This window comes from Ochotona curzoniae, unplaced genomic scaffold, assembly GCF_017591425.1.
Source record: "Ochotona curzoniae isolate NIBS_2020 unplaced genomic scaffold, NIBS_Ocur_1.0 scaffold_2476, whole genome shotgun sequence".
Taxonomy (NCBI): domain Eukaryota; kingdom Metazoa; phylum Chordata; class Mammalia; order Lagomorpha; family Ochotonidae; genus Ochotona; species Ochotona curzoniae.
In genome coordinates, this window is record NW_024467095.1 from 16,714,810 (window position 1) to 16,845,803 (window position 130,994).

At 47.8% G+C, this 130,994-nt stretch overlaps 1 protein-coding gene across 2 annotated transcripts; it reads left to right on the plus strand.

Moving 5' to 3' along the window:
• The first annotated feature begins 13,441 nt into the window (after positions 1–13,441).
• On the plus strand, positions 13,442–121,034 carry KIAA1549 (KIAA1549 ortholog). 2 transcript variants are annotated; one of them, XM_041002111.1, is made up of 20 exons: positions 13,442–13,631; positions 55,262–57,961; positions 61,575–61,663; positions 62,456–62,633; positions 63,803–63,933; positions 65,647–65,830; positions 67,499–67,558; positions 68,627–68,775; positions 71,064–71,241; positions 74,687–74,871; positions 85,251–85,453; positions 87,127–87,242; positions 95,057–95,262; positions 96,335–96,558; positions 97,311–97,464; positions 100,608–100,916; positions 107,467–107,513; positions 115,573–115,730; positions 118,565–118,710; positions 120,780–121,034. In XM_041002111.1, the coding sequence occupies exons 1-20, from the start codon at positions 13,442–13,444 to the stop codon at positions 121,032–121,034; spliced, it is 5,862 nt and encodes a 1,953-aa protein (XP_040858045.1). The 2 variants fall into 2 exon arrangements, with proteins under 2 accessions (XP_040858045.1, XP_040858046.1); XM_041002112.1 differs by having other exon boundaries at positions 120,828–121,034.
• Positions 121,035–130,994: the final 9,960 nt, after the last annotated feature.

The following is a 130,994-nucleotide window of genomic DNA, read 5'->3' on the forward strand; positions in this document are numbered from 1 at the left end:
CGACTGGGCCAGGAACAGGTCTCCCACATAGGCAGCACTTGGGCTGTCATTGCTGCCTTCCTGGGTGCTGTTACACGAAGCTGGACAAGTGGGCTAGCCAGGATTCAAGCTGGCACTCTGCAATGGGACACAGGTGCTGTCGGGGTGCTGCCAACACCACCACTGTCACTTTTATCCTGCCATTAACTCATGTAAAACTTAGCCTAGCTTATTCTATTTGGATTCAGTTTTACTCTCCTTCCCATGTTGTTGATTTCCTTTTTTCCTTTAGTTGTACAGGAAGTGTTAGGGCGATTCCAAGAGTTAAGACTATATAAAAAGACACATTTGGCAAAATGCTGTGACCCACAGCCTCTCGTTCCCTCTGTCCTTTCTGTCTCGTTCTTACCTGTGATCAAACTGGAGGGAAAACCGATTAGAATGGAAATGATTTCATTGTTTTTCTAACTGCTCTAAAGATTAGGATAACATTTGTTGCTTCATGAATAATGAAAGTCTAAAGTCATATAATCAAGTCTATGGTTTGGCCAATCAGCATTGCCAAATATTAATTGAAAATTGAATTTAAGATTCAGGATTGGGTAAGAGGATTATAATTTAGATGCTCTTTGAATTGTGATTACATCCTGGTTAACCCCCTGCAGCACAATGTCTGCTCCTAAATAAATCTTTTGAGTAATTATTTTGTACTTTGGAACTCAAACAAAAAGCCAAGGGACTGAAATGCTATTTATGTTTCTCATTAATAATGAAAAAGTAGTGATAATTCAATAACTTCTACTCATGGTAGCTTTCCTGAGAGATTGGTGCTGTGTGGAGTGTTTTGGCCACATGATGACCTTATGCAATTTTTGAAATAGAGAAGAGCTGCGTCCCTGCCCCCTTAGACCTGGGCCGCTGCCTTAGCAGACTCTGCTTATGATCTGTGCCACTTGAGCCCCAGTGAAATCCTCCTCCCTGTCTGCCAGGCTTTATCCTCAGAACCAGAGCTGACTGATTCCAAACGCCCTGCACATCTGTGGGTTCTGTCATTGCCAAAACTGGCAACCAGACGTGACTTTCCAGAGGATTCACGAGGGAAACACAGAAAACCAAGTTGATCTATCAAGTCCTGTCTTTCAGACCGCGTGGATGCCACAGATACTTGCAAAAAGAAATAGCCGTCTGCACTCGTTTGTGGTGTCAACTGCCCCCTTTGTGCTCTGAACACTCATGTCACGCATCACCACACATTGAATAGCATTCAGTGCACGTGCACATGGTGGTCAGTGAATGAATGACAAACATTCCACATTTGTATAAGAAGATTTCGTGTTGCATGCCAAGGGCAGAGTATTGGTTTCCTGCTTTAGCAATTATATGCTCATTAAGTGTGTGGGATTGAACAAGGCTTTATTGTTATGAAAGTATTCTTAAGGGGCCCAGCATGGTGGCCTGTCAGGTTATTCCTCCACTTGGAGCATCAGCTTCCGTTGTGGACGCTGGTTTGTGTCTTAGTTGCTCTATTCAGGTCCAGCTTTTCATTTACTGGCCTGGGAAAGCAGTGGAGAATGGTTCAGGTGTTTAGATCTCTGCACCAATGTGGGAGACCTGGAAGAGGCTCCTGGATCCCAGCTTCAAACTGGCTCAGCTTCTGCTGTTACAGCCATTTCTGGAGTGAACCAGCTAAAGAAGATCTCTGTTTCTCCTTTTCTCTCTCTGCAATTCTTTCAAGTAAAAGTAAGTAAATCTTACAAGAAGTTTTTTTTTAAAAGATTTATTTTATTTTTATTACAAAGTCAGATATACAGAGAGGAGGAGAGACAAAGATCTCCCATCCGTTGATTCACTCCCCAAGTGAGCGCAGTGGCCGGTGCTGCGCTGATCCAAAGCCAGGAGGCAGGAACTTCCTCCAGGTCTCCCATGCGGGTGCAGGGTCCCAAAGCTTTGGGCTGTTCTCAAACGCTTTCCCAGTCCACAAGCAGGGATTAGAACCAGTGCCTACCTGGGATCCCATCACATTCAAGGCGAGGACTTTAGCTGCTAGGCCACCACGTTCAGCCCTTACAAAAAGTTTTTTAAGGGACAAGCATTTGGTATACTGCTTAACTTGAAGTACTGTGTTCCCATCTTGGAATGGGTGGGTTTGAGCCCTGACTCCAATTCTAATTTCCTGCTAATGTGTATCCTTGGTGATCGTGGTAATAGTTCAGGGGAGACCTGGACTGATTTCAAAGTTCCTGCCTTTAACCTGGCCCAGTCTCGACTGCTACATCCATTTGGGGAGTAACCTGTTGGGTGGAAGATCTGTCTCTCTGCCTTTCAATAAGTAGGTAAATATTTTTTTTTAATTAATTACATTAAAAGTAAGTGGAGAATTGCACTTCAGAATGTAGGAAGTCACAAGAAAAGAACGGATAATGTATAAAATGATAGCTTTTCTTGAGTCCTTAAAAGTGCCATGGTCACAACTTAAATTTAATCTAAGGCCTTGCAACACAAAATGTTTCATCATTGGCAGGATATGAGGAAAAAGAAGCACTCCTCCACCCCAACAACTGGGAAAGATGAAATCAGCTTAAGTTTCTAACGAATTATTAAAGGCCAAGTATGGGCTAGTGGGTCAGTGTTCAATAACTAACGCAAGAAGAAAACACTGAGAAAGTTATACAAGAATCACCTAAACAAATAGACTGCAATGATTAGTAGGTAGTCACTCCCTCCCACCTGTACACACTCTTCATAGATAAGATGATTGCTACCTGTAGAAACGTTTATAGTTACAGAGATGGAAAGAGATGACAATACTCAGGGCAAAGGGCCGGAAGACCGGCATTTGACATCACACGGCCCCAGAAGATGGGCAGTTTGGCAAAAAAACAAATTGGCTATATTGTCAAAAAAAATCTTAGAGATACAAAAGCTGTGTGATCATATAATTGCAGGTGTAGGAATGTATCATATGATAATAAACATAGGCATTCTTACAAAGTTGTTCCTGTTTGTTAGGGTCTCGGAAAGAACTAGACAGTATATAAAAGTGGGGAGATTTTAACCGAAGAGCATTGATAAGGGAAAGCCCTGAAGAGTGATGGAGGCCTTTAGAGCTAACAGCTGTAGGACTCCTGAGCCCCTGCCGTCAGGCAGAAAGGTGCAAGGCAAATGAAGCTCTCACAGGAGCAGTCTGGGAGGAGTTTGCAGGAGAACCTCCAGCCAGGTTCTGTGGGCTTCAAGGATGCATTCAACTGGTACACTTCAGGGAGACAGCTGGGGGAGTTGATGCCCACATCTCATTTCTGTCATTGGGTTTCTTACTGACGCCTCCCACGGACCAAGCACAGGAAGCCACCAATGAAACGTCGGGCCAGTGATTATAATCGTCCGTCTCAAGGCAACAGCGTGGTGGAGAGAGTAGAGAATGGATGATAGTTCATTGCCAGCCCCAGTACAATGTTCAGCACAGCATTGCCTATGGTGGTGAGATTCTGGGAGCCCCCTGTGTGTCTAGCATTTGGGGGATTTGTTGCAACACTTGGGACAGGTTCACATCTTAGAATGCAATGAATCAGTAAAAATTAAGTTTTGGGGGCCTGGTGGCGTAACCTAGCGGCAAAAATCCTCGTCTTGAATGTGCCAGGATCCCATATGGGTGTCAGTTCTAATCCCGGAAGCTCCACTTCCCATCCAGCTCCCTGCTTGTGGCCTGGGAAAGCAGTCCAGGATGGCCCAAAGCCTTGGGACCCTGCACCCACGTGGGAGACCAAGAAGAGGTTCCTGGTTCCCAGCTTCAGATCAGCGCAGCCAGCACTGGTCATTGCGGTCATTTGGGGACAGAAGATCTTCCTCTCTGTCTCTCCTCCTCTCTGTATATCCGACTTTGTAATAAAAAAAAATAAATCCTTAAAAAAATTAAGTTTTGGAAGTGTTATAAAATTAAAAGATGCTCTCATATTGTTGAGTAAAATGAAGTTTTCTCTGTGATTGTGTAAATTTAAAGTTTCTGAAAGAGCATAAGTTTCATATGAACAAAGCTTTTTTGGGTGAGATTGCAAATAGTCTTAACATTCATATTTTTACTTCTCTGTACACTCTGCTTTCTCTACAATGTGTAATAAAAAATTAAATTTCTTTTTTGGAAAAATGAGGAAGATGGCATGAGTTCCAAATTAGTTCTGCGAGTTAAATAGGTGCTATTCTTAACTCTGATCGGAAAGATTCCTTTAAAATTCTATTAGAAGGTAGTTTCATTTATGAACGTAATTGCAAAATTGTTACATAAGATAGCAGCAAAGAACTGAGAAATAATAAGCATCGATGTGTATTGAGGGTGATACTTATTCACATATTAGACTCTTAGTGTGTTACCAGTTTCTGCAGTACTTTATCCAAGGTCTTTAAAATTCAATTTTGTATAATACCAAATAGATCTCAATGTTCAGGTATGTTTTATTGTTTGGAGATTGTCATTTCCTAAAGGGCAGGGACCATGTTCTTCCTTTATTCCTGTCAAGACCCATATTTCACTAGATTTAATAGATATTTGCTGTTCCAACACTGTAGCTTACGGAAGTCTTCAGCAGACAAGCTAATGTCACATTTCCAGGCAATCTTGGGCTGGAAATTCCTACTGCAAAGTAAGAGAATCAGCAAGAGAAACTTGGGAAGTTATTGTCAGCACAAGGAGGGTAAGTGGATGCCTCCATCTGCCTTTTGACGTTGGTACTAACGAGCCCTAACCTCTTAGGGGCTAATTCTCTGTCTCTGGGGAGCAGGAAGGGGGAAGGCAATGGAAGAGACTAGTGTGTCGCTTTTTCCTTATACTTTTGTTTATTCATTCAACAAGCGTTCATTGAACCCTGTGACTAGCCAAGCACTAGGGAATTAAGAGATGAAAATGACCAAGTTCTGCCCGTGAAGAACTTACAGTCTAGTGGGGCATGAATACATGAAGGTCATTGATCGATGGATTCTATGAAGTGCAGGGTGATGGGACAGGAGAGGACAAAAAAGGGAGGGAACACTTCCATCAGCTGATTCACAGACGATGTGACTGCAATGGCCAGAACTGAGTCAGGTTGAAGCCAAAAGCCTAGAACTCTATCTGGGACCCACATGGTTGGAGGGACCCAAGGAGTTGGGCCATTTTTTGTTGCTTTCCTATGTGTACTAGCAGGGAGCTGGATAGCAAGTAGAGTAATCAAGAGTTAAGATAGAATGCTGATATGGGATGCCAGTGTCACAGATCATGGCTGAGCTCACTGTGCAATGTTGGCTCCTGTATGGAGATCCATGCATGTGGTCCATGCTGAGACAGGTGTGTCATGGACGGGGGCAGCACAGAAAAACTACAATGAGCCCAGTCCTGGGGAATCAAGAAGGCTTCCTTGGAGGAGTGATGTCCTTGATTCCAGGGGGCTCGAGAGCAGAGATCTCTATCCTGGGAAGGGTTTGAGTGAGAAGAGAGTTTTAAACCAAGTCAGGGCAGTAAGGACAGATATATAGTTAGTGTGGATTTGGTTTTATTTATTCATGTAATTGATCTGAACTCATGACAAGACAGACGAGCAAGGAGCTGCAGCAGACTGTTCTCATTTTTCTCAATCTGAGTTTGAGTCAGAGTTGATGAGTCTTAGAACACAGTCATGTGTGAGTTGGAGTTAGGATAATGCCAGAGGCTGAGGATGATCCTAAAGATAGTTCTCACCAACTGTTGCCCTGCTTTCCATATGGCTTTTTGGGCTGCCTTGGGCGAGCGATCCATGGGCTCCGGGCTGCCGTGGGAAGTGGACATGGAGAGTGTGGGCAGCAGATTGAACCAGTTGATCTGTAGGCGATTGAAAGGAGCTTGGGATGGGTGGGAGGGCGGGGAAGGTCCAGCACAATGGCTCGAAGGCTAAATCCTCTCTTTCCAGGTGCTGGAATCCCATGTGGGCATTGGTTTGCGTTCCATCTGCTCCACTTTCCCATCCTGGCTTCTTCCTGGCATTTAGTGACACCTGACGGATGCTGTGCTCCTGGTTTTCCCTCCACGTCTTCCCCTGCCTGTTTTCCTGACTCATCTTCAGGTTTTCTGAAATGCAGATAGTTTTAGTGGGCTGCTGCTCGAGTCTCTTTTGTCTTTCTCATCATTATTGGCAGTCATTTACTGGCACGTTTTGCTAACAGGGCTGTGCAAAAGATTTTCACATCAGTGTCTGTGCACTACTTGCTGCATCTTCAAGTTCTGGCACATCTTTTTAAAAAAATCATTCATTTGGGCCCGGCGCGGTGGCGCAAGTGGCTAAGTCCTCGCCTAGCACGCCCAGGATCCCATATGGGCGCCGGTTCTAATCCCGGCAGCCCCGCTTCCCTTCCAGCTCCCTGCCTGTGGCCTGGGAAAGCAGTCGAGGACGGCCCAAAGCTTTGGGACCCTGCACCCGCGCGGGAGACCCGGAAGAGGCTCCTGGCTTCGGATCGGCATAGTATCGGCCCGTTGCGCTCACTTGGGGAGTGAATCATCGGACGGAAGATCTTCCTCTCTGTCTCTCCTCTCTGTATATCCGCCTTTCCAATGAAAAAATAATAAAAATAAATCTTTAAAAAAAAAATCATTCATTTTTATTACAAAATCAGACTTACACAGAGGAGAGAGAGATCTTCCATCCACTGGCTCACTCCCCAGGTGGCCACAACAGCCAGAGCTGAGCTGATTTGAAGGCAGGAGCCCAGAGCCTCCTTCCAGTCTCCCACATGCTTGCAGGGTCCCAAGGCTTTGGGCCGTTCTCTCCTCCTTTCTCAGATCACAAGCAGGGAGCTGGATGGGAAGTGGAACGGCCAGGATATGAACCAGTACCCATAAGGGCTTATAAGTGCCCATTCAGCTCTCTGTCCAGGGGAGCCTTCTCGACTTGTCCTCCCATGCATGGCTCTGTATGGTGTGGATGTGGTTTCTTCCCTCCGAAGCTTTAGGTGAAATCTGATTGCCAGGGTGGTGATGTGGGGAGGGGTCCTCTTGGTAATGAATGGGTCATTTGGAGGGGTTAGTGCAGTTTTTCAGGAACTGGATAACTCCTCATGATAGTAGGTTGTCATAAAGCAAGGCTGCCAGCCCTGTCTTTTGTCTATTCTGCTTACGAGTTTGCCCTTCCACTTTCCTCCATGTTAAAACCCAGCAGGAGGCCATTGTAGGTGCAGTTGCCTAATTTTTGAGGTCCAGCCCCCAGAGGCTGGAGCAAAATGAACTCATTTGCTTTATAAACTACCCAACCTCATGTACTTCATCAAAATAAGAAAAACCAAAATAAGACTTCCTCAACATCTCTGAATCTTTCACTTTTTTTTTTTAAATCTCCCCACATCCCACTAGGTGATTTAGAATCTAGAATATATTGTATTCGTCTTCTAATTTTTATGGAAAAGCAAAAGATTTTCTTTAGAAAAGGGAAATACTGAAGTAGTGTGTGCTGGTGTTACAGATGTAAGCAAGGCCGGCATTGTGACAGAGCGAGTCATACTGTGCTGGTGATCCTGGCATCCTGTATCAAGTTGAGCAGCTTCACTTGCCGTCCACTTTCCTGCTAGAGCCCCTGGGAAGGCAGTGGGTGATAGCCTAAGTGCGTGGGCCCCTGTGTACATGGAAGAGACCTAGATGTGCCCCTGGCTTCTGTTTGCTGTCTGCTATAGCCTGGACTGTTGTCATCATCTAGGGGGTGCTTCGGCAGATGGAGGATGGCTCCCCTTTTCTCCTTCTCTGTCTGTCAATCTACCTTTTAAATAAATAAATACCTAAAAAATTGCAAGTGAGAGCAGTTGTAGGACTCACGTGTAACATTTTTGTCATCAGGTTGTTTTTATTCAATAGAGGAAATATGAAGTGAATTTTTTTTCACGGAAATGAATATTCTTCATGCATTGACTCTTCAACATTATGTTTCTTTTCCTAGCGGCAACCACTGCTTATATGTCATCCTTTGTTCACGAGTGTGTGCTGCACAGCAGCCGACTCTCCCGGTGCCCGCGTCACAGCTGGGCTCCCGGGGAAGAGAATACAAAGTCAGAAATACACCCACACATAGGGTCAGTTAATTTTGAGGAAATAGGATCACAAAAGGAAAGTCTTTGCAACAAATGGTGTTACCACAATTGTATATTACAAACAATGAATTTCAGTTGTGTCACAGGATATCAGTTGACTCCAGTGAGTCATAAACCTAAACATGAGAGGTAAAATGTCAATTTTCTAGAAGAATTTTTAGGAGAAAATGTTGTCACCTTGGATTAGGCAAATGATTCCTAAGATACAAAACTCAGGAGTCAAAAATGAAAACTACTAAAAACTGATTTCCATCACAATTAAAAACTTATACTCTTTGAAATGTACTAGTAAGAGAATGAAAATATGAGCTTTGGACTCAGAAAATATTTTCAAGACACATATGTAACAACTTTTTGTTTTTAGAAAAGATATTCTTATTGGAAAGTCAGATTTATAGAGAAAGAGAAACAGAGAAAAATCTTGCATCCACTGGTTTACTCCTCTAGTGGCCACAACAGCTAGAGCTGAGCTCGTCCTAACTCAGGAGCCAGGAGCTTCTTCTGCGTCTCCCGCTTGGGTGTAGGGTCTCCAGGCTTTGGGCTGTCCTTTACTTCCTTCCCAGGTCACAAGCAGAGAGCTGGATAGAAAGTGGAGCAGCTGGGATACAAACCGGCGCCCTTACAGGATTCTGGCGTATGCAAGGCGAGGACTTTAGCTACCAGGCTACCATGCTGGGCCCACATAAAACATATTTGGAACATAAAAGATATTTAGAATTTGATAATAAGAGGAACCAAATGATATAATTGAAAAAGTATTTGAATAGACATTTTATCATAAAGAGCATATTAATGGTGAAAAAAAATGCTCAACATCATGAGACATTAAGAAAACCCAAGTTAGGGCCCGGCACGGTAGCTTAGTGGCTAAAGTCCTCACCTTGCACGCACCAGGATCCCATATGGGTGCCGGTTCTAATCCTGGCTGCTCCACTTCCCATCCAGCTCCCTGCTTGTGGTCTGGGAAAGCAATCGAGGACAGCCCAGAGCCATGGGACCCTGTACCTGTGTGGGAGACCTGGAAGAGGCTCCTGGCTTTGGGTCAGCTCAGTTCTAGCCGTTGCAGCCATTTGGGGAGTGAATCATCGGATGGAAGATCTTCCTCTCTGTCTCTCCTCCTCTCTGTATACCTGACTTTCCAATAAAAACAAAAAACCAAAACAAACAAAAATACTAAAAAAGTAAATTTTATCTGATTGATGCCTGGCTAAATTTACTGGGCTGAATTAAACCTAATTTTTAAAAAAAGAAGAAGAAGAAAAACATATATATCGAGGTGAACTTTAGGGGATCACATGGTAAGCAGATGTTTTTAAAAATAAATTTAAATTTGTTTTATATTTGATGATATTGAGAAGGATGTATGCCCATGTGAACCACTGATTAGAGTGGTAAGGGTTGAGAAATGGGGGGAAATGGATGAAAAAGCATGTATCTGAGGCAGAGGGAGAGAAGGGGAGAGGGCTGCTCCCAGCAACCTCACTACAACGGTCCCCAAGGATGTGCGACAGCACTCGACGCCATCCTAGGATCTCCGATGTGGAGCATGTTCCCAGGGGACTATGTGAGTGGTTTCAATCGTTCTGAGATGCTGCTGATTTCATTGCTCTGAGGTTGAGGAAATCCTTTCAATGTCCATTGGCTTGCCCTACCCACCTTAGAGTCTCCATTTGCCTGGTTACTTGCAGTCAAAGCTTGGCCGGGAGAGCTAATTCGTTCTGCTCTCTATCCTCTGTCATGGTACTAGATGTTCTCTGCAGGCCTCGATGAACTGCAGTATCCTCCATGTGCATTTGAGCATGCTGTCCACTGCACCATATTCAGCAAAGGAGGAGGCCTGGTTCTGACGCACGTGCTCCATGGTCAACCACAGAACCTGTGCTTTTCCCTGTGGTCAAGTTTTGAATCCAGGGGTCCAGTTGGGGAGGGGTTCCCCAAGACCTTGTCTGGGGTGATCTCAGACCTGGCTCTTGTGTGGACTAGTCACTGGGGGTCTGGATCAGTCCATCACATCAGCCTGTACTCACACTGGTGGATGCCATCACCGGGTCAGTTCTGTTCCCAGCTCTATCTCATGCAAACCGACAGATGCTGTGCTCGAGCCTCGTGCTGCTCAGCACACACCTGGCCCTCACGCACACCAGAAGGAACTGCAGTCTAGTCAGAGCAACTCCTGATAACCTCTGCCTGACCTGCCTCCAGCTGTGGTTCCTGCGCATGTCTGTATGTGCAGCCGACTGGTCCTGGTGAGCAGATTTTAAATGCTGGTGGATCCAAAACGACTCAGCCAATTGTCACCGGAATTTGGGAGTACCTGTTTTCCCACACTCTTACGCAAACATACACAATCAAATTCTGAAAAGGATGTCTGTTTGAGAATGATAAGGGTATTTATGATCCCTGAGACCTCATGCATTCAGGTTAAGATCTTGTCTTCATCGGTCTCACTGCTCCCAGTCATTTCTCTCCAAATCATCTTATATATTGTTAATGGAGTCATTCTTCTTGTGCCTGGTTCTAATAATATCTCGAAAACTCTTTCATGATATACCCTTGCCTACAAATGAAGTTCAGATATTTCAGCTGTCCTCATCTTACCCCAGCTTCCCGCTTCTCTTTACCACATCTCTTTGGTCACTTTTCATAGAAACACTGACAATTCAACTTTTAAGCTCAGTGGTTCTTGCCCCTGACTGTACATCAGAATCCTGGGGGACTTTGAAGACATGATTAGGGGCAGACATTTGGCTTAGTGGTTAGACCCCACTGGGCTTGATACCTGGCTCTGCTTCCTGCTTTTGTATACCTTGTGAGGTAGCAGGTGCTGGCTGAAGTGGTTGGATGCCTGCCACCCACGGAGGGGGGGAAGCCAAATTCAGTTCCTAACTCCTGGCTTCTGCCAGTGTCAGCCATGGCTATTGGGGGCATTTGAGGAGTAAGCTAGTAGATGGGAGTGCTGTCTAGCCCTGTCTTTTTTATTTTACTTTTAAAAGATTTATTTATTTACATAAAGGGCAGAGTTACACAGACAGGGAGAACAGAGAGAAAGATCTTCCATCTGTTGGTTCACTCCCAAATGGCTCAGTTCTGGCCATTGTGGCCACTTGGGGAAAGAACCAAGATCGAGATCTCTCCAGGTCTCTCCTTCTGTCTGTATTCGCCTTTCCAATAAACAATTTTTTTTTAAGGTGGGGCCTATTTTACCTTGATCCAAGGGTCATACTGACCCTCCCCTCCCCTAGCTCAAACTGGTAGCCTGTGTTGAGGAGCTAATCCTGCCCCTGTCCTGGAGTTTGTGTGGTTTAACTGAAAAACAAGAGAGCAGCATTCCAGTTGGCCGATCTTCAAGGAAAGAAACTAATCTGGTTTTCTTCTTTAGGTATCAAAGAAGAGTTGGGTGAGATAACTTCTATGATCAATTCCTTTATCTTCTTTTCTACCCTTCCACAGTAACAGGCCATAGCAGGTGCTCAGCAGCATTGGTTACATTTATTGCATACTTTGGTATGAATGTCCTAAAGCTTCGTCTAGTCCCTTTTCCTCAAACACAAATATGTGTAGTGTGTATGTTTATACCTGGGGACATGCAAATGCACACACAGGATACCTTCCTACCTCGGATGCTCACTCCTTTGGCACTGCACTGCTGGACTGCAGAGCCCAGGAAAGGCACTTTCCTAAACACAGAGGCAGAGTTCTTCAAATCCTGAGAGAGGTCATGTTGACTTTGATGCTTCCTGACACCAAGGAACTCTAGGAACCTCACTTTCTTTAGAGAATTAGTGTTCATGAGTTGTTTCTATGATCTCAAAGTGATTGTGGTTTTTCTTTCCAGCTGATCCCAATCCCTTCTTAACGGTGGGGCCAATGTTCCCTTTTCCTTGAGTTGGCTGAGAATGCAGAAGGACCCTCCTGTCTGGGCCAGCTGGGATCTAGTGGGGGTAGTAATGGTTTCCTGGCTGAGGCCACATGTGAGAAATGGAAGCTCTTTCAGGGGCGAGGATGCTGTAGGTGAAATCATTTAATCCATGATGAGGGCTTACCAGGTGGAGTGCTAAGCAGGATGACCTCATATGTGAACTTCATGTTAGCTGAGTGGTGGGAGGAAAGAAAGAGATCATTGACCAAAGCCATCTTTAACCTTTATTCTCATTTCATTCGACTATGACAATGGAGTCCAGTGTGGTTCTGAGGAAGAAGCAGTATTGATTAATGATTTGGCAAAGGGAGAACCACTTAGACGTGTGGGAACTGTAATTCTGGGCAGCCCCTTTGGGAGCTGGGCCCAGTGGCAGAACCCCCTGAAGGGCTACCAGGATCCTCTAGAGATCACCCTTCAGCTGGTTCCCATTGCCCACTGTCGGCCACGGTCTCCAGTCACAGCGTCCTCCATGCAAGTCCTGGGTACCCTGCCTGGCACAAGTCTTCCCACCCAAAGCTACCCATCCTGTCTTCCAAGGTGATGTTCTGAGCTAGATACCAGCTACATTCTAGACGACTCCACAAAAGGCAACCGCTTTCTTCACCTGCCTCCAATCCTCAAACGCTATTCCCTCTGCCCGGCTTCGATGGATCAGGCCTTGGAAGCGAGGGTGGTGTCACTCCAGTTAAGCTTCAGCCGGGTCCAGCAGTCGCCTTCTGAAGGCCTTCTACGTGCTGGGTCTCCCGGGGGGGCGCAGTGCCTTCCCAAAGGCGCAGAGTGGTGGCCTTAACCTCTAGGGTGGTCGCTGCGAGCGCGCCCCCTCAGCCCCTCACCGGTGGCACGCTGGGCTCTGGGGGAAGGCTGCCCGACTTTCCCGGCTTTGTCCCCTTGGCTCACCAGCGCTGCCCACGAACGCGGGCGCCCCCCACACACCTGCTGCCCGCGCCAGACAGGCGACAGAGCGGGGCTGGTCAGCTTTCCAGGTGCTGACCCGTCCCCGTCGGCCTGCCCGGGGAACGCGTGGGAGACCCCAGGAGCACGGCACCGGCCCTGGGTTCGAGGTCGGGGCGGCGACAGCAGCACGCCCGGCTCCGGCCTCTCGCGTCTCCCGGCGTCGGCACTCGGGAGGCGGGATCCTGAGGGAGGGCCGGGCCGGGCCACTCGGTCGACGCTGCCGCCCGCAAGGCAGGCGCCCGGCCGGCCGGGAGGTGGTGCTCGTCTCCCCTGCGCCCGGGCCCGCGCGTTGCCGGGCAGCGGCCCCGAGGCTCCGAAGGGGGCGGAGCGGCGAGGCCGGCGTGCGGCTGGCGGCCCCTGTCCGCGGTTCCGGCCCCCGGCCCGCCCCCGCCTCGCCGGCCTCCCTCCGCGCCGGTGCGCGGCGCCCCGTCCCAGCCGCAGCCGCAGCGGCCGCCCCTCCCCGGGGCCTGAAGAGCGCCGAGCCGCGAGGCCCGGCCGGGACAGCGGCCGGGAATGCCGGGGGCGCGGCGCCGACGCCGAGGCGCGGCCATGGAAGGGAAGCCCCGCGCCGGGGTCGCGCTGGTCCCGGGGCCGAGCGGCCGTGGGCCTTCCGCCCGCCGCCGTCGCCGCCGCCGCCGCCCGGGGCTGCTGCTCCCCGGCCTCTGGCTGCTGCTGCTGGCCCGGCCTGCCTCGTGCGCCCCAGGTAAGCCCCGCCGAGACCTCCCGGGATGCGGCCGCGACCCTGTCTGTGTCTTTATTGCTGTTATTTTCAAAACCTTGGTTTCCCCGCCCATCTTCTTTTATTCTCCATGGCTCCCTCGCCCTGCGTTCTGGAGATGCTTTTTTCCCCCTCCTTTCTTCCTGGGCCCAGCGAATAAAGGCACGGAAAGGACACAGGAAAAAGCGAGTGGGCTGTAGCCGGTCTGGCCGAAGGTCTGCACCGCCAGCCCTGTGGGATCCGTGGAGCCCGAGGCGGATCTGGTGCCGCTTCTCTGAATGTGTCTTCCCTTGCCCTGCAAGATGCGGGCACTGGGGTGGTAATTGTGCATGGCTGTCTGCATGTGGCATGCTGAAGGTCTTGGAATACTTTGTTGTGGGCCGAAGGGTTCATGGGGTGTGTGTGCTCTCTCTCGGCGTGGCATTGCCGTGGGGAGCCCAGCGGCTCTTCGCTACATGAAACCAGCAAAGCTAGCTGGGGTTAACTCAGCACACCAGGACACAAAGAACAGGCAAAAGAAAAATCTCTCGGAAAGCGCACGGGCCAGGGATCTCTCCAGGGACACGGCTATGGGTGTTACTTCTGTAAAGGCATTCTCAGCACGGTGGAGTGTGACAGTATTTGGATTCTCGTTGGCAGGGCAGGAAGAGAGTAAGGGATGCATTGATAACAGAGGCGGTTTGGGGACTGTTTAGAGGCATGGTTTTGTGAAGAGGCATGTGGGTGGGTTTTGTTGTTGGGGAAATGATTTAATTCATCTCGCTTCTCTGAAATGCCGACTTGTTCACCCTGAGTGCGCGTGCACACACACAAGGATGGTCTTGAAGCTGGCTCTGAGCTGTCACAGTGCAAGTGGGGGGACTGACACGCTTTGAAGGTAACGGAGAAAATGTGGAATGCATGGGTAGCTTGGGTGGAGAGCTACAGCACACGGAACAAAACCAGAAAGCCAGGAGGGTTCCTCCAAGTCCTCCCGGCTGCTGCGAGGAGGAGGAGGAGGAGGAGGAGGAGGAGGAGGAGGAGCTGGGCTAAAGGACCGCTGGCCAGGTGGCTTTAATAGGGATTGGGACCCGTGTGAAAGTGTCTCTTGGAGCTCCCTGTTGGAATTCTGAGCAGTGCCATGTGGGGAGGGTCCAATAGAAGCACAGGAAGAACCTGAGGAGTCCTAGAATGGGGCCCCTGTGCTGATGGCAAGGGAAACTAAAGCAGAGAAGCGACTTGTTCAAGGTCACAGGCTGGTTGGTGCAGAGGTATCATTTTGCCATTCTCCGCTCCCCTGACTACTGTTGACCTGTGGCCTGGTACACACCTGAGCGCTCCTGGCGGCTTTCCTGCAGGATCCACAGCACGGCGGGTGGGGGTTGGGAGCACCGGGCTCTGCTAGGCAGGAGGCAGCCAGTCCCCGAGGGCTCCTGGATTCCTCTGTCCTGGACACAGCGGACTCATCAGACTCATTGCTTCCACTTCCTCAGTGCTTCCTGTGGCTCATACTGCGTTTCATACAAGGGCCCCCATCGTGTGACGAGCTAGTCGGTACTGTCCTGTTTTACAGATGAGAAAGTGGAGGCTTCAGGAGTTTGGGATGGTTAGGCTCCCTCCAGACTCTGTGACTCAGTTAGCCCCTGTCCTTGACACTTCTCATAGGAAAGTAGCCATTTGGATCTATGGAAGAGGTGGTGGAGAAAGTTGATTTTTCTGTTGATAACACTCCCAGTCTGACTGCTCAAGCTGGAGCTGTGACACGAATGATGTTTCTGCTCTAGTGCTGATGTAATGGAAGCAGAGATTTCATCCTTTTATTAATTTGCATGCCCTGCTCCTTGGGTTTTGCCCAGTTACCTACAAGGCTGGATACCAGGAGTAGGATTTGAGAAGTAGAGGATGCCACCCAGTCCTCAAGGATGCATTTGGGAGCAGAGAGCAGTACAGAAGCTGGTATAGACCCTAGAGAGGCACACCTGTGGGCCCTGGGCAGGAACAGCAGCGCCCCACCTGTGAGGCAGGGGCTAAGCAGGCGGCTGTCCACTACTTGCAGACTGCAGGGAGCCGACTTGGGGAGGAGAACCTCCTGAGGTGGCTAGGATGCCTGCAGGATGCTGGTTCCTGGGGTTGCTCTTGTTCCTAGGCCTGAGTGTTGAATGGTCACTCAGAGAGTGGTGGAGGGGAGGAGGCTCTGCCATGGTGATTTATAAGCAGTGGGGTGGGCGTTGGGCCTGGCAGTCAAGATGCTAGTTGGGATACCTGGTTCCCGTAGTGGAGTGCCTGAGCTCAAATCACAACAGTGCTTCCTGTTGCAGTTTCTTGGTAATGTGCACCATAGGTGGCAGCTGGCCATGGGTTGGGTTCCATTTCCTGGTTTGGGCCCTGGCTAGCCACAGCCATTGCAGGCATTTGGGGAGTGGGAACAGTGGGGCTCCTCCCGTGTCTCACTGGCCTTTCAAATAAAGAAGAGCAGCAATAGTCCGAAATGGCACGGTTTAGACCTGTTTGGGGTTTTCCCAGTGAATTCCAGTGCCTTCCGAGCTTGTCTTCTTCCCTTCTGTTTTCCATCTCCTGATTTTCCATTCAGCGGAGTCCACCTGCCAGGTGGTCCCCTTTTTATAGCCGTTAGTTGGGTTTCTCTGATTGTATTGCTTTCTTGTCTATTTTTATTTCTTTGGATATTTTTTAAATTTTATTTTTTATTTGAAAGACACAGTAACAGAGGGAAGAGACAGAAGAAAGCTCTTCCAGCCACTAGTTCACTCTGCAGATGGCCACAATGGCTGGAGCTGGGCTGATCCAAAGTCAGGAGTTCCGCTGTGTCCCCCACATGGGTGTGCAGGGGTCCAAGGACCTCCACTGCTTTCCCACACCATAGGCAGGGAGCTTGATCAGAAGTGGAGCAGCTGGGATCCAAACCAATGCCCATGTGGGCTGCTGATGTCACAGGCCTTAGCCTACTGCACCATGGTGCTGGACCCTTCTTTTGGCATTTTTTTTTTAAAGATTTATTTTTATTATTTTTTCATTGGAAAGGCGGATATACAGAGAGGAGAGACAGAGAGGAAGATCTTCCGTCAGATGATTCACTCCCCAAGTGAGCGCAACGGGCCAATACTATGCGGATTCGAAGCCAGGAGCCTCTTCCAGGTCTCCCACGCGGGCGCAGGTTCCCAAAGCTTTGGGCCGTCCTCAACTGCTTTCCCAGGCCACAGGCAGGGAGCTGGAAGGGAAGCGGGGCTGCCGGGATTAGAACCGGCGCCCATATGGGATCCTGGGCGTGCTAGGCGAGGACCTTTAACCACTTGCGCCACTGCGCCGGGCCCTCTTTTGGCATTTTAAAGTGAGTTTTCCTTTTAAAAAATTTTTTATTTTTAAATTAGGATGTTGTATGTGTATTATTGTGAAAACTACTTGTAATACTTTGGACTTACCTTTGAACAAAGTACGTTTGAAGATCAGTCACCCACAGAACAAGAAGGACCCTGCTCCCGTCCTCACTTGTTCAGAGGTCCATTTTATGAAACTGAGGAGCTGTCACTTAAAGTTCATAGTCTTTTTTTCTGTTGTTAACATTAAAATTTAAGAAAATTGAATTTGTGCGCAGGTGTGCATATTCACTCAATATGTAACTTACACGTTTCCCTATTTGGAGACAGTTTTCTGTCCTAACAGCCTATTTAGTTCTTTTTATTTCTGAACTCTTTGGGTTCCGTGAATAATGCTGGGTGATGATCAGCTCTGTCGTTAAGGCTTTGCCCTTATTTCTTTTGGTGTGTGGCATTTTTTTTTCCAAGTATACAATTGAGGTGGGGGATTAGATTTTGATGAAAATATAAGACCTAAGGGGTTGGGTGTCTGTGCTGGGTGCCTTGCAGGACGGGGGGTCTCTCAGTGTGATTGTTGCGTGGCTCACGTTGGTGAACGCTGTGGTGGTGAAGGAACTGCCCGACTTCTATGAATATTGTTTAAATGAATCTATAACACAGTCTTGATGAACACTTTTTAAATCAGAGGGTTTTTTTCGGGGGTGGGGGGAGAATATTTTGTGTTCTGTGAATTTTCTTCTTGTTCATTTACCTGCTGTGGCTCATACATATTTAAGTATTTATGCGTTACAATGGTAGCAACCATTTTCTCCATCTGCTGCATTTCTTTGCTTCCAGTGGATTTTGTTTGATTTTTACACAATTTTGAAATGCAGTAATTTATGTTGTTTTGATCAGCAAAATATTTGGTTTTTCTCTTTGTAGTTTTTTTGTTGTGTTTGTGCCTAGGGCATATTCAATTTTTAACTTTGTTAGTGTGTTGTTTTATGGTTAGACTTTGCGCGGTGTACTTGTTTATGCCTTGTGACTGAGTTAGCCTCCTACAGATGTCTGTAAAGTGTGGTTGCTGGGTGTCCAGCATCAGTATCACTGAGGGTATTGGGGGTACTTGGCATTCTGTGGGAGGCATTTGATGTAGTAAGTAACTGGCCTGCCACCCACGTGGGAGGCCTGGATTGACTTCCTGGCTCCAGGCTTCAGCACAGCCAGAGCCGCTGTATTTGGAAAGTGAATCAGTGGGTGGGCGCTGCCCCCGTGTCTCTCAAGTAAAGTAACACAAGTTTTGGTAAGTTGACCTGAATTGGAATCTTTGGTGATGGTGCTTGGGACTCTTTATTTTAACAAGCGTCTGCTTCATTTTTCGGCATTTTATTCTCTGAGACCACTAATCCAGAACCTTTAACTGCAATAACTGAACATTAATAGTACTTTGGAGAAAGACACTGACTCCAACTGTCTTTTCACCTTTGAAAGGTTCATTTAAAGCCATCTTCTTGTTGTTGTTTGGTTGTGTGGTATCTTGTTACATATTTCTTGGTTTGGACCTGACGGGGCACAGAGGATAGATTTTAGTTTCTCACTTCTGCCCTGTTGGGAACAGCTGCCACAGTCCTTGTCAGGAAATGCCTTACTTAAGCCTGCAGACAGAACCCAGCCAGGGAGTTGTTAAAAGTCACTGGGGACCTGCTGGCCCTGCAGGTTTTCTATCACTGCCCTGGGTGAGAGAGGCAGCTAATTACTGTCATAATTACACTAGGTAGGTTGGTTTCCTGGATAAAAAGACCATATCTACCCTAATCTAATTTATTTCTAAGTTGTGACTGTCCGCTTTTCATCTGGAGCTCCCAGTGTTAGGATTTCTCTTGCTCATGCTCAGGCAGCAGCTTGTAGAGTGGCGAGTTAGAAAATCTGGTCATGTGTGTTTCTGCCATAACTTCTGTTGTGCCTGTGGATGGACCTGTTTTCTTGTCCTGGGCCTCCTTTTCCCTGTAAGAACAGGTTGATGAGATCTTTGTAAGTTACTTTGTTAGTTACATTTCATGTCTTCATATTGGATGTCTGGAAACAGCACTTAGTACAGGCAGCAAATGTCCTGTTTCATGCGGCGTTTTTGCGTCACTTCTGTGCCTGGTAGTTGTTCTAGGCCGGTGACCAGCTGAGGACACTTGGACACTTTACTCTTACCAGTGCATCCAAATGTTCTTTTTAGAAAAGTCCTCTTTTCCGTCTTTGATCCTCACACCCAGGATACATCCTTTTCTGGCTTTTATTCTTTCTCTCGCCTCTTTGCTTTCGTCTCCTTTGATGATGCTCTAGGTATGCGGGCGCTGTGGCTTACAGCTTCAGCCATTTCTTCTCGTAAGCAGAAATGAAATGTTGCGACCCAACGCGCACAGCACTCACCCAGCAGTAGCATTGCCCAGTTCTAGCTGCTTAGAAAATGCAGAATCCCTGGTCCTTCCTGCTGCAGACCTTCTGAATCACAATCTGCATTGAGCAGGATTCCCTGGGGCGGCGGGGTGTCCCATGTGCACAGTTGAAATTGGAGAAGCACGGTCTGAGAGGTACTGCCTCCTGTGCCAGCCCTCTGGGAGTGAGTGGTGTTGCAACAATGGCAGCTGAGTCCGCTGGGACTAAGTCTGGAGCTAATCCAGCTCCTTGGAGACCTGCAGAAACACACCTGCCTTTGGGACCAAATCTGTGTAAATCGCCAGGCTCCGTTTGACAAGGAACTGTCAGAATGTTTTTCTAGACTTCCCTGATTCATACCCTGTTTATTCATTATGAACATTTGGCTGGTTATTAAAATACTGATGTGCAGCCGTAGTACTTGGTGACATGTTGCTGTGCTGGCAGTTCTTGTCTCTCCCCCAACAAGTGCCCTGGGTCTCTGCTCTCCTCCAGGACTCTTCTCCCTCTACTCCCTTCTTCAGTTTTCTTCAAGACCCAGTGGCTAAAGGGCTGAGGCTCAGCCCAGCAGCTGAGGAAGAGGAACGTCCCTTTGGATCTGGCCGCTTTTTGTGCCCTCACCTCTGCCTCTGTCCTTGTCCAAGCAGCCACACGGCTGGCTTGGCCTCCACTTCTGTTCCTGTTCCTCCACTTTCAGCTGGTCCTGCCACTTCCTTCCTGGCAGGGACTCTAGAGGCTTTCCCTGGTTTTCATCATACTCCAGGTCCGAGCAGCACCTGTGCTTTGGTTCCAGCCGGAGTCAGGTGTGTGAGGCGAAGCACACAGTAGGTACAGAATAGTCAGAAGGTTGGTGCAACAAGGGGTCAGTAGGATCTTTCTAGTGAGAGTGGTGCTGTGAAAACTTTGACCTGCCCCTGGACAGCTGGCAGAGCAGGGTTCAGCCTCTCAGAGGCCCAGCCGCTTTGGAGGGTGCCCTGTTTGTTCAGGCAGTGAAGTGGTGAGTGAAAGGCTACCTGTGCAGGTGGGGAAATGGGCTGAGCTAAAATGTGATGGGGCTGGAGGAGACAGGTGGTGCTGGGAGGGGAGGCAAGCAGTCTTGGGGATAAGCACAGAATGGGGTCCAGGGCTGGAGCCCAAAATTTGTTCTAGAGAGGAGGAAAGGGAGAGAAAGGGGCAGCTGGTCCTGGGTCAGAGGTATCCTGGCATGTGCTCACTACTGGCACAGGGGTAGATGAGAAAGGGCTGCAGACGCAAAGAGGACAAGCAGAGGTGGAATCGTGAGTCAGAAAACATGGCTGCTCTCCAGAGAAGAGTCTAGAAGGAAATGGCAGGCAGCAGAAAGGGCCAGTCTTGGTAGCAGGCCAGCGGGCTCTCCGCTTGCCTCTCCAGCAGCCCTGAAGGCCCCAGCCCTGGGGAAGTGAGCAGGCAATAGCAGTTGGTCCTGACACCTTGGCTGGGGGTGTGCACAGCCTGTGCAGTCATTTGCAAACTCTCCTGGCTGCTTTATTCCCTGTCTCTTGTTTGGGCCTGTGGAAGGAAGCCTTCATCACTTAGCATTTTGGGATGCTAGGATTAACTTTGGAGCCAGACAGTCTGAAGGGCTGTCCTGAACCACTGGGTGAATACTGCCAGCGGGCTTTCAAAGGGAAAGCCTTCTATCTACAAAACAACCACCTTTCCCAGCCAGCTGTGAGGGGAACCCCGGGCATAGCCCAGGAGGCAGGTGCATGCGGGTGGGCTGTTGCTGGGGCTTTGTCCCTGCCAGAGCAGACCCCAGATGCGCAGCTCTGGCGACTCTGTTAGAAATGTAGATGCTCAGATGCCCTTAAAGGCCCCTTCAGGGATTTAATGCACATTGGTGTAGGCAGCATCTCACCAGGTTGTGTCCATTTCAGAGATCTTGGGTTGCTACCTAGATAGCAGAGAGGTGTTAATTTGTTCAGAGCCAGCCGGTATTTCAAGTGGGCTGGGAGGAGCGAGGCAGGGTGACTGCTGAGTTGGGTTCTGGCTGGTTAGAGAACTTCCACCCCTTCCCCTTTCCGCGCCCCCAACCCTCCAGGGGCCAAGCTTGTCACTGGCCATTTGTCCCATCCCAGATTTCCTGGCCTGATCTCAGCAGGAATCAAGGACTAGAGAAAACACCTGGGGATAGTTGACAGGAACACACAGGTGTCTGTGACCGATGAGTGGGTAAGCAAGCGTGGTGCCGTGCAGGAGGATTCAGCCTGAAGAAGGAAGGATCAGCTGTAACAACCTTGGAGATGTTAGGTAGAGTCAAATGCACCAGCTACTTAAGGACAAGTACTGTGTGTCTCCCCTCATATAAAGTACCTAGAGTCATCAAGTTCATAGAGATAGCCTAAGGGCAGCTGCCAAGGTGTGTGTGTGTGTGAGAGAGAGAGAGAGAGAGAGAGAGAGAGAGAGAGAGAGGCAGGCCCAGGGAGTTATTTCATGGGCAGTTTGTTTTGCAAGGGGCAGAGAGGCCAAGTGAATGGTTGATGGTTGTACACCGTGTGAAGCACTTAACACCACTAACTCTGCACTTAGAACTGATTAAAACAGCACCTTTTATGTCCCTCTTGGCTCTCTCTCCCCCTTTTCCCCTCCCTTTTATTATCTTAAAAACACTGAAAAAATAAAGATTTACTTATTTTACTTGAAAAGCAGAGTTACAAAAGAGGGAGAGACAGAAAGGTTGGGCTTCTGTCCACTGTTCACTCCTGAAATGGCTGCAACAGCTGGAGGTGGGCCCGTCTAAAGCCTGGTGCTTCTTCTGAGTCTGCTGCAGGGGTGCAGGGGCCCAAACACTTGGGCTGTCCTCTGCTGCTTTCACATGTGCTTCAGCAGGAGCTGGATCAGAAGTGGAGCAGCCAGGACTCAAACCAGTGTTTTTATATGGCATGCCAGCATCCATAGGTGGTGGCTTAACTGGCTGTGCCTCAATGGCAGCAACAAACAACACACTTGTTTTTTAAAAGCAGCTGCCATGGAGTGGTAACTAGCTGGTGGGGTACTGAGGTTGAAAGGTGGTCAGAGTTGGGAGTTGCAGGGAGCTGGGCATTGGGCAGGAGCACACATCCTGTGTGGATGAGGTGAGAGGCTGGCATGGGGGTTGACAGATCTGAATGGGGACTTGTGGGCATGTCAGGAGTCACTGCCCTTGCCTTGCTCTGTGGCACCAATCAAGACCCCCAGGGCTCTCGGCCTCAGCACTGCTTCCCCTCCCCGACCTCGTCTCAGGGTCCTGTGCTGTTGAGTGTTGTCCTGGGTCATTTGCCAGAGGATGGGGTGGGGACAGGGATAGGCATTTTCAGCCTGGGACTGAGTGGAGAGTAAGTGGAGACATAGCTATTTGCAGGGTCAAATTGTTCCAACTATTCTTCCTTTGGAGTTGGACTTTAAATATTTTTCATGTTGTTTTTCAGAATTACGCTAAACTTTATTGGGCTTTTTTCCTGGTTATAAAAACGATATGTGTTCATTGCAATAATTAGTACTCGCCGTTCCCTGTGCCTAGGACATTCTTATCTCCGATTTTATCTTCATGATTTACTCCCCTTTCTTCAGGTTTGTGCTTACATCTCAGTGAGTTAACCCGGGCCTTTCCAAACCCCAGTTAAAAATGTAGCAGCCGCCTCCATCATTATTGTACTTACCTGCCTTTTTCCCATTTCTTTTAAAGACATATTTATTTTTATCTGAAAGGCAGATTTTATAGAGAGAGGAGAGGTAGAGAAAGGTCTTCTATCCTCTGGTTCACTCCCTAGGTGGCCACAATGACCAGGGGTGAGCTGGTCTGAAGCTAGGAGGCAGGAAGTTCTGAGCTGGTTTCCCACATGGGTGTTGGGTCCCAAGGATTTGGGCCACCCTCTGCTGCTTTCCCAGACCGTAAACTGACTTGGGTTGGAAGTAGAGCATCCAGGACATGAATCAGTGCCCATATGGGATGCTGGTGCTAGCAGGAGGAAAGCTAGCCTGCCGTGCTCTCATGTTGGGCCTTCCCCAGTTCTTATAAATAAGTTCTACTTTTTTCTTTTTTAAAAGTATTGCTTATTTGTTTTGTTTATTTGAAAGGCAAAATAACTGAGACAGGCAGACTGCTGATTCATCCTCCCAGTACCTATAACAGCTAGGCCTGGGCTATCCCAAAGCCAAAAGCCCGTAACTCAACCTAGATGTGTCACCTTGGTGGAAGGGACTCAAGTACTTGAGCCCTCTCCTGTGTCCCTCAACAGTGTGCATTGGCAGGAAGCTGGCATTAGGAGCAGATCTAGAACTAGATCCCATGCAGGAGCCCCAAGCAGCATCCTACCTGCTGTATCGCATGCCTTTCCCCTCACCTGCCTTGTTTTCTTCTGTGATACTTAGTATCATCTTGAATGTCTCTGTGCTGCCCTCCTGCACTGCACTGCGAGCTCCCCAGCACACACTGTGTGTGTTTTGCCCAGTGTTGTTTGTGTGTTTATGCAGCACATCTTTTTCAGTGCCCATTCTGTGTGGAACCCGTGGGTGGCACAGCTGATTGTATGCTGTGTTACTGGGAGGCAGGTGCCATGACTAAGTGGAGTGGGTAATTGAAGGGTTGCGTTTGTTACCTATGTTGTTAGGGAGCCTTATTGCACAGGTGGATGCATGGGTTTTCTTGGGCTGCCATAACCAAGTACCACAAGTCAAGTGGCTTAAACAATAGAAGCTGGTTGCCTTATACTGATGGAAATATGAAACATCAAGGTGTCAGTGTGGCCGTGTGCTCTGGGAAGGCACTAAGCAAGGGTCTGTTCCAGGCCTCCCTCCTACCTTTGATAGTTCCTGGCTAGCACAGCTTAGCTCCAATTTTCAGAAATTTGTTTACTTGAAAAGCAGAGCAAGAGGGGAAAAAGGAGGGGGCGAGGAAGTGTCATCAACTGCTTCTTCCTGGGGCACGCACTGGCAGGAAGCTGGATTGTAAGCAGAGATGAGAGTGCAGGTGTCTCAGGTGGGGGCTTAACTTGCTGTGCCATGCCACAACACCGGCGCAGGCTACGGTGGCGTTCCGCCTGTGTGTGCGTCTTGCTTCCCCCTTTTTATGAGCCAGTCCCATTGGGTTATGGATCTGCCCTGCTTTGGTAAGAACTCAACTAATTACATCTGCAATAAAAGCACATTTTGAAGTCCTAGGGGCTAGGACTTAAACATAGAAATTTTGGGAAACACAGTTCAACTTGTGTAGTGATGTGTAAGATTTTGGTTAGGTAAGTCATGTAATCGGGAAGGAGCTGTGGTCCCAGCAGGTGAAGTGCAGAAGCCTCGGGGTGGGAAGGACACTTGCACTGGGAGGAGCTGAGAGGTGAGGGTTTGGCTGTGGCTTTGCGAAGCTCAGGTGGGAGGGGAAGAGAAGGCCGAGTGGAGGATCATGAGTGATACGATGAAACTTGAAAGTTGTAGCACATTGAATGAAATAAAAAAAAATAAAGAAGCCTAAAAGGTGTAAATAAGAGAGCAGAAATCACTGCACATCTTAGCACTCAGAGAACATTGCTGTGACATTTGGGTATCTCTTCTCAGACTTTTCTCACACATATAAGCACACACAGAGCAAACGGTAGTATCATATTCTAGCACGTCATTTGGCGGCTTGATTTATTTTACTTCACACTCTGTCACAGAATCTTTACGTAGTCAGGAAATTCAGATTTACATCAGGATTGTATTCACTGCTGTGGATGTTCTATGTTACATTTAACTCGTTCTCTGTTGATGGGTAATTGTGTTGCTTTCAACTTTTGCAGTTAAAACCCTGCCATGAGCATCATTGTACGCTCATCTTTATACCCTTCTCTAATGACTTCTTAGGAGAAATTCCCAGAAATAGAATTGCTGGGCTAGGCGGTATGCACATATTAGATTCTGCTCCGTACTGCCAAATTGCTCTCTAGAAAGGTGGAAGCGATCTTTATTCTCTCTAGTAATGAATCATGCTGCCAGTTTCACTTCCACTTTCTGCAGTATGGACTATTACCAGTTTTTACTACCGTTGCCAAACACATATGGAAAAAAAAAAACCTTTTGAAGTTGCACATCTTTGATTGGTTGCTGGCACTTGGGCCTTTGTTTTCTTTGCACTTTCTTTCTCTCTTTCTTTTTTTAAGATTTGTTTTATTTTTATTGGAAAGTCAGAGGAGGAGAGACAGAGAGGAAGATCTTCTGTCTGTCAATTCACTCCCCAAGTGGCCTCAATGGCCGGAACTGAGCCAATCTGAACCCAGGAGCCGGGAAGCTCTTCTGGGTCTCCCACACAGGTGTGGCATCCCAAGTGTTTGGGCCGTTCTCAACTGCTTTCTCAGGCCACAAGCAGGGAGCTGGATGGGAAGCAGGGCCTCAGGGGTTAGAACCAGTGCTGATATGGGATCCCGGTGCATGCAAGGTGAGAACTTTAGCTGCTAGGCCACTCTGCTGGGCCCTCAGTTCTTTATTTTCTCCTGCAGAAATCTCTGAGCTGCCTGGGAATGAGGATAATAAGTAAGGGCGTTTATTGGGGATCGGTGGTCCAATTGTTGCTTGGGATGCCTGCTTTCTGTCCAGGTTTCTTTGTTTAGCAGCTCCCTGCTTCAGCAAAGCCTGGGAAGCAGCAGATGAGGGCTGTACTGCCTGGTGCCCACTTGTGGGACCCAGGTTGAGTTCTGGATCCTGACTTCCACCTGGCCCAGCCCCGGCTGTTATAGGCATTTGGGGGAATGAACCAGCAGGTGGAAGATCTTTCTCTGCCTAATAAAATGAAAACACATAAGACAAACTAAGAAAAATACTCAGACGTTACACAGTGCTTGCCACGTAGCAAACATTGTATGAGACTAGTGTGTCTTGTTTAGTTCACACAATGGCTGTAAGAGGTATGTACTGTTATCACGCCCAGGTATGATGAGAGAGATTAGAGAGGTTCCTGACTTGTTCAAGGTGGCAGAGCTGCTCAGAGTTCCCCAAGCTGGGGGGCGGGCCTGGGCACTCCTGGCCAGGCCTTCCCCTGCAGTGAGACTGCCTTGGAGAACCTCCTGCATGTGTCTTTGGAGCACCTTCTCGCAGGCTGCGTGGCACAGTGCTCTCTGTGCATCAAGGGCCATGGTCGGAGCTGCCTGTGGCCAGGGGCTAAGCCCCCTTCCTGTCAGAAACCCTGGCTGTGAAGGCACACCCTGGCCTGGCACGCAGAAGGAGCGTGGCCCCACACTGGTTTTGGGGTATGGATGAAGCTGGTATTTGAAAGGTATAGTGTTGTGTGGATGCCATTTTGTTTTATTTCAGCAGATGAAATGTTGTGACAATAAAGAACATTTTCAAAGAGTTAAACTCCATCTTGTGAGTCCTGGTCCATTTTTCCACCATAGAGAATACACTTCTTAATGCTGAGTGGTATTTGCTTACCACATTTCCTGTGTTATTGGGTCCTCGTGGTTTTGGTGACACTTTGTTTTGACTGTACTGTTTTGTGTAGTTTGTTTCTGGCAGTAAAGTATGTGGTCATCGTCTGTCTTCTTTGTTAATAAATTAGCTGAAGCGACTGGTTTAAGATCCATTTCTCATTAACACTGAAATTTTGGTGGGGGGAAGTTGATGCCTTAAAATAGTTTCTTCTTCAAAACCCAGCCGATGCAGCAGGCTGTCCTACTTCCATTGTTTTATGTGCCTCCTGAGCCTTTCTAATTCTTCATGAAACAGGCTGTTAACGCCTTGTGTGGTAGTCTGGATCTAGTGTTAAAGTTTAACCTTGTCAGTTATTTCCAGAGATCTTATCCCCACAACTGGCCCCTCCTCCAACCCTGCCTTGCCCAGTTTATACGGAGAAGCTCGTGAATGCTGCAGAAACAGCTCCCAGATCTCGCTGGCTTTTAACTAACAGCTTCTCACTCCCACATACTGGACTTCTGCTGTACCTTTTGAATTTTGTTTCGTTCTGGGAACTTTGCCCCCGCTGGATCCTATGTTTTGTTCTTCTGACTTTATCTTGGTTTTCTGGTCAGACTGCATGCCCACAGGATAACTGTGTGGAATGATGCATGCATGTGTTTTTGAGCTAACATTGATGGAACACTTAGTACCATGTGCTGGGCATTGAGATAGAGAGACGTTGGGATGTAAGAGAAATATGGCAGTCAGGCATGGTTCTCAAGCAGCTCCGCTGAGCAGGTGAAATGGTTATAGGCATCGACTGTCCAGCAGTGTGCGAAGTGCTATCAGAGAGAGCTGCAGTGCAAAGAGAGTAGTAAAGGCCCGAAGAACTTAAGGAAATATTTTGTCTTAGGATGAACCATATTCTTTTGATGCTTTCAGTATCTCTTGCTTTGCAATAGATCACCCCAATATGGGATGATTTAAATGTAACTTCTTGTTTTGAGGCTCCAAGTCAGGAATTTGGACAGGGCTGGTAGACCATCCTTCTGCCATGTGAAACTCAGCTGAGGTTGTTGCCCTCAGCTGTGGTTGGCTGGTACCCGGACTGGCCTGGATGGCTTCAGAGGACTTCCCTCCCGGGTCTTGGGAGCATTGTTGGTCCACAGACCTTTGCTGTCTCTCTTCATATGAGCTGCTTGGGTTTTGTGGTCTTAAGGTGACGGAACTTGGTATTGGGCAGTTGATCTTCAAGAGAGATGAGGCAAAAGGCTCCAGTCCTCTCAAGACCCTGAACTTGGAAATCCCTGAAAGGAGCAACCAGATCATTCCCTCTCCCGTACTCTCTTGATCAGAGTAGGTCACCAGACCGGCCCAGATTCAAGGGCGACGAGGGAGCAACCCCATGATGGGTGGAAGAGCAAACACTCCTCAATTGATGGTAAAATTCCCATTTTTGGAGACTAGCTGCCACAAACATGAACTGGTGGAAGATACTGGAAAGAAAGGTAAAATTACCTGAGAAAGTTCTCCAAGGAGTTGGGAACAAATGATGATAAACAGGTGTACTAATCACCAAGTGAAACGGAATGTGTACCTGCTGTATGCCAGGCAATCTTCAAGGCCCTTAATGTGCATCAGTTGGATGCAGTCACTGAATCCTCATGACAGACTGGTCAGGTGCACATGTTAACCTCCGCTTGCAGATGAGGAAATTGATATGCAATAGACACAGAAACTGACCTTGGATGACAGAGCTTGTAATTGGGAGAGGGGGACTCAGACTCTGGAGCCTCCTTGGAAGATAAGAATGACAGCTGTTCCACCAGAACAGGTGGCAAGGAAGGGGTGATGGGCAAAGGTATGGGCTGGCACAGAGGTGGGGGCGGTCCAGATAATGGTGTGAACAGAACTGATGTCTGACAGCTGCTTTTCTCTTTGCTGATGGCTGGGTACTCGCTTATGTGAGATGGCGTATGAACAGGTTGGGCTCTGTAAAAAAAAAAAAAGTGGTTTATTCTTATTTTTAAAAAGTATTTATTTATTTGAAAGGGCAGAGTTAGAAAGGAAGAGACAGAGCTCTTATGCCTGCTGTTTCATTCCTCAAGTGGCCCCAAAGGCCTGAGCTGGTTCAGTCTGAAGCCAGGGGCAACCGGTGTCTTCTGAGTCGCCCTTGTAGGTGCAGGGGTGCTGCTTTCCCAGATGCATTAGCAGGGAGCTGGCTTGGAAGTAAGGCAGCTGGAACATGAACTGGCACTGAAGGATTGGCTTTACCCAATATGCCACAACACTGGCCTCCAAAATAGTTTATAATATTATAGGGTGTGTGGGTCATAGAAGACAGAATAGAGAAGGACTTACCTGTAAGAACTAGTGAGGGCTGGTGTGTTGGCTTAACTGGCTAAGCCTCCACCTCCAAGCACTATATCCCATATGGTTGCTGGTTTGTGTCCTGGTTGCTCCACTTCTCATCCAGTTCTCTACTTGTGGCCTGAGAAAATAGTGCAGGATGGCCCAAGTCCTTGGAGCCTGCAACCACGTGGCAGACCAGGAAGAAGCTCCTGGCTGTTGGCTTCAGTTGGCTCAACTTAAGCCACTGAGTAGTAAACTAGTGAATGTAAGATCTTTCTGTCTCTTCTTCGCTCTGTAAATCTGCCTTCTCCTTTGCCTTCCCTACTTCCCCCGCAAAGAAAATCTTAACTTTTTTTTTTTTTTCAAAAAGAGGTTCTGGTGAGTGATCAGGGACCTGGCTGGGCTAATGCTCATTTTTCTCCCTTGGTCCTGAGGGTGAGGAGCTATGCAGGGGGCCCAGCAGCCCTGTGTCAGGGAAAGAAGGTCCCTCGAGGGCCAATGGCACACCTGTTCCTCCAGCTCCTGACAAGAACCTGGAAGGTCAGTTTTCTGCACAGCTTCCTCAGTTGCCTTGGTCTCACAGTATTTCAGCCTTGCCTTTGTGGAGCTGCAGAGAACATGTAGCACCCTCAGACTTCTCCTACCTCCAGTTGGACACCCATGCAAGGCCTTAACTCAGACTGCTCCCGGGAGCACACTGAGTGGGGCTTCATACAAGCAGGGTGTCCTAATGGGAGCCACATTTTTGGGGAGTGCTGAAGGATGTGGGCACTGGCCGCCACCCAGGGCAATGTAAGAGGCAGGTAGCTCCTGCCACTCAGGCTGAGCTGTCCCTGACCTGCAGGGGGCCCATCTGACCACAGAGCTGTACAGGGAGTGGTTATGAGGCTGCTGGGCCAAGGCTGGCTTTGTGCCCTACCTCCCCTTGTAACTGCCTGCATGTTGGGCTTGCAGTGCATCTGCCATTGCCAGTGCTCCTAAAGTTTATTTCCTGAAGACTGGCTTCATACTGCTTTGATCTCAGTGGGAAATCCAGAGTACAGGTGGCATAATCTGTTGTAGTTTTTGGATACATATTGCATCTCATCCTCAAGGGACCAGACATCTCTTCTTTCCTCCTTTGTCCCGAGAACTGACCCAATACAACATGGCCAGGACATGGAGCTGAACTTTGCCACTTCTAGAGAGTGTTGTGTGAAGAAGTGTCCAAGAGTGAGGCCAGCAGCGTGAGTGAGCTTGGCTTGTACTCTTTGACCCTGCAGTTCAGTTCTGAGGAGTTACCGAGCTACAACTCTTTGACAGTAAAATCCACATAAATTTATAAGGAGGGTCAGGTCGGCATTGTATATAGCAAGTTAAGCTTCTATTTGCAGTGTTGGCATTCCATATGGGCACTCGTTCGAGTTCTGGCTGTTCTGCTTCTCGGCTTTCTACTAATGACTTGGGAGAGCAACTGAGGATGGCTCAAATGCTTGAACCTCTGCACTCAAGTCAGAGACCTGGGAGACAGGTTCAGACAGGTTCAGCTCCGGCCATTGCAGCCATTTGGAAAGTGAACCAACAGAAGGGAGAGATCGCTCTGCTTCTCCTTTCTCTCTGTAACTCTGCCATTCAAATAAAGATAAAAAATTATAAAGGGATCTGCTTATGGTTCCTCCAATCAGTGTTTCTAATTTAACACAGATTTAAAAAATGTTTGGGATAGCATCTTTTATCATTTGAAAATTATTTTTTTCCTTTTTTTCTTTTTAAATGTATTTACTTGAAATGCAGAGTTACCATTGAGAGAGGGACAAGTAGAGATAAGAGAGAGAGAAAGTGAAAGAAGGACACCTGCTGGGTCACTCCAAAACAGCCACAGCAGCCAGGGCTGGAAAGGCCAGGATCAGGAACCCGACACTTCATTCAGATTTTCCAAGCCCAAGCCCCAGCCCCTGGGCCATCTCTGTCTTCCTAGGTGTGTTCACAGGGAGCCGAATTCGAAGTGAAGCAACCAGCACTTGAACCAACAGTCATATGAGATGTTGACATTGCACTGTGCCGTGATGCTGAACCTGAGATTTAAACAAAAAAAAAATCTATCTATCTATATATATATATTTTAAGATTTTTATTCATTTGAAAGGCAAAGTTACACAGTGACCTTTGCTATGTCAGACCAAGACCTTCTTCTGAGTCTCCTGCTTGAGTGCAGAGGTCCAAGGACTTGGGCTTTTCTTTGCTGCTTTTCCAGGCCATTAGCAGGGAGCCGGATCAGAAGTGGAACGGCTGGGACTCGAACTAGTAGCCATGAGATGCCTGCTCTCTACATAGCAACTTAACTTATTGTGCCTTGGTGCTGGCCTCATGGATAATATATTTTTAATTTACATTATAGTCAAAGGCTTATTGGCTCCACAAATAGCGAGTTTGGCAAATAAAAAGTAAAAAAGACCACAGTCCAGCAGGAACTAATCAAAGGAAAAGATGTTTAGCTTCGTTTATATGAAGTTTTGAAATAGTACTAAAATCAATGAAACTTTAGTAGTATATAATTATATCAATTTGATGAATATTTAAGGCAAAGCCTGATAAAATACTGTGTGTGCTAATATAAATTTGAACAAATTTAATATGACTGAACTTTCATAACCTGTTTTATGCTGAGGTAATTGATAACCAACATTAGGATCAAGAATGATCCTGACAAAGATGACATTCTCTTTATTAATCAAGTCTAGATTCTATTTATTTTATGGGAAATAAAGAGAAGAACCCGTTGTCTTGTGCTGCTGGTTCTCTCTACTGTAACCTCATCTTCCCTTTCCCCAGTGGTAGATGCCCTCTTACAGTTGTGCTTTTATTCTGTGCTAGCCAGAATTAGATATTATGTGAATAGATGAATGAGTGAATTTGTGAATGGTACTTTCATCTTTGTTTATGATCATACCATGCATGTTCTTTTGGTTTCACTGCTTGGTTAATCAGCATGAGGGAACACATTGTCAGATACCCTGTTTTTTGATTGGTACTAAATCATTGTTCCAGTTGTCATTTGGTGGTTGGTTGCTTTGGCCATGCCAAGCCAGTCAACATTTCTGTAGGAGTAGTGGTTGTGCACCTCCTTGGACAGCTGCGTTGGGGCCATGCTGGCATGGATTATCTTGAATCGTCACCGTGTGGTTGGAGAAGGAGGAGGCATCTGCTGCCTATGCTTGGGGCTGTGAAGAATGGGAACCTCCTCTTTTCTGGGCTTGGAATAGGAGAGTAGTTGATGTGGGTTGAGAGAATAGCAACTGCACCAGGGAGAGAGAAATAGAGTTTTAAGTGACAATTCCAGGCAAGGCTGCTATCATGGGAACTATGTGGGAGATGGTAAATTTCTCCTTAGCCACAGAATTTTTACAGCTGGGAAGTTATATAATTATCTTTACATACATGTTGATTTCTGCTTCTGTAGCCTCTGCAAGGTGGCCAGGGCAGGTGGCTTTGGAATCCAGGCTGGATTCTATTCTATTCTATTCTATTCTATTCTATTCTATTCTATTCTATTCTATTCTATTCTATTCTATTCTATTCTATTCTATTCTAACCTAGGGCTTGGGATATGTGTCTCTCCCTTGGCAAGGAGAGAAGGGCCTCTTGGATGTCAGCAGTGGCAAGGTATGATACCATGGTAGAGGAAGTATTTCCTGAAACAAGCCTATGGGAATGGCTACCCTGCAGCTGGAACCATAGGTGTGCACTGGGGCGATCCATGGGGAGGGGCACGATCCTGCTCCCTCTGCTCAGCATGTCAGAGATAAACATGTGGGCATGAGGGTGTAGGCTAACAGCAGTACAAGTAGACATGTGGGTAGTGACAGAGGTACCCAAGGAGAAACGTGCCTAGTCAAAGGTGCATGGACGTGGAGCAGAGTGCTTGGGAGCCTGCGGAGGAAGGGATCCCCATGTCCAGGAAGGATCAAGGGAAGGATGGGAGAGTACAGGAGGGGTCTGGAGGGGTCAGCAGGGGACTGCAGGTAAGTGCTGGTAATTAAAATCTATTTGCTTGCAAGGCAGAGGGAAAGAACTCATCCTTTGTTGGTTCACTCTTCAAATGCCTACAGCAGCCCCCAGTCTGGTGCTGAAGTCAGGAAATGGGGCTCACTTCAGCTCCCTCGTGTGGGTGAGATGGACCCAAGTGCTTGAGACCTCTCCTGCCGCCTGCCAGGGGCTGCATTCGTAGGAATCTGGAGAAGGGAGTAGACCATGGTTGCATACTCAGGCACTCACATGTAGGGTGTGGGCATATTAGTTGATGGTTTCGTTGCTAGGCCAAACACCAAGACACATGCTTTAACAAAGTAGTGGGGCAAAAGATTCATAATTTGACCCATGTCTTCTGTTAATGTCTTTAAATTTATTTGAAAAGCAGAGGAATTTGGAGAGAAATATTCTATCTGCCCAAGTTCATTCTCCAAATGCTCACACTAACTGAGGCTGACACAGACCAAAACCAGGAGCTAGCAGCCGAATCCAGGTCCCCTGTGTGGGTGGCAGGGATCTGGGGACTCGAGCCATCACCTACTGTCTCCCAGGAAGTGCGCCCGCAGGAAGCTGGAATTGGGAACACAGGCAGGGCCCGAACCCAGGCATCCAGTGTGGGATGTGGGCATCCCAAACAGCGTCCTAACCGCCATGCCAGATGCCCACCCATCTGCATCCTCGTTGGTGGCCTGGCTCTGTTCCTTGCCAGTGTGTCTGCTGAGATCATTGGATCAGAAGGACGGTGTGATGCCACAGGTGATGGTACCAGGTTTATTCATTCTTAGTTTCCCTCAATGTTTATGTTTGTAGAACATCCTTGGAACTTCCCCTGCCCCCTTCAGGTGCCGCGTTTCCTTCTCTTACCAGGTTGCTCTGTTCTTACGGTTATTTTCCGATTGGGGAACTGTGTTGAGCTGTTTTATGCCTGGGTACCTTTGGGCATGCCTTCGTGTATCAGCCTTTTCCATCACTTCCTGCTGGAAGCCTTCTGGAAAGGTCTAGATGCCCTTTGTTCGTGGGCTTCCCTATGATAGCACTGGCCACTGTGTTGTGATTGTTCTTAACTATGTAGGAGGCGTCTTGCGGACAGAGAGCTTGCCTTTTTCGTGCTGGATCTTTACCTGCTGGTGCAGGATAGGCCCCTGATCAAGGCTGGGGTGCGTTGTTACATGAATGAGTGAAGGAGGGAACAGTTCTGTGAATACGTGATCAAATGGATGCATGAGCGTATGAATGGTCAAATGAAGCGGCGTCTGTCGTGCTTCAGTGGATTTAGTGTTGTGGCTTCTCCCTGGGCTTCTGAACCGATTCACAAAGCTAGGCTTCCTTTTTATCTTCCACTGCTCCTTGTCTGCCTTCTCCTGAATGCCAGCTCAAAGCCCTTTGAACACCTTCTCTTCTTTGCATTTGATTACTGTTCTGGTCTCGGGAGCGACCTCCGCATAGCTAAACCCCAAATTCTGTCTTTGTTGCAGGACAGTTCTGTGAGCATCAGTTCCCGTGGATGATGAGCCGTTGTTTTGAACTCGTTTCTGTCGATGTGTGAATTCCCCAGCTGTTGATTCTCTCTCTATTAGAATCTTTAAAAGTTATTTGTTTCTAATTATAAGTGATACTCAGAGAATGTGGAAATACACTTAGAACAAATTAACCACGTTTTCTCTACCTCCAAACAGTAAGTTTGATGTACTTCTGCCTAATCTTTTGTTTAAGAGGCAGAGAAACGCCTCCCCCACACATACCTACCTCCACTCACCCCTGTCTCTCTCGACTGCTGGGTCATTATCAATGACTGGCGCCAGGAACTGAGACCTCATTTTGAAGCCTTTAACTAATATTGCTGCCTCTGAAGGTTTGCATTGGCAAGAAGCTAGAGTTAGAAGCCAGAATTCAGAATTAAAAGTCAGGTGCTTTAATGTGGGATGTGGAGTACTTGCGCCTAACAGTAATCATTGGAAAGGCAGAGAGAGAGCCAGCCAGGTAGCCAGCCAGCAGGAGAGAGAAACCTTCCGTCTGTTGGTTCACTCCCCCAGTGCCTGTAGCAATTGCAGGCAGGAGCTGGGGGTTCAGTTTGGGTCTCCAGGGAGTTTGCCAGGAACCGAGCACTTGAGGAACCTCTCGTTTCTTGGGGTGTACATTAGCTGGAAACTGGAGTCCGGAATAGGCACTCTGATATGGGATAAGGGCAAGCCAAGTACGATCTTAACCTCTGGGCCAGATGTGTGCCCCTAAACTTTCCTTTAATTCCATTTTCCGTCAACTTTTGAAGTCAACTCACAGTGGCCCTTGACCTTGTGTGTGTCGGAAGCAACCAGGAGATGATGGAATTCTAGCATATGTCCAGCTGCAGGAAAACAGTCCTGGAGGAGGGATCCAGGCAGCAGTGTCGGGACTGGGGTGTTCTTCTGGGTCTCCTGTGTGGGTGCAGGATCCCAAGGCCTTGGGCCATCCTCAGCTGCTTTCCCAGGCCACAAGTAGGGAGCTGGATAGGAAGTGGGGCCTCAGGGATGTGAACCAGCACCCATATAGGATCCCAGCGTATGCAAGGAAAGGACTTTAACCACTAGGCTATTGCACTGGGCCCAACAATCTTCTTATTTTTGACCCGTAGCTTTGTAATGAAAGCAAGTGTTGTTACCTAATGTGTGGGTTTATAGCTTCAGCCAGTACAGTTGCTCATCTGGGTGTAGCTGCCTGGACTGCAGGCTTGAAGCGAGCAGGCTGTAGCCATGGCTTTGTCTATCATAGAGAAAGTGCAAGATGAGTCCTGGAAACGCTCAGGGAGGGGAGACTGAGGAAGGAGGACAGTAGTGACTGGGAAGGGGTGGCTGGAGGACAAGGAGCAGAGCGTTCCAGGATGAGCAGACCTTACGGTGAGGCCAACTCCAGGATCCTGGCCTTCCTCAAGGCCTCTGTCGGACTCAGCTTACGTGGGAGGGCGCGCTTCTGGAGGGGGAGGCAGGCCTGACCTCAGGGATGCAGGCCCAGCAGATGGGGGTAACCATGGTGACAGAGACAGCTGAGGTGAGGGCCAAGGTGTTGGGTGCCTCTCTCCCTGTGTGATGGAGCTACGAGTGAGTGGATACCCGAGTGAGTGGGAGAGCCAAGCCGACACAGGCAGTATGAGTTGTCAGCCTCCGGGGAGGGCTGGAGTCCAGGAGAGGCAGCCGGGACTCCCCAAGATCCCCAGGCTAGGTCAGGTGGCCACACCCCAGGAGGGTTGCCATCCCTGTGCAGAGAAACAGCAAGTTGCTATTCTGGTGCCTCACAGACTTTAAATGGCCAGGGCTCCCAGGGGCCCTTAAATATAGCTGCTCTGACAGGGGTGGCTTCCAGGCAGCCTCTCAGGAGGTCACCTGTCTGCACGCATGCCGAGGTACACAAAGTGTGCTTCTCCTGGGATTACCAGCGCCCTTTCCTCTCGTGACCAGTTTAGCCGAGTGGCGTTCTGGCTTTCCTGCTGCGCCAGCTGGAGCCACAGAAAGTGTTCTGAGGATTTTTGTCAGTTTCATAAAAATCTAGGTTTTGAAATTCTGTATCCTCAATGCAGTATGCATTTCTACTTCCAGACAAAGATGGACTTAAAATGAAACTGTTCACTATATCTTGGCAATAGGATGCTGGACTCTCTGCCATTGTCCATGCCAGCAATGATGGACATATGACAGCGTATTAAGAACTATATTTTAGTAATGATATAGAGGAACTAGGTGGAGGGGGGAGAGAATTGGGGAGGGGATAAGGGAAATGCCAGGAGCCTATGGAACTGTATCATAAAATGATAATAATAATAATAAAATGTAAAATGAAATTCTGTATCCTCACATATGCATTTTATACTTTAATGATCCTCCACATTTAAAATTACAATGTAAGACACAGATAAACCTCCGCAGACTGATGGCAGCCCGGTGACAACATGAAGACTGGGAACAAAGCCCAAGCCCTGTCAGCCCCTCAGAAGGCCACGTCGTGCCTCCTTCCAGCCCCGGCCCCCCGCCAGGCTCGGAGCTGTCCTGGTTTCTGATGGCTGGTCTGTGAATGTGTGCAGTCATTGTCATGCTCAACTTTTAACACAGTAGAGGCCACCGGCATGTTAGCTTCTGTTGCTGGGGCAACCTGTTCTCGTGACCCTGAGAAAAGGTGACCGTGTCCATCTTAAAATATGCCATTCGTTAGGAAGATGAACAGCTGGGCACCTGGTGCTCTGCCCCTGAGGGTTTGCACAGGCGGTCCTGGTTCCCTGCTGAGTTGGCTCAGGTACATTTGTGGGGTTTGGGGCATGGCTAGTGCCTACAGGTCTCCATGAGTCCGATGTGTCACGGGCAGTCATGGGCTCTGCATTTAGCTCTCCTGTGCTCTGTGCTTTGCATCCTGGCTAGGGCAAATGTGTCCCAGTTATTCTTTTTTTTAAAGCTGCAACCTGAAGATGTGGTTTAGTTGAGCCCGCAGATTAATTTTTTATTTATTGATTTTTTTTTAAAAAAGGTTTATTTCTTTGAATGGCTGTAACAGTTGGGCTGTATCAGGCTGAAGCCAGGAGCCAGGAACTCCATTTGGGAGTGGACACCTGGTGGCCAGGACCGCGTGGCAGGAGGTTAAACCACTACCTGCGGTGAACAGCATCCCCTATCAGAGCCACTGGACAACTGTGCCTTTCCTGCCCCAGCTGGTCACAGGACGCTGAGGCTCATAGGACGTCGGCAGGCTTCTCTCCCCAGGCCACCTAATAAGATGCTGAGCGTCTAAGATCTCAGGTGGACAGGACGCCCGCAGGCACACTGGCTGTTGTCCTTGGTGTCACAGAGGGAGCGGCGATTCCAGAAAACTGGGAACCTCTAGGAGCTTTCCTGTAGGACTGACATTGGTCCACCCTTCCCTTCACTTTGTACAGTTGAAATTCGGCTTTAAATGGTCGCTGGGCTCTGAGAGGCTTTTCTTCCCTGTCCTATAGCCAAGCCAAAGAAAGAGGAATTGTATCATGACAGTGGAGTGGTTTACAAGTCTCACTGAAGATGCCCTGTGTTTCTTATTTAAATCTCCCCAGCCATCAAGAGTCTTTTTCTCTTAAAGGCCACTGATTCCTCTGGAGAAATCAACTAAGGCTCACATGCAACCAGAAAACCAGTTTCTAAAGGATAAATTATGACCAGTATTTAAAAGCAGAAAATAAAAAGCCTCACTCAGTGAATGCACCAATGAATATGTTGTTGTGTTTCACATTATTGTGATTTTTGTTAAACTAGTTGAGGAGGGAAGGGAGAGGATGATGGGCATGGGATAACGGAGGGACTGGGAGAGGCCACAGAGGGTGGAAAGAGATGGTGGGGGAGGGGAGGCCAAAAGAGGAGGGGGATTAGTGAGCCAGCCTAGAATGTATTCTTTGCTAAGCTTGCTGTTGACCTGGACCTAGATTTTTAAAATGCCAAATCATTTGGGAAAAAAAAAATGTCAGCACTTTAGTCTCATTTATATAGCGGCGTGTTGTACAGCATGGTAGTTAATGATATTTTGAGTTCTCAAAAAATATTAAAGTGTGATTCTCACAGGTCTGAGATAAAGCATGTCAACAGCATGGTTGGAAATCCATGAATTTGCCCAAGATGGTACAAATGATTTCATGCTTTAAACACATCAAACTATAGATAAGGTACAGACAGAGCCAAAGATCGCAAATGCAGTGAATCGTCACCTGGGAGTCACGAGGGCCGTGGAACTGGTCATTCCTCTTACAGTTAGGGAGCCTCGCTCAGCTTGTGGCCGGTGCTGGGGGCTGGGCTGGGCAAGTGCAGCTGAGAGCCGCACACAGCAGATGCCAGCAGCGCTGAGCTGGTGCCCAGCCCAGTGGATTGGGGCATTCACAAGGCAGTGATTGGCGCAATCCTGCTAGGAGGCTCTGGAAGGGCTACAGGTACAGTGATGGGCTCACCCTCAAGTCGCAGGGCGCCTGGAGTGTATTAAAAATGTGCATTCCTGGGCCTCATCTCTCAGAGTCTGCAGAGAATTCTGGAAATCCATATATTTTTTTAAAGATTTATTTGTTTTTATTGGAAAGGCAGATTTACAGAGAGAAAAAGATATAGAAAGCTCTGTCCTCTGGTTCACTCCCTAAGTGGCTGCTGGATTGGAAGTAGAGCAGCTGGAATACGAACTGGCACCTAGATGGGGTCCTGTGGATGCAAGATGAGGATTTAGGCACTAGGCTATTGCACTGGGGCTTGGAAATCCATTTTTCTGAAAGATCCACAGGTGATTGTGCAAGCAGAATCCCTCTGAGAAATGCTGTGCTGGTGGGAAGGAAAGGCAGCTCAGAAACCTGGGCTTCCCCAAGTTTTGAAGAAGACACCACATTTGTAATGAGTTTTTGTGTTTGAATCCTCAGTTGTCTTTCCTTTCCCCCCCAAAGTTTTGGTGAATTACATGCCACATGGAATGTTCCCCCTTAGCCATTTGAAAGTGTACTCTTCAGTGGCATTCGTGGATTCACAGTATCATGGATTCAGCCATCTCTGCCACCTCCTTCCATTGCCCCTTCCCTCTGGCCCCAGGCAGCCACTCGTCTGCTTTCTGTCTGAGTTTGCCTATTATATATATTTCAAGAGAATGGAATCATACAATTGCTGCTTGTACTTAGCCACACTGTTTTCAAGATTCATCAATGTTGATGCATGTATCAATCTTTCATTCTTTTTCTGTGGTTTCAATAGTACTGCATTGTGGGAAGATACACGATGCTTTGTTTGTCCATTCATTAGTTAATGGACATTTGGCTTGTGTCCTCCTGTTGGCTATTGAGCACACAGCCACCACGAACACTGATGGGCCTGTTTTTGTGTAGACACTTCTTTTCAGTGTTCTCAGGTGAATACCCAGGACTGGATCACTGGCCTGTGTGGGAATTAGATGCACCAGCAATAGGTGAGGGCTCTGATTTCTCTACATCCTCACCAAAAATTCAATGTGTGTGTGTGTGTATTATAAGTAAAGATTTCTTTATTTGAAAATCAGAGTTACACAGAGAGAGGGAAGGAGAGAGAGAGTGAGAGAGATTTTTCATCTGTTAGTTCACTTCTCAGATGGCCGCAACAGACAGCTTGAGCCAAAGCCAAAACTTCTCCCAGGTCTCCCACGTGTGTGGCAGAGGCCCAAGGGCTTGCACTGGCACGGAGCTGGATTGGAAGCAGAGAAGCCAAATACTTGAGCTGTCCTCACTGCTCTCCCAGACCACTAGCTGGGAGCTGCGTTTGAAATGCAGCCAGCTGGGACTTGAAATGGGGACTGTATGGGATGCTGTTGCTCAGGACAGCAGCCTAGCCTGCTGCACCACAGCCTGGCTCCCACTTCTTTCTCTTTTGAAGCATCTGGGTGACTGGATGCTTCATCGTCCAGCGAAAAGCCAGGGAGAGGAGCTGCCTGTTGCCACCAGCGCTTGAGAGATTCTAGGCTCACCCTGGGCGATGCACCCAGGCACCTGCTGTTGTGATACAACATGAAGTGCTAGGGACCACCTGAAGGTATTTTTGTCAGAACACTTGATCCTGAACCGAATGGAATCCTCTTGATCTGAATGCCATTTTGTAGAAAATTCGGGGGTTCAAAGCACATATTAAATGACACTGTGAGAACATAGGCAGCCAAATATAGAATGTGGGTTGTCTGCAGGGACAAATGACCTGCTTTCTTTAACGAGGAAACAGAGCTTACAAAAAGAAAAAAAAGGGGGAGGAAAAAATAATGCTGTAAAAGCAAAAGAGACTACAGAGACGCATGAACCAAAGCGATTGCGTACCTTGTTTGGTTCTGATCTGAGAAAGCAGTCACATAAAAATATTTTGAGGCCATCAAGGAAAACTTAAGTATGGAACAGATCATTTGCTGATATTAGAAATTACCTCTCATTTTGCTGACTTGATAATTGTGGTCTTTGTGTTGCATGTGATTTTCTTTGAACATCCTTATTACAGATGCTGAAAGATTAATTAAAATGAATCATGAAGTCTGGGGTTTGCTTCACTTTCATTTAAAAAAATTATGTTGAAACTGCATAATGGGTTCCAGTCTGTGAGCTTTTGTGGATGTCTGAAAATTTTCTGGTAGAAAGTTGGAAGTGCCACAATTGGCTTATGGCAGCATTTAGGCATTTTCTCATAAATAGCAAAAAACAAATAAAGAATTCTTCATGGTGGTAGGACTTCAATTTTTTTTTTTTAATTGCCTTTTCGTTTATCCATGCATTCGATTTAGTGAGTTTCTTGGCAAATTAGTGTTTATGTTAACTTCATGTTATTCTTCATGCTGGAATCCCAAGGAGCCTACAAATAAGCCAGGGGAAAGTCATAATTATAGATACTTAGAGAGTTAATGTTATGGATAATTGCTAATCAGTAGGCTCTTCATACCAATAAGCTTGCAGAAGAGGGGGTTTGGGAAAGATTGCCAGGGAATGGAAATAAATTAAGGAAGGCTGAGGACCATCGTGTGCCCCGCTGACACGGGTTGTAGCAGTGCGCATGTGTAAGTAGCACTTGATTTGCCGTGGGTCCTGGCCTGTGTGGGCTGCCCGAGCAAACCACCTTAGACTGGGGAATTTCTGAACAACAAAAATGTGTCGCTTGCAGGTGGAGCGAGGACTGCTCTCCTGTAGACGCACCTTCCACGTGTGCTCGTGTGGCGGAGGGGCCCAGAGCTCTCTTAGGCCTCTCTCATAAGGACACAGAACCTCAGCTTCTCGGCCTTTTGGCTAAGATCAAGTGTAGGACACAGAACCTCATGGTCTCAGTACTCGCCACCTAGTCTCCCTCCAAAGGTGCCGCCTCCTAAATGCCAGTTGCTAGAGTGTAGGATTTGCTGTGTGTATTTGTGGGAGTGGGCACAGAGTGACCAGCCAAGAGGGCCCCTCCTGATCACTGCAGCATGTGCTTAAATGGATGCAGCACTGTCGGGTTTGGAAGTCCAACTTCGTCCCCGTCTGTCTTCCTTGTCGGTGTCATTTGCCTTCAATTAGCATCTTTCTGCAGATGATCGTCAGTCTATGCCTTCCTTCCAAATTGCTGCCTTGAGTGCTGGAATCAGATTCCTATGGATCTTGCGACTGGCTCCCTGCCTTCCATGTCAGCCTGCCCTTGCTATCCATGCGTCATTCCTAGTAGCTATTTCCATGTCTGTCAAGATCCTTCCCATGCCGGGCCTTCCAGGTGCTGTGCCCTCTGCACAGAGCAGCCTCCCACTCTGTTCTTTGGGTTCCTTTTGCCTGGGTGGCCGGGGTGGTGTGTATTTCACAGCTCTAGTGTTGTTGTCTGTACAAGGTAGGGAGTTGCCAAGTTGAAGGTGCCACCACCCTGTGCACTCAGGAGAAGCCCTTTGTTGGAATGTTTATGGGCACACCGGGATTACTGGTTCTCGATCCAAACTCAGGGTTGTGTTGACCAGGTCAGCACAGCCCTGCCTCTTGCCCATCAATACCCTACAGAGAGCTAAGCTGAGCAGAGATCTGAGCAGGTCATCCCAGAGTCGCAGATTAAATAGGGGTGGTGGGGAGGAAGGGTATGAGTAGGCTCAAAACTAGAGAGATGTGGCCATGAGCAGGTGTCATCAAATGGCAGAAGGGGCGGGGATCAGGGTTTTGTGAGCTGCCCAAGTGGAGCTGTCCACTGGGCAGTTGGCAGCTGTGACTCCAGTTGCCTCTCACTTTCTCCTGCCTTGCTCACTGCCAACTCGCTGAGCTTCATCATCTGTTTGGAGCTTTCTCTGGTCTGTGACTTGGAACTGCTTTTCCATTCCCTTGCCCTTGCTGACCACACTCCCCGCCCCCACGGACTGTGTGTCTGTACTTACAGTGGAGCCTTGCTCAGCGCTCCTGTGTTCTGTCAGGTTGATTTTTCTACAGGATAGCAATGACAAAAAGACCGCTTTGCTCAAAATACCCAGTGGCTCCCCATTGTCTGCCAACATTCTCACACTCCTGAGCCAACTGTCCCAGTGTTCTCCCACACCGAGCCGCTACTCCTGGTAGCACAGAACACATCCCACATTGTCTGGACCCGTGCCTTTGTGCTGGTGCTTCCAGTCGGAAGGATCCCCCCTCTCTTAAGCCTCTTGCTCCCTTGATGTACTATATAAGCTTAAATCAGAGCTGAATTAAGGAAATGAGCCTGCAGTGTAAGCTCTTTACTGTTTGGTGGAATCAGACCCACCCAGAAAGGCAGGACTGTCTCCTGGTCGCTTTGTCGGGGGCCTGTGCAGCAGCGGGCGTGGGAATGAAATGCCACTGCCCGCGTCGGGGAGGGAAGATGCCGCTTCATGCTTAGTCATGGCCTGCTGTGTGCCATCCAGCTCTGCGTGTAATCAGAGACCCAAGATTATCTCTGAGCTGATGGTGTCCTTTTACTCGTCATTACAGGGCTGTGTTTTGAATTAAATTATTTTAGAAACAGATGGCTGGCAGAAGACGTTTTTCGCCTTTTGTTCTTAGTGAGCTGAGCGTTCAGTTTTGTTAGCTTACTTAAAGTGCTAACTTTAAGTAAGTCTTGCCTTCCAGAGTGGGAAAGAGAGGATGGCCTTTTACTTAGGAAAGCATCAAACAAAGCAAAGTGAAACAGAGCAGCTTCCATTAAGTGTGCAGTGCACCACTGCTCCAGTTGGAGCGTGTCCCCCAGAGGTTCATGCCTTGAAAGTGGGGTCTTCTGTGTGGCGGCGTTGAGAGGTGCTGGAAACCTGAGGAGGAGGGCCCAGCTGAGAGTTAATGAGGTCCCGGGGAGGAGATGAGTGTGGTTTCCGGGAATGCACTAAAGCAGGTTCCTACAAAAGGAGCAAAGGTGGCTGTGCACCTGTCTCGCTTCCTGTCTCAGCCTGTGGCCGTTTCTGCTTGTGGCCAGTTCACTTTCTGTTTTTACACCTGTGTGATTCTGCCGTGGCCCTCCCCAGGATGCTGGGACCACGTGTCTGACCCTCCAGGCTCCAGAATCACAAGTCCAGGAAAACCTTTTTTTTCTTATATGCAGAACCTGGGTTTTTTTTTTTTTTTAATTGCTATGTTTTTATTTGAAATGCAGAGTTACAGACAGGACAGATAGAAAGGTCTTTCAAACACTGAGTCACTCCCTAAATGGCCACAAGAACTGTAGTTGAGCCAATCCAAAGCCAAGAGCCAGGAACCTCTTCTGGGTCTTCCATTCAAAGACAAATAAAGGAAGTTGAATGTACATTTTATTTTCTGTTGAAGGACAGGGTTGGGGTGGGGAGACGGGGATGAATTCTTTTTCTCTAATACATAATTTGGATTTTGTGTTTTGTTATGCATGTTTCTAAAGACTTACTTATTTTTTTTTTAATTGGAAAGGCATATTTACAGAGAAGGAGAGACAGAGAAAAAGATCTTCCACCCATTGGTTCACTCCTCAAAACGCCACAATGGCTGGAGTTGAGCCAATCTGCAGCCGGGAGTTTCTTGTAGGTCTCCCATGCAGGTGCAGAGTCCCAAGGTCATAGGCAGGGAGATGGAAGGGAAGCGGAGCAGCTGGGACATGACCTGGTACCCATATGCGATCCCGGAGCTTGCGAGGTAAGGATTTTAACCGCTGAGCTGTGGTACAGGACTCTTCTTCTTCTTCTTTTTTTAAAGACTTATTTATTTGAAAGGCAGAGTTACAGAAAGTCTGTGGGAGACACAGAGAGAAATCTTCCACCTGCTCATTTATTTCCCAGAGGGCTACAATGGCTGGGGCTGAGCATGGCTGAAGCCAAGATCCTGGAACTCCATCTAGGGCTTCCATGGGAGGGGCAGGTTCTCAGGCACTTGGGTCATCTGCTGCTGCTTTCCCAGGTTCATTAGCAGGGAGCTGTATTGGAAATGGAACAGCTGGAACTTGAACTAGTGCTCACATGGGATGCTAGCATTGCAAGTGATTATTTAACCCGCTGTACCCTGGTGCTGGCCTCTTGTATACATTAAAAAATTTTATTCAAATATAAGGGTTTGTGTTTAATACTAAGAACAGAATATGTACTGTTAGAAACTGCTCACTTTTTAATAATTTCATTTTTCCCCCAGCAGTAGGCAAGTGCCTAGGTTGCCTTGTGCCTAGGAGAAAAGCAGCCAGTAGCTGGCAGGCATTCTGGGCCTCATTGATGCCAAATCTGTGTTGGCTACACCGCTGTGCCAGCATAGTCACCTTTTCTACTGTTGGTTTCCGTTTGAGACAGGCTGCAGACCCTGCAGAGTGGTACAGCCCTCAAGGAGTGTCACAGGCCAGGCGGGGCGTGTCTGCAGCCTGGCTTGCACTCTGAAGCAGGGGTGGCACCCTGCCTGTAGGCTGCAGGAAGCAGCCATCTCACTGCAAGAGCTTGTGAGTCACATTTTGAGTGGCAGCGCCTAGAATACCTGTTCATATTTACACACCTTGTGCCTTTAGTTTTTTCTTTCTCATATACACTGCTTTTGGTTTGAAATATGAAAGGCCAAACCTTTAAAACTTAAGACAATATAGAATGTATAACTATACCTTTTTGGGTGGGCATCTAACTATATCATCTTAGGATGCACACACATGAATCTCGAATGAAAACAGAAACAAGTGATAAATTTGAATACGTTAAAACCGATACCTTCAGTTCTTCCAAAGGCACCCCAAAGAGAATCAAGCAACAAATCACAAGAAGGAAATTATAACTTACATTGAATATTAGGACCTAAAATTTGGGGAAAAAAGTACATTCAAATTAGAAAGAAAAAGACAACCAAACAGAAAAATGGACAGGACATCGGAAAAAAACAAGAGGACTTGCAGTCTGATTGTCCAGGAGACATGGAACAGGTGTTACACTGGGCTGTGATAGGAGGAAGTTGCAAGGCAGGGTCTGAGACGTCATAGCAACCTAAGTGCTACAAGGGTGAGAGTCCAAGGGTACCAGTGTTGTTGAGGGTCTACAGCAGATGAACTCTTACCTGGTGGTAGTAGAAGCGCAAATGATTCAACTACTTTGAAACATTTTGTTTGGTATAGTTTAAGAAAGTTACAGACTATGATCCAATAATTCCATTCTTAGCTATATGTGCACATATGTGTATCTACACACACATAGGTTGCAGAAAATGGTGAAGAAAACTCTTATCAGAAGTTTTTACAGTGCCAAAATTGGCAAAAATTCAACTGCCCAACCACAGTAGATAGGTAAATAAATTTTGGCGTAGACATGAAATGGAATTCATGTTGAAGTAAAAATGAAAGAATTTTAGTTACCTGCAAAGATCAGTTAATTGGAATAATAGTATGGAGTTAAAAAAAAGTAACTGATGCTAGAGTACCTGGAATGTACTTCCATTTTGGTTAAGTTTGAAAACATACAAAGCTGAGGAATATATTCCTGGGGCTGGCACTGTGGTATAGCAGGTAAGAGTGCCATCTGAGTGCCAGCATCCTGTGTGGATACCAGTTCAAGTCCCAGATGCTCTACTTCTGATCCAGCTCTTGCTAATGTGTCTGGAAAGCAGTGGACGATGGCCCAAGTTCTCTGTGTCCATGTGGGAGACCTGGCTGAAGCTCTTACCTCCTGGAGTTGTTCTGGCCTAGCTCTGGCTGATGCAGCCATTTGGGGAGTGAACCAATGGATGGAAGACTTCTCTTTCTTCTTCTTTTTTAATTAAAAGAAAATATTTTATTTACTTTTGTTGTAAAGATAGATTTATAGAGAGAAGGAGAAACAGATCTCCCATCTGCTAGTTCATTGTCCAACCGTGCCCAACAGCTACAACTGAGCCAGTCTGAAAACAGGAGCCAAGAGCTTCTTCCAGGTCTCCCACATGGGTGCAGGGTCCCAAGGCTTTGGGCCGTCCTCCACTGCTTTCCCAGGCCACAAGGCAGAGAGCTGGATGGGAAGTAGAGTGGCCGGGACATAAACCAGTGCCCCTATGGGATCCTGATGCTTTCAGGCAGAGAGTTAGCCAATTGAGCCATTGGGTTGGGCCCCAGACCTGTTTTTCTGTGTCTCCTCTGTCTGTATATTTCTGCCTTTCAAATAAGTAAGTAAACCTGTAAAAATATATTCCTTGGGAATATACAAGTATATATGTTATAAGATATGGGACTGGTGTTGCAGTACAGTGGGTTAAGCTGCCACTTCATGTGGGTATTGGTCTGTGCTCTAGCTACTCTGCTTCCAACCCAGTTCCCGGCTAATGTGCTTGGGAAGGCACCTGAAGAGGGCCCATGGCCTTGGACCCCTGCACTCGTGAGGGTGCTGGATAGAGTTCCAGTCTCCTGGCTTTGGCATGGCCTCGCTGTGGGCATTGTGGCAATCTGGGGAGTGAAGCAACCCAGAAGGTCTCTGTCTCTACCTCTCTCTCTCTCTGTAACTCTACCTTTTAAATAAATAAATATATCTTAAAAAGTCAGTCGCACAGAGAGGAGGGAAGGCAGAGAGGAAGATCTTGATTCACTTCCCATGCGATTGCAACAGCCAGAGCTGAGCCAGTCTGAAGCCAGGAGCCCGCCGCCTTCTCCAGGTCTCCCATGCAGATGCAGGGTCCCAAGGCTTTGGGCCGTCTTCGACTGCTTTCCTAGGTCACAAGGAGGGAGCTGGATGGGAAGTGAGGCTGCCGGGATTAGAACCGGTGCCCATATGGGATCCCAGTATTCGAGACTACCACTCCAGGCCCTAAACAAATACATCTTTTAAAAAAGAGAAAAGGATATAAGAAGCATACAATTCAAAGTAGTGGTTACTCTGTGGGAAGGAGGCATTGAAGTACTGTTTTAAATTTTCTTAAACTGTGTAATGGGTGCTCAGGTGTTCTAGCTGTCATCTATACAAGTGACATACGCATGTGTATACGGCATGTTTACATATATATGTGTATGTATAAAACACATCATGTGTGTCTTATTCAATATACTTGAAGCCATAAGTATCAGAGATTTTTTTCAGGCTTTGGGATGTTTGTATGCCTGTACCTGAAGGGGGAGCTTGCCATGGGACCTGCACCTAACTGCAGAGTTCATTCGCTTCATAGACATCTATGCTTGTGGCCTAGAGGCAGTTTTGTACAGTAGTTTGAATAGTCCTGTACACACGTAAAGCAGTTTCGCAGTGAGGAATTTCCATTTTTGGTGCCATGTTAGTACTCAAAAAGTTTTGGATTTTGCAGCATTTTGAGTTTCAGCTGGTTGGAGTAAGAATACTAACCTGTGTATGTATACCAGTGTATATTTTTGTAAGTAGTAGTTCATCTTTAAAGCTAGATTTGTTTTTTTGTTTTGTTTTATGAAAGGCAGAGTTATGAGAATGCGGTTGGAGTGGGGGTGGATCTTGCATCTCCTGGCTTAATGCTGCAAATGGCTGCAACTGCTAGGGCTGAATCAGGCCAAAAGCAGGAGCCTTGAATTCCATTTGGGTGACCCTTGTGGTAGCAGCCCAGCCACTTGGCCATCTGCTGCTGCATGCTCAGTAGCAGGGAGCTGGATTGGAAGTGGGGCAGCTGGGACTCGAACCAGGACTCTTAGGAATGTCTGTCACGGGTAGATGTTTAGCCCACTTTGCCACAGTGCCAGCTCCAGTAGTATTTCTTATTTTCTTATGATAATAAAACTAGTTAGAATAACCTGGGAGAAGATTTTGGTGTACATATGGGAAATAATGGAGGACCTTGCAGGGAGAAAAATGAAAAATGGAGCTGGGAAAGGGGATTTAATAATGGTCCCCAACATTCTCCTTAAGATATTGGAGAATGTGGAGGGGGGTTTTGCCACGTTAGTAGTGGTTTGGTTACCTGTTTTGGCTTTTAACTCATATGTACTATGCAGGAGGAAGGTCTAGTTTTGTAGATTTCATGTCTACAGGGAGTGGAAAAGGCTCATGTTTGGAAAACCTGACAGTGCAGCACAGCATCAGAAATAATGGCCAGGCCTTGCCTGTGTGGAAGGTGACCCAGCTGCTCCTTGGGTCCGAGTGGTTTCATTTCCCTGACCCCTAGGCCTGAGCATGAGCTGTCTTCTCGTGGGGGCTGGGGTCTCACGGTTTGAAAAGCATACCTTTGCATGACTCTCCATGGCACAGAATCCAGCAGCCAGAATACAAGCTAGCTTTTTTTTTTTTTTTCTCGTTTGATTTCTTCAACAACTATTTTAATGAAATACACTCATTTGACAAAATATGGTCAGAGCAAGTGCTGGGAGCAGGGAAGCTGTCTCTGTGTGGTGGACCTGTCCCTGCGTGCTATTTTGAGCAAGGCAGCTTAAACTCTTTGAGCCTCATTTGCACCTGCAAGGGATTGGCTTAGGTCTTAAAGGGTCCATTTGGTTTAAAGAGTTGAGGATTCCACGATTGACAATCATATGCAGAGAAGAGTTCCAGGTAGATAAGTTGACTCAAGAGAAAGATAGTTAAGAAGAGCATGTTATCTTGCTTGTGTGAATCCCTGATAAGCTTCGAGGGACAGGATCTTCATCAGTAATTGTTAATCATGTGAGTCGGCATGGGGTGGCAGCAAGAGCAGATGGGCAGTGCCTGAGCCAGGATGTATACCATGGCTAGGTCTTAGCCATGTGAAAAACCTGTGGGATGTGGGCTCAAGGAGAGGAAGTGCCTCTCTGCTGGCCACTCAGCCCAGGGCTCCCCCGAGGGCTGCGGGGCTGCCCCTGTGTTTCCACAAGGCGTCCACATCATCCAGATGCACGTCCAGAGTCATCCCAACTGCTTTGCTCCCTGCCTGCCTGCCTGCCTGCCATCAAACAGGCTCTTTAGGGAGCAAAGCTCTAGAGCTTGAAAATCGGTCTCCGGGGCTTGAAATGCAAGTCCCTGCTGGATTTCCCAATCCTGCCTGAATTAACTACAGATGCAGTTCCTGTGGGGCCGCAGCTGCTGTCTCTTCAGAGACGTAGCTCTCTCTTGGGGCTGGGCTGAAAGAGCCATCACCCCAGCCTGGCACACCTCACGCTGCTCAAGGTGAAGCTTTTGTTCCTGTACTTTTCTCTTCAGGATCTGATGTCCTTTTGACCATTTGCCTTCCCTGTTCCCTGTCCTTTGGAAGGCAGAGTTGATTAAATTCTGATTTGCAGCAGGTATTTGGATGCATAAGTTGCCGTAAAGTATTACTTGCCTTTGTTACTTTGTCTCTTGCGGTCTTCTGGTTCACTTGTGAATGTGTTTCTGATTTATTTTATTTTCCTTTTATTATTTAAAAAATTTTCAGTACTTATTCATTAATTTATTATGACTGTACAGCCTTGCATAGCATAAATAATACATCGAGATAGAATTAAGCAACTAAATAATAAACATATTGTAGTGAGAGGAAGTTCAAGAATTCTAAGCGGCTGTTTGTCTTTGTCTTACTCAGGGGAATACTGGAATACTGGCTATCTTGATAAATTAACATGTTATAATGAACAGAATATTAATATGATTTCTTCTTTCTTTTGCTATATTTTTTTCTATTTTATTTTTAGTTTTATGATATAGTTCCATAGGCTCTGAGATTTCCAAAAAGACTTTATTTATTCAACCTGAAAGTCAGCATTAGAGAGAGGGGGTAAGACAGAGAGAGATCTTCCATCTGCTGGTTTACTCCTCAAACGGTGACAAAATCCAGAGCTGGGAAGGTCTAAATTTGGGAGCCAGGAGCCTCTTTTGGATCTCCTGTGTGAGTACAGGGACCCAAGCACCTGGACCATCCTCCGCTGCTTTTTCAGATCGTATGTAAGGAGCTGGGTTGGGAAGTGGAGCAGCTGAGACATGTGGTGGTACCCATTTGGGATGCCGGCACAGCCAGTAGAGGATTAACTGTACCACTGCACCCAGACTCTTTGATTCTGGAAGGCATCTTGCCCCTCTTTCAGATCTTGTATGCTGGATTCTATCACAGAAGAGTTTTGAGACACATTGAAATAATGTATCCTTATGAAAGCTTTCAAATTTATATGCGGTACAATTTGGTAGAAGTATGATTTTTATTCCTTGTTAAGTCTGTAATGTTTAAACCTTCATTGTGGAAAAGAGTATTTCTGACTTTCCCATGGCTGTAGCAAGTATCAGGCTTTCTCAGGTTTGTGCTTGGAAGGTGACACATAAGTTAAAAAAGCACTTAGATGAGGAATCCTGGAGCCAGGTCGTAAAGACAACAGACAACTTAAAATAGCTCTGTGGAACAGCTTAAGCTCTCCAAGAAATGGTCCCCCTCTTTCACTGTTTATTCATTTTAAAAAGTCATAGGAGACTGGCACTGTGATGTAAACTGGTTAAGCTGCCACCTGCAATGCTGGCATACCAAATGCATGCTGGTTCTGGTCCGAGATGCTCCACTTCCAGTCAGTCTCCATACTATTGACCTGGGAAAAGAAGCCAAAGATGGCACCCAAGTGCCTGAGTCACTGCTCCTTGGGAGACCTGGAAGAAACTTCTGGCTCCTGGTTTCAGCTTGGCTCAGTGCTGGCTGTTGTGACCTTCCTGGAAGTGAACCAATGGATGGAAGATCTCTTTCGCTCAACTCTGGTCTTGAGATAAGTAAATCTTTTTTAAAATAAGTCTTTTATTACAGAGAAAGAAGTGCAATCTTTTAAGTCAGTAGTTTATGCTGATATAAGTTGGTGGCTTTCAGAGGCTAAGCGAATCAGTTGGAAATATGTTGCATATAGGACTCAAAGCAAATTTCAGCAAACACCAAATGCATTCATAGAATTTTGTTTTAACTCCTGATTTTCCCTTCTTGGCAAAGCGAGTCACTGATGGCCAGCGCGCCCTCAGCGTCTGTGTGTCTGCAGTGACCGACTCTCGTGCTGTGTGTCCTATATAAACCGAGAGGTGACGAGGCAGGTGTTATTGCTGTTTTATACCACCAGATATCGGTGTGGTTACCATTCAGGCAGCCTTTACTCCTCCCCTTCTTCTGGGGTGGTTGCTCTTCTTCTAGAAGGAAAGCCTTGCTTGGAAGCCCCTTCCTAGAGGAACTCTGTTCAAGATCCGTGTGTTATTTATGTGAGAGTGGTGTTCTTACACGTCCTCTGGGCGCAGCTTGCTATCCAATACCCATTTGGCACTGGGGCGGCTTTATTCATGGTCACCTGCCTTCAAGGTCTGTGAGGTGGCTGTCTGCTGGGGTCACTGCTGTCCTTTCTCGGACTGCTTTAATTTTTTCCCCATTGTCCTTGGCATTCTGCTCTCCTGTGTTAGTGTCGTCATGTGTATGGTGTGGGGTCCACTTTGACTTCTTGGTGCTTCGACCCGAGAGCTCCCACATTTGGTGTTTGCTTCTCACAACTTTCAAGACGCCCAGCGCTGGATCTTTCCCTCTATCAGGTTTTTCCTGTAAGATTTTGATTTATGTTGGACGATCTAATTCTGTCTTCCAGGTCTTTTATCTTCCATTTCTTTGCTTTGCTGTGTCCCATTCTAAATGATTTTTTTCAGCTCTTCCTCTGCCCCTGGCTCATGAAATCCAAATAGCTGTTTTACCTGTATATTGGGTTTTTTATTTAAATCATGACATCTTCCATTTCTCTTTTTTTAAAAAAAAGATTTATTTTATTTTCATTACAAAGTCAGATATACAGAGAGGAGGAGAAACAGAGAGAAAGATCTTCCATCCAAAGATTCACTCCCCAAGTGACTGCAACAACCGGTGCTGCGCCGATCCAAAGCCAGGAGCCAGGAAGTTCTTCCAGGTCTCCCACACAGGTGCAGGGTCCCAAGGCTTTGCACTGTCCTCGACTGCTTTCCCAGGCCACAAGGAGGGAGCTGGATGAGAAGCAAGGCCACCAGGATTAGAACTGGCACCCGTATGGGATCCTGGGGTGTGCAAGGCAAGGACTTTAGCCACTAGGCCACCATCCTGGGCCCGACATTTTCCATTTCTAAATATTTGTTCTTTGTTTCTTTTTCAAATCTTCCTGGCATGTTTTCATCAAGTCTTGGTCATGACTCATGGTCACAGTCTCTTTTTGGGATTTTAAATGAATTAAATCTGTAATTCTGAGATCTTGTCAGATCTGATTCTGTCTGTGTGGGTCTCATTGGGCTGTTTTTGGGGGGTGAGGGGAACTAGTCAGTCCATGGCATTCTCAAGCAGACCCCTGCTGGAGACAGGCACATCTCATACTGTCCTCGGAGGGGTTTTCTCCTGACCCAGTCTTCCCTCACAAGAATGTTTCTGGGTCTTCACGTTTTGGAGATGGCCTGTATTTTGACATTTTGACATTCATGCAGCCTAAGCCCTGACCCCACTGTGATGTAAGCACCAGGCCTTCCGACCTGGTCTCCCCACTGGGCCTCGCCACCTGCCTGGTCCTTCCCCTGCCTTACCCCTGTGCTCAGCAGGTTTCCTTTCCTGCCTCATGGTCATCTACAAGTATGCTGCTGCATATTTATGAAGTACTTGTACGTGTTGTGAAGTGTTGTAATTTCAGTATCTCCAGGCTGCCAAAGTGCCAGAAATGGAATAGGATGTATTAATTTTAAAACCAAACAAAGTAGGTGCTGCTGCTGTGGCATATTGGGTTGTGACACCAACATCCCATGGGAGTACCAGTTCCACTTCTCATCTGGCTTCTAGCTGATGTGTAAGCAGAGGATGGCCACTCATGTGGTAGAGCCTGAGTTCCAGGCTCCTGATTTTGGTCTGGCCCAGCCTTGGCTGTTCTGGCTATTTGGGGAGTGAGCCAGCCAGAAGATAGAAGATCTTGCCCTTCTCCTGCTGCCTTTCCCTGTCTGTGATTCTGCCTTTCAAATAAATCACCACATCTTTGGATTCAAAAGTATGCCTCTAATGTTTTACATGGTTCCTTTTTCTCAAGAGAAATCTATTAATTTATTTTATTGGAAAGACAGGAAGAAAGTTCTCCCATCCACTGGTTCACTTCACAGATGCCTGCGGTAGCCAGGAGCTGGGGACTCAGTCCAAGTGCATCACATGGACAGCAGGGACTCATGTTCCTGAGCCATCGCCTGCTCTCTCCCAGTGTGTGCGTTAGCAGGGAGCTGGAAATGGGCAGAGCTGGGAGTCCAGCCTGTGCCTCCTAGCACAGGGATGCAGCCATGTTTAGTAGTGTGTTAGGCACTATGCCAAGCACCCTTCTCCAACTTGTTCTGATATGCTGTTGTGACAGGTGGAAGGTGCTACTCTGTCCCTAGTCTGTGGTGCGGTGGGTCACTCTCTGCGTCTTTGATCTTTTGCCTCTGTGTGTACTGTATATGAATTGCAGGTGGGGACACCTAAGCTTATTAAATAATGACAGCCGTGAGACGCACAGGACATTTGAGCAACTCTGAGAATGATGTCGGCACACATTAACACTTGGTATCCTGAGACACCAATCTTTCATTCATCAAACAGGTGTTGATTGAGCTCCTTCCCTCTGGGACTGCCTGTGGCATGTGTAGTAGAAAATACACCACAGTTCCTGTCCTCGAGACACTCCAAGTCTTAGGAACCATGGGTTCATTTGGGAGGAGTGGGATAAGAGATAGGGCACTAGCCTCCCTGCAGCGTGCAAAGGAAGACGGTGGCATCAGTACTGTGCAGAGTGACCAGCGGGAGTCATCAGGTGGGGGACTATGAAGAGGATGGACAGAGGTCCGGAGGCTGAAGAGCATGGCGGGGCGCGGGGGAAGCCAAGCCTGGGAACACACACCCGGTGCATGGGGAAGCTCGCTTCCTTGGCAGCAAATGATACTGCCAAGTTGCGAGCCCGATTCTCTTGAGAGCTAGCTCGTCCCCTGGGAGGGAGAGCATGTGGGCTCTACACCCGAGGCAACCTGCTATTCAGTCCTTCACCACTGTGTCTGGGCAGACTTGCAGTCGATGTGTTTGTCTTCTCTGAGCCTCTCTTTCTTCTTGTGGTAATGACACAGAGTGGCCTAAACAGTCCTTTAAGGCCTCCACCATTTCCAGCCCTCAGTGGATCTGAGAGTATATTATTAGAGAGTAAGAGGAAAATACACGTAAATGAGCACACACACACACACACACAGGGAAGGTCAAGGTGATACTCTGGTTAATGCACGTTCGTAGGTACCACCTTGACACTAATAATTCAGGTGATGCCTGTTTCCACTTAACTCTTTAGCGTCTTGGCATGAACCGTGAATGTTCCGTGACTAGACGTTTGATGGGGTGACCAAATGTTGGCGTCTGAAACAAAACGTTAGTTCATTGTCTTGTTAATAACCCAGTTTTGATTTTCTTGTCAGATGGGCTCTCCCTGGAGCAGCACAACCTTTCTTTGTTCTCCGTGGAGCTCATGCTGAAGAAGAGCACCACGTATAGTGCTGCACATGTGGCCTTAACAGAAATCGCACCATGGTCCCAGTCAAGCAGCCCGCTTCTCATCGTGGGCCCTCCATCCACCGCCACTTTTGATACCACCTTTTTTAACCAAGGCACACAGACCCAAAGTCCAGTAGACCATAGCATCTTTGTGGCAAGCTACGTGTCCGTGACCAGCAATGAGGTGCCCATGGATGACGAGGACATGGATAACTTTCTGCCTGACACTCAGTGGACCGCATCGCAAGGGGTTTCTCCAATACAGTACATCCCAGCCAGCCCACTGGGGTTGCCAAAAGACACATTAGCACCCATACCCACGCCATCACTACCCGTGACTTCTTTAGAAGATGCAGAATTCAGGACAGCCTGGGGAAACCCAGTGCAGCCACCGTTGACGCCTGCTGAGTCCCTTGGGCGTGTCAGTCTGTTGTGGTCAGCTGTTCCCACCTCCGAGGGCAATGCTCTGACCGCTGGTGGGAACTCGGTGCTTTTTCCCACTGCCACTTTCAGTCACTTACCAAGCAGGACTTTGCCAGGGGTTGTGGCTTCCATGGCAGAAGACGCAGTGACCCCTCCGTTTAGCTCCTGGTCTTCAGTGTCTCAGCTACCAAGGGATGGCATCACTCAACTGCCATTTCCCTCCCCGTCCAAGGGCTTGCATTCTCTGGAGGGTATTTTGGCCTCAAGTACAGACTGGTGCCCTGATGTGACCACTGCTGTGAGCCCACATGTAGAGGAAAGCATCTCTCCAGGGACATCCACCCCCCTCGATGCCTCACTCAATGCCCTTGGCCTCAGCACCCCAGATTCTTTGTCGTCAACTCCGCTTAGGCTTGAATCCATTGCTCCTCCATCAGCGGATGCTTCCCGTAGCCCTTTTCATCCCAGTAGTGCCAGGGAAGCATCAGTCTTGCCTGGCAGTTCTGTGGTGCCCAGCCATGTGGATGACATTCCCAGCCTAAGCCCCGTGTCCTGGTCCAGGCCATCGGCATGGTGCGTGTCCTGCACCCTGCAATCTCCTCAACAGGTTCTGGCCACAAGCGCCCCAGAAAGAGACGTGGGATCCGGGGATGGTGCTGTGACCCTGTCGTTGACCGTGGTAGCGGCGAGCAGTGCCCCTCCACCGAGCAGCAGTGTAGTCGCCGACTTCCCTGAGTTTGAGGAGGAGTCACCAGAGTTTAACACACTTTTCCCTTCCAGACCTGTTGTGCCCCTTGCTTCCAGGTCTGTGGGAGTCTCAGAAAGGAGTCTTGGCACTTCTGCTGAGGTGGATCTGAGCAGCTTTGGGGCTGCGCAGGTGTATCCTTCCCACAGCCACCTCTCCGTGCCCGTGTCGCTCGATCCCTCTTCAGGCTCCTCCTTGGTTGCTGCAACTGGGGTGATGCCACCCAGCTGGACTGCCATGCCGCTTCCCGCCTCTGCCAGCCTTCCTCTCCACTCGTCTTTCGTGGTGACGCCATTGCTCCCCACCCTCACCCCCAGCCTGTTTGCATCTTCTGGTGCGTTTCCTTCCGCGGAGCCCTCAGTGTTCTCTGACCGAGAGCCCCCCGGGGTTTTCCGATCCGCAAGCACTTTGGATTTCTTTTCAACTACACCGCCAGCATCCAGCAGTTCAGCCCCTTGGTCGTCAGAGGGTCTCGCTCCTGTGTCTCCCGAGATGTCTCCTGTGGCGAGCAGCTCCCCAGTCATCACACTGCCACAGTCACCACCGCCGTCTGCCTCCACCTGGTTTGGGATGGTTCCACCTTCTGACTCCCTGCATTTGCAGTCCCCACCCCTGTCTCTCCCTGAGTCCACATACTTGGAGTTTTCTCAGCTCAGACCTAGTTCAGCCCTGACTTTGAACACTGTCACCTCTGTGCACAGCCGTGTCGAGGTGTCACCAGCCTCGGTCTTCCCCTCCAATCACAGCCAGTTCCTGGAAGCCACCACCATTGCACTGACAGACCCAGGCGCTCACATTACCTCAGCCTTCACTGAAACCGCCTCCTCCATGGTCTGGTCCTCCCTCAGCCCTCATGAATCAGAATCCACGGTGGCCTTGGGGGTGCCCTCCAACTGGGAGCCAGCCTCTGATGCCTCCCCTACGGGGACTACTCCCACAATGTCCTCAGTGGTGTTTTCCACCAGCCCCGCCTCTTCCCAGTTGCTGGAGACCTCAGCTGTGATGCCACATCACGAGAACACAACCATCTTCCCTGCCCTCTCCAGCGTCATAACTGTGGGTCCAGCAGTGACCAGCTCCGTGTTCCCGTCTTCATCGTTGTCGTCCACGACACTCCTTTTCATCTCCCAAGTGACCCCATCACCCCTGCCCACAAGGCCAGGCCCCATGGAGCCCTCTTTGACACCCCTGGATATGCAGAGGAATCCCTCCACGGAAGCTGGCATGACTTCTACCCCTAGCACTGCGGATGCTGTGGATGCCACGGACACTGCCCAGGACCACAGCCAGGCGGGGACTCAGAGCCCTTCGGCGGCCAGCAGCGCCCCTCCCCTGCCCTCACTCCATCCTGTCACCTCCACTCTCCAGGCTGCTGTTGACGTACCTGCACTGGTTACCACCAAGCCACCGTATGTGTGTGACATTACGGTCCCGGATGCCTATTTGATCACCACAGGTAAGACCCAGCTCTGAGTCGCCTCCCTGGGTGTGGTGACCTCTAAGATGCTTGGAGGAGTGGAGTGGTTGGGAGGGAGGGTGTTGGACTGAGGTCTCTTTCCCCCGCTCCTTCTTTGCACAGTTGCTCTGAGTCCTCTGGTTCCTCAACTCCTGAGCAAGAATAAGGGCAATACCCACTTCCATGGCTCCTGAAGGATTTGAGTGTGAAAGAGTATGAAGGGCTTAGTTCAGTGCCTGGCACCCAGGAAGAATGTGCATTGGTTAGCAGCCATAAGAAGAGCACATAAGTGGCTGCCATTGTGGCATGGCAAGTATAGCTCCTGCCTACGAAAGTAGCATCCCACATTGACACAGGTTCGTGTCTTCACGACTCCACTTTTGGTTCAGCTCCCTTTTCACGGTCTGGGGGAAAACAGCAGATGATGACCCAGATGCTTGGGCCCCATGCTTCCATATGGAAGACTTGGAAGCAGTGCCGGGTTCCTGACTTCAGCCATTTAGGGAGCGAACCAGTGGATGGAAAAGTGCTCTCTGTCTTTTTCTCTCTGTAACTATCAGCCAAATACAGAGATCTTAAAGCAAAAACAAAACAAGAATACACAAGAGATTCTAACAAATCATAGGAGTTTTTGTTAGGATCTCTCCTAACCCAGAGGATGTGTTGCTGCCATGGTCAACACAGGGCATTTTGTGGTGAGTTGGGCAAGTGCGTAAGCACAGCCTTGCTATTCCATCCTGTCTTACTCTTCTTACTTTTTCTTGAAAGCAAGATACATTTTGCTTTCCTGTGTTCCTATCCATGTGCCTTTCATCCCAAGGAGAGAAACATGGAATAACTTTTAACAGCCTTCCTATTTGGTCTCTGACCATGATTGTCTCCCCAGGGTACAGCCTGGGGAGCACCCAGTACCATGTCCAGCACAGTCCATCAGAGGCCTTGCTGCTAGAAGAGCAGCATCAGCCACTGGCCTGCCTGGTGAGGACCCCAAGTTCTCCTTCCTGAGAGGTGACTGAGTAGGCATGGGCCATCAATACCCACAGCCTGATGCTGGTGAGGGCACCTTCAGCTTGGCATTGACTAGGCTGTGGCATGGGAGGGTTGAGTGAGTGTGCTGGGAGCTGAGGCGGGAACAGGATCAGGCCCTGCAATTGTCACAATTACTGTAGTCCCCCGGAGGAAAAAGGGGGAAAGCTACTCAGACTTTCCTTGCTTAGAAAATTGTTACAAAATAGCTACAGAGTGGTTAGTTACAGGAATTCAGAAGAGTTGGGAAAACTTTCACCTCTGGGATTCTAAGATATTTATGATACAAAGCTGAGGTTGTGTCTAAGAGTTTCTCTGTAAATAATTAGAAACCATTTTATCTAGTTTTTCATAGGAGATTTATTTATTTGAAAGTCAAAGTTACAAAAAGAGAAAGAGACGGGAGAGAGGTCTTCTGTCTGTTGGTTCACTGCCCAGACAGCCCTGGGAGCAGCTGGGCCTGGGCGGGGCTGAAGCCGTAGCCAGGAGCATCCTGCAGGTTTCCTGTTGTTGGTACAGGGCTCCCAAGCCCTTCAGCTGGCCTCTGCTGCTTCACCAGGCCATTAACAGGGAGCTGGATCACAAGTGGAGGCACCCGTACTTGAACTGGTGCCCATATGGAATGCAGGTATTGTTGGTGTGGCTTTGCCTGCTATGCCACAAAGCCAACCCTTTTTACACATGTTTTTTAAAAGCTATGTTTATTTGTTTGAAAGAGTTATAGATTGTTAATAAGGAGGTGGTGGGTAGAAAGAGAGGGGAAAGGAGAGAACCAGTGAGAGTGAGCTTCATCTGTTGGCTCACACTGCAGCTGGCTGGTGCTGGCTGGGCCGAAGCCAGAAGCTTTCTCCAGGTCTGCATGTAGGAGGCAGGGGCTGCCCTACTGCTCTCCCCAGGGGAGCCTGGCACCCTCGTCCCTCTGTGCTCTTACCTCATCTCCTGTGAATGAGGTGTCTTTCCTGCTGTCTGCCATGCCCCGTCTCCATCCCACTCTGCCTTGCCCCTGACCACTCGCAGTGTAGTCTGGTCACTCGAAACTGAGGCAGGCCCTGCTGAGTGGCCTTGCTGAGTGGGGCATTTCTGCGTGGTGGTGTCACTCAGCAGGGTGGTAGCAGCTGTGGATCTGTTCAAGTGATCTCATGAACTAAAAAGCCCACCTCTGCTTTTTTGTTTTTAGCCGTCTGGTGGACTACTAATTCAGTAAAAATAAACAAACAAACAAACAAACAAAAAACTAACAAATAATATTTGCCTTTTAGTGAATGAAGAATGCAGAGTGATTTTGTTTTCAGTTTTGAAAATTAAGATCAGGAAATGGAAAACTAAGAAATATATCAAACATACTGCAAAAAAAAAATATATATATATATATATATTTTGTTCATTTGAAGGAGGTAGAGCCATGGAGGGAGGTATTTGCTGTCGACCCATTTTACTCTCCACGTACCTATAACAGGAACAGCCTGGCCAGACCAAAGCCAGGGGTTGAGAACTCAGCACTCAGCTGCCCGAGTCACCATCCACTGCCTCCCACCATGTGCTCCTGGGAGCTGCAATGGCGAGTTGAGCTGGGGCTCAAGTCCAGGCTCTCTGATACAGGGAGCAGACAACCAGAGGGAGTTTTGTTTTTTTTTTTTTTTTAAAGATTTATTTACTTTTATGGGAAAGATATACAGAGAGGAAGATCTTCTGTCTGTTGAGTCACTCCTCAAGCAGCCGCAATGGTTGAAGCTGCACCAGTGCAAAGTCAGGAGCCCGGAGCCTCTTTCCAAGTCTCCCACACAGGTGCAGGGTCCCAAAGCCTTGGGCTGTCCTCGACTGCCTTCCCAGGCCACATGCAGGAAGCTAGATGGGAAGTGAAGCTGCCAAGATTAGAACCAGTGCCCATATGGAGTCCTGGGACGTGCAAGGCGAGGACTTTAGCCACTAGGCTACTATGCTGGGCCCTAAGCACAGTTTTTTTTTTTTTAATGAACCTTTTTAAATGTTAAGTAGAATTATTTTTGGGTATGAAAAATGTTTTGTTTTCTGCCTAAAATTTTAATGCACGGAGCTGCAAGCTTTAGCCCTCATTGTTAGTGACAAGAACCCCCTGCTCACTGCTCTGAAAGGTTAGCGTGGGTGGCTTCATTTGTTTTGTAAAGGATGCTGTCATCTAGCTTTTTAGCTAGCATCTTACAGCTTTTAAAATATCGCTTCTGGGAGCTTTTAAAGCCTCATGCTTTACCAGTGGGGTACAGCCAAGTGACACCTCTCATCGGTTCAAGCAGAAATGAAAAGTTGGAAGTGCTTTATCCCGTGGCTGGGTCACGAACTGCTGATTCCTGTTCTCCCTCAGCAGGGCCAGAGGGTTTCTGTAGCCTGTTGAACTGGTGTTGTGCATGAGTTAACTGGTCCCTTCAAGTGTCTCCTGTATTCTGCTGCCATGGGTGGTTATCAGCACTCCAAGTGTTTAACTCCATTCCATCCTAGTCTGGGCTCTGTTTTACCAAGTACACTTGGATATTGTCCTGGAACCCCCAAGTGTGACATCTGCATCATCTGTGGTGACGCTGAAACACACCTGAGGGTTGGCTTTCATTCCTAGTGCTGGCCAGAAGAGCTGTGCAGGAGTACATCATTACAGCCATCAAGGAAGTGTTGAGGATTCACTTCAACCGCGTGGTGGAGCTCAAGGTGAGTGGGAGGGATGGGCGCTCAGGCCCCAGGCGCCAGGTAGGGGATGACTCTGAGTCATTTTGTCCCCATTAACTGGCATGAAAGCACTTAGATCCTGTTTTAAATTAAATTTTTGAATGAGCATCTTTTTGCACATTCACTGAGATGGAGATGGGCTGCTGTCTTTATTCCCTCCTTCTCCGTGGGTTCAGAAAGGCTTGCTCTGTGTAGCCCAGTGCCATCCCCAACCAGAGCCATGAGCACGTGCAGCGGGCACACCTGAAGTGAGATGGATGTAGTGCAGGATACACACCAGATGTCACAGAAACATAGTAAGAAGATTGTAAAAATCTCACTAATAGTTTTTTCATGTTGGGGGAGTGTAGAAATGATATTTCAGGTATGTTGGGTTAGGCAAAATGTATTTAAAATTAATTTCACCTATTTTTATGTGTTTTTCTCTATGTGGCTGTTAGAAGCTTTAAAGATTGCGTCTGTGGCTCGTTTTACATTTGTCTTGGATAGCACTGCTCGTGTAATACTGTTTCCTGTTAGGCTAAGCACAGCCACAACACCTCAGCTTCTCCTTCACTCACCCTTCAGTGGTTCCCCTCCCCTGATGCGGATGTTGTTTTTGAGAGTTGATTAGCTGTGAAAGAGATAAATAACATGCATTTCCCATGATCTGGGAAGCACTACCCTATCTTGTAAAATCACCGATTTCTTTCTTTTTCCACCTTGTTTTTGTTGTTTTTCTATCCGCCCCCGTTTCCTTTGAGTCTGACTCATCGCGTATTTCGGTCGGCCCAGGTTTATGACCTGTTCACAGACTTCACCTTCTTGGTGACCTCCGGTCCTTTCGTGTACACGGCAATATCTGTGGTGAACGTGCTCAGCAGCAGCAAGCTCGTGCGCGGCCAGACCCCCCTCATCCTGTCCGTGAGGCCTTCCTTCCTGGTGCCAGATTCCAGGTTCCAGGTTCAGACAGGTGAGACCCTCTGCGGGCTGCTTTGGATTTGCAAATGGCTTTTCCTTCTGGTTTTCAGAGGTTTGTTTTAAACCTGGGAGAATTAATTTTTATATTCACTACTTTTTTTTTTACAACGTGAAGACAAAGTCCCTGGAATGGTTTCATGATGCCCCATGCCCCCTTCAAACAGCTTCAGCGATTTTCAGCTCCTGCTCATTCTTGTTGCAGCTGCACTCCCATCCGCTGATTCACTTCCCAAGTGACTGCAGTGGCTGGAGCTGAGCCTGTCTGAAGCCAGGAACCAGGAGCTTCTGGGTCTCCCACATGGGTACAGAGTCCTAAGGCCTTGAGCTGTCTTCGACCACTTTCCCAGGCCACAAGCAGGGAGCTGGATGGGAAGCGGGTACCTTAGGGACACAAACTGGTACCCATTTGGGATCCTGGTGCATGCAAGGCAAGGACTTTAGCCACTAGGCTATCACAATAGGCCACAGGCTAGTTTTTATTTTGATACTTTTGTATGGCCCATGAGTGATATTATAAATACCCAAATGGCCCTTGGCTGAAAAAAGGCATGTCCATCTCTGCTGTAGAAGCGGAGGACATTTTAGGCGCGTGTCTGCTCACACGTGCATCTTTCCGCAGTGCCGTCTCACTCGCTGAGATGATGCACGAGTCCCTGGTGCCCTGCTTGACTTTTCCTTGTGCAAGTTTTCAGACTTACACAGAAGTCAAGGGAATTACATGTTATGCCTACGTGTGCTCATCATGATTTTGCCAGTTTGGTTTCCTGTGTTCTTCGCAAGCGTTTTGAGGATTCTAGTGCATTTTGAAAGCACTCCAAATGTCCTTTCACCCATAAGCCCTCAGGAATGCATCTCTGAGGAGCTTACATGTTTGAGGTGTACCAGGTCAGTTGCATCTTCTGGTGCTCAGATTGTTATTCAAGGTGTTTTTCTGTGTTGGTTATGGGGCACCAGTCACTTCCGCAGTGCATGGTTCTGCTGGTACAGGAGTGGCGTTCCGCATTTCCCCGAGGCAAAGACACAGAACTGTACATCGTGTTATCACACCTGCACCTTGCTGGGGACCAGGTGGTTCATTTAGATGCTGTTGGTCACCCTCCCCTCCTACCTGCCTTAGAAACACTTCTTTGATGGGACTTGGGTTGCTATCCTTCCTTTTAGTTCTTCAGTTTGTGCCGCCAAGCGTGGACACTGGCTTCTGCAACTTCACCCAGCGCATCGAGAAAGGCCTGATGACAGCTCTCTTCGAAGTGAGAAAACATCACCAGGGGACGTACAACCTCACAGTGCAGGTGAGGCCGGCACGGACCACCCGGAGCGGAGGGCTTGATCCTTTCAGAGGGAAGTGGCTTTCCAGTGCTTTATGGCAGACGTGGAAGAGGCCCATCCTCCGCCTGGCATCGTACCTACACAGCACAAGAATGGGCCAAGTGTCAGGGAGGTGTACAGAGGAGCTAAAGGCTAGGGAACTCAGACCTGCTGGGCAGAGGATTTGGGAATGTTTTGAAAAGGAATGGCAGCCACCTGAGTATGCCCATGAGAGCAGGGAAGTGCAGGTTTCAGTCTAACCACAGAGGAGGCAGCACTGGCCAGGGTGGTTTTGCATGGGTGTTCAGGTGTTTGGAAACTGCCATACCATTGGTTTTGTTTTCCTTTCACATTCATTGCTCCATCTTTATGAAATGAGTGAGTCTACTTTCCTCCTCCTTTTCCCATCCCTTTTTTAGAAATTCCCAGTTTGTGCAGGTGTTTTCAGCTTTGCCCTCTGAGTCATTGCGTCTGAACCAGCGCCTCTGGTGTGACTCTGTCTCTCCGTCGGACTTACGTTTGCGATCGTTTTCTCTGCGTTGTTCATTGCCAGTTGTCAGGGCATCTTGTGACGATGCAGGATCATTGTTCTAAAGTGTCTGAAGGCATGAATCAGAATTTTTTTGAAAAACGCTTGCCTTCATTTTCTAAGTCATCTCTGTTTTCCTGTGACCGTTGCTTGGAGCCGTTGCTCCTTGGTCATTGTGTGCTGTTGGTTTGCCGTGAGCGTCTGGGAACTTCTGGGTGCAAATTAGGCCGTTAGGAAAGAATCAGGGTGCTGATATTGGTAGCAGGGATAGTTCTTGCCTTCTGGGAAAGCTGTTTTGATGGAGAACCTGTTGGCACCTTGGGCACTGAGCTGGGTGTTTGGACACGGGCGGCCTAAGAATCCTCCACACCATCTAGAGAAGGAGGGCGAGCTCCCAGCATATTTTTCATGGCAAAGCTGCCTTTCCTTTCACTTCCCTCTGTCTGGGTTGCTGTGTACACTGGAGGGCCCTGCAGTTATGACAGCTTCTGCCACCTTCTTGCCCAGCCCAGCCCCACAATGGGGCTCTCAGTGCTCCCAGCCAGGGCGTTCCCTGTCTTCCCAGAGCAGTTCTTTGGGCAATTGTGGGACAGGGCACATTGGCCGCCAGCACCTCTGCGCTGGCCTGGGTGTAGCTGGTAGAAAGAGGAGGAAGGCGATTGGCTCAGCTCTTTGGCACTGGGGCTATTAATTAATTACCCTGGCCTGTCCTGGGGGCCTTGTACAACACCCTGGGGAGGATAACTCTGAGTTGGGCCACACACTACCTGTATGTTTGGGTCTCGGCTCCCACAGTCTTGGTGTGTGTCAGTATGAATTTATCCTTTTCCCACCTCCCAGCCGTTGGACAGTGTCTGGTTTTCCCTCCCTCCTTCTCACTACTGTCGGGAGTGGATTCCTCTTTGTCCAGTATGGTGGTTTCCATGGACTCAGGGCTGGGACAGAGGATGGGAAGGGCTGTGTATGCACGTGCTCAGTTCATCACATGCAAAAGCACTTTCAACAAACCAGGCATTGAGTTTTGCAAGAGGCAGACTGCTCTGAAAGACAGTTACTCTTCTTCCTTTTAATTAAAAAAAAAAAATCCAGCAAGGGACCTTATGAGAAAGGAATGCAGACAAGCTGTGAAAAAGTGTCTCAACGTGCGTGGCAACTTTCCCTCTTTCAGATCTTGAATGTCACCGTCAGCTCCTCCCGGGCGGCTCCCCGCCGGGGCCCCGTGAACATCATCTTTGGTGTCAGGGGCACACAGGGATTTCTGAATGGGTCGGAGGTGAGCGAGCTGCTGCGGAACCTGAGTGTGGTGGAGTTCAGTTTCTACCTGGGCTACCCAGTGCTGCAGATCGCAGAGCGTGAGTCTTGGGGCCGGGGCTACTCTCATGGGTGGACTTCTTTTTCGATTTTTAACGAATGACAATATAACAACCATATTCTAGAGCAGCTTTGGGCCCACAGGAAGCATAATTGGAAAGAGCAAGAGTTTCTTGCATGGCTGCAGCCCTGCTCTAGCACACACAGAGCCACCCCTGCTGTCACTGTTCTCGCCCAGGACCATCGTCTCTGCCTCGTCGTCTCCTGCAGTCTGTGATTGTCACCAGGCTCATCACCAGGCAGGAAGAAAAGATTGCTTAATATTTGGAAGGCAAATATTAAGCGTAGCCTAGCGGCTAAAGTCCTTGCCTTGAATGCGCCGGGGTCTCATATGGGTGCTGGTTCTAATCCCGGCAGCTCCACTTCCCATCCAGCTCCCTGCTTGTGGCCTGGGAAAGCAGTCGATGACGGCCCAAAGGCAGTTATAGAGAGAGAGAGACTGAGGAACTCCCGTCTGGGTCTCCCATGTGGGTGGCAGGGCCCCACGTAGTTGAGCCATCGTCCGCTGCTTCCCCAGGTGTGTTAGCAGGGAGCTGCATCAGCAGTGGAACAGCTGGCACTTGAGCTGCTACTTCAGATGGGATGCTGGCATCACAGGCAGCGGCTTAACTTGCTGCGCCACACTACCGGCTCCCTCCAGCTAGTTTTGTGAGGTAGGGAGTGGTACCATGATCAGATATATGAATGGGGTGTTATCTGAGCATGTACCATGGTGCTACATAAAACAGATGCATCCTGGGAAGGCGGGCCTATCAAGGTGAAAGTGAAAGACACAAACATTACTTTATAGGGTGCGAGAATTCCAGCTCGTCTAAACTTCAGCTACCTAGCTGTACCAGATCAAAAGCAATTTTAAGGGAGCTGAAACTGTTCTTTCTCCTCCTTATGGTGGTGACTGTGTGATTGTCCATTTATCAAAAGCCATAAAATTGCACCCAAAAGTGAATTTGGTTGTGTATAAATTAAAAAGGGAAAGGAAAACTTGGTTCCTAACTGCAGCATTTACTTTCACAGCGCAGGAGGAGGGGAGAAGGAAAAGGTTGAAAGGGAAAATGTTTGCTTTGAAAAAAAATAGTAGATTCTGGAATTGAAGTCAGGCAAAGGAAAAAAATCCTCCTTCAAAATGGAGCTGCCAAATAATGATTCTTCATGTGTTTCAGGGTGTTACTAATTAAATTAAAAATAGAAATCTATAAAGTGCAAAGGTAGGTTGTTGATAACATTTGAATAGTCACTATTGACTAATAATGACTTTTGGTTATGCACAACACATATGCGGTCTTTCAGGAGTGTGGGAATGGGCAGGCTGTCTGGGGCAGCCAGGACCCAGGTCACTGTACCCTGAGTCACTGCTGGGCAGGCAGGGCTATGAGGAGCATGGTGTGTCTACTCCAGAGTAGGGACACTGAGAGGGAGACGCGGGAGGGCTCGCCGGGAGGCCAGGGCAGGCCCCGAACTGCTCACTGTCCTTGTCCCTCAGCATGCGTGTCACCCCATCCACCTTCATGCTAAGTTGGCCTTTGCTCTCACACACTCAGAGCTCAGTAGTGTAGGAAATGAAGTTTTGGGGCACCCCCAGCCCTTGCCTTTCCAACTGCTGCAAACACGCATCTCACAGACTTTCTCCCTCCTTCCCTTCCTTTTCCTAGCCTTCCAGTACCCACAGCTCAACTTATCTCAGTTGCTGAAGTCTTCCTGGGTCAGAACAGGTAGGTCTTGCTGTAAGCACAAGGAGTCCGCTCGGGCTTGTGGAGAAGGGTGCCAGCTTCCCCCTTTCCTAAATTCAGGGCAAAATGTACCTTCCATTTTTGGCAGAGAGTGAATGAGAATGGATCCACATTTGGCTGCGGGAACATGTCCCACTGAGTGATGGCACAGAAAAAATTGACTTTCTTTATAAAAATCATGCATCAGATGCAGGACAGAGTTTGTAACAGGGCCTGATCTTTGTCCAACTTCAGAACAGGAAGATATTCAGAAGCAAGACAATCTTTTTTTTTTTTTTCCTAAAATTACCCTGTTTAGTTTTGGAGGACAAGTCAGGTAACTGGCAAGCTGCCATGATGGCCTGGGTCGTTTATTTAGAGCATGGGCATTGCAGAGGAGGCCTTTCTCACCAAGTGTGCAAAAATCTGGCGAATATTTGTGAAGCTGCTGGGTGCCCAGCATGCACACAGTTTGGTAACTGGTCCTGGGGAGAGAACATACAGTTCAGCAGTGGTCACCATTCATGGGCCACCTATCCTGCGCACTCTGCTGGCTGACATGGTGCCCCGCATCTTTGCATCGTCCATGGGCCCCATTTTCCTAGTGGTCAGGCACTTGTCCAGTGCTGGCACATGCTGGTCCCCTCTGCCATGCTGACACTGCGATTATCTGTTTAGATAACCATGTCGAAAGCAGATAACACAAGACAGGCAGGCCCCCTGCTCTGAAGTTGCTTTATGAATCCAGGACTTAAAAAGAAGAGAACCATGCTGTTTCCAGACGCCTTGAGATAAGCGCTGACCAGAGGCCAGGGCCCTGCGGCTGGAGTCTGGGAGCTGGCGCTGCTGGGCTGTGTGGCCCTTGGGACTGGGAGCTGGGGACGAGCCTCGGGTTCTGCTTCCTGGGCTCTTCCTGGGCTTGTTGCTGTTGACTCCTCCTCTCTCTCCCCTAGTTTAATGTCTCCCCTTCAGGCAGGGCAGCTTTAATAATCACACCTCAATGACACACACACCCTTTCTCTCTCCTGCTGACTTGCTTTGGATGCTGTGTGTGTTCCCTCTCGAATGTAGTCCTCCTGGGTGTCGTGGAGAAGCAGCTGCAGAACGAAGTGTTTCAAGCCGAGATGGAGCGCAAGCTGGCCCAGCTGCTCAGTGAGGTTTCCAGCCGGAGGCGAGTGTGGAGACGGGCCACCATCACCGCTGGGAACAGTGTGGTGCAGGTACTCCAGGGGCTGTGGGAGGCCCAGGCAGCACCAACCCTGAGTCCTGCCGGGCTTTTGTACAGAGGGGAAATGCCTAGGGAACGTTGGAATTTCCAGTGACGGCTGTATTAGCAGCAATTGAATGTAGCCACGTGGCGGTTCTGCGAGTGCTTGCCTGAGTCCTTAGCAAATGTTGGAGAATACCTTGTGTTCCTGGCTCCTCACCAGGTCTGTTGCGTGACCTTGTTTTCCAGGGTATTTTAATTACCTGAAGTGTAGTCTGCAATAGCCTTGTAGAGGTAAGGCTTTCACAGGGAATGGATTGCGGAGAGGGAAGTGTGCTGCCCTCCTAGCATTTCATCTCCTCTGCCTCCTGCCAAGCTGCTGGTTTCCTATTACCCCAAATCCTCTTTACTTTGGTGAACTGGCAGGCAGGTTGCAAAAGACAGATTTATGAATTGTAAAGTGACCTGTTTTTTATAAAGCTCTCACTGACAGAGTCAGAGCTCAGTGTGGCTTTTTTCTTAACAACTGTTGTCCTTTACAGCTAGGAAAATGCGAGATGAAGATTCAGAACTCTGGCATTTCAGAGATAAGAATCTGGGAAACAGTTGCCCAGAAAGGATACTGGAGTTAGATTTTACAGTTGGATTTCAGGCTGGACAAACTTGTAGGAACTTTAATCACAATAGGTATTGCTAAATATTCAGGTGGTGATTTCTATAAGAAGAAAACACACTCGAGCTTCCCTGATAAAATAAATAGGCATATGGGTAGAGGGACAACTGAATGGAACCTACATAGTGTTCACTAGCCCTAAGAATTGCATTCTGAAGGACAATAAAAGTTAAATCCTTTACAACTTGGGGTGTGGGCTGGGGAGTGGGTGACTGGGGAGCAGAGGTGGTCCAGAAACTGGCCTGGAAATGGGAAGCCAAGGGCAGGACAAGTGGGTCTTTGGGTAAGATGAAGCAGAAGAGAGCGTTCTCCAGGGTGGGAGCTTGGACCAGGGTTGTTAAGGATCTTTGGGCTTGGTGTGGAAGGATGGGCTCACTGTGAAACCATAAAATTGTTGAGTTGCTAGAGGTTTCCTTGGCAAGGGAGGAGCCCAGCAGCTGTGCCCCAAGCACAGGGTGGGGCTGCAAATCCAAACCCATGGGGCAGAGAAGAGCACCCATTTTGTGCCAACAGCCAATGTAGAGACCACACAAGTTCAAGCTGCCTAGAGGAAGAAAGGGCTCAGGGTTTGTTTGCAATCCTTTTCACAGAATGTCAGTTCAGAGTTTTACGGATTCTAAATGGTGGTGTATTCTTAAGAAAAATAGCAACAAAATAAAATGCTGTATGAAGGGATACTTTGATCCATCAAGATTGCTAGAGTCTGAAGTTCCAGTGCGAAAGAACTTCGCTGTGACTCCAGACAGAGAAGTTTGGGAGAAGTCAACATTCTGCTTGAGCCACAATATTTTGCATTTATGAGGTTTATTATCCCTTGGGGTCCTCAGAGGTACCTGCCCTCTGCCCTTGGTAATGTTTGAGACATGTTTGGTTGTTACGTTGGGCAACACAGGAGGAGGCAGTTGCTGCCAGCTTGAGGTGGGTTGGTGTGCTGCTAGCATTCTACAGTGCTATCCATGTCGAGGATTTGCCTGGCCCTGGACATCAGTGGAGCAGCAACTGAGAGAAAGAAGTGACAGCAGGATCCTCCTGGGACCCAAGTGGGCCTATCAAAGCTTGTTGAGGATGACTGTGGGCCATCTGGGCTTGCCAACTCTGGATTGTGTGTGTGTACTTGCTGCCTTGTTTGACAAGACTTGGAGCAAGCACAAGAGGGACTTTCACTGGAATCGAGGTGATTTTTTTAGAAGATTTTTTTTTTTTTAAAATTCATTTGAAAGGCAGAGTTACAGAGAGAGGAGAGAGAAACTTCCATTTGCTTGTTCATTCCACAAATGCCAGCTGTGTCCACAGCTGGGCTGGGCTATGCCAAGGACAGAGAACCCAGAGCTTCTTCCAGATCTCCCACTTGAGTGCAGGAGCCCAAGTGCTTGGGCTGTCCTCTGCTGCTTTCCCGGGTCCATTCGCAGGGAGCTGCATCACAAGTACAAGTGCCCAGACTCAAACCAGTATCCATGTAGGATGCCAGCGTGTTGGCCCCCACAGTGAGTGTGTGATCCTGAGTGGGGTTAGGCGCCTGTTTTCAGGGCTGGGGTAAATCCCCAGTGACACAGACAGGATTACAGGCTCTGGGAAGAGGCATCTGAGAACAGGAGCCTTTCCAGCGCCCATGGTGGGTTATCCTTCAGGTGGTGAATGTGTCCCGGCTGGAGGGGGATGACAATCCCGTGCAGCTCATTTACTTCGTGGAAGACCAGGATGGAGAAAGGCTCAGTGCAGTCAAATCCTCGGACCTGATAAACAAGATTGATCTCCAGAGGGCGGCCATCATCTTGGGATACCGAATTCAAGGGGCCATTGCCCAACGTAAGTGTGTCAAGTGGAGTTGTCTGTGTGATGCTCGGGTCTAGAGCCAGTCTCGTCCTGTATGTGAGCTCTGAATCAGCTGTGGAGGGTCATTGCATGTGTGAAGGCCTTGTCGTGAAGTGGCACTTGTTGTGAGATGGCCATGTTCACCTCCATTTACTCAGCCCTTGTGGACTTTGGGTTCTAGCTGCCTTGTGGTTATAGCTCCCTGCCACTGGTTTTCCCACCTAGTGTTTTGTATTAGTTGTGTTAGACTGGGTGATAATACCTTACTTAGTTTTTGATGACCTTCACACCTACCCCCATTTACCCCTTCTTTTTTTTTTTAATGTTCTTTTGGGTCACATAGTGGGCTTGCTCTGTGTTTACCCCGAAATCTCCCATGTCACACCCTGGACGTTGGTGGAGGCCCTGAGTCATACAGCAGGCGAGGAGGTACACCCTGGTTAGCACAAAGAAGCCCTTGATCCTCACCCTTGGCAGTCCTGTTCCCCTCCCACCCTGTCCACGCATTACTACGCCGTTTAGGAAAAGGCATCTTGATGTTCTGTTATTGTTGGAAGGTCCCTGGCTGCTGCCCTCTGCCAGTGACTGCCCTCAGTGTCTACTTTTCCAACCTGCAGATTGAAAATCAAGGAGCAGGAGGAAGAATGGGCAAGTGTCCCTCTCTAAATATACCTTTATATGAGTGAGTCAGACGATTTTATGTGGATATTTTCCTCTGACAACCCAGGGAGCAGTCCTTGTAAGAGCACAGTGAGCCTTGCTGCCAGCCACAAAGGGATAAATAAACACCGAGAGGAAGGCCAGCATCAGAGCATATTGGAAACTCGAACATGTAAGGGACAAGGGCAGCTTTTTAAAAAGCCAGCAGACCAGCTGCATTAAAATTATCCTGAGGAGAGGACAGGCCCAGGATGAGCACACATGGGTGCCTTCTCTCCAGTGTCTGGATGCTGTGGGAAGCGTGTGAGCAGATGCTGGTCTGAAGTTGGTGTGTTTGAGATGTGCTTGCACCACAGCGTGTTCTGATTGGAAGCGGTGGAGGAGGATCACATGTTATGACTGTTCTGACTGGAGCACAGGTGTCCCACGCCCACCAAGAACTTGATGGTTTCAAACAAGGTTCATTGCAAAAAGGATCTGGACACTTTCTCCACACTTACTTCCATCTTGTCCGAGCCCTTCTCTCTCCTTGTTTTTTTTTACTGGAGACCACATTAGCAGCCATCCTGGGGTTTTAGGGTTGGTGGTAGAGGGAAGCCTCAGCAGTACTAAGGCCATCCCAGGGACCTTGGGGTCCTGGATTGAGAGAAGAGAGCTACAGTTCTCTCAATTCCTTGGTTGGATGATGTCAGTTGTTTTTATGCAAAATGAGCTATGTGCATAAGCAACATGCCATGGCAAACTTAAAAAATAAAAAGGCTTTTTTTTTTTTTAAAACACTTTGCCACCGTTTCCCATGTTTCATGAATCTGTGCCTGAATTTGAACTTTTCTGTAGTGTGTTTGATTTAGAATGCTGACACCCTTGTCAAACTCTCAGGGTCATAAACCCAGAACGCCTGTACCAAGAATGGTTTGGTTGTTTCATCTTTGAGCAGATAAATTTTGATGCCATGGCAGGTGATAACCCTTACAGGATACAAAGGAGCTTAAACCTTAATCTGCCCCTGACTAGGGTATAGTGGAAAGGACGTGATGTGATGTCTTGGCCAGAAGAATGAGTCTAGAGTTAGGGCGTTTCAAGGTGATACCTTCTTAGTAAGAAGAGACATTTCAAAAGAATCACAAGGCATCCTTTATGAATGAAAGAATTTAGACAAAGGAGAGGTTAGTGTTGTCATGGGGGCAGTGGAGGTTATAAAGCAGCCTTAAAGGATGGGGAGGGGACATGTGGATTTATGGAGCTCTGTGATCAAGCTCTGAGTGCGAGAGGCGTTGGGCAGAGTATTGAGAGGACAAGCACACAGGAGAAGAGGGGCTGGCAGAGGCCTGGGGAGCATCATGTGGGAAGAGAGAGGACCTACCTAAAGGATCATGGTCCAAAGTCAGGACGACGAGGGGCCCCAGGCACGTGGGGCAGATGCTCTAATACAATATAAAAATTGCAGCACATGTCTTAAATAAAGCAGTGTGAATGACAAGCCAGATCTTTGAAGGTGAGGAAGCAAGGCAGTGCATGTAGGCCACATGTGACCATAGTAGCTTCTGAATTACAGTGAAACATCATTAAGAAAAAGATCTTCTTTATCATTGTCGTGGTAAACTGCGTATAATGAAACTTTAATCATTTTAAGTTGCAGTTCAGGATGTTAAGTAGATTCACAGTGTTGTATTCCTTTTGGCTCTCTCCATTGCTAGACCTTTTTCATCTCCTCAAACAGAAACTGCTTTCAGTAGTAATTCCCCATTCCCTGTGCCCTTAGCCCTGGCAGTCACCACTCTGTCTTCTGTCCCTGTGAATTGGCATGTTCTGGGGAGCTCATGGAAGTGGCCCCATACAATATTTGTCCTCTTATTTTGGGCTCCTTTCACTTAGCATAGTGTCACCCACCCACCTCTCTTCCTGTCTTGGCACCTGTCAGTTATCCCTGCCCTTTCTTAGCTGAGCGATTTCCCATTGTGTTGGATGCACAACCTCTCATCTATCCCGTTCTTAAATGTGGGGGTTGTTTCTGTCTTCTGGCTGCTCTGAGTACTGATGTCTTACTAACCTGCTGAAAGGGAGCCCTCCCGGTGCCTTTGTGCTCATGCTGTGTCTCGTCGCTTTGTTTCTGCTTGGTGACAGCACCAGCACTGTATATAAGGTGATCGATGGATGTATTTACATGATAACTTGCCCTTCTGCCTGCTAGAAAGTACTTGGTCCACTTGTTCAACATTGTGTCCCTAGTTTAGAAATGTGTCTGACACACTCAGTCCTTGGAGGTATTTGTGGAGTAGCTCTGGGCCATGAGGGCAGCGGGGAACAGGGCTGTCTTCCACAAATTGCCTGATTGAAACCGATGCCTTCAGGAGACCTGAAGGGTCTTGCTTGGCTCAGCACATGGGTGGTTAGTTTGTTCCAGAGGTGGAGCTGCCTTTCACTTCACTTCTGATGATAAACACTCAGGTACAATGTTGTACAGATCTACTGAGGTACAGAAACATCCTGCATTGAGAATTTAGGGGTGAGGCAGTAGAACATACTGGACGCCAAGAGACCAAGAACCAACTGAGTTTTGCCTGAATTTAGCCACAAGCTTTTGGATGTGTGTGTGTGTGTCATGTGGGTCCCTAATGGTAGTCCCCTTGTATGGTTCCATAGTGGGTATCTTTGCTTGGTCACACGTCCTGCGGTCAGAAGGCTATGGCCTGGAGAGCTGAGTCTCTTGCGGTGTCAGGCACCTGCTGCCTGGTACAGGAGGAAGGAGTGACTAAATGGTCTTCATGTCCACCTGCAGCTGTGGACAGGGTGAAGAGGCCGTCCCCAGAGGCCCAGAGCAGCAACCTGTGGGTCATCGTGGGCGTGGTCATCCCCGTGCTGGTGGTCATGCTGATCGTCACCATCCTCTACTGGAAGCTCTGCCGCACAGACAAGCTGGACTTCCAGCCCGACGCCGTCGCCAACATCCAGCAGCGGCAGAAGGTGAGGGCCGACTTCCACCATCCACACACCTGCAGCCACCTACTGCTGGAGCATGACTAGGAGGGCTATGGGTTCCAGATGCTGAAAGCTGGGGGCGGGGGCCGTGCAGGAGGCTTGGAGCAGTGCCGCGACAGCGCTGTCATGAAGCAGTCAGCCGAGCCCCGCACGAGACACTGCTTCCACACTTGGCTCTGCTCCAGGTTGTGCTGTGGTTTAATTTTGGAGAAGGTCAAGTTGGGAGGTCACGGGATGTCTCAATGGAGCAGGAGCCAAGGGAGGCTCTCAGATCTGGGGGTCAGCCTGCTGCACACACACAGCTCTGTCTGCTGTGCTGGAAGCCCGCTTAGCAATTTGGTCAAGACTGCTTGGTTGATGCAAACTGCAGCCTGTGCCTCGCACACTTTTAAAAAAAAGGTTTATTTGATTTTTATTCGAAAGGCAGAGTTTTAGAGAGGAGGAGAGACAGAAAGGTCTTTTAGTCCACAGTTCACTTCCCGAATAGCTGTGATGACTAGAGTTGAGTATATCTTAAGCCAGGAGGCAAGAGCTTCCTCCAGGTCTCTCTTTATGTCGTACAGGGGCCCAAGGACTTGAGCCATCCTCCACTGATTTTCCAGGCCACAGACAAGGAGCTGAATCAGAAGTGGAGCGGCCTGGACACAAGCAGCACCCATATGGGATGCTGGCACTGCTGGCGTGACTTACTATGCCATGGCATGCTCCCCATCAAATATTTTAATCTAAATGAATGAATGGACAGTCACTTGCCGATCTTTTAATTCAGCCCACATCTATTTTTCTCCCCGCCCGAGTGGTTCCATTGAGAGTTCTGCCCGATTTTTCTTGTAACAGAAACAGCCATAATGTTTCCGCCACACTTTCCAGCTTGAGTGCCTTTAGAGCAGAGCACAGCAGGGCGGTGCAGAACTCTCTAGATCATCTGGGTTTTCATCTTCTACCCCCCCACCCTGTCTGCTCTCTTTGCTCTGCCTACAACTCCTTTGACACTATTTTTTAAAAAGTTTATGTACTTTTATTGGGAATGCAGATTTACAAAGAGGAGAGATAGAAAGATTTCCAGTCTGCTGGTTTACCTCCCAAGTGGCTGCAATAGCCAGAGCTGAGTTGATTCAAAGTCAGGAACCAGGAGATTCTTCTGGGTCTCCCATGTGGGTACAGGGTCTCAAGGTTTGGTGCCTTCCCATGCCACAAGCAGGGAGTTGGATGGGAAATGGAACAGCCAGGGCATTGTCTGGTGCCCATATGGGATCCCAGCATGTGCAAGGTGAAATTTAGCCTTTTAGCCATTGCGTTGGACCCACTTATTTTTTTCCGATAGCACATTTTCTTCATATGTCTTTCCAAAGCATTCATCTCCTTTAAAAAAAAAAAATCAAGAGCCCAGCACAGTAGCCTAGTGGTTAAAGTCCTTGCCTTGCATGTGCTGGAATCCCATATGGGCTCCGGTTCTAATTCCAACATCCCCGCTTCCCATCCAGCTTCCTGCTTATGTCCTGGAAAGGCAGTCAAGGACAGCCCAAAGCCTTGGCACCCTGCACCTGCATGGGAGACTTGGAAGAGGCTCGGGGCTCCTGGCTTTAGATCAGCACAGCTCTGGCTGTTGTGGTTACTTGGGGAGTGAATCAACAGACAGAAGATCTTTCTCTCTGTCTCTTCCTCTTTGTATATCTGACTTTCTAACAAAAATGAAATAAGTTTTCAAAAAAATTCAAAGCAGCAGTTCCGTTTTCACGTGTGTGCTGACAGTTTCTGGACTGGTTGACGGACACGTCAGATTTCAGAGGTGAGACATCCATTTCTGGTCTGCCTCTGCCCTGCTCGGTGTGAACGAATCCATGCCAGCATCCTAAAGAAAACTTGCCGGCTGTGCATCCCACACTCAGGTGTGCGCCACGGGGTGGGAGCGGTGGTCAGCCTACTGTGTCATGTATGTGAACCCTCTGCGGGCGTTAGAGACCTGCTGTGCTCGAGAATCTTGCTAAGCCCCAGCCAACAAAAGACAGCCCCCCTCCAATACCGTCACCATCACCAACAAAATAGCATGTGTAGGGAACAAAGGAGTTACGGATCACCCTGCCGCCCTTTCATTCCATTCTGATTTTCCTGGGAGAAAATACTCTGCTAAGTGAAAAAGTCCGTTTTTTTTTTTTTTAAAAATGTGTCTTTTGTAAAAGTATGATTTTTTTTTTTTTATAGATTCACCAAACGATGCAAACTCTTGATTAAACTGCAGTGTTATGGCTACCAGTATATAATAGAAACATTTTATATATTAATGTTACATTGTTTACTTACCTTCATTTATTATTTACATAGTGGCTAAGGTTGTTTCATTGTTGTTCTAATGAATGGCATGGAAATAACGCCGGCAGAAAGACTGGATATACTGAGTAAGTTATAGTGTAGCTTTCATTGTAATAAGACCAGCAGTTGTTTGGGGAATGGCTTTGTGCTGGTGAAAGAGTATGATTCCCGAGAGGGCTGGCTCTGGGCTTAGGACTTTTGTGGTCTCCTAAGCACATGTGTTACCTGTCACGGCAGTAAATGACATGACCGGAGGGCAGCATTTCCTGTGTGGAAAACCACTTTGTCTACCTCTCACAGTCACTCCCCAGATGGCTTGGCACTGTGGATGTTGCTGTAGGTCAGAGGGGCAGAGCACATCAAGTACAGCCTCCCACACATGTTTTCAGGACGTCATCTACTGCAGAGGTCCTCAGTGGGTGGCTTCCCTAGAGGAACAGCTGTCTCCTGATGCTGCCAGGAGGCCAGACGTTGCTAGCATCCCCCAGGTGCTGGCCCTGTGACTTGCTGTGGAGATGTGCTCTTGGGTCGGTGAGAGCGGAGTGATGATCTCCCTTTAGCTTAAAAACTGACCTGCCTTATCAAGAGTGTCTTCCAAGGTTGTGTGGTGGGAATGAGGGTCCTCCATCTGCTCCTTGGGGGCTATCCCATGCCCAGCTGCCTGCCGGTACCCTTTCTCCCTGTGGGCAGCTTCCTGTCTTCTCTGCCTTCCTACTCTCATGCTACCCTTGCGGCTACTTCACCTCCCTTCTCAAAATCCGCTAGCAAACCCAAGAGCTGCAAGCATCTGGAAAGGAGAAGTCTGCAGCCCCCAAAGGTGGTTTCTAAAATGGCCTAGGAGTAGAAGGGATTGAACTACGTGGAGCGGGGGGACGCTCTCTTGTACCCTGTAACAGAGCCAGGAACCAGCACCTTCCTTTTATCTTTGTTCTCTTTCATCTGGAGCGGAGAGTCCTCATGTGTTGCCTTACCTAAGCGGCTCCAGCTTGGTTGCGCCCCCGCCCTTTTAAAGATTTATTTATTTTTGTATTGGAGAGTCTGGTTTACAGAGAGAAGGAGAGACAGGGATAGTCCCAAGGCTTTAGACCAAACTCCACTGCTTCCCCAGGCCACAAGCAAAGAGCTGAAAGGGAAGTGGAGCAGCTGGGAGGCGAACCTGGTACCCACATGGGATCCTGGTGCATGCTATGTGAAGGCTTTGGTCACAAGGCTGTCACTGGGCCCTGGATGGAGCCTCTTCACAATGAATATCAACCTCTGGAGTGGGGAGGTGGGAAGAGCGGGCAGGAGCAGGCAGCCCCATGGGGACAGCCCACACCTCATGGCCATTGGCCAGAGCTCCGGAGCAGCTGGCACTGCGGGCAGCGCGAGGGAGCACCTCAGACCTTAGGCCATTGGTATTCAGGCACGGAGCACAACCCAGGCCAAGGTATGAACATAAGTGCCATGTGCCCTCTGCCCTCGGGCTCCCCCAAGGGGCAAGAGTGGCTCCTCTGCACGATGACTGGCAGGTGCACGAGCAGCTCTGTGAGGGAACTCGGGGATGGTGAGTGCCTGTGTCTTCTGAGAACAAGTGGGAAGGCTGGGGGAGAGGGCGCCAGAGGGAACCCACCCTCTGTCCCCATGGAGGGAATGGCGAGTATTACTGCCCAGGAAGGAAGGAAGGGTATAGCCAACATGCAGGTGGCAAAGAGCCAGGCTGTCAGGCCATGGAAAGAGCTGGAAGTTACACTACAGGCTCTGGGCAACAAGGCAGAGCCTCTCAGAGACATTCCTGTTGGCAGTGATCGTTTGAGGAGGCAAGCATGGAGACAAACTGTGTGCGTCTCTTCCAGCCGAATCCTGCCCACCCACCCACTGAGATCGCGATAGACTGCAAGGATCCCCGTGTTGTCTAGTTGGTTCAGTTCGCAGCCACCAAGGCCCGTAGGAGAGAGCATCAGGGAGTCCTGCTCCCTCAAACTCCCGGACCCTGAGGCTGCTGGGTCCCTGGGCTGTGTGTGCTGCAGACAGACAGGTGGCAGGAGCTTCGCCTGCCTTCTCCTGCTGAACAGAAACGGCCTGATTTGAGGCTGGCCACAGTCACCGCGGCCAGGTCATCAGCTCTCACCGCGGAGCTCTGTACAGGGTTACAGATTTCTATTCAGACACTCCTGGGGTGGCCGGAGACTTCACTGTGCCTCATGCATCTGCGTGTTGTTGCCTTCATGGCCCGTGTGATTTGAAGTCCAGCAGGCATCAATTTGGTTGCCAGGCGTCCCCGACTTGCCACAGATGCATCTAGTGGGACACGGACGATGTGGCCTGTCCCCTTTGTCATGTCTGAAATAGAACAAAGGAGCCATCTTCCTTCTGAAACCACTGGGTCCTAACAGGAACTTGGGAGACTAATTAATCGTGACTTTTGCAGAATGCAGTTTGAAACCTGTTCTGCATACGGAGACTGTAGACGGATGCCAGCCAGATTCGACCCTAGATTTCTGTTTTCTTTTTATTTAGAAAGAGGAAAACTCACAAACAAGATCTGGAAAGTAAGGATGCTTCTGTGGGGCAGGGGCGGGGAGTGAGGAGGCCCCTCTTCCCCCTGTCCACAGCTGGTTCTGTTTTGTGCAGATGAACAGCGCAGACTGTGGTTAGGGGAGGTGGTAGTGCAGGCCCTGACCTGTAGTCAGCTTGCAGGTCAGTGCAGGGATCTAGCTGGAGGTGCCTAAAGATGTTAGGAAAAGAATCCACGGCAAGCTGACAGGACTTACATTTCATTTATGACATAAGCAATTTTCCCTTTATTAATTCAAAAGTGATACATTTTTCCCTCTCAAATGGCTGCAGCAGCCACGGCTGGACTGTGGAACTCCAACTGGGTCTCCCTTTGGTGGCAGGAACTCAAGGGCTTGAGCCATCATTGCTGGATCCTAGGTGTGAGGATTGGAAGTAGGGCAGCACCCCAACATGGAATTTGAGCACCCGAAGCTGTGGCTTTGCTCACTACGCTGCAGTGCCTGCTCCCCAGGTATCCTCTTCTTGGTTCCCCATGTAATGGGTGCATTTGGTGCTTCCATGGACCTTTTCATTTAGCTGTCTGGTATTTATTGAGGGTGCACCGGGCATCACAGCCTGTGCAGACAGTCTCTGGCTCTGTCAGATGCATCAGAGTGTGACCGCTTGTGTCAACTGCCTGGCAGCAGCAGCAGCAGTAATGCCATCGTTACCTGCATGGTGGTGTGGCACTCCCATACTGTCTTCTGCACGTTTCCTGTGTGAGCCCTGGGAGTTTGTCAGGACAGACCTTCAGGGACCTGCACTCCGGGGCCACTTACTGCACAGCTATGCTCATTCACTTGGGAGACCTTCGCTCAGAGGGAGCGAACTGTGGCCTCACCCTTCGTTTTGTGAATGTGAACCACTTGTCTGGAGAGAGTGCTGCCCACTCACTCTCTCGCTGGATTTTAGCCATGTTTATTACATGACGGTGGTGAGGGTCACATGACTGTTGATTTTATCTCTCTTCTTTGGAGATGTTTTGTTTATGGAGGTAAAAGGAGGTGCAGCTGGAGAATCAGCAAGATCAGCAGTGAGAAGTTGCTGGTGTTAGGATTGTTATAATCAGGTATGGATAATTAGAATCAAATCTGAGTTTTCTTGGTCACTTTATAAAGTCTTGGCCAGAAGACACTTGAGAATTGTGGAGGAGGATTTAAAAGGCTTGGCCAGTGGACACATGAGAATTAGGGAGGACTTACAATTTCATTTTAAGATGAAAATAATGTTTGTAATATTTCATAAATCAGGATATAACAGAGAGAAAATGATAGCATGTTAGTTATATGGACTGGGGGTTAAAATCCAGGAATCACTTATCTACTTTCTTTTCTGTCCAAACGTGTGGATGATTTATGTTTAAAAACATTTTTTTTTTTAGATTTAATTTGAAAGAGAGATGGGTGGAAGAGGAAGATATCTTAGCCTCTTCACTGGTTCAGTCCAGATACTCCCCGACAGCCAGGACTGGGCCAGGAGATGGAGCTCCAGCCAAGTCTCTCTGGGGATGGCAGGCAGAGACTCAACTGCTTACTCCATCACCTGCTATCCCAGGGTGCACATAAACAGGAAAATGGATTGAAAGCAAGATCTGGGACTCGAACCAAGCACTCTTATGTGGAATGTCAGAGCCCAAGCCGTGTGTTAACTGCTGCAATAAACGCCCATGTATTTAGATAGACCACATCTTAGATACGGTCAAATCAGAAGAGGAAAGTGCATTGGACTGGTTAAGTGTGGGATTTATTGATACTGATGGTTACTGTTAAGTATGTTGTATGTGGTACAATCTAAGCATTTAGTGGAGTAGGGAATCTAAACATGAGATAATGAACAACCAAGAGGAGAGAGAGCTCGTGAGGAACAGTGACAAGAGACTTGGCATTCATATGAGCTCAACTCAGACTTGTAGTCCCACCCAGGAAACATTTGAAAGAAGTTAATGAAAATATCTCGGGAATCTGAAAAAAAAAATGTTTGAGAAAATACAGTAGTCATCCCCTTTTGGTAGTTTCACTTCCATTCCCCACAGCCAGTTGTGGTCAGAATTCATTTATGGGAGGTTACAGATGTAAGAAATTCATAAGCTTTAAATTGCGTGCTTCTTGGAATAACTTGAAAGCCTCTTGCATTATCTGATTCTGTCTCACCTGGAGTGTGAATCATCCCAAGGCCCACAGTATCCGTAGTGTATGCCCTACCCTCCCACCCCTTGGCAATTGAGATAGAGACTACGTTTATGCAACTGCTATGACACATAAAATTGTTCTGATCTCTAATTGTGCCTGACTGATAAGTTAAACTTTATATGAGAAAATGTAGATAAGCATGGAGAAAAGCATAGCATATATAGGACTTGGTACTACCCATGGTTTTAGACAGCCCTTTGGGTTTTAGGACAATAGCATCTGAGGGTTAAGAAGACATATTATATATGATGCTAGCTTTGTATTTATTTATATGCTCCATTATTCCTTTAATTTGAAATTGTGATTTTTGACTCTTCAGAAACAAACATGCAAATTTTCATTCCTTTAACCTTTTGACGCACAATGTGTGTTGCAAGTCAAACTGAGGACCTAGAGTATGTGTGAACAATGCCTGCGGTGGGCCATTCCTGCTCCAGGATGGTGAGCCTGCCGCAGGCATGCACTCTGGCACTTCAGCGTCCCACAGCACACTGTTGAACACATCTGGAAATGTTCATTTCTGTATTTTTTAAAAGTTTTTTTTTTAATTATGCATTTTTTTTTATTGAAAGGCAGATTTACAGAAAGAAAGATCTTTCATCCTCTGGTTCATTCCCCAAGTGAACACAACGGCCAGAGCGGAGCTGATGCAAAGCCAGGAGCTTCTTCCAGGTCTCCCAGGCTGGTGTGAGGTTCCAAGGCTGATTTCCCAGGCCACAGGCAGGGAGCTAGGAGGGAAGTGGAGCAGCTGGGACATGAAGCGGTGCCATGTGGGGTCCCAGCACATGCAAGGTGAAGATACAGCCCCTGAGCCAATGGGCCAGTTCCGTTTAAGATTTGTCTTCTTTATTTTTATTGGCAGATCTACAGTGAGAAGGAGAGACAAAAATAAATATCTTCTGTCTGCTAGTTTGCTCCCCATATGGTCGTAATGGCCAGAGCAAAGCTGATCTAAAGCCAGGAGTCGAGAGCTTCATCCAGGTCTCCCACGCAGGTGCAGGGTTCCCAGGCTCTGGGCTATCCCTTACTGCTTTCCCAAGCATAAGCAGGGAACTGGAAGTGAAGTGGAGCAGCTGGGACACGAACTAGCATCTGTGTGGGATCCTGGCACATGCCAGGTGAGAATTTAGCTACTGGGCTATCATGCTGGGCCCAAAATTGTTCATTTTTAGGCAGAAGCAGCGGAGAGCCATATTGTGATTTTCTGGCCTGCATGAGATGAGGTAACACCTGTGGGACTTTGCGGGGCTCCCGTCCTCGCTTTGTTCTCTCTGGGTTCTTCCGCTGCAGCAGAGCGTTCTGTGATGGGCAGAGCCAGTAGAGGCAAAGGTGTCAAATAAATGCATGAATGCTGCTGCTGTCTTCTCTGCAGAATAGCTGCGTCTGTGTCAGCCTGGCAGAGACTGGGGTTGGTGCGAAGGTGCAACAGGTAATCTGCCTTGTGCAGGCAAGCCATTTGGGCACCAGTTTGTGTTCCAGTCACTACATTTCCCATCCACTCCCTGCTTGCAGCCTGGGAAAGCAGTCGAGGATGGCCCAAGTGCTTGGGGCGCTGCACCTGTGTGGGAGACCCAGAAGAAGCTCCTGGTTCTGAGCTTCAGTGGCCATTGTGGCCACTGGGGAGTGAACCAGTGGATGGAAGATATTCTGTCTCTTCTCTCCCTGTAAAAAACAAATGCCTTTCAAGTAAAAATAAAATAAATCTTTAAAAAATTGGAGTAAGATAGGAAAAGGAGGGACACTCTAATACGGGAGGGACACTGCCAAGACCAGCGTTTGGGATTATCTTTTGATTTGCGGTTCGGGGGCTTTTACATGTCTGGACAGAATAGCCCAGGAAGCCATTTATGGGGTAAGGCAGAGGGGCTGTGTTCTGATAGTGGAAGCCAGAGCCCTGACTAAAGGGAGATGGGAGAAGCCCAGGAGGCTGTGGGACCACAGGCACCTGCTCAGAAGTCAGTGGTAGGTAACAGCATAAGCAGAGATTGTGCACCTGGAATTTGGTCACTGCAAGGGCCGCCTGCTCTTGCGAAAGAGATTGCCTAAGCCCTGGGGGTTCAGGTAGACCTGCTGAAGATCATTGCTCTGACCCAGTCTCAAGGGTGAGGAAATAAGCTTACTGGAAGTTGCTGTGGAGTTCAGACTTGAGTTTACTGTTCTCAGAAACTTCTGACCCCAGGGATGTGTGGCAGGGTGGCCTGTTCTGTAACATGATCTCTCTGTTTGGAAAATATAGGTGCAACAGTCTTTTGTCTCAGAGCCACCTCTTTGTAAACTTTTTGCAGTGAATTTTGTCCCCCTCTGCTGGCGGAAATAATTATTACAGAAGACTTTGCTCCTGATGGTGGGGTTTTAGCAGAGACCTTAGGTCACGGGCTCAGTCCCTGGATGTGCATGACGTCAGAGCACATATGACAAAGCCCCTTGCTTCTGTGTGTAGTAGGCTGCTTAATGTCTCTCCTGAGACCTTTTTGGTCTTTGGCCCCACAACACCATCTGTCCCCACCAGGGCTCTGGTGAACATCCTGGTTGAGGGAGACTCCCTCCCAACAGCTACATGCCGTTACTCTGAAAGCTCAAACCAGAGGAACTGTCCTTGGTCCCTTTAGTGTTGCTGTAGAATGTGGGGCTCCCTCTTTATGGTGCACATTTCAGGATATCCTAGAGTCTCCCTCCTGCCTCACTGCAGGTCTGGCAGCAGTGACCCGGCCCCCGTGGCTGCAGGCTCCCTGGGCCCCGTTCCGCCCTTAGCTTTGAGTTCCCATCACTTTAGTGAGCCACTCTTCTCTAAGAGTTCTTTGTTTTCTTGACTTCACACATTTTTGTGTTCCTTTGTAGTCATTCAGTTTTCTACCTTTTCCTCTTTTAGCCCCAAAGCATTAGCTGTGAGCCAACACCTAGTGTCCACTGCCCCCACATGTCGTCCTCTGTCCGAAGGATGCACAAGGTGCCCCAGAGTGCTCGCAGGCTGTCTTCGGCCCCAGCCCTGCCAGGCTGCTTTCCGGTGGGGCTTGTTCTGCCATCTGCGATGGCCCGTGGAGTTGGCACTGCTCCCTGAGCCACCTCTTGCCCTCTGTCTCACTCTCCTGGCTAGGACACCCATCCATGCCATCCCTCCCATTGCCTTGGGTGTGGCTTCTGCCTTTTCTTTAGATTGCAGGTGTCAGCAGAGCAGCACCCATGGGGGCTATTTTCGGGGTTGGGGCAGAAGGTGGTGGGGGTGGAGTCGTTGACACCACAGGATTACAAGCTGGCCTCCCTGCGGTCCTCGCCTGTCTCGTGCTAACCAGTGACCTGTGTGTCCACCCCCATGTGTGTACGTTTCAGCTGCAGATCCCCAGCGTGAAGGGCTTCGACTTTGCCAAGCAGCACTTGGGACAGCACAACAAAGATGACATCCTGATTATCCACGAACCAGTGCCGCCCCCGCCCCCCGGGCCCGCCAAGGAACACCCCACGCCCTCGGAGAATGGAGACTTGCCAAGCCCCAAGTCCAAGGGCCCTCCCAAGAACCTCCGCCACCGAGGAAGGTGAGTGGCCGGTATTCTGTGGCACTGTGTATCTGTGCTTTCAGCTTGTCAGTCGCCTGCAGGGCTACAGTAAATGCTGGCTTCTGTCCATCCATCCATCCATCCATCCATCCATCCATCCATCCGTCCGTCCATCCATCCAGGAAACCGAGGACTTGTCCAGAGCCACATGCCAAGGCTGGCACATGCTCAGTCAGCTCTGGAGGAGGCAGCATGGCTTCCTCCTGCAGCGTATGGGAGATTGAACAGCCCCGCAACCCCACTCCGACTCAGTTCAGGCTCCACCAGCTCCCATGTGTGTACTTCACAGTGTCCCGCCCTGTGGGGATAATAGAACAACCAAGAAGTACGTGGCATCTGGAACGCCCTTGCCTGGCACACTGGCTGTGGACAGGGACACCATTGCTGTGTCTGCTGGGAGCGTGGCTCTGCACCCTCCCCTTCTGGCCATTTCCCTTGGCCTCCCATGTCCTCCCCCATGGCAGTTCTTCCCACCCTGCCTTACCATTCCCAGTGTATTTCCATTCCTCCCGTCAAAGTCAAGCATGTGGAGAACAGCTGATTTATCTTCCAAATACTGGGAGTCCCTCCACCTTCAGGTCCCATGAGAAAGGGCTAAGCTGTTTGAGAAAAGAGACAGAGATTGGAATTAAGTGCTGTTAGGTTGCCTTGAGATCATCGCGCTGTCAAGCTGTAGCCTGGAGTTGTCCGTCTCCCTTTGAGCTTCAGAGCTGTGCATCCTGCTCACCTGCTAAAGGCAAAGAGGGAAATACGTGTCTTCCGGCCTGTAGTCGAAACAGGTGTCACGCTTTCTGTCTTACTGCAACACCTACCCCACGGGGCCCTGGCCTAGTTTCAAGAAATTAATGGACGTTAGAGCATGATCTTGACAAAAGCATGTAGACAAAAGCATGATTCATGCAGAGTTGCTGTCTGTTTAATTACTTTGCAGGCTAGGAGTAAATGGAATCATACGCCAGTAAGATTTTGCCAGTTGTGCTTTTGCCTTCCCTGACGGTTAGTCGCACCATCCATGGACTGTGAGATTGACCCCTCAGGGTATTCCATGTCCCTGGTGAAGTCAGGGAGCCATGGGCTGCTGATTGAGGAAGGTTTTTCCCTGACCTGGTGCAGCTTGGCCACCGTGATGCCCTTTCGCTCAGTGTATATGGAATCAGTGTCGGCTATGGCCGTGGCTGTTGTGTCGTGTCGGTGTCTCCCAGACATTGGGAGTTCCTTGGGCACTGCAGAGTTACCCCAGCCCTCCAGGGATTCTGTAGGCCCCTGAACCAGGCCTGATGCCTTGGGTCCTCTTTGATCTAGTTCATGCTAGGGCCAGATGGCTGGATTGCAGATCCATAAATGACCCAGTGCTGGGGTCTGGGCCTCGGGCCTCAGTGGCTGCAGAGGCGTCCTCCAGCATAGCACTTGGCTTTCTGGCCTGTGTTGAAGTGCAGCCTGCGGGGCCACGTGGTGAGCTCCCTTTGTCTTCAGGACCCACGGATGACAATGTGCCCAGAGACAGGAGCCTTACGGCTGCCGTGCCGCAACGTACCATCCAGGCATATTTTGTTTCTGCCCAGAGTCACCTGAAAGCCTGACTTCCACATTCAGGTAAAGAGGTTTCTTGTTCTCTTGCTCCTAACATTTGTGATGTGCTTGACTGTCTGCAGAGTGTCCCCCTCTGATGCTGATTCGACGGTCAGCGAAGACTCCAGCGAGAGGGATGCAGGAGAGAAGACACCAGCAGCCGCGCCCAAGGCCAAGGCCCACAGAGCAGCCCCCAGTGGTCTGTGCCCTTCCCCGTTCCCCGCAATAGGACATTGTCCTTGTGAAGTCCCCATGTGCTGGGTGTTTTTCATGTGTGAGCCCTTTCTTCAGATAGTCTGTGACACAGGGTGACTTGCACCCAGTCACCTCCACCGAACCTGCTGCAGTGGTTTCTGCTTTGAGGCTGGAGGTCGGGGACTCCCTGAGGTTTGTGTCCAGGCTAGTTACCCGGTTTCACTGCACTGTAGGGTAGGAGCCTGAGGATTTTCTTGCCCAATGGGCAAAGACAAGCCAGCTGAAATCAGAGTTTCCAAAGCTGTGACTTTGTTAGGAACCATTGCAAGGATTTCACATTGGTCATGGTCAGGAAGCTGTCTGTCACACATCCACACCCCATTCGTGTGGCCTGCTTCCTCCATCTGTCTTGCAGCAGGCATTAGCGTGTGATCACATGGCCTGGCCTGTTAGTGTTGTCGGCCAGGTGTGAAATGAGCTCCAGCCCTGTGGTTAAGGGTGTTCCCACGAGACACTGGCCCTGGGATAAGACTCAGTGCAGGTGGGCCTTGCTAGACTTGGGAGCGTCTTAGGACTGACAATCAAGTAGCTTGATTTTAGAGTCTGTTGCATGTGTAGTGTTGTATTGGCTGGAGCTTTATTTGTATTTCAAGAATGCAAAGGGCATTTGGATGCCTCAGGGTATTATTTTGAGCAGTAATTTTTATACTCATCACTTTTCATTTCTGATTTTTTTGTCTACTAGAGAGACTGAGAAACAAAGGCATGCATACACACACAGAGAAAGAGACAGAAACATAGGCAGGCAGGTAGAGCTGTCATCTGTTGGTTAACTCTCCAAGTACCCGCAACATGCAGTGCTGGGATGGGCACAAGCTGGGAGCCAGACACTCAATTCAGGTCTCCCTCCTGGGTGGCAGGAATCCAACTCCTGAGCCATCACCTGCTACTTCCGATGGTGTGCATTAGGAGGAAGCTGGAGCAGGGAATGGGGTATGGAAATTGAACCTTGACACTCAGACAGGATATGGCTGTCTTAACCACTAGGCCAAATGCCTGCCCATGCTTGTGTTTTTAGCCATGCACTTCTCTGTATGAAAATGCATGGCAGAGCGAGCTACATTGTTTAATTGAACAGATGGAGACAGAAGGCCCAGGCCGTTTCTGTGGCTGCCCAGGTCCTTTACCACCGGGCGGCCCCTTTGAGCCTTTGAGACTGTTTGCAGCTCCTCCCAGTTAGTTCTTTTATGATGTAGGAAAATGCCCCCTTGGAATGGGGAAGGAGGCTTTTCCTGGGATCTCATTTCACAGAAACTCTAACATTATCTGGCTCCATGGTGTCAGGTGCACTATTTCAGACAGACAGGATTAAAATTGAATTTTGATCCTGGGAAAGAAATATTTAGGGGGAAATAAAGAGCTCTAGATTTTCTCAATTACTATTAATTGCTTTGGGGACAAAATCTTGCATTTCATGTCTGTGTTGAATTCCTTCTGATAGTATTACGGCAGGTGTATTCTACAAGGATAACAAACCCTAAATCCCACTCTCAACGATGTATTCACGATCCACACTGCTCTGGTAGCCACAGGTCAGGTGTTTCTTTGAGTTCAGGACACTCAGATGCTGATGTTGTGGTTTAAAGAGACACCAGAATCTACACGCTGTTTTCATGTATTAGAAGGACAGCTTCCTCCCTGGAGTTAGTGGTTTGATTCTAGAACTGAACTTGCTTGTTAATTTTATTTAGATTTTTATTGTTAAGGGTCTCCAATTAGGGTGGGGAGGGTTGAGGAATAGAGGAAGGTGGGTGGGATAAATATTTTTTTTTTTTCCCTACTGTGTCCACAGGGGAGAAAGGGAAGGAGGCTACTTCTTCTGTCAAACTACATCTGCACCTGGGGTTGGGGGCAGTTTCATCATTTGATGATGCCTTAAAGACCCTGCTGTGGGGAAGAGTGTCCCAAGGATGTTACTTGAGTGGTTTTGAAATTTTTGAGACACTGTTGGCTTTGTTGAACCAGGGTTGATAAAACCTCTCCAAGATCTATTGGCTGACCAAGTTTACCTCAGTGTATCCACAGACCCAGGCACATATTGCAAAGCTTGGCCAGGAGAATAGTCCAACCTGTTTTGCTTTCCATACTCTGACAGGGCACTCAACATCCTCTGCCGGCCCAGATAAGCTCTCTGTCATGTCCTCTATATACATCTGGGCATGCTGACCATTGCACAGGCATTAGCAAATGAGGAGGCTCATTCCTGATAAATGCACTCCAAGGTTGGACCACATATATTGTAATTATCCCTGTGGCCTGGATTTTAATCCAGCTGCGCAAAGTTGGGGAGTCCCCCAAGAAGCCTTGCTTGGGGTGGCCTCAGACTTGACTCTAGTGTGCACACTCCAGTGTGCAAGGTCAGTTGCCATCACCTGCACAAGCCAACACACATTCTGGTGGATGCAGTTACCTGATCAATTCTGCCCCCAGCCCTATCTTTCACATGAACTGATGGGTGCTGCAGTCTGGCCCAGCCTGCCACAGGCTTAGTTTAAATGTACATCAGTAGGTGTTACAGCTTAGTTAGGATGACTCCTGGTAATCCCCACCTGACCCAACCCCCAGTCCCAGTCTTTGTGTGTGGCAGTCTCTGCTACTGTCTAGCTCAGTCGTTTCCGCCTCCCATCTGGCTTTTGTGCACACCCATGGGTGCTGCAGCTTAGCTCAGCCTGTCCTGTCCTTAGATCCAACCCATACAGATGCCAGCAGGTGCTGCAGCTTAGCTCAGCCTGATTTGCCAATAGCCCTGGCTCTTGTGCTTGCCAATGGGAGCTGCAGCCTATCAGGGAGTACCCACAGTTTCCTTTACCAGGCCTGATCCCAGTCCCAGATCTTGCACTTGCCAGGGGATATTGCAATGCAGCGTGACACAACTTGTACCTGGTTCTGGCATTTGCCAGCTGGTGTGATGGCCTAGCCCAGCTGGCCTGCACTTAGACTGATCTGCCCCCAGTCCCAGCACTCATACTCACCAATGGAAGAAACAGCTAAGCAAGGGAGTCCCCGAAGTTCCCGTACCAGGCCCACTCTCAACCCTAGGTCTTGCACATGCCAGTGGGTGCTGCACCACAGTCTGAGATGGTCTGCCCCCAGTCTGGGCTTTTGTGAGTAGGTGCTGTAGGGCCTGGCTCAGCCTGACTTGCTCCAGGTATAGAGCAGCCTAGTGCAGTTTGGCCCACCCTCAGCCCTCATGGCCTGGCTTGTGCCCCATCCTGGCTCTTGGTTGTGCCAACGTATGTTGTGGACTGGCCCATCCCGGCCTGCCTCCAGCCCTGGCTCACACATATGCTAACAGATGCCACAGCCCAGCCTAGCCTGGACCTGTTCCTAATCTTTGCTCTTGTGTTTACCAGCAGGAGCTGTGGCCTAGCAGGGGAGTTCCCCAAGTTCCCCAGCTCTGGATCTCACATGTGCCCGCAGGTGCTGCAGCCCAGCCTGATATGGTTGGCCCTGAATCCTAGCACTCACTTATGCTGTTTGGCGTGTTAAAGATCATCCCTCAGTGGAAGCTGAGTAAAAACCACTTGGTTTCAGTGAACTCTGGGACATGCTTTTGTCCCTCCCTGGATGGCTGCTTTGGGGAAGGTGCCTACCCTCCCACCGTTGGTGATGCCTTAAGAGCTTACTCACACAATGACTACAGTTCCAAAGTGAGTGTCGTCATTAGCACCAGTTGTCCTTCCTGGCGCTGTGAGGTCAGGGATGAGCGAGGACATGGCTCACCTTCCTTAGGGTGTTCATGTGCAGCCATCCGTGGCTGTCTGTGTCTGTGTGTAACTGCACTTTTTGCCTCTCCCCTTGTGTCATCAGGAACCTCCCAGGTAGACAAGGACCGCACGATGCTGAGTACTTGGTTTATGTGCCCTGTAGATTGCATGTGTGTAAGTGTGTGATTTTGAAGTCATGAGAAATTCAGATGGAATTCCACGAATTCCAAAATGTCAGCCTGGGAAACCAAGGAAACCAAAGGCCCAAGAATCTGCAAAATGCTTTAAACCAGTTTGGCTATGTAGAGCCTCTAAGGTTTTCAAGTACTCATTGATAGAGTGATTGAGATCGTGAAGTGTAGGGCTAATCTTTCTCATTAAAGCAGATTCCCAGAGGCCTCATCAAGGTCAGTTAGGCAAGGTGACTGCGTTCATTTAGTTACCATTCAGTAGACGCCTGCTAAGTTCTGTGACGGGTCCTTGTGAGACCAGTGTGACTGCTGCCCTGCAGCCCAGCATGGCAGTGTGGGCTGTGTGCACTGACAGTGATGTCATTGGGTTCTGTTTACCTGATGATAATGCGATGATATATTTTTTGAAAACACTCCATTGCTTTCTTATGTCGGTAATTCAGAGTGCCCCCCCACTGACATTTTTCTTTGTTACTGCTCTATGACTCCATGTTATATAATTTTCCCTTTTTAAAAGCAGACATTTGTTTTAAAATTTTTAATTGATGGGTAATAACTGTACATTTGTGCTATATAACGTGATGCCTTAAGTATACATTGTTGAATAGGCAAATTAAAATGTTTAGCATATACATTTCTTCACACATTTAAAAAAAATATTTGTTTACTTATTTTTATTGGAAAGGCAGATATGCAAAGAGAAGGAGAGACAGAAAGAAAGATCCTCCATCCACTGGTTCACTCCCCAAGTGGCCACAGTGGCTGGAGCTGAGGTGATCCAAAGCCAGGAGCCAGGAGCTTCTTCCAGGTCTGCCCGTGGGTACAGGGTCCCAAGGCGTTGGGCTGTCCTCTGCTGGTTTCCAGGCCACAAGCAGGGAGCTGGATGGGAAGTGGAGCAGCCGGGGTGTGAACTGGTGCCCGGATGAGATCCTGCCACACACAAGGCGAGGACTTCAGCACTAGGTTGCCATGCCGGATCCACATACTTACTCTTATGATGATAACATGTAAAACTACTTGCTTAGCTGTTTTCAAATATGCCATGTATTGCTATTAGTTACAGCCACCATGTATGCAATTAATCTCTTAAGTACATAGTGAAATTTCTGTCTTCACACTTTAAAAGTACAATTTGCAGAGAAAGGGTTAACAGTTTTAATCCAAAGCCCTTACTTTCCTTAAGGTGGGGCTTGCACAGCATCAGTCTCTGCACTGTACTTGTCATTGGTCAGTATTACCCAGGCAATTAAAAGTATCACGCAGCGCATTAGAAGCCATTAAGTCTATGTGTATGCATACATACAAGTGTGTTTGGATATAGGATGGATAGACATGAGGCCAGTGTACAAAAACCTCTTCCCAGCTGTTTCAGAGGGCAGTTTGTAGTCGGTGTGGAAGCTTGATTTTTCTACCCTTCTCGTGGTCCTCCCCTTCCATGAGCCCCTCGGCCAGCACCGACAGCACGGTGGGAAGAGGCCTGATCATCTCATTGTGTACCTGCCCAAGGATCTTGGCTACCCTCTGTGACATTTGCTGTTACTCCTAGTTAGCATTAGCAAAGCTAGCCTGTTAGGTGAAGCTAATGACGCCTTGGAGGCGCTGGGCCTGCACCTTGAGCAGCTGCCCCTGGGGGGCCCAGCAGGGCTTGTACTGCACGGTCAAGTTCCTCCTAGATCTGGGGCTGGGATCTGGACGGCTGTGGGACCTTGCTAAGGGAAGCAGCCCTCAGCATTGTGCCAGTGCTTTCTGATTGCTTGGGATAACACATGAGCGTAACTCACGGAGAAAATACAGACTTAAGTACAATGGGTGTGCATTCCTTGTATAAAATATCAGCTGCTGTTTTCTTACTGCCTAGCCAACTCTTAGTATTTTTAGGCTGAGGTGAAACCTCTGTGTTTTCTGCTTGAAATGTCACACCTTAGGCTTTGGTCTTAAGCCAGTGTCTGCAAGCTTTGCTTCTTCTGTGGACCTGCCGAACTATCGCCAAAAACCAGCCCGGAGGATTGCCTGGGATGCTCACAGGAGGAAGGGTGTCTGTTAGCCTCAGCACAGTCAGTCCGTCAGCCAGCTCAGCTGGTCTTCAGTCTTTCTCTGGCCTCTTTTCTTTTTTTAGAATGAAAATGGATTGAGATTACTTCCACTGTCAACATCATCCTCACGAGAAAATACACATAGAAAAAACAGGAGGGGCCGGCAGCATGATGGAGCCAGTGAAGCCACATCCCATAGGAGGGATTTGTGTCCCAGCTGCTCTCCTTGTGTTCAGATCCTTACTAGAAGATGGCTTAAGTGTTTAGGCCCTGGCCAGCCATGTGGGGGACAGACAGGAGTTCCAGGCTCTTGGCTTCAGCCTGGCCCAACCCCAACCTTTGCAGCCATTTGGGGAGTGAACAAGCATGGATAATATCCCTAACTTCTCTCTGTAACTCTGCCTTTCAAATAGATTAGAAAAAAAATACAGGAAATTGGAGAATATTATACCAGCATGCAATCCCTTTTAACATTTTGAGTGTTTCTTTGCTTTTTCCTGCACATTTAAATGATTTTATTTTTAGTAGCTTTCTACTTTTAAAAAGTCCTTATTTGTGAAATAGTAATAACATAAAACTCCCTTTTAAACATTTTAAGTGTATTTTTTTAAGGAAATGTGATGACATTATTTTATTATTTTTAAAGGTTTATTTTTATATCAAAGGCAGAATTACAGAGAGAAGCAGATAGAGGGAGAGATATATATATAGAGAGAGAAAAAGAGATTTTCCATACATTACTTCTCTCCCCAGATGACTGCAACAGCCAGCGCTGGGCCAGTCTGGAGCCAGGATCCAGGAGCTTTTTCCAGGTCTCCCACGTGGGTGCAGAGGCCCAAGCCTTGGGCCAGCCTCTACTGTTTTCCTAGGCCATTAATAGGAAACTGGATCCAAAGTAGAACAACTGGGACTTGAACCAGTGCCCATCGGGATGCTGGTGCCAGAGGAAGGAGCTGAAGCATCTACTTCACAGCTTCAGCCCGTTTAAGTGTACACTTACAAGTGAGAGCTCACGTCCTGTGACGGCGGGCTTTTCTTCTCACGTTGCTTCAGCTTTCTCCATTAGAGCTGAGGAGCCATGAACAGCCATTGTTAACTAGCACATGGCTGCATGACCACAGTCTTTGTGTCTGAATTCTCAGTGGTACAACCAGGGGTTAACCAATCACAGGTCAAAAAGTGTTGAAAAAAATGCATGTATGTTGAACTCCTACAGCTCTTGTCATTATTTCCTAGCTAAGGTAATGACTATTTATGTTGTAGTAACTTTACAAGTAATCCAGGAATTGCTTAATGTGTATAAGCAGCTGTGCATAGATTATATAATATTATGTCATTTTATGTTAAAGGCTTTGGCATCCAGAAACTTTGATAGCCACAGAGTTCAGGAAGCCAAGAAGCCAGCCTGCCTTGGCTGCTGAGGGATGCCTGGCTAGCATTACCATGGCAACTAAATCACTGTCTCATCAGGGAGGTCCCTCTTAGACCTGCTGTAAAGCACTTATTAGCCAGTGGAGCAACTCGGGATCCCCTTTTACTTTTTCTTACTGAAGATATCAAACCACATTTAGGTAAAATGGTACAATTTCTCCCTTCCCCCCCCAGACTAACCTCATGTCTCCCTCACTTTTCCTAAGGGCATCTGTAGTTTTTAATAAAGCCAAGGGAGATAGTGTTTTACACAGATCATTGAAGCTCAAGTAGTGACATTTCCAGTACTCTGCCACTGGAGGGGACGAGTGCATTTTTGGCTTGGGACCTAAGGAGTCTTTAAGCAATAACCCGTAATTCTGGTTAATTTATTGTTAGCTTTTCCTTCCACTCCAGGGCCCGCTCTCCCCAGCTCAGGGAATGAACAGCATTCCTCAGCCTCCATCTTTGAGCACGTGGATAGGATTTCCCGCTCCTCGGAAGCCAGCCGGCGGGTCCCCAGTAAGATCCAGCTGATCGCCATGCAGCCCATCCCGGCACCCCCAGTGCAGCACCCTGTCCTGGCCGACCGAGTGGCAGAAACCAACAAGATCAACAAAGAGGTATCTGTTTTGATGAAAAAGTATGTCCTCCCCACCACTCCAAAGAAAACCCCATATTCTGATTTGACCAGTGCTTAAAAATGAGAGGGACAAGGTACAGTTTCATAGGAATGTTGTGAGCTGTAAGCTGGTGACATGTTAATTGAACATATAGTACAGACTGAAAATTATCTGAAACACAAAGGGGGCAATTAGAAGGCTTTCAGATCTTGGAAATTTGTATATTCATAATGAGGTATTTGGTGACTTACATGGACGGAGGGTGATCTTATTCCATAATTCTAGTAATTTTGGATGTGAAAGTTTCATGGTATAGGATTCTCTTGTGGGGCATTGTGGGTGCTCAGAAGCTTTGGGTTTTAGTTTAGTTTCAGGCTGGGGATGTTTGACATGTCCTCAGTTTACTTTTTAAGGTCCAGAGCTGTTCAAGATCGCTGCCGGACACATAAGCCTTAACAAAGCAGATCTGAGCTGGGACCCCCTTAAGAAGTCGTGCCTTGGCCGTTCAGCTGCTGCTCACTGTGGAAGACCTAGTTCAGGTCCCCAGGGTTAGGGATCAGGTTTTCATCTTTGGAGGCCTGCTCCTGTCTCTGGGGAGCACGGGTCCCAGGAAGTCGTCCTTCTGCACAGTGGTGATGTCTTCTAGCACCTGCGCTTGACTTGAAACTTCTCTGAAGTAGTCTTATTATTCCAAGTGGAGACTCCTTTCTGCTCGGGGCGTACTCTGCATTATTAAGGGACTAATGTGTCTTCAGAGGGGTCCCTGGTCTAATTCCCCAGTTTGAGTCATGTTCCCCTGCATCCCCCTCCTCCCCATGCCCCGCAACTTGGAGGGGGGAAGAAGAAAATGACCCCGCCTTGTAACACATCATGCAGTGTTGGGGACAACGTTATAGGCTCATCAAGGTCGCTGTGGTCAGCCCTATTGCTGCCTGGCCTGGCCCTCTGGTGCCCACACCAGGCAAAGTCCCAGGTGCCACAGGGGGTGATGTGGGGGCAGTGCAGGGCAGCACAGGAAATGGTCCCTACAGCCTCAGCCTCTGTAATGGCCTCTTCCTGGCCCTCCCCGCAGATCCAGACTGCACTGCGGCACAAGTCGGAGATTGAGCATCACCGCAACAAGATCCGCCTGCGGGCCAAGCGCCGCGGGCACTACGAGTTCCCGGTGGTGGATGACCTGTCCTCAGGTGACACCAGGGAGCGTCACCGTGTATACCGCAGAGCACAGATGCAGATTGATAAGATACTGGACCCCACGGCCAGCGTGCCCTCCGTGTTCATAGAGCCCCGGAAGAGGTGGGTCCTGTGGCCGCAGCACCGCGGGGCACAGCCCGTGCTGTGAGGCTGCCTGATTATGGGCTGAACGGCGGCACGTTTCCCTCCCTTTCCTTCCTTGCTCTGTGCTTTAACTCGCTTCCCAGCCTCTCTGGATTCTGTCTCATTCAGCAATGCCTGCCCTCTGGTCTCCCCAGTCCTCTGCCCCTTATCATGACTTTGTCTGCTACACGGAGCCTGTATTTGTAGCAGGTGCAGCTGCTTCTCTGTTCTAGCTGGTTCTATTCATCAGCCACATAGAGCTGCCCTACTGGTAGAGGGTTTGCCCATCATCCCCCAAACGCTCATCTGTAGTCCCCTTTCGGGCCCTCAATAAGCTGTGCCATCCTCCTCCCTCAGGCCAGCCTGCTGTCAGACCCCACTGACCTGCCTCTTCTGATGCCTCTCTGACTCGATCCAGTGTGGTGGTTACTGCTTGCCCCGATAGTCTTGGTCCCGTGTCGTGTCTACAGCTTGCCTGGGATGGTTCTGGTCCCGGGTCGTGGCTACAGCTTGCCTGGGATGGTTCTGGTCCTGTGTCGTGGCTACAGCTTGCCTGGGATGGTCTCTTGTACCCTGGATGCGTGTGAGACTTTCTAGCTCGTGCCTGAGGCCGTGTCTCCTTGTTGCTTACCTCCCAAGCAGCATTTCCTGCTGCAGTCTGTTGATAAGCAAACCAGGGACCCGAAGCTCTATTTCCTTCCTCCTGAAGTTATTTCTGTGTCTCCCAACAGCTCACGGATAAAACGTTCTCCTAAGCCCCGCCGGAAACACCAGGTGAACGGCTGCCCCACGGACGCCGAGAAGGACAGGCTTATCACCACCGACAGTGATGGCACCTATAAGAGGCCTCCCGGCGTTCACAACTCGGCCTACATCGGGTGCCCGGTACGTGATGCCTCTGTGTCTCATCCTGGAAGCTGGGCAGGCAGTGCCAGTGGCTGAAGTGCCAGGGCCTGCTGAGCGCCAAGCATGTGAGGGAGGGGTGGATAGGGATGCTCCGTCTGCAGGGACACTTGAAGCCGCTGGATTTTCGTTTCCTTGTGCAAGCCCTGTCCGCTCCGTCTGTAGGCTGGGAACTCCCCAAGGCCAGTTATAAAGCAGAGAGAGAAATGGCCCAGCCTGGCTGGGGGTAGTTTGGCTTTCTTGGTGGTGTGGGTGGTATTTAGGGTGATGCATTACCTCCCGTTAGGACAAGGAGTATTTCCAAAAGCTCATTTGGGGAACAATGCGTTATTTAACATTAGTGCAAACAATGTTTTAAGTCCAGGCAGAAGTTTTTTTCATGGTGTGTGTTTTCGGTGACCTTTTTAGGGATCCCATTTCTGCATGGCTTTTATAGATTTTTGCACCAGAATAAGCTTATCTTTTTATTTAAGTTTTCCATGAACTGCTTGTTATATCTACTTTATTCTGATAAGAGAAACACTTAGTGGAAATGGAGAAATAAAGAAGTAGGTTTTTTTTTTCATCTCTCTCAAATTGAAAGGGACACTGAGAGCCAACACTGACAGTGTTGACCCCACCGAGCAGGAGAGAAGGAGCCAGTGTCATGGAGAGGCCGAACACAACACGTTTGCCCCAGGACAGAGGCGCAGCCAAGCCCGCTCACTCCGGCGGGTCTGGGCATGTGCAGACTCCTGAAGCCACAGCCGGGGAGCAGCCCTGATCCCACCTGCTTCCGGAGATGCTCCCCCAGCAGCCTGGTCAGGACATGAGGGAGCCAGAAGTTCATGCTCAGACAAGGGATTCTAGAGCTAACAATCGCTTCTGGCGGAATGCAGACAGCTGGCCTTTTCTTAAGGCCAACTTTGCATTTTTCCACTCAGTTACCCAAGTGACTGACCCTGAAAGACAACTAAATACAATTACAGCAGGTAATTGTAAAGGTGTCAATGTGACGTGGACCTGGGACTTAGATCATCTGAAAGAACTAGGCCTTTCCTTTGCCTTGAAAACATACTGGATTTCCAGCACCCCAAAGGCTGAGCATACTCCCCATCCTGTCCCGTGGGCTGCTGCCTTCTGTCCCAGGGAGTTAGAGAGGCTGCAGGCGGGCCTGCACTGTTGGGGCTGCTCTGTTTTGTCTGTGACACTGCACGCCAAGCTCCTGCGCTGCGGGTGCTGTGCCTGACACTTCTGACAGCAGGTGGCGCTCCTACGCTGCCTTGTGCTTCTGGAAAGGCACGGGGTGGGAGGGGGCGTGAGGTTCCACTGGTTCCTTGGGGACCCCTAGGACCATCTGGCACCTGGAGCTTTGTCTGCCTGAAGCTGGGACTTCCTGGGATGTGGAGCTTGCCAAAGAAAAAGGGTTCCCTGGATATCTGAGCTCATTTTCTCAGGGCAGTCTGCAAAGCATCACTCATTCTCACTTCCTCTCCCTTTGTTTTGTGACAGCCCTGGGCTCTGTCTCTGGCCTGTGGAGTTTTACACAGAGAATGGCCTGTCACGGTCTGGCTCCTCCCTTGTCCACAGACCTGAGCCCTCTGCGCAGCGTCTTCATGGTGGCCTGGGCTGTCCTGTTTTTCCAGAAAGTTCACAGCATCCTCTTGGCTGACGCTTTATCTCCAGCGATCCCGTTCCTTTAAAATTCCTTAATGAAAATCCACTTCATAGCGGCTTACTTCCTATGTTCTCTCCCTAGAAATTCTGAACACATACTCTCAAAGATGAATTTCTTGCTTAAGGTTATTTTCTACCCTTTGGTTTTCTGCTTTGCCTTTTGCCATTCACCCAGGGTACATTATCACAACATGTCGCTCCTACCACTGTTTCAGGAAGCAGACATTTTAAAAAATCTTAATTGTTGCTTATATTCCTGTTTCTTCTTCTTCTTCTTCTTTTTTTTTTAAGATTTCTTTATTTTTATTGGAAAGTCAAATATACAGAGAGGAAGAGAGACAGAGGAAGATCTTCCATCCACTGGTTCACTCCCCAAATAGCCCAGAGCTACACCAATCTGAAGCCACGAGTCAGGAGCTTCTTCTGGGTCTCCTGTGTGGGAGCAGGATCCCAAGGCTTTGGGCCATCCTCCACTCCTTTCCCAGGCCACAAGCAGGGAGCTGGATGGGAAGTGGGACCTTAGGGACACGAACCGGCCCCTGGATGGAAATCCTGGCGCATGCAAGGCAAGGAATTCAGCTGCTAGGCTATTATGCTGAGCCCATATTCCTGTTTCTTAAACAGTTTTTAAAATAAAATTTATTTGAAGGACAGAGGAGAAACATAAAGAAAGATCTGTCTGCTGGTTCATATCCAGATGGCTTCCAAAGGCCATGGGTGAGCCAGGTTGTAGCCTGGAGACAGGAGCTTTTCCTGGGCTCCCACGTGGGTCCAGAGACACAAGCACTTGGGCCATCCCCTGATGCTTTCCCAGGCCCTAAGCAGAGAGCTGGATCACAAGAGGAAAAGCTGGGATCTGATTGGTGCCTTTGTGGGAAGTCAGCATCCCAGGTGGTAGGCCCGTAGAATCTAGTTAAAGCTCCATTAAAGACTCATACAAATGTTATGTTTGGAAAACAAATGATTTCTGAATAAATAACTCGCCATTTGCCATTACTCATACTTGTTGTAATAGGTATTGCAATTTATACACACACATATATATTTTTAAATGATGTGACTTTGGCCTTTTCTAGGGAATGAGTAGACCCCTGTTCAGAGAAGTCTGCCTTAATCCTGTTTTCTGTTCAGGAAGTTGACTCGGTTTCTCAATATATGCACTTTGTAGTGTGTGTTTTGGCTGCTGAAGGTCTTTCCAAAAAAGTGTGTAGAGCAAGGTCCTAAAGTGCGCCTCAGACAGGTGCGTGCTGCTGAGAGGCAGTGACCATGTCTTCCCATCGCTTTGCTTTTATCCTATGAAAGCCTTTATCATCCTTCAAATGGAATGCGTATTCCTCAGCTGTCATTTCTAAATTACACTAAACATTTCCTTAAAATTGTTGAGTGCCATTTTGGCCCTCAAGTTTTGTTTAAAAGCTGCTACAAAAGTTCGTGGCTGAGTCATCTTTCTTCTATTTCTCCCGCTGCAGTCCGATCCCGACCTCCCGGCGGATGTGCAGACACCGTCCTCGGCTGAGCTGGGGAGGTACCCGGGGCTGCCCTTCCCGGCCTCCCAGTACATCCCCCCGCAGCCGTCCATCGAGGAGGCACGCCAGACCATGCACTCCCTTCTGGATGACGCCTTCGCCCTCGTGGCTCCCAGCAGCCAGGCCGCCAACGCCGCAGGTGTGGGCCCAGCTGGCCTGCCTGTGAACGGCACCCCTTCCCGGGAAGAGAGGCGAACCGCCCAGTGGGGCTCCTTCTACAGCCCAGCACAGACAGCCAACAATCCATGCAGCGTAAGTACTGGCCTGTGGGTTGAATGCAGGCATCCTGATGTGAGCTGTGGGTGTCCTCACCATTGCCTTCACCAGGAGGCCAAGAACCTGTTCCTGAAGAGAATCATGAGACCTGAAGTTGGTTGGAGTGTTCCCAGTGGGCATTTTGTAAGGGGTAGCTTCCTTCGAGGCACGGGAGTCACCTCCTCTAGTGGGCGAGGAGCTGTTGCCACGCAGGAGGAGATGTCAGCCGGCCTAACCCTCCTGGTTGTCCCAAGAGATAATGCTGCAGTGCTTCAGAGTTGTAGCTGGAGGTTTGTAATCCTTCAGGAAAGGGGGTCATGTAGACAGAACTCAGTGTTCTCCTGGGACTCCTGGAGGTGGGGTGGGGGGCAGCGGCATACCACCCAGGTCCCTGTGCCCTGGCTCCTGCATCCCGTGGGAGGCCGTGCGGGCAATGAAAGCGAGCACATGGAATTCCAGGAGCAATTCCAGGAGCACATGGTGGGTGCTGTGGTGGGACAGGCTGTGTGGGAGGCGCACCAGCCGAGCCTTGAGCTGTGTGGAAAGGATTTTTCTGGACAAAATGAGTGGGAGTCTAAGGGATAACTAATGGCACAAGTTAAAACAGAAGTCTGTTTCAGGCAATGTGAAATATAACAGACAGAAGTCACGGGTTTGGGACAAATGTCCTCTTTGTGCAAGATGTGAGAACAGTCTGAATTTGCGCTCCTTCCTGAAGCAGCTAGAACAGCTGCTTTTCATGATACTGGACATTAGGCCACAAAGAAAGGGGTCACTGGAAACAAACTGAGCCGCACAGTTGCCTGTCTTCTGTCCCGAGTTCCCAGTCACAGCATCCGCAGTACTCGGCACTCGACTCCAGCCAGGGAGAGAGAGGTGGCGTCTGGGAGTGAACAGGCAGCGGGGGTTCACCACAGACAGTGCAGGGGAGTCCAGAGACGCCCCAAGTAGAATCCCAGGGAATCTTCTGGAACTGATCATTTTAAGGCTGTGATGAAACGACCTATGCCTGGGGATAGAAGGTGAGAGGGAGCAGTGCGCTGGGCTCACCCACTGCCTGGCAATGTTGTTTTTTTTAATTGGATTGAATTGTTCCTCAAAACTGATGGTGTCCTAGTTATAATCCGCCCCCCCATGTGATTGTGTTAGAGATAGGGCCTTTATGGAGGTGATTGAGGCTAAAGGGGACAGTGAGGAGCTCATTGAACTGCTCATCTCAGAAGCACACACCGCAGTTGGCTCTCCTAACTCAGGCAGAAGCAGCTTCCAGTCTTCACCAGGAACTAGGTCCTGCCAGCTGAGTGGGGGCTCTGTAGCCTCCAGAGGTGGGAGAAGACCAGTGTCTGCTGTCCCCGCTCGCCCCTGCTGTGGGATTTTGTTATGGCCAGCTCTGCAGACTGACGGAGCTGCTTTCCCACCAGTCGGGGTGGAAAAACCTGGCTCTGAGCTGGTGTGCTCAGGAGTACCCTGACTTCAGGAGTGGGGAGAAATTAGTCATGGTTTAAAGCTGCTGTGATACAACAAAACATAAAAATGTAAAACTGGAATGCAAAGCTTACGAGTATTTATAGGAGCACACACATAGAAAAATCCATCCAGTAAGGTTCAAACTGGTCATGTGTAAGATCAAATCAGGGTTGCCTAGATGGGGCTGCTGTTGCAGCACTGCCAGTTAAGCTGCACTCTGTGATACCAGCATCCTGCATTAGAGGACCGTCTCTAATACAGCTGCTCCACTCCTGCTCCAGCGTCCTAGGAAAACAACGCAAAATAGCCAGAAGCACTTGGGTCCCTGCCACTCGGGTGAAAGACAGATATGAAATCCTAGACTCCAAGCTTTGCTCTGACCCTGCCCAGGCCAATCTGATCCTTGGCAAAGTGATCTCTTTCTCTGTCTCCCTCTCTCTCTGGCACTCTGCCTTTCAAATAAAGAAAACAAATCTTCAAGGGAAAAGAAAAAACTTATCCAGGCAAGCAAAGAAGCAAGAAAGTGACACAGAAGACAGAATTAGTTGGCAAATATATTAAAAGAAATGAGACTGCATACACTCCAGAAGCTAGAGGAAAGATTCAAAATACTAATTATAGATATTAAGAGTACACATCAGCTTTAGATATGAAAGTTATGAAAAATATACTAGGTAAGGTGATTGTTTCAGAAAAGAAGAGAAAGAAATCTTCCATCTGTTGACTCACTCCTCAAATGACCACAGCACCCATAGATGGGCCAGACTGAAGCCAGGAGCCAGGAGCTTCATCCAGGTCTCCCACATGGGGGCAGGAGCCCAAACACTTGGGCTGACTTCTGCTGTTTTTCCTAGGCCATTTACAGGGAGCTGGATTGGAGGTGGAGCAGGGAGGACTTGAACTGGTGCCTGTCCGAGCTGCCAGCCTTATAGATATCTGGTTAACTGGCTGTGCCACAACACCAATTCCCAAGAAGCATCTTAGGTTCTGTGCCAAACTGCCTCTTTATGCACTTTATTTAAAGAGATTTATTTATTTATTTATTCATGTACGTATGTTGGAAAGACAGATTTATACAGACAGTGACAGAAAGATTTTGTTCTGCTGGTTCACTCCCCAAATGGCTACCATGGCCTGAACTGAACCAATCTGACATCGGGATCTAGGAGCCTCCTTTGGGTCTCCCACACAAGCACAGGGTCCCAGGGACTTGGGCCATCCTCTGCTGCTTTCCCAGGCCTTAAGCAGGGAGCTGGATCAGAAGTCAGGACAGGAGCCAGCACTCCTATGGGCTGCAGAGGTTTAGCCGATTGCGCCATGAGCCTTTTAACTTGTTTGTTTTGTTTGTTTGTTTGAAAGGAAGAGTTAGAGAAAGGGAGAGAGAAAGAGAGATCTTCCACCTGCTTGTTCACTCTCCAAATGGCTGCAACAGCCAGAGCTGGGCCAGGCTGATGTCAGGAGCCAGGAGCTTCTTCCAGTTCTTTCACATGGGGACAGAGACCCAAACATCAACTGGCCATCCTCCACTGCTTTCCCAGGGGCATTAACAGGGAGCTGTGGTGGAGTTGGAGCTGTAAGGATTCCAGCTGATGCCTATGTGGGATGCTGGTGCTATAGGCGGTGGCTCAACCCTCTGTGTCACAGTATTGACTCCTAACTTTTTTTTCTTTTTAAAGATGAATTTATGTATTTTAAAAGAGTTATGGAAAAAGGGAGGAGGGCAGAGGCATATGGAGAGAAAAAGAGAGATGTTCCATCTGTTAGTTCACTCCCCAGATGGCTGCGACCAGATTTGGGCCACCCTGAAGCCAAGAGCCTGGAACTCTGTCGAGATGTCCCATTCAGGTGCTAGAAGCGAGGCACCTGGGCCACCTGCTGCTTTCTTCTGGTTTTGTGGGAAGCTGGATTGGAAGTGGTGCAGTCCGGTTTCAAACTAATGCCCATATTTGATGCTGATGTTTCTGTAGCAGCTTAACCTGATGTGTACAATTTTGCCCCTGCCACACACCTTTTTGGAGACTCTTCATATATAGGAATATTATTTAGCTTTAAAAGAGAGGTCCTGGGCCCAGCATGATGGCGCAATGGCTAAATCCCCATCTTGCAAGTGCCGAGATCCCATATAAGTGCTGGTTTGTGTCATGGCTGCTCCACTTCTGATCCATTCCCCTGCTTATAGCTTGAGAAAGCAGTATAAGATGGCCCAAAGCCTTGAGACCCTACACCCACATGGGAGACCTGGAAGAAGCTCCTGACTCCTGGCTTTGGGTCAGCTCAGCTCTGGCTATTGTGGCAATTTGGGAGTGAACCAGCAGATGGAAGATTTTTCTGTCTCTTTCCTTCTCTCCAATAAAAATAAATACGTTTTTCAAAAGGAAAGAGATATGAGATACAGAAGATAGAGAATAAAATAGTGGTTACTGGAGACTGGGAAAGGGAAGGAAAAAAAAATTAGGAATTTTAAGTCCAGGGATACAAAGTAACAGATATCAAGAATAAACAAGTGTGGTAATCTAAAGTACAAGGACTATGATGGGGCTGGTATTGTGGCTCAGAGTGTAAAGCCCATACCTGTGGTGTTGGCATCTCATATGGTTGCTAGTTCTAGTCCTGGCTGCTCCGTTTTTGATCCAGCTCCTTGCTAATGTGCCTAGGAGATCAGTAGAAGATGGCTGAAGTGTTTGGGGACCTGTATCCACATTGGGGCTCGAAGAAGCTCCTGTTCTCTGGCCATGGCCAGACCCTTTTGTGGCTCTTGGGGCCATTTGAGAAGGGAGCCAGCAGATGGAAGAGCATCTCTTTCTCTGTCTCTCCCACTCTGTCTCTGACTTTGCCTTTCAAATGTACGTGGCCTGGAATGGGGGCGGGGGGGGCGTTGGTGGGAGGGGCCCGGTGCTGAGCGTAGCGTGGTGACTGGCAGGGGCTGTGCGGTTTGTTGGTTGATGAGCATTGCAGGGAACTGAAGGACCCGCTCCTCTGTGCTCCCTCAGGATGGAGTTCCTCTCGTCTTAGTCTTCAGTTTTCAAAACTCAAAGTTCCCATCTCCCGTCCGGGCCTGAGCCTGCTCACTGCTCACCTCTGCCGATCACTTCTCCCTGTTGCCAGACTCCTCCTTGCTTTCCCTGTCCAGTCTCTGGACTTTTAACCCCTCTGTTAGCTTCCTTCTAAACAGGAACGCCTTTTTGCGTTTTCTGGGAATAGGGTTGGAAGCCTACCTTGGACACCAAGAGCGTTGGTTTTCATGTGGCCATCACATTTCTCAGTTTATAACATGATTCATTCTGCTCCTTTAGTTTTTCAGTGTTTGCGGTTGAATGTTTGGCAGTCACTTTCAGTATATTTCTGATAATTTAAAAGTTTTAAAAAAGTTTTTTGTTTATGCTTGACAGATAACGGAGATTTAAGTTTCCATGAGAATGTCTTAACCTGCTATTGTAACTGGCAATGAAATGCATAGTGAGATTTTCATTTAAAAAAAAGCAAAATTATCATAGGAAAGTGGAGTTTCTATAGCAATAAGATGTTCAGTGAGTTCAGCATTTTTTCCATTGTAGATATTTGATATTACCTGTTTGGTGAGAATGATAGCAGGCCTTTGGAAAATGGAATACCAAAATCAGTGACTGTCTTTGTGCGATTCCAGAATAATTTCAGCATGTTGAGCAGTTGGTTGCAGGGTTGTTCTTTGTTTCCAGAGGAACCTGATCACGTTTTGTTTGTTTTGACTGCAATACAAACAGTGCCGTGCACTTTTCAAGGTGCCTTCAGCGCCCACGGAGCCTCTCTGCATCACCTGCTGACATCCTGGCTCCTTTGATCACTGTCAGGGTGTTAGTTACGCATCACTGAGTCAGGCCACTGGGTAGATGGTGTTTCTGCTTCCCTAAGTGAAACTAAACTCTCAAAGAGTCCTGTAGGTAGCAGTTTGCAGGTGTCCAGCTAAGATGATGTGCGTCAGAACTTGCCCTGGCTTCACCTCGTGCTGGCTTCACCTCGGGTCCATGCTGGACTACACCAGCCCTTTGATTTCCTTTTCTGGTCCTGTTGATCTGCATTTTAGTCTGAGAAAGAAAGGGAGAGGGGTAAGCATTTGGTAAACATTGACACCACTCAGGATACCCACACTAATGTGGGAGAGCTTGGGTTTTGTGGGTCTCTTCCCATTCCAGCTTCCTGCTGATGCATACCCTGGGGTGGCAGCACGTGCTGGCTTAAGTCCTTGAGTTTCTGGCACCCACTTGACAGACCCAGGTTGAGTTCTGGGCTCCTGGCTTCCTTCTGGCTGAGCTCCAGTTGTAGTAAACACTTGAAGAGTGAATCAGCAGTTGAGAGAGCCTTTCGACTTAAACAAATTAAATGAAAGTTTTTTTAAAAAGAAGGAGTGCATAAAAAATGGGTTTTTTGCTGATGTGTAGTTGATTGAAACTTTTAGGTTCAGTTTTGTTCCCCAAAGTTTTATAGAAATGTATTCATTCTGTAGTGAATACTTGCCACATAATCACAGAAATTCTATCCATAGTTTGTTTTTAGCCTTCTTATTGGGGCATGCAGCTTCTAGAAAACAGAACATCCTGTTTCTGATTAAAATGCCCAGCACTCTAATGAAGCAGATAAAAAAGCTAATTTTGTTGCTGGTTTTTTAAATTTTGTTTATTTATATTGGAAAAACAGATCTGATTTATAGGGAAAAGGACAGAGAGATCTCTCATCCCCTGGTTCACTCCCCAGTTAGCCACAATGGCTAGAGTGGAGCTGATCCAAAGCCAGGAGCCAGGAGCTTCTTCTGGATCTCCCATGAGAATGCAGGGTCCCAAGGCTGTAGGCTGTCTTCCACTGCTTTCCCAGGCCACAAGCAGGGAGCTGGATGGGAAAAGGAGCAACCGGAATATGCACTGGTGCCCACAGGGGATCCCAGTGACTACAAGGCGAGAATTTAGCCACTAGGCCATGGCACCAGGCCCTAGAGGCAGGATTTTAATGAGAAACTACTTCTCTTGAGAATTGATCCTGCATACCCATATTTGTAAGTTTGCAGTTGTCACTTTGACATAAGTATTGAGTTGTTTTGATTTCCTTCCAGAGATATGAAGACTATGGAATGACGCCCCCTTCAGGTCCGTTGCCAAGGTAAGTTGTGCACAATGAAATGTAATATGACTTTTCTCCCAGAGGCTGGATTCTTATTTAAACTTTATAGACCCATTTATTTTAGCTGATAAGAGTAGTTACAAAACTCTGAATTAAGTATTTCTTCATCCATCCATAAAAGAAGGGATGAAGTTGAAATTTGTTTTGTTTCCAGTATTGGTAGACTACTAGATTGCTTAGACCAATGTGGCTTCTGAGGAAGAGTTAGACAAGATATTAAAGTTGAAAAATTAAACAGACACCTCACAAGTGAACAAGGCAGTGTGATAGTTACAGGCCAAGGTCCAGGTCTCGCTGTAGACCACTCAGCTCTGGCCACGGTGGCCACTGGCGGAGTGAACCAGTGGATCAAAAGTTTCTTTCTTTTTCTCTCTCTCTCCTTCCCTGTCTCTCCTCTCTATCTGTAACTCAAGTAAGTTGATTTTTATCAACAACAGAAGATAATTAGAAAATTACTAAATGTTTGCAAATTAGTCAGTAACTTTCTAACTTACCCATGATATACCCAAGACATCAAAAATGAAGTTAAAACTTACCTTAAAATGAATAATGAAAATGCATTTTATCAAAAGACGTGGGATGTCACCATAGCAATGTCTGAAGGAAGCTTTGTTGCCTTAATCGCATGTATGTGGGAGGGAAGATGAGTGAAGTTTATGTAACTCTCCATTTCAAGATGTTAAAAAAAAAAAAAAGAGAAGATCCACTTGAAGGAAGTAGGGAGACGGAAATAATAAAAATAATACTGTAAATTAGTGAAATATACAGTAGAATCAATAAAGTAAGAAATTACTTCTTTGGAAGCAAACCAACCTCCTGGGAAGTTTGACCAAGCAGTCTTTATAACAAATGCTCAACAGATATGGGGAGTAAAAGGACTCATTCACTCAACTCCTACAGGCATTAAAGGAAGCTTTTTAAAAAAGATTAATGTATTTGTTTGGAAGGCAGAGTTACAAAGAGGGAGAGAAACAAAGAGAGATCTTCATCTGCTAACTCACTCCTTGCTGGGCCTGTCCAAAGCCAGGAACCAGGAGCTTCTTCCCACGTGAGTGCAGGGCCAAGCACTGGACCCAGGTGCATTAATAGGGACCTGAATTTAAAGTGGAGCAGCTGAGACGTGAACTGGAGCACAAGTAGAGGCATAGCCTGCTATTGCCAGTTCTTAGAGGAAGATTTTATGAACACTTTTTATTAATACATGTGAAATACACAGATCCCTAGAAAATGAAAATCGGAATAAATTACATAACTATTTAAAAAAAATAAAGTCACAGTTAAAATTCTTCCCACAAAGAGAACTCCATGCCCAGATGGCTTCCCCACGGAATTCTGCCAAGCACTAAGTAGGGAGAAGATACCAGTGTTATACGGATTTTTCGGGAAAATGGAAAAGGAAGAACACTCCCAGCCACTTACTGAGACCAGCCTCACCTTGGCACTCAGGCCGAGGAGGACAAGGACATTGCAAGAAAAACACCAGAGGCCAGTTTCACTCATGAGCCAGGAGACAAAGAATTTGAAACTAAATATTAGCAAACATACTCAGCAATATATACAAAATGATATCATATTACAACCATACTGGCTTTGTTTCAGCTGGTCAAAGGTGATTTTAGCATTTAAATAAAATCAGATAGGGCTCTTCACAATGGCTCAATGGCTAAATCCTCACCTTGCATGTGCTGGGGTCCTATTTGGGCACCAGTTTGTGTCTTGGCTGCTCCATTTCCCATCCATCTCCCTGCTTGTGGCCTGGGAAAGCAGTCTAATTGTTCCACTTCATATCCAGCTACCTGTTCATGAGCCTGGGAAAACAGCAGATGGCCCAAGTGTTTGGATCCGTGTAGCCATATTTGAGACCCAGAAGAAGCTCTGGGATATTCATGTTGTCCTGACCCAGTGTAGCCATCTGGAGAGTTAACCAAGAGATGGAAGATCTCTCTGTCTCTCTCTCTCCTGCTGATTCTGACTTTCAAAATAGCTGAGTCTTTAAAAATATTTATGGATAAGAATTTATCCTTGAAATTAAATGGTGGCTACCCTGTCAAAGGAATATTGTGGGAATTTGATCTCTTCATGAATTCTGTGACTGATGAATGTGGAGCCCTGTGACCAGGGGGCAGCAAGATCAGAATTAGGGTGGGACAAATGAGAGCAGATAGCATTATCATGGTAGAAGCCTTGGGATGTGTGTCAAGTGACTGTAGAGAATTTCATGTTCTCTTCCCACTCCAAAGAGCTTATTTTACTATGATGTAAAAACCAGGTTATAAGCATTTTCCTGTTAAACTTTGGCTGAGTTTTTCAAAGAAGATGTTGTGACAAATATTACTTAGCATTGAAACATTAGAAGCTTTCCTTCTGGGTGCAGGAGCAAGAAAAAGAAGCTTGCCTGCACTTTATCTATCCCTTATTTGCAGTTTCATGGTCTGTGGCTTCAGTTACCTGTAATCAGCCACAGTCCAGAAATATTAAGTGGAATGATCTAGAAGTTAGCAGTCCCTCCGTTTTATATTACATGCTGTCTTGAGTGGTATGTTGAAGCCTCAAGCCATCCAACTGTGTCACACCCGAGACAGGAGTCATTGCCTGTCCAGTGTGTCTACTCTGTGTGCAGTACCCATCCTCTCATCACTTAGTAACCTTCTTGGTTATACGATGAATTGTTGTATTATCACAGTGCTCTGTTCACGTTACCCTGATTTTACTTAGTAATGATCCCAAAGTGCAGGAGCAGTGATCCTGGGAATTTGAGTATGCCAAAGGGAAGTGTTAGTAAGTGGGTTCCTGAGTGAGAGGTACGTATACAGGTGTGTGTGCCGGAGAGAGCACGGGACTGTGTGTATGGAGGTGAGCACTTTCCTCAGGTTCCAGCATTCAGGGCTGGGAATGCATGACCCCCTGGGAAGGAGGGACCATGGCAGTAGTTTTCAGTATTTCCCTGGGGAAGGATCCTAGTCAGTACAACGAAGCAAGAACAAGCCAAAATAATAATAATAATAATAATGATAAATAAGTAGAAGAAAGAAATCATATTTTTGTTGTTATTCACAGATAATAAACTTGTAGTAGTAAATTGTAAAATATTAACATAAGCTATTAGAATTAAAGAAATGTAACAAGACAGCTAAATAGCAAGATTACTGCAAAGTTACTGGGTACAAGAGACTCAGGATGGTAGGATAGGGGAAGGACACATTTAAACAGGTAAACATTAGCCAGTGTGAAGCGTAGAGGGCACATTCCTGGAGATAGGAGAGGACAGATCGACAGCAGAGGGACACCTGGAGAGTGACAGACACAGGAAAGCAGTGGACACAACGGTCTGGCATTGCAGTGACTGATACCCAAGCACCATTCAGTGAGTGGCGATCTGAACTGCACCAGCAGCCGAAACTCCACCAGCAAAAAGGTGGGAAGAGGTGTTTACCGAGAGATTAGGAGGTGAACCTAAAGAACTGTCCATCCTGCTGGTCTGTTTGATTTAGCCAGGAGCGGAGACAAGAACGGGCAGGTCCCAGGCAGGAGGTTCAGGAACAGGATAGATTTCACAGCTTAGTCTGCCTCCTAGAGCCAAATCGGGTGTCATTTTGTGTAGGACGGCAAAGGCTATGGAACAGGACTGCGCATGCACTGAGCTGGGAATGAATTCATTTTTGGCTCGGTGAACTGCAATGATGTGGCATCCTACAGGTTTCACTCAAGACAGGTCCAGGTAGCTCTCAAACCTGACAGCCAGCAGATCAGGAACTCTAGTAGTGGCACATCAAGCACCGTTTAGTACAGTGTAGCATAGGCCTTAAGACTGCAATGAGCTGCGCATGCACTGAGCTGGAAGCAAACTCACTGACCTCAATGCAGCACACTGGTCCCAGATTGAAAATAATACCAAATCTGGCAACCTTTGGGTCAAAATAAGCCCTTGTGGCCCTCACATCTAATGGCCAACAGGTTCCAGCAAGATCAGCATCACCTATAAAACAGTTCAATTATATAGGATACCTGGTGTCTTCCTAATCCTGGGACCTGTTCCAACAAGACATGGAAGAAAGGTTGAATAGATAACAGTGCAGGCTCAGCACAGGTATTAGAAGAGGTGGAGACTGGTGAGCCAGGAGCTGGGGCTACAGAGATCATGGTGGAAGTCTAACATAAGAACAAAGACCCGGAACTCACTGTTGTTGATTTTGTTTTGTGGCTTTTCATTTAAGGGGATGTACAGTAACTGTATAATGGAGATTATCATATCCAGATGTGAGGATGCAATGCAGTATGCATCTCTGCTTCCAGATCAAATATGGACTCCCAACGAAACAGTTAACTACATCTTGACAGTAGGACGCAGGACTCACTGCTGTTCATGCCCTCAATGATGGACATATCACTGTTTATGAAGAGCTATGTTATAGTAATAATTTTAAAAATAGATAAAAAAGGGAGGGAAAGATCAGTATTTTAAAGGGTTTTATTTCTCTTTCATAAGCATGCAGAAAAGAAATCATTTCGAAGATATTGTTTAAAATAGCATTCAGGCATATAAAATACCTAGAATAATTCTCTGTAAACAGATAAGCCATCAAAAGAAAAGGGATCCTTAGATTGGAGACCACAGGATATTTAAAATATTAGTTCTTCCTAGTTGACCTGTAGATTCACTGCAGTCCCACTGAAAAAAATCCCAGGTGTTAATAAGTAAATAAAAAATAAAAACTCCGGTGTTTAAATGTAACATATGGTAATTGACAAAATAATTCTAAAATGCATATGGAAATGCGAAGGGATGAGAACGTTGAGAAATGAGAGTGAAGTATTGGGCTGTTCTAAGTGTTGGAAGTGATGAAGACAGTGTGGTATTGCTGCAAGGGTGGAGAAAACGCTGCAGAGTTACGGAGACTGTGTAAAGGGGCCCTTGCGTTTGTGGCCAGCTCCTTGTTTATTAAAGAAATGGGATCAGCAGGGAAACAGTGAGCGTGCGAGACTGAACTCAGCTGTGCCTTCACTGAGCCAAAGTCACACTGAAGCGGGAATGATGGGCGCCACCTCCTTCCGTCTTCTGGACCTTTTCTGTATCCTCCCTCCATTCCAGAGTTTACTTTATTTCTTGCAACTTTCCTCTCCTGTCTAGGCCCTGCCTTATGGTCCAAAGTCAACAAAGGTTCAAGTGGCCAGGGGAGCTTGGGGGCCCCAGGGTAGAAGTTAAAGAGAGGGCCCCGCAGAGCACAGCCCAGTTTTGTTCTCAAAAAGGTTGTGGTTTGGATGGCAACACTGTGAACACCCAAGCTCAAGGCTGTTTGTGTTGCACTGAACTGTCTGAGACCTGCAGCGTGAAATGAAAGAGAGCAAATGTCGAGTACAAGGCAATTGGTAGGAAGAATTAAGTGAAGGGCAAGAAGATAGTGCGTGGGTGGATGGTCCGGAGGTGGTTGTTACTTAGATCTGGGCGAGGCCCCATAACCCTTGTAGGAGCAGTGTGCCTCTAACTAAGCTGTCACTCCGCTAAGTCTGGGATGTCAGATTACAGCAGCAGCAGTTGCTTCAAGAGAATACGGATAGCATAGGTTTCAGCATATGAGATCCACTCCCAGAAATAACGGCAGAATATGAGCAGGCGGTCTCAGGCTGCAGTCTCTTCCAGCTCATCTGTTCAGTACTGGTTGCCTGTCATTTGAAAGGAATTGTCAATAGACTCTGATCTCTTTTAATTAAAAAAAAAATTTTTTTAGGGGAGTCATCTCAAGGTGGTTTCTGCAGACCCCGTCAACATATGATTTGCCATTGTCTTTATGATGATAATACTGAGAGGCCAGCGCAAGGCTGGGTCAAGCTCCAGGCCTCAGCATGAAGGCTGGCAATGCCTTTACATTGATGAGTAGCCCTCATCTTCCTTGTTGCTGCGCCACCACGGTGTTTTAAGAGCGACAGTTTGATGTTAGTGTGTCCTTGATGGAGTAGTAAAGATCAGACCTGTGTGTTTGTGCAGTCTCTGATACAAGAGGGGGCATGTATAGAGTACTTCCTCTGGATATCAGAGTTTGAAGGCAGCGCCCTGGCTCGTTCGTTGGAGTTGAGGCTGAACTGAGCCAGCTCTTCTCTTGAACAAACAGCCAACAGACATCCTTATTCAGACTTGAGCATGGGGCAGACAGAATCTCCAAAATGAACAAAGCGGGCCTGTTACTGCTAGAAAAACCACCGACAGTATTTGTTGCCAATGATAAACCTGAGCTTTTGAGTGAAATTTGAACTTTGAAAACTTTTGTCTCTGTTACCATACATCTGAAAGCTTCCTGGGTCTTAATCAGCTTTTCTGAATGAATTTGATGCTGAAATTAATGTTTTGTTTTATTGTGACTTTTTTTTTACGCATTTAATTTGAAAGAGACAGCGGTGAGGTGCAGAGAGAGGGGGTAGGAGAGAGATTGATCTTCTGTCTGTTGGTTCACAATGGCATGGAATGAGCCAAGCTGGAGCCAGGAGCCAGGCGCTTCCTCCAGGTCTCCCACTAGACGGTTAGCAGGGAGCTGGATCAGAAGCGGAGTAGGCAAAATATGAATCAGTGCCCATGTGGGATGCTGATATCATAAACAGAAGCTTAACCTACATGCTGCAGTGCTGGCCCCATGGCTGAGTTTTTTTCTTTAAAGATGTAGTTATTCGAAAGAGAGAGAGGCAGCTAGAGAGAAAGATCTTTCATTCATTGGTTTATGCTCCCAGATGGCTGCAGCAGCTAGGTGTTGGCCAGGCTGAAGTCCAGAGCCAGGACCATCTTCCACTGCTCGTCTCAGGCCATTAGCAGGGGGATAGCCATCGCCATCAGAAGTGGGACAGCCATCGCTTGAGTCAGCACCTATATGTGATGTAGGGTTGTACATGGTATCCTTACCCACCATACCACAACTGCAGGCCCTTGATGAAGATTTTTGATACTGTAAAATGACATGTATCAGTATTTAGAAGATCTGTGCAATTTGGTGAACAAATATTTTCCAAATGACAAATGTCACAAAGAACCATTCAAAAGTGTTCCACGTAGCGGTGGGTTTGGATGCGTCGTTGCATTGAAGCCCACTTGGTATTGATTCAGATTCCTTGTTGCAGCTCACCTTTAAGAAACTACCACTTGCTGGGCTTAGGAAAGATATCAAGGAAGTCTGAAGTATTAGTTTAACTTTGTCTTCAAAGGTTATGAAAATACTCCTTAATTGCCAGGTGTATATTCTGTGAAGGCAGATTTTCTTCCTGAAATAACATGGGACAACTGACTGAATATAAAATGTGAGAATCTAGGTTCTTTCTGTTAAGTACATGAGAATGCACCAGTGTGGGGCTCTCCTCTCCCTGATTTGGGGCAGGGAGGTTGAGGAGCATAGTTCATTTCATGAGAATTGTGTGTTAGTATGCAGCAAGTTTAATATTGTTGTTTGTCAGTGTTTTAAGTATTTAAAAACTTTCTCAGTGTTAATTCCCAATATGGTGACTATCAATAGATGAAACTCATATAAACAAAAGCTCTTGAGAGCCCTCAGTAATTTCAGTGAGTCTAAAGGGGTACAGTAGAGAGTTGGACCCCATTAGAGCCCTGGTTTTCAGTGTCAGTGGGCAGCAAGGGTGTCTATGGGCATGCCAGCACCTGGTCCCACCCCTGTGTGAGTTTGCCTCCGGTCCAGCGTGGGCATCAGGACCTTGGAAACTCCCCAGGAGGGGGCAATGGAAAGCCAATCAAGGCTGTTATTGGATATCAAGAGATGAACAGGCCCTGGCACTTGACCTCAACTGCCTGTTCATCTGGAAACTAGAGCATTTTTTTTTTTTGTTCGTGGGAAAGGGTTTGCAGTTATCGGTGAAGATTTGTCGTCATCAACAGTAGTCTAGCAGTAGTGTCAGAGTTGGGGTAGTAGCCAACAGGAAAAGATCAGGAAGGAAGGGGGGCGGGTAGATAAGTCTCATTCTCCTATGCGGCTAGGGGTGGCTTTTAAGCAAATGCCAGAGTCGGGGCAAAGGGTGGTTCTGATGCCTGACTGTGCTTTGCTTTCAGACCAAGTTTCAGCCCCGGTTTGCTGCAGTCTTCAGAGCTGGTGGCCCCAGAGTCCCAACAGCCACAGGCATCTGCTGAAGCTCCCTTTGCTGCCCGGGGTATCTACTTAGACGAGGGGCCATCGGCAGCCCGGCCTCGACCTGTCGGGGGAACCACAGGTACCTGTATTGGTTGAGCTTTCATCTTTGAACTATGGGACCTGGGCTGTGGGACTACCTCAGAAGAGACAATTTTAGGCTTTGCAGAGTCTGAGCAGGTGGCTTCCACTGGCCAGAGCAGCTTTGCCTGGCGTGCTGGTGGAGCTGTGCGGTCTCCGGTGGAAAGGGAGGCAGCTGAGACCTCCCCCCCCAAACTGCTGTCTGCCCATCTGTTCCTGAATGAGCCCCTTTGCGTGGATTCACAGCACACTTCACCCAAGGAAAACACTTCAAAATCGTACAGCAAACTGAGACCCACATGAGAGGACTTGGCAATGCATTCAACAAATGTTTGTTCAGTATTTAAAGGATTTTTCTTTAATTACCTGTACACATTTCAGTTAAAAAAAAAATCCATACCAGAATGTCTCTATGGAGGAAATGAAGCAGCCAGCTTTTGTTTTCCAGTGAACTGCTGTGCCACGACACCCACACCTTCTAGGCTATTGTATTTTCCATTGTCTGTCAAAAACAAAGCAAATAGCCTCCATCCTGATTGTACTTTACAGGTGCTTCAGCAGGTGCAGGGCACCGTGTTTCCCTGTTGCACAGCATGTGCACTGAAGAGGATGCAGATGAAGTCATCTTTAATTTAGATATCTAGACAAATGTAAGAATGGCACCTATCAAGCATTTGAAGAGGGAGTTATTTTCTAGTGATTTCAAAAAAGTACCAGATGAAATTGGATAAAAATTTGTACTGAGAAATATTAAGATCTAATGGAAGGGTTACCTATAGAAAATGATCAAACTGTGTATGTTTACGTGTGTGTGTGTGTATGTACGTGTGTGTGTGTGTTTATGTATTTCCAATAACAAACTGTGCCAGTACCTAGGGTAAGTGCATAATAGGTTGTGACCAAAAGATATTTTTTATAAAGGATGTCTTGCATAAATTGATAAATGGGCAAAGGATGGAAAGAAAGAATTCATTACAGAAATGTGTTGTGTGTGTGAATTACAAATACGTACTAGGGAAAACCCCAGTTTTAAAAATGATTAAAGAAAGGCGGCTTAAAAGCAGAGTCATGATTTCAATCATAAAATGATCTTCATAATCGGCTCAGTAAAATTAGCATCTGGCTTCTTCATATGGGAATATTGGTCCTTCCCTCTCTGCTTGTTTTGCTAATTAAGGCAGATAAAAGCTATAAAGTGTCCAAAATAGTGCCTAGCATGTCATAAACTTTCAATAAATTTGAGTCGTCCTTAAAATTATGATTACTACCATCACATTATTTCTAGTGCTGACATAAAATGTTAAGCTTGTGGGAATCAATTTAGTATGAGGACTCTATTGTGAGCCTTTAACTTGATAATTCCACTGCTGGGAATCCCAACGGCTTGTCTGCCCACAGTATAGAATACTGGGGGGCGGGGGGGTAACTACCTGTGCTGAGATGCTCATTATAACATGATTCATGATAGCGGAAAAAAAAAAAAAATTGGTGCCCAGTCTTAAGGAGCTCAGCGAATTGAGTCTGCAGCTGTACAAAATGAAGAACTCAAGAAAATCCAGGAAAAGAAGGAGCTACAGCCCTCTCCCCTGTGTTTGGTACTTGACCTGTGTTGTCTCTTTTTGTCTTTGAAATAATTTCTCCCCCTCCTCCCGTTTTTTGGTCTCTACTGGAGAAGTAAGGAGTTGGGGCTCAGCTGGAACAGACCCAGGCTGGCTGGGCTGGGTGTTGACCCTCAGGGAAAAGCCTGAGCTGTGCTGTTCAGTGAACCACTCGGGAGGCAGGAGGAATGCTTTTCCTCTGGGCTGTTGTAGCCAACGTTGAGGAGTGCAGTGCTGCGTTTGTGGGTTCCTCCTGAGTCTGCTAGGGCAAACAGCAGTGACAGTTCTAAGTGTTTCAATTCTGATAGCATATTCAGCAGCCGATAGGCGCTCCAGTGGAATACATGGCTGTGGTCAGTTTTTCTTCATTTCCACTCTACTTCCTGATAAAATTATGGAGTGTTGTTGTTGTTGTTGTTGTTATTTTGCTGTTTGTGGGTCATCAAGGTTGTTAGACAGCTGGAGTAGGAGTGGCCCTAAAAATGGAGAGGACCACCATACTGCCTCAGCCCGTGGAACCCTCTGGCCCTGCGCGGTGCCCAAATGAGCATCACAGGGAAATTTGATGAATCTAGAAGATTTTGGAAATAGGTATTTTAAGTGACAGTTCTTAAAGATGATTTCTGTCTCACTCCCTTTGCAGCGTAGGGCTGTTTCCATGCACCAGGTGTGGGAGGCTCAGCCCCCAGGGCTTTGGCCTTTGGCTGAAGGCACATCACACAGGAGGCTGAGCTGTGGTGTTGGCCACATTATAGCCAAGCTTCAGAAACCATGGGAGACAATGAAGCTGTGCTGTGACATGCTGAATGCAAACTCACACATAGCCTGCCTTCTAAAGCAGAAAGCCCCCTGTGTCCCCGGCTCATGCACGGAGCCAGGTGGCAGCTACCCAAGGGCTCCAAAATTGTTCACACCTCTTGTAGAGAAGTAAGGCCAGCTTTGTTGGTGACCTCTGCAGAAACAAGGAGAAGTGCCCTCTGGGACACCTTATATCCCTACTCCTTTGATGTCTACCCCACAAAATAAGAACGTGAGTTTCAGCCTCTGTATGGAAAGGAAACTAAAACCCCGGAACCAAGGAGCTTGCCATGTGTTTGTGTGGAAATGTCATTGCTGGAGACAGGGCCAGTGCTGTGTTGGAGTAATGCTTGTTACCTGTTGTCCTTCAAGGAGTCAGTGGTCAGCGTAGAAGGTGTCTTACTTGGCAGTGTTAACCCCTCCACTGTGTTCCTTCTAGGCTCCCAAATCCAGCACCTGACACAGGTGGGAATTGCTAGCAGAATCGGAGCCCAGCCCATGGAAATCCCGTCGGGCAGAGGCAGCCAGTACGGGGGACCAGGCTGGCCTGCCTACGGGGAGGAGGAAGCAGTGCGAAGAGATGCCGTGAGTACCCTCTTGCGCTTAGGCCATTGTTTATATTCAGACATGATTACTTACTTTAGCAGGATGTTTTAGTCACTCTCAGTATTTTTCCATCACTTGTGTTTTTCCCTGTAGCTGTTTTTTGTTTGTTTATAAATCGTTTAAAATTATTTGAGAGACGAGCAGACAGAGATAGAGCTCCCATCTGCTGGTTTGCTCTCCCAGTGACTTCCCTGGCTAGGCCTGGCCAAGGCCAAGGCTGGCAGCCAGGCACTCCATGCAGGTGTCCCACGTGGGTGGCAGGAAGCCAAATGCTCGGGTCATCACTGCTGCCTCCCACAGTCTGCATCAGCACGGGCTTGGAGCCACGCAGAAGTCAGATGTTCTCACACAGGCCACGGATGCCTCACCTACATCTCAACCAATGAGCCAAAAAACCTAGCCCTTTGTAGATGGTAAATTCCTTCACTGCCTGCCAGGGGAGGGAACTGGCATGTAGCTTTTCAAAAGCACGTGTTTGCCTGAGGCCGATCTCAGGCTGTCGGTAGGGAGTTTTAACCTGTAGGTTACTAAAAATCTGGACTTTGGTGGCCAGTAGGTGACCACCGTGGGACATTTTAGAGCACAGCTATTCTTTTTGAGGCTTCTGCTCACCCACTAAGCATGAAGGCAGGTGACTTCTACAAGTGCTTTCCTTTGTTTTTCCTGAGAATCCTGGATCAGGGGATACGTTAGTGAAGTCTGAAGAGGCAAACCAGAGTGTGGCTCTGTCTCCTTGGATCGCCTTTCTCTGTCTTCCCAGCACTCAGCACGTGCTGCTGTTATGACTGCGTGCTTGAGCTCTGTGAAAGGAAATTAACTGCCAAATATTTTTGTTCCTAAAGAAGAGTTTTCAAAAAAGGTAAATTATCTAATGTATATATTTGGGAGGAGAGCAATAGAGAGTGCTTGATCTTCCATCTACTAATTCTATCTCCAAATGGCTGCAATGGTCAGGTCTAGTCCAGGAGGAAGCCAGGAGTGGGGAACTCCATCTGGGTCTCCCACATGGGTGGCCATTCTCCACTGCTTTCCCTGGAGCATTAACGGGGAGCTGGATAAGCAATGGAGCAGTCAGGACTCAAAAGAGTGCTCTAATGTGGGATGCCGGCGTCTCACATAGCTGCTTAACCCACTGTGTCACAGTCCCAGCCCCTGAAAGACACTTGTGCACCTGTGCCCTCAAACATCTGCCCTGAGCATACGGTGTGTCTCTTCCTCTGCCTTCATTGTGTCTAGCTGGATTTTACCAGGTGTATTCCTGTGCAGTCCAGTGCTGCTTGCTGTGGTGCAGCTGTTTATCAGTGATAGGAAAGTACAGCAGAGAGCTCACCCATGGCTCGGATGCCACACTTACCTGGCTGACAGCCAGCGCTTAGCCAGGAACCAGCAGCTTCTTCTGGGGCTTCCATGCAATCACAGGGTCCCAAGGCTTTGGACTGTCCATCTCTGCTATCTCAGGCCAAAAGCAAGAAGCTGGATGGGAAGTGGAGCAGCCAGGACAAGAACTGGTGCCCATATGGGATGCCGGTGCTTGAAGATGGAGGATTGGCCTGTTGAAACATGGTACCCGCGGCTGAAAAGCATTTAAAAAAAGATCACTGAAACTGTAACCATTTGTCTGCACACATTAGTGGAATTGTTAGCTTTGGCGCAGATAACTTATTAAAGAAGAGTACTCAGTGGGCACAAACCACAAGACAAATGGCAGATGAGATGGTAAGTGCCTGTGTGAGCCAGCTGGGCTTCTCCATGCCCCTCCTGGGGCCCAGGACAGTTAGTGTAGGCATTTGGCCATCCCTGGTTGCCATTAGGTCGATGGAGTTCTCCTCATTCTTTCCTTTCTGGCTCCCCAGCTTCCTGCCCAGCCTCCCAGGCCATCAGCTCCTGGGCTCATGCGATCGCCACCTGCTCAACAGCAAAGGAGCCAGGCTTGGGGGACCATGAGGTGGCCAGAAGGAGGCTCCAGAGTGTCCCTGATGCCGCTTTGCGTGTGTCATTGCCTCTTGTTCTCATGTGGGAAATACAGTAATGTTTGCCGTGTTTTTCAGACCCATTTGCTTGGACATCAAGAGTATTCTTCTTCACCGCTGTTTCAGGTGCCAAGGACTTCAGGCAGGGAGCCCTCGGCCCCTCCCGGGAACCTCCCCCACCGGGGGCTGCAGGGTCCTGGGCCGGGCTACCCGACCAGTTCCACGGAAGACCTCCAGCCCAGCCACTCCTCGGCCTCCCTCATCAAAGCGATCCGTGAGGAGCTCCTCCGCCTCTCGCAGAAACAGAGCCCAGTGCAGAACTTCCACAGCTGATGGGCCGCACGCCCTGCGGACTCGCCAAGTATTCGCTTCCCGTGGAAGCAAGGACCACAGGAGAGCAGCTGAAGGAGTGTTGGCAAGCAAGAACGAACATCTCCCAGGCAAGCTGCCCAAGGAAGGGAGTGTGTTGCGATTTCAGAGGATGCCCTAAGACACACAGCAGTTCGTGAGACTTCTCATGGAGGCAATTCTGTGATCCCCCAAGGGTTCAGTTGAAATGTATTTGCTTTTTTGGCCAAAAGCCAGCAGCGCTTAACAAAAAAAAAAAAAAAAAAAGAAATGCAGATCTGAGTTAATAAAATTCGTACGTTCATGTCCTTTTGAGAGGCAACAGATGAAAGTGTGTAGATGGCGCAGGGATCCAAGGAATCCAGTGTTTGCGTGGGACTCACGCTGTGGCGTTTGACGCACCTGCTGCTTTCTTTTCTGAGAAGAAAGATTCAAAGACTTTTTATCAACAGTTTGATTTTCCTCTTTTTCTCCATAGGAACTTATTTTAATAGGAACATTAACAACAAGCATACTAAAACTATTGGGGAATTAAAAAATACCAACAACAACGAGAAACCAAATGGTAGGTTGTAGAGGCCCATGGTTCCCAACGAAGCCGTCACTGTGGTCTTCCTCCTGCATCTGGTGCTACAGCTCTGCGGGCCACTTCTCCTTCGCAGCTGTGAAACACGACTCCAGTTTTCCCACCAGAAGAATATGCAGAAGGTTTCATTTTGTTCTGTCAGGGCACTGGGTATCCCAAGTCGGGGAGGGGCTTATATTTATTTGGTGTTTATCCAAAATACATTTTAAAGGTTAGATTTGCATTCCTCATTGCATTGGCTGTGGAAGGACCAGGCGTGTGTAGTCCCCGGTTGTATCCCACCTCGGTGCACGCCCTTCCTGCAATGGCCACTCCCTTAAAATGAGGCTTTCAGGAGGGCCTGCACCTGGCCTTATGCTTTACTGATAGTTGGCTCACAAATTATGTTGGAATGAGAAATCTTGTGTATGCAAAAATGATTTCCCAAGATTCCAGGCCCACCGAATTCTTAGGAATATCTCCCTCATGGTCACATTCCCTGGGTTCAAGACCTGAGGATGGAACTGAGCTCTACTCAGCCTCTGGGGGAGGAATGGAGAACGTGAGTGAGTCGAGGCTCTGAGACCATGAGGCAAAGGCAACAGCCTCTCTCCTCACTCCTGCTTGTGTTGTGCTGTTAGTTTCATTCAGTGACAAGGCGTCCTTGTGCCCTTTGGGCCTGAGAGAGTGGATTGATTTGCTGGAGATTTCTCCTAAAACAGGCACCTCTCACTTCCCAGCCTGTAGGAAGGAGTAGGGTGATGAGAGCCATTCTGTTTCCCGATTCCCTCAGTGAAACTGAGAAGAAGCAGGCTTGGGTAAGAGATTTCCACTATGCACCTCTTGTTATTAGGGCAGCTAACACTTTGAATGAAACTACAGGTAAATGAGCAGTATTGGGGGCCCTGGCTTGTCACCACCTGTGCACCTGTGTTGGGTCCTAAGCTCCCTGAAGTGGTTAAGTGGATTACTCAGGCGTCTCAGCACTTCCTTAATTAAGCGTGTAATACAGATTTACCGTCTTACAGGGTTCTAGGAAGTACACTTGTAGGCGCTTTTGCTGGGTACCATCTCTAAAATACAAGTGGTAGCAGGAGAGTGAGTCTCATGAATGTTAAACAAAAGGCTGGCCACAGAGGCCCCCAGAGGGCGTGGGAGGAGAGCTCTTTTCTGGCCTTATTTTTCTTACTTCTTAGGCTACTACCAGACTCTGCCCAGAGCAGAGCATTCCTTTTGTAAATAACTCTAAACCACCAGGTTTCTCGAATATGTCATTCACAACAGGCTTCACCTCTCCTTGTAGAATTTTATTACAGACATCTCATGATGTCAAGCTGCGTGACAGCCAGCAGAATAAACAGCCACTCCTCTCCCCTGATCGGCCCGGTGTCGTAAGTGTTCACAAGGAGTGTACGGGGACGGTCATCTCCTTTGTTCCATTGCAGAAACAGGTCTGTTTCAAAGGCGGATGACTGAAACAGCTATTTTGATGCCTTCCAAAAGACCATTAAGGGATTCTACCTGTGCTTTCATTCTTAGAAGCAAGTACACTTTTCACAGATGTCAAGACCGAGGACTACATGGCAGAAACAGCTAGGGCAGTGCAGTGTGAGCCGGCGCTGGGGGGTCACTGGCCCTCGGCCAGTTGGTCACGAAGCATACTGGCCTTGCACTTGGTTCCTCCAGACACCTGCCACAGAAGGCTTACTGGTCGTCAGATATGGGACACAGCAGCTGTGCTGGGTGACACCAGACCCGTTGGGTCCTCAGACATGCAGTGAATATGCTCTGCTGAAAAGACGTGTTCCTGGATTGACCACGTGTGGCTTTGGAATACTGTGTGTGTGCAAGGACTCTAAAAGAAAAAGCTAATGCTCTGTCCTCCGTTTTTTTCAAGTTCTAGCAGTAATACAGACTAGAAATTGGAGCCAGCATTTTAGAGATCAGAGAAATACTTTTTTGGCCAGTCTACTTCATCAGGAACTCGTTGTATCAGGTTTCTGTCCTCAGCTAATGGGGTGCAGACCTTACCCCTGCCCACCTCATGCCATCTGTGCGAACAGTCCTTGCAGAGGGAGCACACAGCACCATGGAAATGGGGGAATTCTCTTGTGTGTGAACACCCCAGGATGGGTCCTGTGATGTGCTGGCATCTCCCGGGGGATGGGAGGTGCTACTGTTGAGAATCTCCAGCCTGGGGACGGTCAGGGAACTGTGCAAGTTAGAGCGTTTTAGGAGAGGACAAAGTGGTGCTGGGAGAACGCATCTGCCGTGACACAGCAAGGAAATGACCAAGTCCCCGGATGGCTGGAAAGACTCCCGGGAAAGTGTGGAAACCAGAACAAAAATTGTACCATAGGTCTTTGGTTACAGCAGATCTCAGCAGTCAGGTTAATCCCCCGTGGAACATGCTGGTTATAAATGAGAACATCAGCTGCTCGATTGCTGCCTACATGTTTTTCCTCCAGATTTTATTTGAGACTGTGTTTTGATTTTGACGGTGCAGGTCTTTCAAGTGTAAGTTTGCCAACTAGATGGTTCAGGGTACGAGACCTGTGACATAAAGCCCATGTGCAGGTGGCACCTAGAGACTCTGGGCTGAATCGAGCAGCCCTGTCCTGGGTGTCCTGTTTCCCACAAGCAGGGTCAGTATTTATCGCATTTGCACAGCCAAGGCAGTGGCTATCAGGTTGGTCTGTGTCGGCGACTGCTCACAGGTTCATCATCATACAGACGTCTCTTACCGTTTCATCCTTGATTCTTGCCATGAGTGGGTCTGCTGGCTGGAAACAGAGCTGGGAAGATTCTGACGGCAACGGGGAAGCTCCAGTCTTAACCCCCGCACTAACTTGAGCTCCATAGCGTTCTCACCGTGTCATTTCTACCTCCAGAGCGAGACTCCAAAGCCTGTCGCCAGAACCTGCTTTTCCACAGTTGTCCTGGGCAGGAGTGTGAGGAAATCCGCCTCTGTACCTGCAGATAGAGCGTGTGAGCTTGGGCATGACCTTGGAAATGACTGTTGGTGTTTTTAAACTAGTTCTGCTTCTCCCTGTCCTCCCCCAGAAAGACTTGGAAACTGAAGCGTCACGGTACAATGCCAATCCCACGCTTGTATGTGTAACAATACACTTGACCATGTATCTTAAAAAAGCATACAATATTGAGATTTAGGAAAAGAGCATAAAATGCCTTTGAAAATGTGAAACAAAAGTCACGAACCAATGAGAGAGAGGAGGGCAGTGAATGTCTTCGTCTGATATACTCTGGTTCCAACTTGTTTCTCACAGGGTAGATGGTTCTCCAGGCTTGGCCTTTTTCCTCCAGGCTTTTCTGCTCTGGAACAAACTTCATGTTGAGAGGAAGGGTGAGTAGATAGAAAGGTCAGAGATGAGGAAAGACTTGAGACCCCCGGGTCCCTAATCACATGCAAGCTTTCTGGACTGCTTGGAATGTCACCAAGTTGCTTCTCATGCCCACTAGATTTCAAGCATTCAGAGCTTGACCCTGTACGTATGTGACTTGGGAATGGTACAGGGCCAAGTTCAGGCCAGACACCCTGTACTGTTCAGCCTGCACATGTGGGGACAGAAGCAAGGGGGACTAGAAGCGTTGAGACTCCACCCATCACGTCAGCTGCTCAGGCCCCCAGGGACTAGTTTCATGAAAAAGGGTTACACTTTGTCCTCCAGATGTTCACCTGGGGCGTGCAAAGATGTGGCTAGCAGCAACAAGGTTGCCCAGCACAGCCGCCCTGGGGTGCCAGTTCATCTTCTCCTACATTGTCAAGGTCCATGTTCTTCTGGCTTTTCTGCAACCCCATTCCTATATGTCATGAACATTAATGGTACGAAAATGTGCAGAATAAATTGGGCTACTTATGGCACCAATACTGCAACTTGAACTTGACAATCATGGTTTGCAGGTCTCAGACAGGCACTTCAATCTCAGTAAGGATATATAATTTAGTAATCGAACCTGCCCTTCTGTTTGTCGGTTATGTTGTTTCTACCCTTCAACTAGCTGCACTGTTTTCTAATGTGCTGTAGAGTTTTTGAAATAATTTATGCAAGTGTTTGGTTTCCATGTTTACAATTTATACAGCTTTCCTAGCATTTTAAATGGAAATGTCAATAAATGCTACAAATTGGTGTCAACGTGGTATTTTCTCTTTATTTCGTTTGCAACATGATCCTCTTTCTCGTTTGTAAAACATGAAAACCTCGACGAGGTGGATTGTTGTAAGTCAAGATTCTGTGTGTGCAGTACTTTCACATTCCAAGGAATTAAGTTGCAAGTATTCTCTCTAGCCTGTGGAATTTGGAGGGGGCACTTCCTTCTGCTCACCATTTTATTTCAAGGCTCTGCACTCACGAAAGGCACATCCACACAGAGAAGATTCGCTTTGGAATGAAAAGATTAGAGAGCTGAGTCTCTACAAGAGCTCAGTCCGCACAATGTTGAAAGGTAATAGAGTAAACCTAGCGTTGTTCATGAGATCCAAGAAATTAAAAAGTCCTTGAAGCTTACAAAAGCACTAAGAACTCCAAGCACAGTGCAATACAGCTGCCCCATGACTGGTGGGGTCCTGGAAAGGACCCTGGCGTGGCAACAGTGAAAAAGGACACGCGTGACAAACAGGCAGAGAATCGCTAAAGCAGGTGGCTTAGTAAACAGTAGCATAAGCGGGTTAAGGAACTGGTTTTGCTGCCTTTTTGATGGTTAAGACTGTAGTGTTACAGGGAACTATATAAAAGGTGCATGCCAGGCATTTACATCAGTTTTGCCAATTTTCTCTGAGACAAAAATTATTGGAAGATGACTAGACAAATGTATGTGGTACAGAGGAAGCTGTGTCCCTGTCCTGAGTGGCCACAGCCTGGGAATCTGCAGCATCCTTTGGGGTCGAGCAGCTCCCACCGACATGGAAATTGCAGGGCACAGTTGCAAACTTCTGCAGGAAAAAGACCTTCAGGAATCTGAAGGAGCCATGGGTTCAGCAGAATTCAGTCCTATAAGTTCAAGAAAACAGACCTGTGGGAAAGATGTTCAGATGTTTAAAGAGGTTTAAAAAAAGCAAACAAAGCAAAACTAAGAAACACCAGAGTATTATGACAGAAGAAGCAAATTTGACAAAAACTGAAAGTATCCTGGAAAGAAAAAGAATTTTTTTTTAAGAATATACACAATCATCATGTATGCCAATGTTTTTGTCATAACTGAGTAAGTTTTAGTTTATATTAGTTGTAATAAATACAACTTTGGATTTAAAAAAAAAATTGCGACGGGGAGGAACCTGGTAGAACTTACTACCCTGAAGATTGGATATACTCAGAGTATAGGTTGAAAATGACAGCAGAGCAGCATTAGCAGAAATTCCAGGTTTGTTTGGGTATGAATGTGGTTTGAACTGTAATTGGCCCATTACTTATCTCTCTCCTCCACTATGAACCTGCCAAGCGCAGCGTAAGGAGAAAACAAGAAAGAACACGAGGTTAGAGTGTCTGGTCTAGTGCCCGAGCCGGGTCATTAAACAAATGCAATGTTCTTGTTGTCCTATGCCCCCTTACATTACTTTCTTCCTCGATGAGTCTCCAGCCCTTTCCTGACCACAACCACTGCCCATTCCAAAGCAAATGGGGTGTTGTGTGTTTGATTTCTTCTCTGTTAAAAGATTGGAAATAGTACAGTCATAAGTCAAGGTAAAGCATGTTTGTGTAGTTATTATTTTTTGTCCTTGTGCCAAAGTATAGAATTGCAGAAGTGTAAAAGTTCCTACCAAAAACTCAGGTTGTTTGCCTGTGTCATGGATGATTCCTTCAATCTCGTGAAAAATCTGCATTAATGTAAATTATATTAGTATTAACTGTGTGATTTTGGATTCTGTGATGTGGTAATACAGCTTAAATCAAGAGGTTTTTTTTTTTCAAAATAATTATTCATGTTTAAAAACTCCAAGCTGGGGGCTCACAGGAACAATGTTAATATGTGGAATTTTTAAAGAGATTGTGGACCAGCTTTAGAGCACAGTGGGTCACGTCTCCTCTTGGGACGCCACATTCCATAGCAGAGTGCTGGTCCATGTCCTTAGGACCCCAGTGCTAGTCCGGTTTCCTGCTGATGTATCCTGAGAACCAGCAAATGATGGCTCAACTACCGAGTCCCAGCTGCCCACAGGGAGGACCTGAATGGGTTTCCTGGCTCCTACCCCTGGCCTGATCCATCCTTGACTGTTGTGGGCGTTTGGGGAGTAGACAAAGAGATCTCTCTCTTACTCTACTTTTCAAGGAAAAAGAGATGAATATGTTTTAAAAAGGGCTTAGAGCTTGCAGTGGGCTTGTAGCATTTTATTACAAGTGAGTATTGATTTTATTTCCCCAGGTGGTATTCTTTCCCAGTTCCTGTTGGACAGATTTCATGCACAGATGAAGACTAAGGTGAAAACTTTAAAAAAGACATAGTTAACTTAATTGAACTATGCCATGATAACCTGTTAACCTCTTTGGATCTACCTTTCCTGATCAAAATGTAGATTTAGTAAAAATGAAGGAACTAAAAACTTTGGAGCTCTGCTACCAGAAATACTGACATTAAATTGTTGTAAATTTTGAACTCACTCCTTTTTAAATGATACATGTCAGCTGACTTTATCAGCTTTTTTTAATTTAAAAATTTTAAAGCTTTTTTGTAAGACACATCAACGGGGAGGGAAAGGCAAAGGGATCTTCCTTTTTTTGGCTCACTTCTCAAAAGGCTGCAACAGGTGGGATGGGCCCATCTGATGCTGCTGCTTTCCCAAGTACATTAGCAGGGGGCTCAGTCAGAAGCCACATGGAATGCCAACACCACAGGCAGTGGCTTAACTCAGGGTGCCACAACAGCAGCCCCCCCCCCCCCCCCCGATTAACTTAACATGATTTGGTGATTAGAACTGCTCAGATGACATGCTTTCTTACGGGCCTTTTAGGGAACTGTTGGAGCTCAGAACACACGAACAGCAGAGCGAACAAGCGGATGTAACCGTGAGGTGTCCCCTGCAGGGAGGATGGGGCGAGTGTTCCTGGGGATCTCCAGCAGCAATTTTCTAACCTTGGACAAGTGGTACCTGGGTCTACACCATGAGCTGGAGAGCTCTAGGGCCTTTTGTGCCTAATCCCAGCCCCACATTGGAACACCACCTGGCCATCCTCTGGACACCTTTTGTGGAATTTGCAATGGTTTCTCAGTGTCAGTGCTGAAATAGTGATTGGTGGGGATGGCCACTGAAGTCAAAGAAATGTGAGATGGATATAGAGGCGGTGAAAGGGGGCAGATTGTGGGTAGAGGAGAAAGGGGGAGGCTCCAATTGAGTGTATAATGGGAAAATTGCCCTTCCTAGGAATAGAGACAGCCCCAGTGCAGAAAAGGAGGGAGAGCATGGAATATTGGCAAGAATTCACGTTAGTCTTGAGATTGCAAATGCCTAAACCTTTTGGTTGAAAACTTAGAGTCATTCCAAGTGAACTTTTGTCATTTCTTCAAAACTGTAAGTTCTTGGATTTTTCTTTTTTAGTAAGCATCAGAAACATTGCAGTTTTACTAAATTGTATAATTCTGTGCTTTTTTAGAAGACGAACTTTGCTTCATTTTCTGTGGCTACTGAGATCCACTTGGGTTAATGCTGTTGTTACCGGGTGTAGTTGAATGCCTCAGTGACATGATAGAATGTGTCCTTTTAAATTTGTTCAGCCGTGTCTTACGACCCAGGAAGTTCATGTGAACTTGAGAAGATTGCGTACTCTGCTTTTATTGGATGAGGTTTGCTATAAATGCCAGTTAGATCAAGGTGATTGATGAGGCTGTTCAGTACAACACTGTTCTCACTCATTATCTGCTTGTTGGATCTGTCAGTTACTCAGAGTTTTTTAAGTCTCCAGCTATTGCTGGATTTGTCTATTTCTGTGGGGTTTTGCCTCACATGTTTTGCTGGTCTATTGCTAAGTATATACACATCAAGGATTGTTGTGTCTTCATGAGAACTGTTACCGTTATGTTTGTCCCTCTTTGTCCATGATAAATCTCCTTGGTCTTAAGTCTGATCTTTGTGAAATTAATGTGGCTATTCCAGCTTTTTAAAAAATTAGTATTAACATGGTATTTTTCTCTATTCCTTTACTGTTACTGTACCTGCGTTCTTATATTTGGAGCAGATTTTTTCTGAACATAGTTAAGGTTGTTTTTAAAATAGTTACTGTTTTCTGTTCATTATCCTAATTTTTTGCTGTCCCTGTTTTCTGCTTTCTTTGGTTTTATGAGCATTTGTAGTGCCCGTTTCTCTTCCTCTTTCACAACAACAATTATACTTCCTTCTTAGGTTTTTAGCAGTTGCCTTTGAGTTTGCAATATACATAAATTACTAATCCAAATCCATCCACAAACAATACTGTAGTGTCTCACAGGCAGAGCAAGTCTCCTGTAACAGAGTTCTAAACTTGTTAACTTTCAAACTGAAACTCAGAAGACATAGTGGTAGTTGATTCACAGTTCGCTCCTTCCATCTCCTCACACACATCTGGACACACACTTTCCCCCAAAGTGCTACCCGAAGTTACTATACAACTTTTTCAGACCAAAGGCTTGTGTAATGTAAACGCTTTGCAACTAAAATTTTTTCGCTTAGTGTCAAAGAGTTGATTATAAACAAAAACTCAGGGAAGAAAGATTGACTGATGTGGTTTTGCTAGAATGCCATAAAAACAACTAAGAGTGGGTGTTCTGTTACAGTGATTCCAGAGTTAATGTATTCAAGTCTTAGCTCTGTGTCTGATCCTGATTCCTGTTCCCTCAACCCTTACTAGGCAGAAGTAATGACTTAAGTCACTGGATCCCTGCTACCCTTGATTTCTGGGCTCCTGGCTCCAGGTCTAGCGCTGACAATTGAGTGCCTTTGAGAAATGAGCCAGTGAATAGTTTCTGTCTTTGTCTGTGTCTCTCTGTCATTCTGCCTATCCAAGAAATAAACTTAAAAAAAAAAATTAAAACAATAGAACAACAGCTGCCGCATGTCAATCTTTAAAAAAAAAAAGTTGTTAAGGTTCCTGTGCATTAGCCTGGTGGTTAAATCCTTACCTTACCTGCATCAGAATCCCATATGGGCGCCAGTTTGAGTCCCAGCTCCTCCACTTCCTAACCAGCTCTCTGCTTGTGGTCTGGGAAAACAGTAGAGGTTAGCCCAAAGCCTTGGGACCCTGCATGCATGGCAGACCCAGAAGAAGCTCCTGGCTCCTGGCTTCAGATTGGCCCAGTTCCAGCCATCACGGCTGCTTGGGAAGTGAACCAGTGGACAGAAGATCTTTTTGTCTCTTCTTCTCTCTGTAAATCTGACTTTCCAGTAAAAATATATG

Excerpts from the sequence above, each read along its gene's own strand:
- KIAA1549 (XM_041002111.1), top strand. The coding sequence starts at position 13,442 with ATGCCGGGGGCGCGGCGCCGACGCCGAGGCGCGGCCATGGAAGGGAAG. Across the intron at positions 61,664-62,455 it reads ACCGCGTGGTGGAGCTCAAG|GTTTATGACCTGTTCACAGA; the intron begins GTGAGTGGGAGG and ends CGGTCGGCCCAG. Across the intron at positions 62,634-63,802 it reads CAGGTTCCAGGTTCAGACAG|TTCTTCAGTTTGTGCCGCCA; the intron begins GTGAGACCCTCT and ends CCTTCCTTTTAG.